The sequence below is a fragment of the Manacus candei genome, unplaced genomic scaffold (assembly GCF_025592945.1).
Source record: "Manacus candei isolate 608988 ecotype Guabito, Panama unplaced genomic scaffold, ASM2559294v1 h1tg000078l, whole genome shotgun sequence".
NCBI classification, from domain to species: Eukaryota; Metazoa; Chordata; class Aves; order Passeriformes; family Pipridae; genus Manacus; species Manacus candei.
The window spans coordinates 2,634,716-2,769,144 of NW_026138126.1; the positions used below are offsets into that span (position 1 = coordinate 2,634,716).

Genomic DNA, 134,429 nt, shown 5'->3' on the forward strand with positions numbered 1-134,429 from the left:
CACTGCCATACTTTCAGATCAACTGAGTTAGGAAAGAGATGTTTAGCACATCAATACATATTTCTTCTCAAAACAGGAGGTTTTATTTAACAAAAATCGCAAGAATTCAGGTGAAGATAAAGAAAGTTGAGTAACTGAAAAGCCTGAAACAGCACACATTCGTTCCAGAAGACTGCATTTATCATCAAAATATTTGCATTTTATCTGGAGAAGAAAGCTTTTCTCATAACTAAAATAAATAGCAGAAGAAAAGAGCGAGGGTTAAATGTGAGCCAGTTTTCAGCACTTCTTGCTTTCTCAACAGGACAAATCCAGCAATTTTAGTTACAAATATATATATATTGTACCATGTTTTCAATACATACACACGTTGAGGAATGTATTTTTAGAGTCCCTCAAACAATGGACCCATTGAAATTTCCCCTCCCTGCCCTCCCCCAGCCAAAAATAAATCTAAAATACATCGCCCATTAAAAAGGTGAAATACTAATTCTGTAACGATTTAATTTCTCGGATTCAGTGCTACAGAAATATCACCTGATCTAGCATAATTTCAAGGAATTAATGAAGAATATTTATAATTCACAGCTCATCTCATCATATTCTCCCAACGAATAGATATGGAGAAATATTGCTTATGCATTCCAGGTACTTCAAATCCCGTTTGGAGACATGATTATCGCAGAATCATGGAACAGTTTGGGCTGGAAGGGACCTTAAAGCCCATCTCATTCCACCCCCTGCCATGGGCAAGGACACCTTCCACCAGCCCAGGCTGCTCCAAGCCCCATCCGTCAGATTTACTGCAGAACGTGCACTAAATACAACCTGTTTATGAGAAGTGAACTCTGACAGGAAGCAGGTGACTGACAAGAAGGCAGTAATTTCACACTGAATAAGTGATTCATTTGCTCTTTAGAGAGAGAGAGGCTTCTCCAGACAGAGCCTCTGGGCACCAAACTCATCCCCTTCCGTGACTGCAGGAAGTTGTGGTTTGAAGCTTCGAGCGTAAGAACCAACTCCCTGCACTGCAAGAACTTTAAAATAAGACACATACACACAGAATTCAGGGATACTGGATTCTAGGAGAAGGGGTACTGCTTGCTCTGCGTAGTTGCTCACAGATGTTTGTTGTCCATAAGTAACTATCCTGTATACAGAATTCCAACGGGGAAAAAAAAAAAAAAGAGAAGAAGAAAACAGACTGTAGTAAAAGGTAGTTGTTTTTAATTGACTGATGTGGCAGACAGCAGACAATTCACAGATTTAATTTCTTAGTCTGCCTCAAATAGTGGATAATGAGATTGTTTACAGAAAAATACCTAAGGACATTTTTGTGGTGCTGGTAGGGGATGTATTGGGAGCAGGAACAGGGTAATTGTGCTCACTCCAGGAGAGCTCAGCTGAGGGTGCATGGAAACAGCAGAAATCATTGACAGCAACTCTGGACAAGAAGGCACTTTTAATTCATTCCCATGAGAGGTCCATTCCAAGTCCAAATGGTCCCCAGTTCAAGTCACCCCCTAATTAGAGTATGTTGCAAAACTTCTAAAGCAAGATCTCATTAAAGCATATACAGTCCGATGTTCTTGCAAGCATGACAGCTACCAATTCAAAATAGATAATTTTGCAATGGAAAAAAAAAAGAGTAAGATTTGTTAATCTTGAGTCTCTAGAAATACCCAGGTCTGGAACACCAGTAAATAAGAAATATCTCAGCATTCAAAGGAAGCAGGTGAGCTGACAAAGCCGAGAAGCTCTTCACTGAGATTCACTAGAAAGTTGAAGCTGGTTCATTAACTCATTATCACTCACTATCTCTGGCAATACCCAGAAATACTTATTATGGACTGAAACACATTGTAGTAGTGAAAAAAGCACATCCCTCAAGAAATGGATCAATGGATCAATCCAACTCATGACAACTCTTTAGTCATTTAGTTGAGGGAGAGGATTGTCCCACTCTGCTCTGACCTGGGGCGGCCTCACCTCCAGTCCTGGGGGCTGTTTGGGGTCACAGTGTCAGAGGGATCTGAAGCTGTTGGAGAGTGTCCAAAGGAGGGACACGGAGCTGGGGAAGGGTCTGGAGGGGAAGGGTCTGAGGAGCAGCTGAGGGCACTCGGCTGGTTCAGCTGGAGCAGAGGAGACTGAGGGGAGACTCCTCGGGGGCTGCAGCTCCTGCCGAGGGGAGGTGGAGGGGCAGGGACCGAGCTCTGCTCTGGGAGCAGGGACAGGACCCAGGGAAGGGCTGGAGCTGTGCCAGGGGGGTTGGGATGGATCTCAGGGAAAGGTTCTTCCCCCACAGGGTGCTGGGGCACTGCCCAGGCTCCCCAGGGCAGGGGGCACGGCCCCAAGGCTGCCAGAGCTCCAGGAGGGCTTGGACAACGCTCTGAGGGACAGAGTGGGATTGTTGGGGTGTCTGTGCAGGGCAGGGGTTGGACTGGATGGACCTTGTGGGTCCCTTCCAGCTCAGGATATTCTGGGATTTTGTGACGCAGGTACCCTGACAGTTGACAAAGAGCCGCTGCAGTGGCAGAGCAAACCAAAAGCCCGGGCAGCCTGACTGGCTGTTGGCCACCAGCCAGAGAACATCAGAGTCATCAAGAAAACCCCTGTTCCTCCTCCGCGGTCCGAGAGCCACGGGCACCTCCGCAGGTCCCTCGCTCCGGCCATTGCCCTCCGCTGTCTACAGAGGGAGTCGAGAGCAGCTGACACGGGAGCCAAAGGGAACCGCAGCGAAGTGAAGCCCACGCGGAGGAGAAGGTCATGCACTGGTGATTAAGCAATTGTGTGAAGTCCTTCGCAAAGGTACTACCCGGCAATAAGCACCTTTGGGTCTGTCCAGAGCGATATCCTGTCTCCAGTGGTGCCCATAAGCAAACGCTCAGGAAAGAGGCAGGATGGAATACCCCCTGCAAGTCCCTCTGCTTCAACTCTCAGCCCCCAGAATAACCCCAGCCTGTCACAATTTGTCCTTTGGTGATGCTCAAAACATCTCCCAAGTACTTGCTCAGCCGGCTTTTATCTCCCCTTTAGCTTTCTGCAGCCATAAAATCCTCGAGCACTTCCCTTGGGTGCAGAGCCCATTCCCAGGATCCTCCTCTGTGTGCCCACAGCTCCTCACAGCCTCACTGCCAACCCCAGCCCGAGCAGTGCTGGAAGTGACAGGGAACAGTCAGTTCCTATCCAGCGGCTTTGTGCCACTTCAGATCCTGTAAACATCCAGGATCTGCTTTACATCATCTCTCCAGGCTGAAGAATCCCAGCCTGCTCAGCAGTTCTTGCCACAGTAGCTCTGCTCTCAATCATCTGTCACCAGCCTCAGGCCCTCCCCAAGTCCTGTGTACCCTCTCCAAGAACCACGGAATTGCTGAGGGTGGAAAAGACCTTTAAGATCACCGAGTCCAGCATCACCACCATGTTCCCCACTAACCCCTGTCCCCAAGGGCCACATCCACACACTGTTTGAACACTTCCAGGGACAGTGACTCCACCACCATCCTGGGCAGCTTTTACATCCCTTTCTGTGAAGAAATGTCTCAAAGACAAGAGCAACAGATCTGCACGGCACCCGTGTCCTGAGCACAGGCAAATCACCATCGTTAGACAAAAGAGCAGCATAATGTTCTCTGTCCTCTATATTTGTTCTTAATGTCTAAGATTTTATAAGCCACTGCTCTGCAACATCTCAAACTCCAATATTTTGCTCCTGCGTGGTGAGGGCCAGCACAGCTGCTTATCTTCACAGTGCCATTTGTTTCCACGGTTATTTGACTGTAGAGGTGAAGTTAATGGCAACAAAGCTACTTTTTCCAGCTTCAGCGTCTATGAAATGGAAAGTCACTGGCAAAAGGTTACATTTAAACCAAAAAGTTTTAAAATTAGAAGCTATTATGACTTTAATAATTCCAAGCATTAGTTTCTCATCAGTGAGAGGAGCCTTGAAGACAGAAACAAGAATCATCACACCTTGTAAAGAGACTTCAAAAGGTAACAAAGTATTTGCACATTCAAAAATCCATAATCTCAGAAGCACTGTGCCATAAGTGTTTAAACCCTGACAACTTGACATCCTCCCCAGAAACAGGATTCTCTCATTTGAAAAAAAAAAAAAAAAGGTAGATCTACACTGTGGGTTTGACTTCATTTTATTATCAGACTTAGTTCTTCAAATAAACCAAACCAACCAAACCTTGAAGTGCAGGCATCCTCTAGAGAGCAAGGGAACACCTTCAAAAATTAAGTAATGCAGAGGTGAAGCTCTTGTCACTTTGATAAAACAGAAACTATTTAATCCCATTGGCTTTTACACAGCACTGTTTTTAAAAGCTGTTTTAGAGCTTTTTCTTAGAGACAGGGAAGCAGCAAACATAAAAACACCGAGTGCATGAGCTCAACCCATAAAGTTGATTGCTGTCAGGTAGATCCTGAAGCATTGTGATTTCACAGGATACTGACCTTCTTCAGGAGCTCACTGCTCACCTGGTTCAAAGTGCATTGAGCCTTTTCCCACACCACATTGTATGGGCAGTAACAGCCACTGCACTGATGGGGCAAATCAAACATTTTTAGGTATGGTCAGTCATGCCCTTCTCCACAGGTTGTGGGTAACTTTTTGTTGATGTAAGTGAAGTTTGTGAAGATTGGGCCATGAATGTATATTTTAATGATGAGATTTAACAAAGACTCTCTTAGAATTTTGAAATACTTCTTTGAAGTATGAAGACACCCAAAGTCTGAGAACACAGTGGTTCTGTGGTGCTTTATGGTTCCACAGTGGTGATAAGAGACACTTCAGGCTTGTTCAAGTGTCATAAATGTTCAACTCAACTAATTACATCACAAACCACAGGGGATTCCATAGGCATCATGGTGCTCATATTGCCACATTTTCTGTGTCTCAGACCATGAAGAATACACAAACCTCTGGCAGTGAAAGGGAACCATTCATGTCACATGTATTAAAGCCACAGAGCAGTGTAATTGTTGTCCATCCCCCCCATCTCAGAGCCAAGGCTGGCAGCAGTATTGATGGACTGCCCGTGCTCCTGTGTGGAAACTCAATTTGTGGCTTCACAAGGCAGTTACATCACTGTGAGCGTTTAATCCATATAGGAACAAGTCAGAAAGTCTATTTTCATGTGTTTGGTTTTGTGTCAATAAACCATAGACTCACAGACTGGATTGGGCTGGAAGGGACATTAAAACCCACCCAGTTCCACACCCTGCCATGGGCAGGGACACCTTCCACTAGCCCAGGTTGTCCAAGCCCCATCCAATCTCTTGGACACTTCCAGGGATGGGGCAGCCACAGCTGCTCTGGGCAACCTGTGCCAGGGCCTCCCCACCCTCACAGCCAACAATTCCTTCCCAATATCCCATCTCATCCCATCTCTGGCAGTGGGAAGCCATTCCCCCTTGTCCTGTCCCTCCATCCCTTGTCCCAAGTCCCTCTCCAGCTCTCCTGGAGCCCCTTTAGGCACTGAATGGGACTCCAAGGTCTCCCTGGAGTCTTCTCCAGGTGAACCCCCCCAGCTCTCCCAGCCTGGCTCCAGAGCAGAGGGGCTCCAGCCCTTGGAGCATCTCTGTGGCCTCCTCTGGACTCTCTCCAGCAGCTCCATGTCTTTCTTGTGCTGTTGTTCCCCAGGGCTGGAGGCAGCTCTGCAGGGGGGTCTCACCTGAGGGGGCAGAGGGGCAGAATCCCCTCTCCCCTGCTGCCCACACTGTGGGACCAGCCCAGGGCACAGGGGGTTTCTGAGTGCCAGGACATGTGGCCAGGCAGGTCAAGCCTCATCCTCTGACATCCCCAAGTCCTTCTCCCCAGGGCTGCTCTCAATCCATTCTCTGCCTAGGCTGTGTTTGTGCTTGGAATATTTGATCTCAAGACTAACAAGCCGTTTTCAAACAACATTCTTAAAGCACACACCAGGCTTTTCCTACCTCACTCTACTAGTTCATACGTGGACATCTGAGTGGTAGGTTCTGCCAAACATTCCAAAATTCAGAAAAAACGTGTGCTTTCCCAAAGCCTTTAGGGAAACAAAAAAAGTAAGTCGATCAGTGTGTTTAACAAGCATTTTACTACTGCTTAACAACATCCTGGAACTTCCAGGCCTGGAAGATGATGAGAGTGTTAAAGGAACCACAGGTCTGGGACTGTGTCACAGGAAACCTGGGGCTGAGCCAGTGAGATGTGCTTCAGGATTGGAGATCATAAAAATCATTATCAAAAAATCTACATTTTAATTGCAATAGAAAATTAACAGCTCACTGGACAGACAGAACTATGCTACAAATTCATTCACATCCAGAATAAAACCACACACAACCACAAGCTTCATGAATTATGAGCTTGGAATAACGATGACTCCTGGCAACCAGGAAAGCTTCTGGCTTGCTTTCCTTACATTTTGTTGTTTGTCTGTTGAAATCTTTTACCCACTGCTAAATTTTAAAGGAGATGATTTTAGAAACTAGGCTAATAGATAGTGACTGCTGCACAACAAACACTGTGGGGGAACACATACAGAGGCCATTAATACATAAAGGAAAAGGGAAGTCAAAGAAAGAGTAAGGGAAAAATCAGCTTCAATAACAGGTTACAATAACTGCACATTTAAATTGAGCTAAAACTTTTCCACATCCGTCCGCAAATGATTAAGTGTGGCTGGTTTAATTAGAGCAGCTCAGCGCAGAGAAACCTGAACCAACATGTTCCACAGCCAACATGCTGCTGGCAGCAGCGACTTGTGCTGCCTCAGAGCTCAGAATGGCGTGTTCTGCATCAGCCTGAGAAAATCCAGAGAAGTTCTCTTACAGATCACTGGAAATATAAATGGGGGTGATCTTTCTGCAGTGCAAGGAGAGACAGACATGCCCTACGTGATATAATTCACCTCACAAGTGAAATGACAGCATAGACAGAACGAAAACAGCAGCTACAGGTAACCACAGGTAAGGTGACTCCCGTGGGAGTGGGAAGGGCGAGTCCATCCTTCTGCAAACAGCCAGGAGAAGGGGATACCAAAGAAGACTAATTGCTCTAGACAGGTGGACATTACTCCTCCTGTGGGGAGAAAATGACCCTTGGAACAAAGACAAAAGCACCAAGGATGGGGTAAAAGGAAGAGTAAGGAGAGCAAGCACAAGGGAACACCAAGGAAAGGAAAACCAGACTTATCCAGAAGGATGCTGACAGTGGAGAAATACAGAGAGCCCTACAGCTGGGTGATGAGGACACAAACCCAAAGATGAGGGATTGAGAAGTGTCTGTAAGCAAAGCCTTGGGACAGCACTGGGGCATGTGTTGAGAGAGGTGGGGACAAGCCAGAGGATAACGGAGTCCAGAGGCTGAGAGCCTGAAGAGAACAAGTCACAGGTGGGTGAAGGTGGTCTCTTAATGGTGAAGAGAAATCTGAGAGCAACATGAGAACCTGAAGGAGGGAAAGACATCCAACACTGATGGGGCAGGGAGGGATGGCTGTAGGGGCCAGGGAACATTTCTACTGATCATAGACCCATGGAATGGTTTGGGTTGAAAGGGACCTTAAAGGCCATCTTGTTACACCCTCTGCCATGGGCAGGGACACCTTCCACTAGCCCAGGTTGATCTAAGCCCCCTCCAACCTGGCCTTGAACACTTCCAGGGATCCAGGGGCAGCCACAGCTGCTCTGGGCAACCTGGGACAGCCCCTCCCCACCCTCACAGCCAAGAATTTCTTTCTAATGTCCCAATCCAGTCCTACTCTCTGTCAGTTGGAAGCCATTTCCCCTTGTCCTGTCCCTCTATCCCTTGTCCCAAGTCCCTCTCCAGCTCTCCTGGAGCCCCTTTAGGCACTGGAAGGGGCTCTCAGGTCTCCCTGGAGCCTTCTCTTCTCCAGGTGAACACCCCCGGCTCTCTCATACTCAACAAGGACGGGAAATCAGGTCAGTGGCAGCTGCCTAGGACGGTCCAGCACCGCAGTACCTCCATGCCCGGGGTCAGAGGCGCGGGCGGGACGGCGGAGCCGAGTGGGCAATACCCAGAATATCCCGTAAAAGCCCCAGTTAGCGCTGTCGCTGCCGCCATTTCACCCTGAGGGCGCGGGGGCGTGGCCGGGGGGGCGGAGCCATGGCCGGTCCCGCCCCCCCCGGCTCCGCCGCTCGCGGCCGCCATTTCACACCCGCCCGGGGGCAGCGGGCGATGGGGTGGCTGTGGGGTCGGATCGCTCGGCGTGAGGGGACAGCGGGAGCGGCGTCACCGGGAATGAGCGGGGCTGCTCGCCGGGGCCTCGCAGAGCTGGCCGGGGCTGCGGAGTCGGCACTGCCCTGTGCGAGTGTGCCCAGGGGCGGCCGCTCACGGCTATGGACCGGGAGAGCGCTGCGGCGGCTCCTGGAGCCTCCCTGGAGCCTCCTGTCCTCTGTTCGGGGCCTGCGCCGTTAGGAAGCTCAGCATCCATCCATCCATTCCTTCCCATCTCGTCCCTCCTGTAACCTGGAGTTCCTAACAGGGCGCTTGGCTGGTTCAGCTGGAGCAGAGGAGACTGAGGGGAGACTCCTCGGGGGCTGCAGCTCCTGCCGAGGGGAGGCGGAGGGGCAGGGACTGAGCTCTGCTCTGGGACCAGGGACAGGATCCAGGGAAGGGCTGGAGCTGTGCCAGGGGGGTTGGGATGGATCTCAGGGAAAGGTTCTTCCCCCACAGGGTGCTGGGGCACTGCCCAGGCTCCCCAGGGCAGTGGGCACGGCCCCAAGGCTGCCAGAGCTCCAGGAGGGTTTGGACAACGCTCTGAGGGACAGGGTGGGATTGTTGGGGTGTCTGTGCAGGACAGGGGTTGGACTGGATGATCCTTGTGGGTCCCTTCCAGCTCAGGACATTGTGATTTTATAATTCCATGTTTATTCACAGACAGGTACAACTGTTTATCGCCGTGGCAGCCACTTCAGTCAGTCACTTTTTCCTGCTGAATTCCCTGCCATGTCAGAACGATGCTCACTGAGGGCTCCCAGCATTACCCTTTTTGCACTGAGCTTTTTTCATGTTTCAGCATACCCCAAGAAATGGCACGACCGAACATACCTGCGGAGAGAGAGCCTGGTGGCATTTTTTTTGCATCATCTTGAAGCGATTTCAGATGTGACATCACGTCACAGATGTGGCTTCAGATGTGGCTTCACGTTACTGAGATTCCACGTTATCACTAGAACTTACGGCTGATGTTTTCATATTGAACTGAAACATTGTAACAGACCATGAATATATGTTAGCAAAATAAGGTCATTCCTTTAACAATACCTTCTAATTTGTCATTACAGCTTAAATAAGTGTTATGATGAGAAATGAAATTCTGAGATTGCAAGTGTGCTGTTAGAAGATAAAGGCAGCAGTGCTCTGTGCAGTGTTGTCTTGAGCCCGTGGCCTCAAGTTTTGGAGCTTTGAGACCCATCTGATGTCCAAGAATGGTATTGCTAATTAAAACCTGGATGATACAAGGGAAACACCAAATTTGCAGTAACAAAAAGTTGCCAGTGATGTGAATGACAATATTGTGATATTGGGCCTGGCAGGATGAGCAAATAACAGATGCAGAAATGTCTTTAATGTTTTATGAGGCCTTGAAGGATATTTCCAGACCTGTCAGGCTTGGAGTTTCCATGTGAGGATTCCCCATCTGGCACTGAGAGCTATGATAGAGAGGAAAAGAAAATGGCAATGTTTTTAATATGACTCTTAATCATTAACATCCTCAGCAGGGTCTTCATGATGCAGGATCTCTGTCACACTGTGCCCTTTGGATGTGGCAGAGGCTGGGCTGTTCCTGGACACCATGTGTGGAAGATCAGGATGGTCCAGTATAATGGACCCACTTGAAGGGGGTTCTGGAACAAATTTCTGGGCAGAAAAACCAGAAACCGTCAGTGCAGCCATGTTGGGAATTTACTACACAAGGTCTTGCCAGAGGCCATGTCAGGATAGGCAGAGAAAAGATATTTGCATTTTCATTGTGTGATTTCCCACGTGTTTCAGTGTAATTACGAGGTACAGAATATTTCCATACACATGTGCAGGGAAATGCCAAAGAACACATAGTGCTGTTCTGCTGCTCTATTGCAAGTTCCCATTCTTCAGGTGAGAGTACACAGTTCTAGGCTAGAGAAAATAGGCAGAGAAGGAGAAATTTGATTTTCAGGTATGTTACTCAACTAAGTCAAACTCAAATCATGAGTTGCCTATGAATGAAAAGAGACATGACATACTGTAATGCAGCAATATTCTGTTTTTTTTTCCCACACAGTTGCGTACCTTGATATAGGATTTACAGACCCGAAGCTTCATGTCACACACCAAGGGTGCTGCTCTGTACTGCAGAGCCGTTACTCTGGTAATGACAAAAAGACATTTGTTTCCTGCAGAATAGTGAGGTTTTACATTCACGGATAAGTCCTGTGCAGTGCCAAAGGTGCAGACACAAAGGAATGCCCTTGCCTACAAAAAGTAGCAACGGAAGAGGGAAAACTCTCGGGCAGCCGGTTCCTTGCAGGTCGCTGCAGGATTTCTCAGAGCACAGGGAAGTGCTGGCCACCCGTTTCTTTGGCAGATCAGTCGCATCTCATTTACACAGGAACCATTTAATCTCTGAACCAGTCACGGCATTCCCGTGGGTTGTTGCTCCGGCTGGCGCTGGCCCCGGGCACGGGAAGGCTCCGGGTACCGGCAGCGCTGGGCACAGCGCTGTGTTCCACCGTCCACCCAAACCCGGTTTCAGACACCGGGCACCGCTCTGTCCGTCTCCAGGAGCCCTGCCTGGCGCTCCGCAGCCACGTTCTCCTCGGGGCTCCTTCCCACGGCGCCCGCGGGACCCGCGGCCGGGGCGCACCGGCCCTTCCCGAGGCCCCGAGCCGGCCCGGGGGGATCGCTCTGGTCCTGCCGCCAGCCCCCTCCAGCCCGCGCTGCCGCCTCTGCGGGGGCTGCCCCGGGCCCGCACCGCCCTCGCTCTCCGGCCCCGCCATCGCCCCCGGCCCGGCCCCGCTCCCCCCGCCCCCCGGACCGCGCTGCAGGCCCCGCCCCCGGCCGCCCTTTGATCGGCGTGCGGCGGGGCCAATGGCGCGCGGGGCACGTGCACGCGGCGGCCAATGGGTGTCGGCGGGCGGCGCGGGGGCGGGGCCGCGGCGCTGGAGCGGCTCGTTGTGCGCTGCGGACCGATCGCCTCCCGCTCCCGGGCCCGGCCGCCGCCGCCGCAGGTGAGGCCGCGCGCGGGGCCGCGGGGGCCGCGCCCGCCCCGCCCCACCCCGGCGGTGCCCGCGGGGCCGGCGGGGGCGGGCGGCGGGGCCCGCGGCTGCCGGGGCCGAGGCCTGGGCCTGGCGGGGCGGCCCGGGCCTGTGGGGGGAGGGGCCGCGGGGCAGCGCGGGCCCGGGGCGGCGGGAGCGCGGCGGGAGCGCGGCCTGCGGGGGCCGCGGGGCCCGGATGGGACGCGGGCGGGGAGCGGGGCCCGAGGCCGCCGCGCTGGCGGCGGGAAGGCCGCGGGTCGCGGGGCCGCGATGCGCTGCGGGTCCGCGCCGTGTCTCGGGGCCTTTCTCAGTCCGGGTGATGGCCTCGTCTTGCGTGTTTATTTTTCTCGTGTCTGCGCCGGCACAGCTTTTAAATCTCCCACGTTGTCTGGGACTGGCGCGGCCTCGCTGAGCGGCGGTGGCCGAGGGTCGGTGCCCGCGCGGGCAGTGCCGGCCGGGGTCGGTGCTGTGCCGGGCGCTCGGCAGGGCAGGAGTCACGGCTGGAGTGGCACCCGCTGTTCTCGGTGCTCGTGGGGGCCGCTCGGAGCAGAGCGCTGGCTCTGTGTGTGGGGTGGGAGGGACAGCACGGTGCTGGGTTCCCCGCACCGGAGCACACGTGTGGGCCGGGGGAGGCCGGAGCTGCTGCCGTGCTCGGCACTGCCGGAGAGCCTGAGCTGGGCACGGGGGTGTGTCCGAGACCCGCTGCAGGTTTGCTGCGGGAGGATTTGCATTGGGATCCTGTGATCCACTTAATGAGACATCTGTGGAAAACAAAAGAGAAAAGAGATGGGGAACGGTAGAATTTCATTCCTTGTATTAATTACTGTTGTTGTTGGCGTTTGATCACTTTTTGAAATGCTCCGTATTTCTGTTCATTTTACTCCTTGAATGTGGCTGGTGACTGCTCATATTGCTCAGCTCTCACCTCTTTACCAGCTCCTGTTTCCCTGTATTCTTGTGTTAACCACTTTTCTTTCCAGAGCAGTGTGAACAGTTCTCTGACTTGTGTATCCCCCATTACAGCTGGGACAATCCATATGTTCCATAGGCTTTATTAAACTGTTAGGGTTGGTGGGATTTCTTGGATTCCTATTGACTCGTGGGTTATGTCAGTGTGTATGATGGATAAGAAAGTCAAGAGTCCTGATCCTGTAAGTCTGTGCAGCATGAGATGTTACCGCGAGTGCCTTGGTTTTTGTTCTGAAACAGAGTAGCTCTGTGTGTAGTGATCCTGATGCTCCTGGTGGGTTCCATGATTCAGAGCACTCAGGAGTCTGAGTTACAGCTGTGATTGCAGTGAGCTCTCCCCAGGCTTGACAGGAACGTCTTAAGCTGGTGTGATTGTTAAATGTGTTGTACAATGAGTTTATAGCCCTGCTGTGGGTGGTTCTGCAGGACCAGATGAACGTGGATACGCTGCTTTCCTAGGGGAGTTGTCTTGTGCAGTGCCACATTTGTGGGAACAGCAGCAGTAAGCACAGCCTGAATGGAAATGTGAGTGTTGTGTGTAGCATCTTACTCAATCATGTTTGTTGAACGTTGGTACTGAAATGTACTTAATGTGAAATGTGCTGTATGCTCTGAATTAAAGCACTTCATTTTCTTTCAGGTTCTTACGTGTTCTGTCACTTTTCTTTTCCTGGGAAAAGCCCTCCTTGTCTTGACCTGAGACATGCAGTTTTACTTTCAGAATCCATCTCTTTAAGCTGTTGTACCAGCCTACTTTCTTTCCTGGAGCTGTGGTCTCAGAGCCCTCTGAATTGATTACAGCCCAGTGTTATTGGCTGCCACACCGACTACACGTGAAGCCTGTGAGGCTGGTAGAGTTTTAGTTACAGAAAGCTCAAACTTGCTGTGTTTGCAGACTTCAAAAAGAAGTTTAGAGAAGCTGTTCTTTCTGCTCTTCCAAGTACTTTAGAAGTAGCCAGGAAGGCAGCTGCAGGAGAGCCCTGCCAATTTAAGTGTTTGGGGAGAGCGACAGAGTTCAGCAAATGAGAGGTGATAAATTTTGCCTTGTGCTGGAAACGATCAGGGCACTTCTCCTGTTTGATGTGCCATTCTGTGATCAGGCACCTGAAAGCTTCAAACCGCTGGCCTAAATGATCCATTTGATTATACAACCTCGTTATATGTAGGTGATGTATGCAAAAATAGATTTTAATCTTTTTCTGAGGGAATAGGGCGGCAAATAAACTGCGGAGAAGGCAGAGACATTCTTCATGTGCATGGGTTTGCTGCCTTTGGTTTTTTGTTTTGTTAGTTTTGTTTTTAATATTAGTAGCAGTGGCATGGTAAGTATGAAGGTACAATTTTCCTATCTCCCACTGCTTCCATGGTCTCCATGTAGGAGCACAGCAGCAAGTCCATGTGTCTCATGAGGCCCTCAGAGATGGGTTTGCAGCTACTGGAAATCCTACTACTACTTTTGTGCTGGTGAACAAGTTGGATGCTGTCTCTGCCTCCTGTTACTCACTTGTCATCAAAGTGAAAGTACCAGCTGCTAATCCAGGGATGGATCAATGTGTGGGGCAGCTGTTGTCTGGAATCTGCAAGTTCTTAGGTCCATTTCTTCTCACCTCCTGCAAGTACCCTGTCCCTAGGAAAGGAGTCATTCCCTCACAGCACAGTTTTTTGTCTCCAAAAAATGTCTTTTCTGCAGGTGAAAAAATTGCCATGGGCAATTTCTGGACAATCTCACTGTTTAGAGAAAGGGAGATAATAACTTTTTTTTTTTTTTTTAAATCTGTCTGTCATAAACCTGTCCTTTTTAAATACCAGTGCAGAAGGTGACATAGTCTTGGTTGCATGAAGTTGTCCAACTGTCTCTTCCCTGTGTAAGAACTCTGTGATGCTAACTGGCAGCATCTTCAACCCAGGAACAAAAACTGTGGAATCACAGAATCCTGGAATGGTTTGAGTTGGAAGGGACCTTAAAGCCCACCCAGTTCCACCCCGCCATGGGCAGGGACACCTTCCACTAGCCCAGGTTGCTCCAAGCCCTGTCCAGCCTGGCCTTGGACACTTCCAGGGATGGGGCAGCCACAGCTGCTCTGGGCAACCTGTGCCAGGGCCTCCCCACCCTCACAGGGGAGAATTCCTTCCCAGTGTCCCATCTCACCCTGCCCTCTGGCAGTGGGAAGCCATTGCCCTGTCACTGCCCATATAAAAAGCCCCTCTCCCTCTTTTTTTTTAATGCTGCCCTCAAGGTATTGGGAGGCTGTAATGAGGTCACCCCAGAGCCTTCTCTCCTCCAGGTGAACCCCCCCAGCTCTCCCAGCCTGGCTCCAGAGCAGAGGAGCTCCAGCCTTTGGAGCATCTCTGTGGCCTCCTCTGGGCTCACTCCAGCAGCTCCATGTCTTTCTTGTGCTGAGCAAGGGGTTGTGCTGCTTGGAAGGTGTTGATGTGAAGCTCTGAGCAGCCTGGGAGCCTCCTCTCTCTCTCAGGGCTGACTGTTAACCTGGGAATGTTGGGGAAATCTCGGATCTGGCTGCAGATATTCAGTGTCTTAGCTGGAGGTTTCTGGTTGCCCTTGTTCGTGTGGATCGAGCTGAGAGGCTGTTGGGGGCCCTGATCCCCCCCTGTGCTGGACCAGCAGTGGATGGTAATTATGGCCAGCCTGTATCTGATTTCTGACAGCATCCTAATGATGATTAATTTTGTTCCTAGGAATTGGGTATAGTTCATCAGACTGGTGAAATGAGGTCATTCCTCTGAAGAATGCAGCTTATTTTTTGGCCTCAAACACTTGTATCTCTGAATGGCAATATAAGCATTGACAAAAACACCTTGATGGTGTTATTTTATGGACACGGATAGAAGCAACTAAGGAAAACATTTAAAACCTTTCTAGACAAATCTGATTGCTATAAAATATGTAAAACTACTTTGCTGAAATATTAGAATTATGGCAGTTGAGATTTGTCAGACTAAAAAGACATTTAAGACTAAGTTTATGCCCAGTGTTTATAAAACAACAACAAAAAAAGAGCTTAAAATATGATGTACTGGAAATCACTGATTTAGCATATGGAAGTAAAGTTTGTGAAAATGCAGTAGTAGATTTTAGGAATGGCCACTTCTGGTACAGAGATATTTGTATTGACAAAAATGTTGTGATCTTAGGTTTAGTCAAGCTAAGGAGAACAAGTGTAGTGTCCTCATTCCAGGTTTGCAAAGGGAAAAAGAATCAATGAGATGAGATCTGTTACCTCTGGAAAACCTGAATGGCTGGCAAACAGAAAGGGTTTGATTTGCAAACAGAACTGACACATTAGTGTGGATGGATCATATATGTGCAGCCTCTGTGGCTTAACACTCAGAGTTTCAGGGTAAAAGAATCTTCCCTTCTAAAGACAAACTGTTTTTCTGTAAAGTGACCTTCATTAGCACAGGTCAGGACTGAGTTGGTTTTGTTCTTGTGTGAGGAGTCGGGAGAGTTAAACTGCCAACTGAATCAAATTGAATATCGAATTTAAAGTTTTCCTGTTTGCTGATTTAAAATATTGTGGTTACAGGGCAGAGGAACCCAGATGAGTCAGAGAATAGTGACCTGACTGATGGCAGTGGGACAGTAAGAAGAACAATGGGGTAGCAGTAGTTTGTGGACAGGAATCTGTGACACCTCACTTTCTGCCTTTGAGTTTCCATGTGTCCCAAAGCAGCATGTTCACAGTTCAGGAAGATGGCTTTTTCAGTGGAACATAGGATTCATCCTCCTGAAACACTGAGTTGCCACTCAGCCTGAGCAAGGAAAGGTGAGCTCTCAGACATGGGCACACTACTTCATACCTAATTTAGTTTTATTCATAAGAAATACTTTAACCTTATCCTTGCCCTCACCAGTGTACAGTGAAATATTCTTTTGGAAGATTTAAACATGTTGCCCAGATCTGAGGTGAAGCTTTGAAGTGTGTGACCTGTACATGCTGGAATAACCTCCTGTGTTCAACTTCGTGTTATTTCCCCCCATGCAGTGTATAAATGTTGTTCTTGAATTAAAGAGACAATCTGGATTTTGTGATTTCCCCCTCCTCCCAATTGGCTTTTGCTGTTTGGTCAAGATTTGAAGGAATTTTGAAGGAGTTTGAAGGAATATTGCATGAATGCAGCGAGTCAAATGGCAACGGGGTTTGCACTGCACTGTCATTGCCCTGTGGTCTGTGTGGGTGTTGGAGAGGTCTGTGCTATGTGCTGAGCTACTGGGGACAGGAAAGGAGTTTGTGTAAAGAATAAAAGGAGTTTTCTTGGAGATTATGGGGAAAGGATCTGTGACATGTGAAGCAGAGACATCTGGGTTAAGAAATAGAGACAGATGTGTTCTGGCTGTGGAGCACTAGGAGACTTCCTTTTTCTTGGGAGGCATGTAGGCCCAGGGGGAGGTTTTCTGCTGGTGCAGCTTCTCAGGTGAAACCAATTCTGTTCCTTGCAGTGATTTCAGAGAAGAAAATGTTGGGTTTTTCCCCCCAGGATCTGTCCCTTCTCTGTCTTGATTAAACTCTTGCTTCTCTATCCTGTCCCGAGAGCTGGCTGCAAAGCAAGTTTTTGCATGGCAATACTGTGTTGGATCATTCTTGAAAACTTTTCCTGAAACAGTTTAAACTTGTGGAGGCTCTGGAGGCCCTTCAGGCCCTTCTGTGTGTGTGGCATTGGTTTTGGCACGTGTTCAAACCTGGACATCTCAGCAGCTCTGCAGCTGTCTTCTGCAGATATGTGGGTTGGTTTGGCACTTGCCTGGATGTTGTAGTGTCCTTTTTTGTTCTGTTTCAGGTGAGGTCTCCAAGAAAGTGCTCAACAGCTCCAGATTGAGAGCCAGAGCAGTGTCTAAGATAACCAAATTTGTTGTTTGCCTCTGAGTCAGCCATGGCTGCCAGGGGAGGCATGTCAACAAATATCTGTGTGCTGGAGAAACAGGAGGAGGGCTCTTCTTTGTATAGCCCTGAGGTTCTACTTGAAGCACCCCATCGAGATTCTCAAATACACAAGGCAGAGCTCAAGAACAGACCCATGAGACTGAAGTCTGAGTTCATAAAGCAGCTCATGGGCAGGACTCTCCAGCATCACTGGTTTCAGGGTCCCTGTTCATTCACCACTAACAACTGCAGCAAGGAGATTTCACCAGTTCAGGGGCTCTGTCAGGCACTGTCTCCTGAAGCCCTTCCTGCACAGGCTGTCCTGGGTGATGCTGCCTGGCACTTCAGTGCAGAGAAAGGCTGGTCTGGGATCAGTAACTGCGTCAGCAGCCTCGGCTCTGCTGGTTTAAGGACTGTGTTGTGCTCATTGTGGTCCATTCCCAGTGCTCCAGTGAAGGTGCCACAGTTTCCCATCTTAGGTTCTGCAGTAGCTGAAATGCTCACATCATCAACCACCCCACCCAGAGCACTCTGGGGCTCCCAACACAAGAAAGACATGGACCTGTTGGAGCAAGTCCAGAGGAGGCCCTGGAGATGCTCTGAGGGCTGGAGCCCCTCTACTCTGCAGCCAGGCTGGGGGAGCTGGGGGGGGTTCACCTGGAGAAGAGAAGGCTCCAGGGAGAGCTGAGAGCCCCTTGCAGGGCCTAAAAGGGCTCCAGGAGAGCTGGAGAGGGACTGGGGACAAGGGATGGAGGGACAGGACAAGGGGGAGTGGTGTTCCTGTCCATGGAAGAGGGTGAAACAAGATGACCTTTAGGGTCCTTTCCCACCCAAACCATTCTGGGATTCCATGAGCATCTGTTAAGGTATCTACATTCAAGTTTGTGATCCCAGAAGGGGTCTATGCCTTTGCAGTCCTGTGAACAAGGTGAAGACAGACAAAACCTCTTACCTGGTATCAAAGACAGTTCTCCTTGCCAGTGTTCCTGTTTCACATGATCTCCTCAAATCTGTACAGGTCTTCCTTCCTAGCAAACATCTTGCAGTGAAAGCATTGATAGCTCTGATTCCTAGAATTCTGTATGAAGATAGAGTATTGTTTGGAAAAGACTTTTGTTGGTCTGTTGCCAGAACCGTTAAACCTTCTGGGATCTGGTGTGCTCTTGTGAGAAGGTGATTGTCCTGGTCAGAGCATGACAGAACATTTCTGAAAATAATGCCATGGAGAATGTTTCAGTCCAGTCCTGGAAGTGCCAGCCTGGCTGTGGGTGCCTGAGCAGTGATTGGCATAGGTGGTAAAGTGTTGGGCTGTGGGGATTTGGGCACCTACACAGTGGAGGGAGGATTCAGGCACAGCACATGTGGTTCCTTTTCATTGCTCGATGCTCCCTTGGCATCACAGGTTCGAGGGCATCTTACCCATGGAAGAAAGTGGCTCTACCTTTTCAAAGAAACTTCTGCAAAGTTTGGTTATTTTAAAAAAAATTGGCATTTTGTGAACTGCAGTGCAACCAAAGGTAGTCTTAAAGTTTTGGGTTTTTGGGACATAGAATTGAAGACCTGTTTTGGGAAGGCTGCAAAGTACCAGGTGTACTGCAAAGTACCTTTTGTTACAGGCATCCTTCCCATCTTATACCCCCTTTTTGGAATTCTTTTCAGTGTTCAAAGGTTACAGTTCTTCAGGGGCTGTTTTTATTTTTGCTGGCATGAGAGCTGTTCACCTGTTGGGAACACACCTGATGCAGGTGGGCAGTGGCACTGTGAGCTGCAGGGTGTGCCTGGTGGGGGCTGTACTTGAGCTCTGGCAGACTTTGGGCTGTGAGCACCTGCCTGGAGAGCCTGTTCCAGAACCTTTTCCTAATATCCAACCTAAACCTCCCCTGACACATTGAGAAGACCCCATATTAAATATCAACCCCATATTAAATATCAAAGGGGGTGCCTTTGTCTGGGATCCCTCCCCAGGGGCACCAGCTCGAGCTGTTCTGTGTCCCTGCACCACAAAGGAACAGAGTCTGGGGCTGTGCTCTGGGAACCCAGGGGCTGAGCTGGTGAGGGGGACTGGTCTGACTGGAGGAGTGTGGGGTGTGTGGGGGTCATGTGGGGCTCCTATCAGATCACTGGAGCTGCTGCTGTGAAGGGGCTTCAGTCCCAGCAGTGACAGTCTGGGCTGGTGCCAGTGGGGCCCCCAGACTGGCATCAGGCTGGTCAGATGGGGGAGTTTCCTTAACACTCCATCACGGAGGAAGTGGTTTCCCATTAACTTCCAGGATGGTTGGACAGTGTTAATCTTGCAACAGATTGTGTAAGTGCCTGGTGAAAGTTTAGGAAGAAATAAACATCTTCTCTCTCCATGCTCTGCTCCTTTTCCTCTTCACTGTGCCTTTATCACTCCCTCATGCTTCATTCCTGGTATCCCCAGGGAATGTTTGCCAGGCCTCTATGCAAGGACTTCCTGTAATTTTTTCCACGTGTCTGAAGCAAAGCAGGTGGAAGTTTCCTTCCCACTCCTAATGCCTCTGAATCAGCACTGCCCTGGGCATGCCTTGTGTATCCCAGGAGGTGCAGACAGTGAGTACTGCAGGCAGTTGGGTTGGAGGCTGTGGGACAATGATGGAAAGTCAACAGCCCCTGCCAAACTCCTGTCAATTCTGCTTAATGCCAGATAAAAGTTTGGTAACTTGCCATCATGATGTGCTGGGACAGTTTCTGTGCTTGGTTTGTGACTGTGGTACCTCCTTTTTAGGCAGCAGATACACCTTGGGGTTTAAAAAAACCCCCAAAACCCCAAACTCTTTTCCTTGAGTTTCTGGTTTTGGAAATATATAGCAATTTCTTAATCTTGGCACCAGGAGGATTTCTATTATATGCTGGGTAAATTAGGTTACAGTGAAGGAAATTTGAACTTTTGTCTCGTAAAGATGGAAAAGTCTCAATGTTTCTTCTTTTTGTATCATACAACTTCCAGACTTATCAACATATTGGTGTCTTGTGCTAGTAGGGCTTGAATTTTGTAGAGGACAAAGGCAAGCAAAGTTGCCTTCCATTAAGATAATTTAAAAAATGTTGTGTGTATGTGGGTTTGTAGCTCAGGTACAGTGAACAGAGACAGTTCAGCTCGTTGAGTGTTGTTTAGCAGAACAGGAAACTTCTCTGAGATTGTGCTCAGCCAGTCCTGACAGAGCAGGGAGGGAAAGTGTATTTAATGATAGAATTTCACAGCACAACTGAGACAACTTGGAGGCTTAAAAATCATTGGATGGGGGGCATCTCTTCCCCTGATTTCAGCCTTGCTGTGCTCCCCCTGCTCTCTAGTCCTCTGGCATTAACTGGTGCTTATCTCACTGCAAGGGAAGCAGATTAAAATTGCTGACACAACAAAAAGGGCTTCCCTCCTGTGTGGTTTTCCACTGCTCTCACGGTACAGATTGGTTATCCTGTGGGCAGAGGGTGCTGGGGCAGGCTTGAGTTGACACTTCAAACAGAAATGGGGGGTAGAACCCGATCTGTGGGAGCAAGACCTCTCCTGCTCTGAGCTACCAGCTCTTAATGCTTTAACATGTATTAAAAAGGTAAAGATTCAGGTCAAATCTGTACTGTGTTAAATAAGTTTTCTCATGGTTTGTTCTATAATGATGTGCTCAGGGATTGCCAGTTAAAAAAATCTGACCTTTGCAAGAAGAGAGTATGAAATAAATGTCAGACAGGACTGAACAGCAGCTTCTGGTGAAGGGCCTGAAGTCCCTTCGTGCAGGGAATGTTCCCTTTGTAGGCTGAGGATTTCTACTTGCTGTTCCTGACTTCTGCCATTGTTCAGCTTGTGGTTGTCAGTAGTGATGCTGTCTGTGGAAGGGCTCATCCCTTAGATCTGATCTGCAGATCCTGTTGCAGGAACAGGGTTTAGATATCCTGATTTTGGCTATTTCAGAGTGGTCGAAGTGCTTTAAAATCTCCGATTCTGTCAGGCCATGAGCAGTTTGGATCTGGTGTGAGTTTGTGTTGTAGGTGTTCTCTGCACCTGTAATGTCAGGATTCAGTCCCTGATGGCTGACTGAGGTGGAGAGTACCTTTCTGTGATGGAATTTCTGGATGTTTTCTCAAGGCTTTCCTTAAAAAGGTGCAAAAATAGAAACTCTGTCAAATACTCAATATGCCCCAAAGTCAGTGTGCAGCACAGACTCACAGGTTACATACACACAGTTAAGCAGCACCAAACACACCATTGAACAGGTGCAGGACAAGCAACAGGTGCAGGGGAGAACATACAGAAAATAAATAGTCCCCAGTTGAGACACTGAAGTGGGTCAGTAGATCTGGCTGCTTCCCTCTGTCTGGAGGAGTTCTGGGCATAAGGTTGGAATTCAGGTTGAGGTGGCAGTTTGGTTCTGACTGGTCAAGTGTTTGGACATGGGGAACCTGATTTTTTCCTTAGCTGTTGGGAATATTTTGGTTTACAGGAACGTCTGCAAAATCTGTCTTGATGCTTTTTGTTACTGTAAAAAAAAATATCTTGATGAGCTCTTTAATGGTACATAGTTCTGTGAAATGCCATGCTTGTGAGTTTGAAAGAATGAATTGTTCTGGAATTTTCAACAAATGATGTTTTGTGAGTGGAAAAAAAATGCATTGCTGAAGCAGTGGCTTGTTCTCAGTTTTTAAAATAAACATTCAGACTTATTTCAGGTGGGGGAAGTTTGGCTTATTGAAATGCGAAGATCTAGAACTCACCGGGGTTTTCCTCCTCTTTGCAGATACATTATAAAATGTCTAATGGTTATGAAGATCACATGGCTGAAGATTGCAGGGATGACATTGGTAGGACAAATTTAATTGTGAACTACCTCCCTCAGAACATGACACAGGATGAGCTACGGAGTCTGTTCAGCAGCATCGGCGAGGTGGAGTCTGCAAAACTTATTCGGGACAAAGTTGCAGGTAAGATCCAGTGCATCAGAAATTGTCACTTTGGGGTAGGCTGCTCAAGCAAATACTTGATTTAATGCACCTTAATGTAGAAATATTGTGTATTTGTGCATGTGTGTAATCAAACTATTGACAGCTATGCCTGGAACTCCAGTAATGCCAGGCCTAGATAGTGGGTATTAGGAGGATAGAATGCTCAAGGCTACACTAATGACTATTGTGGCTAAGAATTCCAAGAAGTACAGTTCCCAGATCTGAACATCAATAGGCATGTCTAAAACTAGCTTGGATTTAGTCACCAGCTGATTTATTCTTCCTACAGTCTGAGTGGTTTTGACTCTACCAGAGCTCTGAATTTACAGACAAACGTTTTGCTCTGATTTTGATCGGTACAATAAAGGTGTGGCGAGTGTCTGAAGGGGCATTATCGCCCTTGAGGAATTTAACTTGTGAGTTCCTTTACATGGGATTGGTAGTAGTAGCTTTAAAGTATGAGAGGAATGAGTTGTTCAGATTTGTGAAACTTAATGTTTCATTGAAGCCAGACAAGTGCTGACAGAGCAGCTGGTTCCACGAGCCATATCTGTTTAGTTGCAGGAGCTTTTAGCTGCTCTGTGGAGAGGTTTTGGTCCTTGTCCTGTTAAAATACTTCATTTACAGGTTTTGGTTGTTCTCGTTCAGAATTCAGAGTCTTGGATTTTGTGGTTGTTTCTGGGGGGGAAAGTATGTGTGCTGTTAGTAGCTGTGCACATGTGTGTGTTCCCAGCCTGCAGCTGAATGCTTGTGGAATTCTCTGCTGCACATGCTCAGTCTTGTATTTCAGACTCCAGCAATACTGATCATTATCTAATCCATAAGGGAACAAGCCTGAGACTGCTCCACTGGCTGGGAAAGCTGCAGGAGAGCTCATGGAATGCATGAGAGTTCTTTGTACTCTTGTATCTATAGTACTTTGTTTTATATGCTGGAGAATAGACATGAGAACTGAGTAATTAAAACCTTTAGGATTTCCTTTCAGAGCAGCCTCTCCGATTTCCATGTCTCTGGTTTTCCTGATATCTCTCAGCTGAAGTTTCACATGATGCCTGTCTGTCTAAATGTGTACTTATGGGATGTATATGTTCAGTCATGATCAAATAGTTACCTAAATACTGATTTCTTTCAATTTTTTGGCAGCTGAGTGTTCAGCCCAGATGTTGTTGTGCACTTTGAGGTGCTCAGAAGTTGAGGCTTGCTCTGAAGGCTGGTTTTGCAAGGAACAAGACCCCTTGTTTAATGATAGCAAGTCATAGCTGACCCACACCTCAGACTGTCAAATAAGCACAAAATCACCTGCCTGGGAGGGAAGGATTTTTTTGGTGGGAAGCAAAAGACTCCTCACTGCCTGAAGCTGAGACTCTTCCTGCACTCTGTTCCCTGTAGCTTCAAACTCTGCTAAAGTCTGGTTAACTTTAACTTGGAACTTGACAGTGCTGGCTAGTTTGAAGTCCAAACCATACACTTTTGTGCTTCAGGATGTTCTTAACCTGAAGAATCAAAAGTAAAAGTGCTGTTAGTGTTGCAGGGAGTCTTTGGGTGCCTGCAGATAGAATGCTGCCTTTTCTTGTAAGTGGCTGCAGGTGTTGGATTCTGCAGTGGTCACACCACTGAATTTGGTTGCTTCCTAATTTTTCATTCACTTGCAACACTGTTAGGGGCAGTTCCCAGTCATCTCCATGCTCACTGATAGTTCTGGAGTATCAGTACCTAAGAATTGGCTTCTTTAGGAACCTTCTAAACCTTTTTTCTTCCTTTTGCTTTTCTTTCTGCCTTTTCATGTTTGCATTAAATGTCTGTTCTCAAACTCTGCATTGAACAGATTGGTGTGTGGCTGCCCCTGAACAGAACAGTCCTGTGGCAGAATTCTGCTTTCCCTGTGCCTCCACTTGCATTTCCCTGGCCCCGTGGCAGACAGCAGGAAACAGGAGCTGCAGAAAAACCTGTTCAGCTCCCTGACCTTGGTTTCTGGTCAGATAAGTCACAGTATTGGCATGTGAGGCATAGCGGGGTTGAGTGGCCTGGACAGGAGGGAGCTAACCTTTGCTTTTGTTGGAATGAGACTTTTTGGATCAGTTCAGTTCTTTTCAGTGAAGTCACAGCTTTGGTGCCTCCCTGAAGTTCCAATAATCAAGTGTCTTGTCTTTGGAGTTCCCTTTATTGTCTGTATTTGCAGAGTTAAAATCAGTGTTTGGTTGATAACTCTTACTTTTTGCAAAACATTCACTGATATGTAAATTTTTTCTCAACTCATTGTCTATTAATGAAACATGTGAGGCAGAAAATGTCTTCTGCCTGGAATGCAGTTTTTAATGACTTATTGAACTGACCTGAGCTTTCTGGAGACTGATTACTGGATTCAAGAATTGATTTGGAAGCCAAAGTTTGGGTTTGTTCGAGCAAAGGACGTTATGATCATTATATATGTTAATGGGTTTTGCTTCAAATGCAGCACAGTATTGAACAATCTGTGTTCCACGTGTTAGACTGGGTTATAAAGTGTAGAGAAACTCTTTGAAGCCACCAGACTGCTCATCCTTTATCTCATTATTGGTGGGCTTTAGGGAAGCAGCAAACCATAGTGTGAGTTCACATTCCTTGCAGGAATTTTCAGCTTTGTGTACACGTGGGTTGTCACCACTGGTGAAAGTGTGACTGAGTCTGGGTTGTTGTTTGAGTCGTGACAGCTTCTTTTTCTGCTCTTTTTTTTTTTTCAGTAACTGTACAGAGAAGCTTGTGCACAGTAGATGAGTTTTAGCAGGGTGCAGGGCTCCTCCAGCTTTTCCTGATCAGACTGGAGGTGTGGAGGGCTGGGCTCTGCATTCCCAGTTGGGGTATTGCATTCCTCAGCACTTCCAGACGTGGCTTTCCTGGACTTGTGATGAGCGATCAGTCCTTGGGGTCAGTGGGCAGATACTGGATTGTTGCTCTGCAACAATTGTTGCTCCCCACTGCACATGTTCCTGGGGAGCATGTCTTGGACATCCAGGATTTTCATAGGAGAACTATAGAGTTTGTTGGGTACTGTCCTTTCTGTCAGATGTCAATCGAGCCCCAGCTGTACCTGGGGGCTCTGAACCCTGGGGAAGTGCTGTAAGGCTGATTCCCACTTCCCAGCACAGTGTGCACAGTGTCCAGCCTGAGGGGAAGCTTTGCACTGTTGCATCTCCTGTCGTGGTGATTGCTGAGATCTGTGAGTAGACACTGACCTGATTCCATCAACGAAATCCTCCCTTCCCGTGGCTCTGGCTCATGAGTGTGAGAGCAAGGAGAAGTTTGGGGTTGGTCCAGTCAGTACTGATCAGACTGTGCCCCTGCATCACTGACTGCAGGCACAGTGGGGTCAGGCTTGTGCTCTGCCCTGGTTCCCTCTCCAGTGATGTGTATGATGTTAAATGTCCCCTTCCTTGGAGCAACTACCTCAGGCCAGAGAGGACTCAGCAGAAGAAATACATCCTGTGCTGTGTTTTGCATTGGAGGTGCTTGACTTTGCTGCAACATCCAGATTCTGGGGTCTGGCTTTCCAGACAGTGTGCTGTGCTGGACTCTTCTTACAGGTGAACGTTTTTAAACATTTCTCCTCCTTCAGTACCTGTTAACACCAAAATCCAGGCCTCTGGACACTCTAGGCTTGCTGAATTTCTTCCAGCATGAATGCTGATGGCTCGTTGTGTCGGGATGTCTGATTGTGCACTGCATGGATCAATACATCTAAATTTTCTGAGAGAGCACGGTCATCTTTAGCCTGCTGTCCATGCAGCTGTCCATACACAGGCTGTTAGTCCTTCTGGACAAAATGCTGAAGCTGAAACTTAATCTGTCATGAGCGTTTTAGTTTCTCTGTCTTCCCCTCACCCTGATAAAGTGTTGGTATTTTCAAACCCGACTGTCCTAAACTTCTGAAAAGCTTGGGTTAAACACCTGCTCTTTGTGGAACTGTTCAAAAATAAAAAGCTGCCAAGCTCATATGTGAAGTCATCATAGGCTGATATTAAAAATAATGTTCCTGCTTATTGGCATGGTGTGATCTGTGGGATGGCTCCTCCTGTGAAGCTCTGTGTGACTGTCCTTGGAGTGCAGTGGAGAGAGTTCAGCAAAAACAGCATGAGGGTGTGTTGGGGGAGGTCTAGGTTCTCAGGGAAAGGTTCTTCCCCCACAGGGTGCTGGGGCACTGCCCAGGCTCCCCAGGGCAGTGGGCACGGCCCCAAGGCTGCCAGAGCTCCAGGAGGGTTTGGAAAACACTCTGAGGGACAGGGTGGGATTGCTGGGGCTGTGCTTTGCAGGGCCAGGCGTTGGACTAAATGATCCTTGTGGGTCCTTTCCAACTCAGGTTGTTCTAGGATTCTATTCTTGGATTCTATGAACCTTTTTCCCCATATGTTCATGGTCTCAGACCCCTGTGGGGCTTATTGCTCCTGACACCCATAGCTCTGGGTCCGTGGTGACAGGTTTCCTGTGCACACCTCTCTGTGTGAGGGTTCCTTCTGATGGCAGTTGGTTTTGTTAGGGAGGCATCCAACTTCTGAGGATTCCTGTTCCCTCCCTCACACCTTCTGTACTGCCTGAGCAGGGAATGTTATCCCTGTGACACTCGTGACAAAATACTCATGACTTTCTACTCTAGGAAATGTAGGATATGATCCTTCAGACTGTGCCAGAGGCTCTGTCTGTACCTGTCAGCTCCCAAAACACAGCCCCCTCTGTGCAGAGGCTGGAGGAGACGTGGGCACTCTGCACTGCCTGTGTTTGCTGCTGTCAGGGAGCACTGATGGAGCTCACTGAGGCTGAACCCCGGGATCAGCAGCTGCCAGGATTGCTCCACTGCTGCTGAAAAAATGTGGAACAGAAAGGACATTTTGGGGTGACTTGTTAAGGTTGTGTGCAGAAACCTGGGTCCATCTCAAACAATGCTGTCATGGTGCTCACTCGTGCAGGTGTGCCTGGGGCATGTTGCTTACAGGACCAAAAAGAAGTCACTTCTAGGTCGTTGCAGTTGGTCAGGAATGGATATGCAGCTTCACCTTTTCCCTGTCTTTTTCTTTTCGTGGTGTATTCTCTGGAAGACTGGTTCTCAGGAGTCTAAAAAAGCAAATGAATGTCCGTGTCCTTGTAAGCTTATAGAGTAGAAAGGGGAGGAGGATTTTATTGCCCTGCTGTCAGGTCCTGCAGAGCAGTGAGTAGCTCCAGCTCACGTGACAGAGCAAGTCTCCTTTCAGTAGTGCAGTGGGCTCGGTGTAGAAACAGAATTCTGAAGTGTTATTGTCTGTGGAATGGATCTAAGTATTCTCTTGGGTTGAAATAGTTTTCTTTTGCATTGACAACACCCATGAAATTGCTTATATGCAGGTTTGCTGTTAACTGTGGAATTGGAATGCATCATTACCCCTGGATTTTTTTTTCCTAGCTCTTTAATCACATTTGGTGGTATGTGATTTCTTTAAATGTGCATTCAAGAATGCCTTGTGGCAGTGGTTAACTTAATGAGAAGTGCAAATGCTTTGCAGACAAATTGCCCAAATACTGAAAACGTGAACACCCTTCCAGCTTTGCCAGCTCCACTTAATTTCCTTTCTCATAAGGATGGCCACATAAACTGCCTTAGAGGTAGTAACTGAGTTCAGCAAGGGTACAGGAATACAGTTAATCTAAATCATAGCATCATGGAATCTCCTGAGCTGGAAGGGACCCACAAGGTCCATCCAGTCCAACTCCTGGCCCTGCACAGACACCCCAACAATCCCACCCTGTCCCTCAGAGCGTTGTCCAAACCCTCCTGGAGCTCTGGCAGCCTTGGGGCCGTGCCCACTGCCCTGGGGAGCCTGGGCAGTGCCCCAGCACCCTGTGGGGGAAGAACCTTTCCCTGAGATCCATCCCAACCACCTGGCACAGCTCCAGCCCTTCCCTGGGTCCTGTCCCTGGTCCCAGAGCAGAGCTCAGTCCCTGCCCCTCCGCCTCCCCTCGGCAGGAGCTGCAGCCCCCGAGGAGTCTCCCCTCAGTCTCCTCTGCTCCAGCTGAACCAGCCAAGTGCCCTCAGCTGCTCCTCAGACCCTTCCCCTCCAGACCCTTCCCCCTCTTCATAGTCCTAAAGGCTGCTTTGGCTCTTTCAGAGGGTTCAGAGCACAGCCAGAAGCAACAGCTCCTGCAGCAGTACCTGAACTCTGCTTCTAAATGTTTTGGGAACTTCTGGGATTGTGAAAGGACTTCTACAGCCCCTCTGATGACCCAGAGCGGTGGCTGTTGCCAGGAAGAGATAGCTGTAGGACAGCTGGGGCTTACAGCAGGTTGCTCTGAGCTCTGTCAGCACTTGATCTAAGGAGGTTGGAGTTTTTGTTCCAGTTAACCCCTGGTTGGGAGAGTGAAGCACCTGTGTAGCTGTTACTTAGGCCAGGCCTATGTGCCAGTCTGGCCTAGACTGTACTAGATTGGCCAGAGCTGTGGGAGCAGGGCAAGGGCTGGGGACTCTGCTGTGACCAGCCCATGTGCACTCAGGGCTGGTGCTGAGGTGCTGCAGTCTCCAGCAGTCATGGTACCACTATCCCTGGGACAGCACAGGCCTTGATCAAAAATGAACTACCTTGAGCACAGAGTGTGGTGGAGGGAGCAGGGACTGCCTGGGCCTCTCTCTCAGGCTGGGCAGAGGTGTTGGCATTGCTGCAGGTGGGCACTGTGCCACCAGGTGAAGGACCTGTGGGGGGATTGGAAAGCAGCCCCTGAGGCAAGTCATTAGTGAAGGACCCAGAGGTTTGACATCAGGGCCAGATCTGTTAGAAGTGTTGGTCACTGCCCTGGCTGATGGTTCAGGTTACACTCTCCACATGTTGCAGTGATGTCAAACTGGGAGCAGTGACTGGTGTCCAGGTGGTGGGTGCTGCCATTCAGAGGGACCCTGACTGTTCTCTGAAAGCCTTGAGGCAGGGCTAGCACAAGGGAGGGTGATTTCCTGCTGTTTTGGGGTCATGGTATCCTTCCACTCTCTCTGGATACATTGAGAGGGTAAATATGTTCATGCTCAGTGTCCCTCTATGGTATGAAAGTCAAAAAGGCCAGCAGAGCTGGACAGACCATTCCATGGCTCTGCTTCCTTTGCCTTTCTTTTCCATCCATCCATACAAATGAGCTAGGTAGCAACATCCTTAGTTGTGCTCTAGTATTTCTCAGCATATTTTTACTGAGAGTTACTGTCCCACATCCTGGAATACTTCCATTCTCTTCCAAGGAGCAGCTTCTGCACAGTAACAGTTTGGTTCTGCTTGATCTGTGATCGTGGTGACTCTGAACACTTGCTGAGGTTTTGCACTGTAATGTCCACTGCTAAAACTATCATTTGAGAGCTGAAGTTTCTTCCTTAGGAGATGGGGGAAGTGGATTTTTCAGCCCTCAGCATCTTGAACAGTCAGGTTTTTGTTCCAACAACAGGTGAACAGATTCTGTCTCATTTAAAGAAATAAGATCTTGTAGTAAGTGTGCAAGGAATTTTCCTCCCAAATATTCCCTCAAAAAACCAGCCTGTGGTATTCCTGCACAATTTTGGGCCTGGTATTTTCTGTGTTCACTTTCTGAATCCTTTTCACTTCACAACATCCCGGGTGCTGGCAGTTCATCTGGAAAAAGAGCCCTGGAGCAACTGAAATTAAATCTCAATAGAGAAATGTTCTGGAAATGAGAGAAAGGAAAAAATCTAAAGAGAACAGATAGAAATGATAAGTATGCAGAGAGGCTTTGTGACATAAAATTAATCACTAAAAAAGTGAACCTTTTCAGGATTTAAAGCTATCACTCTTGCAGTTGGATTGTTGTGATATTGGTGAGATGGTGAGATCCCTGTGAACTGTCTGAGTCAGGGTGAATAACAGACTCGTGTCAAGTTGGATTTGTAGCTTTTGACTTTTCCCCAAAGGGTCTGTTTGAGTTGCTTTGTTTCAAGGCAAATACCAGTGATTTTACATGAGGAAGAGAGGCCACTTTATTTGTAATTTGTAATGTTTTGCTGAGTTATTTGAAGGTCAGGCTTTCCAAACCAGCTTGAGTGTGATTTTACCCTTAAACTTCCATAAATGAGACTTGTCATGGTTTGGCCATGAACAGAAAGAGACTTCTGTCCTGGTGTATAGAACCAAGGGAAGCAGCAGGGGCACAGTCTGGATTGGAAAGTCATTACCAATATAACGAGGTACTTTCTTTGTTTCCTTCCTGGTTCCTTTCTGTTGCCATCAAGAGTCTGTTCAGTAAGATGTGCTTGTTTGAAGTCTCAAACAGAAGCAGGAATTGGCTCAGAGAGCAATCTGAGTCTTAGAGGAACTGTAACAAAGCTGAGTTCAGGTCCTGTAGGAGGAAGGTCCTGAGCTGCTGCACCACAGAGGTGTTTAAAGGACAAATATTGTGGAAATGCTCCAGTATAAACCTCAGCTTTTGTCCCTGTCCTCTCAGCATAGGTGGAGCATGGTGCAGCAATTCCTGGTGTAGTGTTGATCTGAATGATCCAGTCTTACAACAGCACAGTGCTTCCCAGGGTTCTTCCTAGATTGGGCACAAGCCCAAATCCTGAGCTCTGCCCCCAGCCTGACCCAGACACACTGGGGGGTTTCTGGTGCTCTCTCGGTGTTTCAGTGACTAAGGATAGTTCTGGGCAGCATTTGTGACTAAACTGGAGATGAAGAAGATGAAAGTATTTCAAAATGAGTAATTGTTCCCTCAGGAAGTTATTTGGACAAACAAAAATGGACTTGCTTCCATTTTCCAAAATCTGCATAGAAGACTGCAGAATGTTTTTGTCAGGCAGAGTAATAATGGTGTTTAATATTAACATGCTGCTTCAGTACCTGCACTGAAACTCCTGTGCTCAGTTCTGACTCTGGCAGCATGTTTTCTAGTTTTCTGGGGCTCACTGTGGTCACCACAGCACAAGGGGGAAGGAGGATTGTGTCAGAGAGACACAGCAGCTGCTCAGTGTCACTGATGGAGAGGGTGTGAGGACGTGGCTGAATGAGGGACAGGGGGAGGTTGGGGACTGATTTAGGGCAAAAGGTTTGGTTCAGGCTGTGGGTTTTAGCTTTAAGTTTTTGTGTTTCCGTAGTAGCTGAGATGTATCATCTGTATTGTTAATGAAGGCCTGGAGCCCCTCTGCTCTGGAGCCAGGCTGGGAGAGCTGGGGGGGTTCACCTGGAGAAGAGAAGGCTCCAGGGAGACCTGAGAGCCCCTTCCAGGGCTTAAAGGGGCTCCAGGAGAGCTGGAGAGGGACTTGGGACAAGGGAGGGACAGGGTAAGGGGAAGTGGATTCCCAGTGCCAGAGGGCAGGGTGAGATGGGATATTGGGAAGGAATTGTTGGCTGTGAGGGTGGGGAGGGGCTGTCCCAGGTTTCCCAGAGCAGCTGTGACCCATCCCTGGAAGTGTCCAAGGCCAGGTTGGAGGGGGTTGGAGCAACCTGGGCTAGTGGAAGGTGTCCCTGCCCATGGCAGGGGGTGGGACTGGATGAGATGAGCCTTAAGGTCCAAACCATTCTGGGATTCTGTGATTTCCTGTATTTTCAAAAACATACTGTGAATTATGTGCTTGACAATAATAAGTAGAACTTCTATGTTGTGATAATGGGATTTATCAACACAGACATGAAATGGAAAATCATGCCCTTCAACTGTTGGTTTTGAAGATCGGTGATTAAATACTTCAGATGTTTGTTCACACCCAAAAATATGTTTTGACAGAAATCCTTCATGAAGCTGCTTTCTTTTCTTTTTCTTTCTAAGGACACCTCTCAGTATGAAAACAAAATCTGCAAAGGATGTAATGAATAACCAGTGCTTTTCTGCAGAGTTGAGTCAAGCAGCACATGTAGAACATGGCAGCTTCTGAAGTTGGCATTTAGAATATTGAAGTGAAAAAGTGGTTAAAAGTTATGCTGTGGAGCAGATTTAACCTTGGGCTGAAGGTTATAAGGAGGAGCTAGAAACCAGCATCATCACCCCAGACCAGTGGAGAAAAAAATGACAGAAGAAATTTTGTGGAAACCTGTGGAGATGAGTTTTCACTCAAAAATAGACTGTGAGAGTGTATGTTTCCAAAAATGTGGGACAGGATAACTGAACATCATCCCAGCCTTTGTTCCTAGCCATGTAGCAGTTTTGGTAGTTCCAGGCTTTGTCTTAAGGACTACACTAGAAATAAACTCAAAATTTAGAAATGATTCCGTGAATAGGAGAAAATCCTGAGAGGAAAAAGAAACGTGGGATTCTTTACCTTCACTAAACCTTTCATTAATAGTTAGTTCTGTTCCATCCCTCCCTAGGTAAAGAATTCATCCAGGCTGTCAGTGCAAAAAGACCTTGTTATGTGGAACTGGAAGGACCTGAGGTTAATGTAGTGTCGAGTTCCTTGTTCTGTCCTCAGGGATCCCAGGATGGAGCAGTTTTAAGGGACACTAGTCCAGCCTCCTGCTCAGAGCAGTCAGCTGTGAGACCAGGCCAGGTCATTCAAGACTGTCCCATGGGCAAACCTCCACATGTTCCAGTCCTCTGAGTGGCTTGGTGGCCCTTCCTGAGCTCATTCCAGTTTATCAGTGTCTTTCCTGTGTTGGGGGACATTAAAAATTGGATGCAGTATTCAAGGTGTGGTGTAGTGTTCTGTAACAGCATGATTTGTTCCTTTTGGCTCTGCCCCTGTCAGTACAGTGCTGTTACCCTGGCTCACACTCCATACTGTGATTCCCAGCTCCTTTTCCATGGAGAGCTCTCCAGGCAGTATCTGCTGCCCGGTCTGTTGTTGCCAGGGTTTCTTCCTCCCCATGATCAGGACTCTGCATCTGTCCTTACTGTGTTCCATGAGCTGCCTGTTGGCCTGTTCTCCCAGCGTGTTTGGCCCCTGTGGGTGGCAACCCCAGCACTGGCAGGTCCCTCCCAACCTGGTGTCATCTCTGGTCTTGGTGAGAGCACATTCCCATCACCTCCTCCAGGTCTGGGGCCAGAAGGTAAAACAGCACGTCCCAGGACAGACCCTGCAAACTCCACTTGTTCCAGGCGTGGAACATGCAGAGTGTGTGGGAGGGGGTTGGGAGAGTGGAGGTTGGGGGGGGTTTTTTGTCTCTTTTTGGAGATGGATGTGGCACTTGCCTTCCTGCAGTTTTTGGAGACCTCTTCCAATTCTCTGGTTGTTCAAAGATGAAGCAGTTTCGGCAGGGACATGAGCCTGGTGTCTTATCACCCTTATGGAGAGCCTGTCTCAGGCCCCCATGGGCTTGGTTGGGAAAAGTTCACTCCAGCAGTCAGTCCCTGTCTCAGCCTTTATCCATTGGCCCTTCTCCATGAGCTCTTTCCGAAGTGCAGAGGTCTGTCAGACCTCGGTGTTGGTGAGGTGAGGCACAGAGGGCATCCTGTCCTCCTTTCCTCAGTTCGCACCTTAAATCTGCTCCCACACTTCCAGCCTGGTGCTGCTGAGACAGCAGAACCTTTCCCTGTTACCCTTGATATTATTCTTTAGTTTATTTGCATTCCTTTCAGGTCTGAACTGCAGTTGAGCTCTGCTGTTCCTCAGACACAGTGGATAGTGTTTCCAAATTCTTCCTTTTGTAGCTTCTTCCAACTCCTGTGCTCCCTGTTTCCCTTGGAGCTGTGCCACGAGCTCCCTGCTCAGCCAGGCTGCTCTGCCTACACATCTGCATGTTTTCCTGGGTGTTAGGAAGCAGAATATGCTGTATATCTCACTCAGGGGTTAGGATACAGCCTCTGGATCACCTGCTCTCCCAGTCCTACCTGGGTGCACTTCTCCTTCGGCATAACACTTTTTGGGAAGTTTGGTGCAAGAGTGGTTGTATTTTTCTCTGGGCTCATGTGACTCTGTATCCCTGGCTGTACAATAGTGTAACTGTGCTAAAGGGAGCACATCTGAGCACTTTAATCTCTCTTCTCATCCTCAGAAACTGCACTCACCGCTCTGAATTCTGCTTTTTTCAGTGTGCTGATGCCTGGTATTTTACGTGGTACTTCTCAATGCATTCATGCATATTTAGGCTCTCTGGTTATCACTCACAGCACACTTTATAAAGCCAAACAAAAAACCCAAACCAGCTACATTCTCCAAACACTGCTTCCCAGTTCAGGAGCAGTTGCACACTGAGATGCCCTCATACTGAGGTGCACTGACCTAACAGGAGCCGGGTTTAATTCTGGAGTTCCTTAAGAAGGACAGGATAACGAGGATGTTATCAGCTCCCAGTGAAGTGCTCTGCCCTCATATCAGACTCTGTGATGAAGCTGGAGTTATCAGCAGTGGGCTGGGAATAAGGAGGGAGCTGGTGGCTGAAGCCACGTGTCCTGGGAGCTGGGAAAGGAAGCAGGGACATGGACAGAAACCCAAGTGATGCACAGAAAGAAAACGACTGCCCTTTCTCATGAAAGGGCCTTTTATCATGGAAACAAAACTGGATTCTTTCTGCTGAAGGAGTGTAGTATTTTGCTTAAAACTAGGTTTTAAAGTCACTTTGTTAATTATTCATCCAGATAAGGACCTACTTGTTGCTCTTTTTTTTAGCTTTGTCTCTTTAGTACATTTTTATTTATATCTATGCAAACTTTTAAAAATATTTTAAATTATTATCCACTAAAATGGTTTGAAAATTGTTACAGCACCACCTTGCTTTGCACAACAGGTTTCTATAGCAGGCTGAGAACACCAGGAGAAAGCAAAGAACATCTCTTTTCACCTGGGCTAAACACTTAACAACAGTCATAATGCTGTGTGAATGCCAGCTCCTTATATATTTCCTGGCATGCCTAGCACACAGGTAGAGTGTATGTTTTAGGAGGAGGGAACACGGAGTGAAACTGTGAAGCAGAGAGCATTCCTGCAGGGGGAACTGTGATGGAATGGTGGAATGTGCCTCCTGCAGTGATGGGAGGGTCGTGTGGTGCAGAGATGAGCACTGGTCACTGAGAGGGAGGAGATGGCTCAGGCTGATGGTTTTGGGTATTTAGAGCAAGATAAGTTAAAATATGTTGTCAGTTTTGCATGGGTTGGGTTTTCCTAGTGCTAAAGACTACGTGGTGTGATGGAGTTTAAAGGTGGTAAGTACAGACTAAGGGATGGTTTGCATTCTAGGTCATTGTAGAGAAATACAGGTAATTGATATTTCCTCACCTAGTGACAGGTAAAAGTTAACAGGACTGTAGTATTGGGGTTTAGTCAAACTTATTGTCATATTCCTAGATGGAATATGAGAATGTCTGACTGTTGTGATCCTGCCACTTTCAGGGGCTTTTTTTTTTCATCTGTATTTGTGCAAACCCCATTACCTCCCTCATTTCCCAGAACTTTCAAACTCTTGGATAAGGAATAGTCATTGAGCAACCTATATAAAACTGGAAGTGAAAAGGGTGCAGAATTTTGCTTCAACAGAAACAGCAAAGAAGGCCAAGAGGATATGGTGACTGTGGGGGTGCTCTGGGGACAGACAGTTGGAAGGGGAAGTGTGTGGAAGCTCAAGGACAGGATTTGTGCAGGAACAAGTGGACATGGAATATGAAGACGTCCCTTTGGGTGTTGAGTGGAGGCTGTAGAACATGCTTCCAGTCAGAGTGCTTGGGAACAAAAATCTGAACTGCTTTTGTGGGCCTGTGTGTGCTTTGAGGCAAGGGAATATGTAGAGTTTGTGATTCCAGGGACTGGACCCACTGATCTCAAACTGCATAAACTCATAACCTGTCTGATGCTTTGGGAGAAAGTGAAGAAGTGTGAGCAGCAGGGGAGGGGATTCTGGCACTCTGCTTCCCTTGGTGAGACCCCACCTGCAGAGCTGCCTCCAGCCCTGGGGACCCCAACACAAGAAAGATATGGACATGCTAGAAAAGTCCAGAGGAGGCCCCAGAGATGCTCTGAGGGCTGGAGCCCCTCTGCTCTGGAGCCAGGCTGGGAGAGCTGGGGGGGTTCCCCTGGAGAAGAGAAGGCTCCAGGGAGAGCTGAGAGCCCCTTGCAGGGCCTAAAGGGGCTCCAGGAGAGCTGGAGAGGGACTTGGGACAAGGGATGGAGGGACAGGACAAGGGGAATGGCTTCCCAGTGCCAGAGGGCAGGGTGAAATGGGAAGAAATTCCTCCCTGTGAGGATGGTGAGGCCCTGGCACAGGTTGCCCAGAGAAGTTGTGGCTACCCCATCCCTGGAAGTGTCCAAGGCCAGGTTGGAAAGGGCTTGGAACAACCTGGGCTAGTGGAAGGTGTCCCTGCCCATGGCAGAGGTGGAAATGTGATGAGCTTTAAGGTCCCTTTCAACCCAAACCATTCCATGATCTGCAGTTCTATGCCTACTGTGTTCTCTGGGAACTTGTTGCAGGAGAATAGGGAAGGATATTCAGTGTACTGAAGACAGCTTAATAGATTTATATGGTGTGGAATCCTGCTCTTTTTGGCCTGTCAGAATAGTTACACCCTCCCCAGTGCAGCATCCATCCAGGGAGGGACAGCCCTGACTGCCAGTGCTCAGTGTGGGTCACACTTGGAGGGATAGCCCAAGTCTTGTTTGGAATATGTTTCCCTGGTCTGTAAGGGCCTATTTCCATGAGCTTTTTTAGGACCTGGTTCTGTTCAGTAGTTTGCTGCAATATTCGTGTTTATGTGACTTCTGGGACAGACTGAAAATATCCATAAAGCAGCTGGTGCTCTGAGCCTTCAGAGCAGGGCTGAGGTGCTGGACCTGGGAGGGGTGTTGGGCCCTTCCCACCCTTGTAAGAGGGAAAAGTTGTTGCCAACTGTTCACCTGGTATTTGTTCCCTCTTAAACTTATCTTTGTTTTCTTGGTCTGACTCTGGAGAAATAGGGCAGGGTGCAGGTGCTGAACATTTTTCTGATTATTAAATTATTAATTTTCTTAAGGGAAAAGAATCTCTGTAGGTAAGTGGGTGTGTGCCAACCAGATTTTACCTAAATGATTGACCGTGTCTGACTAATAAAACCAAGTGAATGTTAAAAAGAAACCACAAAAGCTGTGCTGTGGGTACATGTAAGAAACATTGATCAGAATTTTGCAGACATTATCTGTGGGTCTTTATAGGACAAAGGTGCACAAGTTGGTGTTTAAGGTCTTTTATTGTGGTATTTTTTGTTTTCTATGTGGAGTTAAATCCTACTTGGCTGTCACAGGGTGGTTTGCCTTCAGCTGTGTGCAGTGTGTGGCACCATGAGAGGCTGGTGAGGATGTTTAACCCCAGGTCTGCAGGGGAACAGGACGTTGGCTCTGTGTGAGGGTTGAGCACAGAGCAGATCTGGCTTCTCTGAGAGCTTTGGCAGACAGCAAGAATTACCTGGGAGTGTTTATACAGGGGGGGGATTAGACAACAGGCACTGGCACTGTTTGGGTGCAGATGAGGATGAGTTACTGCTGGATTGGGTTTCACAAGGAAGCAGCCAAAGGCAGAGGCTGTGCCAGGAGCAGTTCTGCAGTCAGTCTGTCACGGTGCTCTTGGCACCAACACTGAGTCCCCTGTGGATTTTAGACTCGTAGTCTTGATGCCTCAGCAGACTGGGGGTTCTTTTTTCAGTAGCTGGAGTTAATCTGCATTATCTCTTGCAGCCCTTTGCTTCAGTTCCTCTTGACAGTTGTGCCAGGATATCACCATGTGACACCTGGGGGTGTGTATTTGGTGTTCTGGAAAGCATAAGGAACCTTCCTTGACAGTCAAGACCATTGCAGAGCCAATTGTGTGATTAAAAAAAGGCTGCATTTCACAGGAGACTCCTTTACTTTAGCAATTAGCTCTGTCTTCTAGTGTCCTCAAGCCTAAAAATGTAGCTTAATAACTTAAAAACAGTATATTGTTAAAATAAAATAGCACATTTTCCTATGTATGTTTACAATGTTCTTTAGAAAATTCCATAGATCTGGCTGAGAAAAAGTTGCCTGAAAAACATCTTGTATTGAATTGGAGTTGTTTTATTGCACTGAGACAGTCTTTGAAAGTATTTTAGTTATTTTTAGGTCTACAGTGATAAGAGCCTCTAATTGTTGGGAAATTCCAACCTGAAATGATCTTAGTGTGTAGTGTTATAATTGATAGTAGCAACTGTGGAGGTTGGAGATTAAAGGAGAACAAATAAGTATCCAAAGAATCCAAATAAATATCCTTTGCCTTAAATGCTTTCAAGATTTTAATTATTAGTATCAAATTCCTTCTGTGAGAGTTAAGAGTAAATTTAACTAAAGCGATAGCACGTTAATTGTCTGCATTGAAGAGAATTTTTGGTGCTGAGTTTGGGAAACTTGCTGCTCATTAGCTGTAATATGAAGGATTGGAAACTTCTTTTTCCCTTCTTGTCCCCAGGAGTGGAGGTTGGAATAGCCAAACAGAGATGAGCAGCCTCGTGGTTTCTTACCTGGCAGTTTATCCACTGGCACTTTCTGCTCTCTCTCTACAGGAGTTTGTACCAATGAACTTGGTTAAGTTCTTACCTTTGTTCCACACCCATAAAGTTTACAAGGCTGGTCAGAGTTGGTGTTTTAGTGTTGAATTTCTTGCTGTTGGTGGGTGCTGTGTCCAACACCTGCTGTCTGTGGAGACAGAGGGATGTCCAGAGTGGAAGTGAAAGAGCTCCGAGTTACTCACGGTCTGTGCCAGCCTTGGGAAACCTCCTTGGCTTATTGAAATATTTGCTGTGTGGATTATATTTATGTTGAATTCACTTCTTCTCATTTGCATTTCCTTTCATTTTGATGATGATAACGTTTTTTTTATTAGGATTAATTTTTTTTTAAAATGTTCTTCCCTGTAGGACACAGCTTAGGCTACGGCTTTGTGAACTACGTAACTGCAAAAGATGCTGAGAGAGCAATAAACACACTGAATGGCCTCAGACTTCAGTCAAAAACTATCAAGGTAGGAGGTTTTTCTGTCTTCTCTGAAAATGGCATTGTAATAACTTCATTCTAGTGGTAAGGCCTGTGTGTTCCCAACTGCAGGAAGGGTAAATCTGGGAGAAGAGTGTTTTTAAACAGCTTTGTATTCAAAAATTCCTTTTTTTTTAATTATTCCCACCATTTTTACAGCAGTAGAGGGACCATTCTGAATTGTTGCCAGGCTTTTAAAAAAATCCACGTACCTCTTGGATACTTCATGATGTTTATTTTAAATCTTGTTGCTACACATGCACTCCTTGTCCAAAACAACAGCTGTGCTGTGTGTGTAGGATTCAAACCTGCTAAGGTGATATTTGTAGCTTTCTCTAGTAGCAGAAATTAAGACAGAAAATTGCACTTTAGCTGGTAAAGTCTTTTCATGAAGCTTTAAAAAATACTCTGACAGGACAAGTTCCCAGTGTGGGCTGTGGTGACTGACAGTGTCCAAACTTGGGATTCCTCACCACAGCAGGTGTGTTTGCTGGGAGTGTTGGTATCGATCTGCTGCTGTCTCCTTACAGCAGTGCCAGTGTATTTGTTATCTGCTGGATGAACCCAAAATGAATGGAGTCATGTAGGGACGTGCCCTTTCCCCTTTTGTCAGTTTTTCCTTCCCTCTCCTTGTCCCATTTTTTAAAACTCCAGTAAAAATGGCCGTGTTGTTAACGGGGAATAAATGAAATTGGCTCGTGACAAAATAAATTAATCTCCTCTGTTAACACCCTGAGTGTACCTTTCCTTGTTTTAAAGGTCTCCTATGCCCGCCCAAGTTCTGAAGTTATCAAGGATGCTAATTTATATATCAGTGGCCTGCCCCGGTCGATGACACAGAAGGATGTAGAGGACATGTTCTCCCGCTTCGGGCGCATCATCAACTCCCGTGTGCTCGTGGATCAAACCACAGGTGAGCTCTGGGGCCTTGCCTGCACTAAACTGGAGCATGGACAGCATGGTTAGTGTTCTTCTGACACTGGCAGTCCCTAAACTTAATTAAATTAGACTTCCACAAGCTAACCATGACATCTGGTGTTAACCACTGATAGAATTTTCACAGGGTACCCTTGTCCAGTGGTTTGTTTTTTAAACACAGAATGATTCTGCTGCCTCCTTTGCTAGCTTGGAGCCCAGACCTTGGATCATATCAAAATAGGATTATTGTCATTTTTATCAGTTGCTGATTTGCCAAATCTGCTCTCTTGCTCTGACACTTGCTGTCACTGCAGTGCAGTTGTGCTTCTGGGTCATGTGTGTAACCTGGAGTGTTGACCTTACCTTGACTTCACACACATGCAGTTGTTGTCCACAGGCAAATTCCAGGCCACAGTTACAGATTTAAAAGCAAAACAATATGTTTTGTCTTTTATACCATCTTGAAACTCACTCAGTTTTCTCATATTTTAAACCATTTGAGGTGTCTTACAGGCCTCTGTGGCTACTGCTAAGCAAAAGAATGAGTTTTATACACTTAGTACTGCCCTGAAAGTTCTGAATGTGTTTTGTTTATTTAAAAAAAAGAAAAGAGAAAGAAAAGCAAGAAATTCAGTTAAGCAGTTGGCTCAGGGGAGACAAAAGTTAGGCTTTTTTTTTTATGATGGTGATTCTGACTCTGTTACAATGTGTTTTCAGAGTTTAAATTTCTTACCTCATTATTTCAGACTGGGTAAATGCAGAGTCTGGCTTATCCTGTCACCCAGGTGTTCTGTGGCTTGTATGTCATGTATGAATCCGGGGGGAACTTCTGCAAATACACCTTTTCATTGATTATACCTGTGCTGTGTTAGAATAGAAGATAATCTAATTCTAGCAATTCCACATTTAAGCTTTATAACTGGAATATGTGCATTTATACACATTTATACACATCAGTTCAGCAGCAGCTTTCCTGCTCTGTGAGGGATGTGCTGTAATTCCGAGTGGGCCACCAGCAGGTTGTGGTGGGATCAGTGTGACTGCAGCTGAGGGCTGCAGGGCTGGGTCCCATCACAGCCAGCTCCTGGGGCAGGAACTGCTTTGAAGTGACTCCATCTGGTCAGACCACGCTGTAAACACCACTGTGCTCAGGAGTCCCAGGTGACTGGGTGAGATCTGGGGACTGACTTTGTAGGCAGTGTGGCTGAGTGAGGAAAATCCCTTCCTTTCCTTCCTAGAGAGGAGGATTCATCTTGTCCAACTCTGATGCCTGCGTGGTTCTGTCTCTAGAGTTGATTATCCAGGTGGCAGCTCTAGAGAGAAGCAAGAAAAAAGACTCGTGGAGCACAGCAAACTTATTAATGCAGGTGTCCAAACTAATCATCCCCCTCTGGCAGTCTGTGGGGTCTGGATAGCACCTGACTTTGACAGAGCTGTAAAATGAGATGGCAGAAGTCATACAGATAAAATCTCTTCAAGAATAATAGAATTTTCACAGGTGTGCTGAGGCCTGATGCTGTGTAATTCAGCTCAGAACACACCTCCTGCTTTCCAATAGCCTTAATGATGAATTAATTGAAGAATGGATTCCACATCACAAAGTTAATGCCTGCAGAACCTGGGTTTGCTTTCCCACCAGGAATGTAGCTGTGGCTTTAAACCTTTGATATCTTGATCTGGTCCCACTTAGGACACATTTTGATTTGTACTTTTAGCTGTACCTTCTCACAGAGGTGATTCTCTAGCTTTTTGAAAATTATTCTGTTTTAAAATACGCTTTCTACAATATTTATATTTTAAATTAACGCTGTGATAGATCAAATGAGAAGCACTAGGAAGAGCAGCATGAAAGTAGAGGAGTCACAGTAAGCTGAGCTCTGGGGTAGGCCTTGCTGACATCTGGGTGATGCTGCTGCTCTGGGCCTTTCCAGGGTGGGCCAAGGCTTCCCCCTGGCACAGGAGGCTGATCCCAGAGGTACCTGAGCATTTAGTGCTGCCAGCTCTGATCTGGGGAGCCCATCTGTTGTTCTTTATCAAAGTTCTCCCAGTGCCCCAGATGCAAACACACCTTGCTTGCTGCAGGCCCAGAGTTTGGCATGATGCACTTCCTTCTGTGAAACAAGGAAAGTGATCCTTAATTGTAATCAACAACCTGGTGATTTATGACAAGCTTAAATTCTGAAACTGGCTTTGAAGATTGCCCTGTGTGGGTGTAAAGAAAACATGAAAGTATCTGATATGTCCCTTTCTGAAACAGAGCTGGTGAAATCCTACAAATACTCTGCTTTGGAATGGCATTTAAACAAAATGTGCCCCTTCAGGTTCACTGTGATAAACCATGTTTTCAGCCTAGGATCAAGTCACAGATGAGAATCAAGGGGAGGAGGGGAAGCTCGCAGGGCATCCAGGGGCTGGGACTAGGAAAAAAATATGCAGATGTTTAAAATATCCACATGTTAACCAGCTGTGAAATTGGTTCAGTGCAGTCACTAAGAGGTAATTCTTCATTGGTTTTAATGAATTAAAATAATGTATGTGCCAGCTAGAAATAATGAATGTGGTGCAGATGAAATTGTGATCTCTCCATTCTAAAAGGTGAAACTCCTTTATTAGTCAGACCTTTGTTCCCTCATGTCTGAACCTGAGTGTGTTTCCAGGATGGAAAAATGAAAACATTTGCAAAAATGTGTCAATTCTGTGTTTGCAGATGCTTTTTAGTGATAAAGTAATTGAAACTAAAGGTTTTGGGTTTGTTTTTAAGCAACTGGAATGAATTCTTTTGTTAAATTAATTTAAAATGTTTGGGGAGGTTTTTTTATTAATGAAAATGTCAGTTGGTGATGAATTTCTACCACATTGTAGTTAAAGTGTTGTAGTCAGTGTGGTTGTTATAACTGAAATGAATGTGTTAATTTGTCCTTGGCTTCTTAATTTTGTACTTTATCCTCCAGCTGCTGAAGAAACGTTAGTAAATGTAGAGAACTTGAAAGCTGTGACCACAGAAATATTGAACTTTTTTGGTTTTTGTTTTCAAAGTTATTTTGAGTTTATCCTGAACTTCAATTTTTTTATTTTTGTTTTGTTTTGTTTGTTTGTTTTGTTTTCTTTTTGTTTTTTTTATTGGTTTGGTTACAAGGTTTGTCCAGAGGGGTCGCATTTATCCGGTTTGACAAAAGGTCAGAAGCAGAAGAGGCAATTACAAATTTCAATGGTCACAAACCCCCAGGTTCCTCCGAGCCCATTACAGTGAAGTTTGCAGCCAACCCTAACCAGAACAAAAATGTGGCACTGTTGTCGCAGCTGTGTCATTCACCAGCTCGACGGTTTGGAGGGCCAGTGCATCACCAGGCGCAGAGATTCAGGTAGGTTAGGAGGGATAAATGCATTTAAGGCTGTGCTCCTGTTCCCGTGTCCGTCTGGGAAAGCTGGGCAGTGACACCTTCACTGCAGCATGTGTGAATGAAGCCGTAGTGCACTGTGTGTCCTGCGGTGTCATGTAAATAAAGCGTTGCATTAAAATATGATTAAAGTGAAAATCTTACTTGTAACATTTATATTGGAGTTAGAGTGTGGAGGTACCTGCACCCCGGGGTCTGCTCCCACAGCTGGGTTACAGTGAGGTGGTGATAGGTACCTGTCTCAACAGATCTCCATTCTGTGGTCTGAACACAGATAAATTGACAACTTAATGAAAGCTCTGAACCGTTGGTTCCAGCAGGGACGTGTCATAGTAAGACAGGAAAACCTTATTTCTGATGAGGAGGTTCCATGGGATTCGTGCCTGCATCCCAGTCTGGGCAGGGCTCTGCCTTCCCTCGAGGCCTCACGAGTTCAGTGATGAGAATATTGAGTAGCTGCAGCATCCTGTCTGCCTCCAGGGCTGTGGAAAGCACTGTGTTTTGCCTTTTGAGAATTGCCTTGGTTTCTTTTGAGTATGAATTGCTTGAATTGGGATTGCCTGAGATGCTTATGGAGGAAGCTGGTGGTTGGACAGTGCTCTGGAATATGTGATATAGTGACAGATAAGCAATGGGCTTTGAGATGAGATTATGCTCCTGAGAGTTTCTGAGTGTAGTGTTTCCCTGTTGGGAATATACTCTTTTTTTATTATTGTTTTTCTCCTCTGAAGTATCCCGCTATAGACTAAAATCTCAGCCAGCTTTTTGCTCTGCTGCTGCTCCAGTGTTGCTGTACCTGTCCATCAGGCTGCAGTTCAGTGCTCTGAGCACACTCAGTGTCATGTGTCCCCAGAGAGAATTGGTACTTTGCAGTCAGCTGTGGTGCTGCACTGAGGGTGGTTGAACAGTTTACCCAAAGAGACCATGAAATGTCCATTCTTGGAGATGCCAAAACCTGGCTGGGATGGGCCTGAGCAACCTGCTCCAGGTGCCCTGCTCTGAGCAGGGGAATTTACTGCAGGGTTTTCAGAGGCCCCTGCCAGCCTCCAGTCTCCTGTTCTCTTCAGCTGTAGCCTGGGGAGGTTTAGTTCAGGCATCTCCTTGTGTTCCTGAGACACTCATCCAGATCTCCACACCAAACCTCCTGTGCCACACTGAGGAATGAAATTCTGAATTGTTTGCCTCTGAGTGAACTGTTAAAAAGTACATCTGTCCTCTGCCTCAGCCAGGGCTTCAGTGAGTCCTGGTCCTAGTAAAATCTTGAGGCTTATGGCTTGGTTTTTTCCTTCTTAATTTAATTGGACATTTTATTTGTCATTCTTCCCCTCAAAATTTATTGCAGAATTAAGATGTATCAGAAGAACCAGTACAAATAAAATTCACGTCCATAATTAAGAGACCAAACAGCTTTAATTCTGTCCTGTAATGACCACTCAGGAACAATAAAAATGATTAATGTCTTTATGGTAATATTGCTGGTGAAACTAGATTTTAATAACCAACCAGTTTGTTCATTATTCTTTTATTGCATCATTTAGAGCAGCATTAATGTCATTTGTGTGCATTTCATAGAATCCCAGAATGGTTTGGGTTGGAAGGGACCTTAAAGCTCATCCAGTTCCACCTCCTGCTGTGGGCAGGGACACCTTCCACTCTCCCAGGTTGCTCCAAGCCCCATCCAACCTGGCCTTGGACACTTCCAGGGATGGGGCAGCCACAGCTGGTGTTTCTGTAGGTTGGAGGTGTCAGCAGGAGCTTAGATGGAAGAAAATGTTCTGCCTCTGTCTGTTCCATTCCTGCTGCTGTGGGAACTGTGTCCCCCCAAGTTGTCTGTGCCCAGTGCTCATTTGTCAGCACATTTTGGCCCACTTTGGGTAGACCTGCTGGTGGAGAAAGAGCTGAACGTTTTGCAGTACCACAGAGTGGCAGAGGCTGGAGCAGAGCAGGTGTGGGTTAGGCTGTGCTGTCAGGAATACACTGTGGACACAAGATCCACTGGTTGACTTGGAGACACAGACTGTCCATCTCTGTCTTGTCACAGACTTGCAGGACCTCCAGCAGTTATTATAAAACTTCCTTCCCTCGATGACCCGTGCAGGCACATGTGTACACGTGTGCACCATAGAATCATGGAATCATTAAGGTTGGAAAAAACCTCCAGGATCATCAGGTCTATCCCACAGCCCTTCGAATTTTTCTTCCCACCTTTGGTGTTAGCTGGAAGTTTTTCTATTGAGTCTTCCTTAAGAGATGTGAGCTTAATGAGTTATAATTACTCATCCTGTGGTTAAACTCAAGAACCTGAGCTTGGGCTGAGTGTTGTTTGTTTTGGTGGTGAACAAGACATGATGAAAGATAAGCTGCTTCCACAGTGCACACAGTCTGTATAAATTAAAGTTGTGGTCTCTGCTCCACAGAGGTTGAATACTTAACCTGACATTTTGATTACACTTCGTCTCATTCCATCATAATCCCTGTAAATCCAGGATTAAGCCCTTAGTATCTAATTTGTAATTATTAATTTCCTACAGATATCACTCCAACCCTTTGTTTAATGTTCTGTTAATCCTTTGGAGTTCCTGTGGTATTTGTGGCTCACATCAGGAACTGGTCTTAGTGCTGTGTCCCCCTGGAGTGCTGGGCTGGCCTGCCAATTCTGAGACATGGGCTCTCTGCTTCCATGCAGGAGTGATGCCACGGGGTTGTGTCTGGAGGAGAGATAAAACATCTGGGCCAGGGGTTTCTTTTGAGAATAAGGTTTATTTACTTACACAGAATGGGAGATCTCCAGATGCTGAACTCTGATTAAATGGAGGGGTTTGGCTCCTGAAGTGTGAGAATGTGCCCAGAACCCCTGGAAGGCCTGTGCTTTTGCAGCTCACCAGGGCACTATACTAGAAGAACGTTCTTTCAAGTCTCAGATATTCCCAGTTCAACTGGTTTTGCTTTCAGACTTGTTCAGGGTCAGAGCCAGTTCCCAGTTACTGTAATGGTCATAACTCTACTGGTATCAGTCCATGAGTTCAGTCCTGAATGCTTGAAGGGCAGTAATTTCTGATAGCTCTTTGATCCAAGGGGAAACACAAGAAGACTCTGGAGTGTTTAACCCTGGAACTGGCATTACTGCTCAGAGAGCTCCTGCACATCTGTTTGGTTTCACTCCAGTGAAATATTTTACATTTTCCATTTTTAGGCCAGTTTGTAATTTGGATGTGAGTTGTCTGTGTTGAGAATGCTGCAGAAGGAACCATTTCATCCAGAGCAGTATTTCATCAATGCTCTGGAAGAATGTGGGGCTGAAACCCCATTTGCTGCTCTTCTCCCATATGTGACTGTTTGACTGAACCCCTGATTTATTGCAGGCTTAGAGCTTGTACCAATTCTCATTAAGATTTGTGTTGACCACAGCAGGTCATTCCCATCTGTGTCAGGGCAGAGCAGAAAAAGTTGCTTGTTAGAGGGACAGTGTCAGTGTAGCTGAACTCCTGCTCTTGGTGGAATTATTAAAAAATAAAAAGCTGCCAAGCTCATGTGTGAAGTCATCATAGGATGATATTAAAAATAATGTTCTTGCTTATTGGCATTGTGGATGGCTCTTCCTGTGATGCTCTGTGTAACTGTCCTCAGAGTGCAGTGAAAAGAGTTCAGCGAAACCAGCATGAGGCTGTGCCAGGGGGTTGGGATGGATCTCAGGGAAAGGTTCTTCCCCCACAGGGTGCTGGGGCACTGCCCAGGCTCCCCAGGGCAGTGGGCACGGCCCCAAGGCTGCCAGAGCTCCAGGAGCTCTGAGGGACAGGGTGGGATTGTTGGGGCTGTGCTTTGCAGGGCCAGGGGTTGGACTGGATGATCCCTGTGGGTCACTCCAAGCTCAGAAGTTTCTGTGATTCTATGAAAATAATTTATATGATGGATGTTCATAGACCTAAAAAGAATTGTTTTTCATTTAGGAGTGTAATTTCTGAGATGGTCCTTCAGTGTGTTAAAGTAGTTCCAGGTTTTGTTGAGCATTGCAGTCTGTCTGTCTCATGGCAGAACAGCAAAAGGTCATTCATATAAACGAGAAGCTTATGAAATGAAAAAGGATTGCAATTAAAAGTACACTGTGTTGATACTTAATGCCACAAGATGTTGGAGTTTTAAGTTAGCATTGCTTGAAAGAACCATCCATAGATAACACTGGCTACAGACTCTTAGGGAGGCTTGAAAAAAGCAATGTGGAGGAGACAGTATAAAAATAATTACAGCAGAAATGAGGACACCAGCAGTAAGTGTGATAAGACTGAGATCATTCAAATTACAATATTAATGGAATTTTAAAAACTCTTCCTCTGAAACATCTTGGATCTCTGTGGGTCTTAGAGTTTGCCCAAATTGGACAGTCTTTTAAACATCCCTAATAAGTATAACTTCCTAAGGGTCATCTTAAATTGGTGTGGTCATAAAAATCTTTCCTGGTAGGACAGAGAGGTGTCAGCTGCTCCAAGCCTGGCTTGTCCAGGCTGTTACTCCAAGCTGAGTGAGTGGTCTGAGGTCCCTCATGTGCAGGGTGAGCACAGAGATGCATCAGGTCAGCTGAATTGCATTTCCTAGGGTTGTTTGTTTTTTTTAAGTGACTTTTCAAATCTTTTAGGGGACTCTTTTGGTTTTACCATGTTTTGCTTGGTTTGGTTTTTTTTAAATAAACCTGTAACATTTTCTGAGTCAAGGCAGGAAGAGAGGAAAAATCTCTTTGAAAATGAGTGTATCCCAAGAGCTGAGGTACTTGCTATTTTCAGTTATTTTGTCTGTGATGTGCATTTAGGTTTGTTGTGTCCTTGCATTTAACACCAGCTGTGTACAAGTGACTGCAGCCTTGGTGTGGTGTTACCTGGGCCCGTGGGCAGAGCCTGAGGCTTTGGAGCAGGCAGGATCAGGGCCATCCCGAGTGCTGGAACCAACGTCAGGCAGTTCTGAGCTCTGATTTGCTGCTCCCCCCTACGTGTGAGCAGGACCCAGGACTGGTGATCTGTTGAGATGAAAACTTGCCAGATAATAAGATAAATCCATCCTACCAGATCATTACTCACATGGAAAGAAGCTACAGAGCTGAAGGTGTCTGTCAGAACAAGTAAGTGTATCAAGCATGCAAACACAGGAACATTTTTCTGCAAAGCCCAAATAAATAGCAGGTATGTCACCTAATCATCAGATCACACGGGTCAGTGCGTCTCATTCACCTTCTGATGCTTCTAACTGCTTTTTCAGCTTGACTGTAGTACAAGGATTCCCAAACTGGGATTTGCTTGGGGCTGGCTACCAGGGGTCTGTGAGCTCAGGTGTGTCCACACTGTGCCCCAAACCCCAGGCTCAGGGAGGCCCTGGACAGTGAGGGAGGGATGGAGGGACCTCTGCTCTGGGGACAGGAGGGCCCAGGAGCTCAGGTGTCCAAGGCAATGAGCCCTGAGCCCCAGAGAGCCTGGGGAGGTGGGCCCTGAGTGGTTCTGGGGTGTGAATGAACAGGCTGAGCCATTCCCTCTGTGTGTGTGTGTGTGTGTGTGTGTGTGTGTGTGTGTGTGTGTGTGTGTGTGTGTGTGTGTGTGTGTCCTGCCACCCCTTCCCTCCCAATACACGCCCTTGAGCCCTCTCTCCTCCACAAAGGCAGCAGCAGCTCCTTGATGCAGGGCAAGAAAGAGTCAGTGGGGAAGTGTTTCGCACTTTACTGCCCAGACATCCCTTCCCTGTTTCCTCCAGGTCAGCAGAGAATCAGAATCTGCCCCCACCAAGCTCTTGGCAGAGAGCAGCTCCTGTACCACCTCTAAGGGGTTTGCGTGTCACCAGTGGTACAAGTCAGTTTGGGAACCCCTGGTAGAGTATCATTATAATTCTATGTGACCTCACATTTTTAAATAATAAATAAGCACAAGGGTTCAAAGTGAGTTTTTCACCTTAACTGTCACATTTCCTGATCTTTGAGTGCTTAGCTGTGCAACCCTAGTATTGCCCTAAAATATTCAGAAGCTTTGAATTTCTAGGGTGGAGGCCAGAAATAGAATAAAGGGGAATTAGAAATGTGGGTTTATAGGGAAAATAAATTAATATGAAACAAGACACAGAAAGGAGAGGTTTTTCAGGTTTTTGTTCTGTATAAATCCTGCTGGGGTACTATGCAGGAGGAGTGAATATGGGTGATTTTAAAAGTCCAGTTCAGTAAAGTCATATCTAAGTTTTCCTGGTACGAAGTTGGTGTAAAATTAATAAAACCATCCATGCATACTGAAATTGTAAAACTGTGCACTGAGCCTGCTCGTGTTGGGAGTGTTTGCCTGCACCTGCTGCCTTTGGGTGGAAGGGGAGTAGGTTTTGTTCTGTTCCACAAAACAAGAAATTATTACACACAATCTCTACTCCTAAAAACCAAGCACACCCATCCCCTGCCCCAGCAAACCCAAAGAAACCATTTGACTTTAGAGTTCCCAACATGCTATTTTAGAGGCAAGAAAAGGAGGATGAGGGAAAAAACCTCCCTGAGTGAAATAATTGGGAGATGCCTGTGGCCTCTGGGGAGGTGCTGCCTGTGCCCCCCACTCGAGCAGTTCTGCACCAATCCCTGGACACTCTGAGCAACCTGGCTGAGTTCAGAGATCATCCAGGCCCCCTGGGAAGGTGATCACATAACCTTGCCTTGCCTGTTCCTTGCCTATTTCTAAGGATAGTTCCCTGTTGATAAAGCAGTTGGAATTCTTAACTTTCTTTTTCCTGGCAGCTGTTGATTTGATTGTCAATATTGAATGGGGAAACATTTTGATGTCCATGTAGAAAATATTCATTCTGCGTTGCTTCCCATTCAAGTTAATTTGCTTAATTGAATTGAATTGTGCTTTTTATTTGCTAGGTTCTCTCCTATGGGTGTAGATCACATGAGTGGGCTTTCTGGTGTAAATGTTCCAGGAAACGCATCTTCTGGCTGGTGTATCTTCATCTACAACCTTGGTCAAGATGCTGATGAGGGAATCCTCTGGCAGATGTTTGGCCCCTTTGGTGCGGTTACCAATGTGAAAGTTATTCGAGATTTCAACACCAACAAGTGCAAAGGTTTTGGTTTTGTGACCATGACAAACTATGAAGAAGCTGCAATGGCCATAGCAAGTCTTAATGGCTACCGCCTGGGGGACAAAATCTTACAGGTTTCCTTCAAAACCAACAAGTCCCACAAATAACTTGCTCGTGCTTTTTGTATGGAATAGATAATGGAGTGACAGAAGTTGAAACATTTTTGTTAGTGTAAAACTCATTTTGCGCCAATTTTCACAAGTGTTTGTCTTAGTCTAAATGAGAAGTGAAAAGGTTTTATATTCTGGGATGCAACTGACATGTTCAAATGTTTGAAATCCCACAATGTTAGACCAATTTTAAGTTCCTTTAAGTTATTTCATTTAAAACCTGTTAAAAATCCCCTGAAATCTTGAGTAGATTGCATTAACTAGACCCTCTGGATGGTGGTAAAATTGAAGCATGCTTTCACTTATGAGACTAACATTTGTTTCATTGAATGTTGTCTGCAAAAACTGGAATTTTCTGAAAAATATCAGGCTGAATTCATTAATTTTCTTGGGTTTTATGTTATTGTTTTTCCTACCCATCCCCATGTCCTTTCCTTCTCCCCCCTCTCCCCCAGTTTCAGTAGTATGGAAGAAAAGTTGAGAAATACTAATGTTTTAGTTGACAGTAAATTGTTTGATCAATTAATATTCATAACTGTGTGTCTAGTTGAGGATCAGGCTTTTTAAAGTCAAGGTCTTGTAAGTAGTAGCATGCCAGCCTAACTTTAACACCATTGGGGAGGTAAGTTGCACACTGAGCAGTGGCCGAGCTGTCCAACTCACAGGTTGTAGAAACGTGACTTTTAAAGCCCACTTTGAGAGGAATGGACCAAAGAGTTTCAAAGAAACTCCGGGAAGATTTCAGAGTCAAAATGAAACTCCAAAAAAAAGCAAGTGTGAATATATGTTGCTACTTTATCAGACTGAATCTCTTCTGTCCAAATATTTAATGCATGGTGCACTACTTACTGGTACATTATAATGCAGCAAGATACTTACTCATTTTCCAAGATCATTGTAGTTGGAATTCCTTTGGCAGTTCTATTTTGTTAAGAAAAACCAGTTATAAACATTTGAGCATTGTATTTCTCGCATCCCTTCTAATGAGTGCTAGATTTTTCTATTTTATTAGGATTTTGTTTTGACAACTAGCTTTACTTATTGAACACTCAGCAGAAAAGTACTTACGACTTGCAAGTTAGATATTAACCAAAAAAAAACCCTTTGATTTGTAGATTTAAAGATTAATCCCCCAGGTTTTCTGCAGACTGCCTTGAAACTTTGAGTTGTTCTGTTTCTGTTAATTTTCTTTTGCTTTTTTGTGTTTTTTGTTTGTTTTTACTTTTGCATTTAAGAACATTAAATTTGATTTTGTTTTGCTCAAATTTTGTTTTGTTTTTTATTTTCTGTTCTTTTTTTGCTAAGTATTGCACAGAGTGTCCAGCTTTCAGAGTGTTGTTTTAAAGAACCGTAGCTCCTCCTTAAGAGAATTTTAATTTACTGCTTTGCCAGATGAGTAGAAGAAACAGAGTTGTGAAACGAGCACTGCAATGGATGTGCCACAGAGTGACGTGACCCTCAGGTGTTCTTGGGTAGGAGACCTGGAAGGGCTGACCCTGCCAGGTACAGGTGTGTGAGGTGCTGTGCACAACTAGAGACTCGGCCACTTTCAGCTCTGGTGCTTCTGTAGGGAGAACAGATGTGAAAACGGGGTCCATGGCAGTTTAATGCAGCGTCTCCTTGTTTTGCCTCTGCCAGCCCCAGAGTTTATTCCCAGATTCCAGAGGCCATCCCGTGCCGCCTGGTCGTCTGGCTCCATCCCAGCTGCCCTTGCCTCGTGCTTGCCGTCGTTCCTCCTCTCCCTCAGTGGGACCTGCAGTCCTGCACAGCCCCAGGGCTCCCTCAGCCTCTGCCTGGGGCCACCCAGGGGTGCTGCCCAGCTCCAGTGGGGACCTGGGGAGCTGCTGGTGCTTCTGGAGCTGCCTGGGACACACCTAAACCCTACAGATAGGCCTTGGCCCAGCCAGCAGCCTCCTGCTTGGGCTGAGCTTGTGTGCAGGGAATGCAGGTGGGATTTTTCCTGTTAAAACATCCAGCCTTGCTTCTCCTGCCAGTCTGTTCACTCTCCATCTCTTGAGAAGCAAAATGGGCTGTGAAACAGTGACTGTGACACAGCAACCAACCCACTCCCACCCCCCCAGTTGTGCTCTTGACTGTCTGTTCCAGAGGTTCCCACCAGTTTGTTGTCATCATTTGTTGCATCAGTGAATGTTTCTTTTCTGTGTATGAGGAGAGATTGGGAAGCATCCAGGGGCTTCTCCCAAGTTAAAGATGTGTAGTACAGAGAAGTTCTCTTACTGTGTCCCATCACCACTGACCCCTGCACTGTCCTGTTCCACAGGAGTGGGCTACAGTCATTCCCAATTCCTGTCGTTCTCTCTTGCCTTGTTCCATTTAAGATGAATTTTCAAACTAAATGGGAATTGCTGTTTATCACAGCGTTTAGCTGGGGGTTCAGACTTTGAGGAATGACCCCTAAACATGACTGTGCATCAGTGCTGGTTCCAAGCACACTGGCCATGGCAGCAGCACATTGCTGTGGGCTCGCCAGCTGCCACTCAAAAAACAACTTCTCTTGGATGCTTTTTGGCATCACTGTCCCTTCCTTTTTCCACTGCTTCCCTACTTTTCCATCTCTCATTCTTTGCTAAATAAGAAGGAAATGCAGGATATGGTTTTGTACCACTACTGCAACAATCTCTTTTAGGAAAGGTCTGTTCCCAACTTCCTTTGAAAATTGCTTTGAAAATAATTTCTAGGTGATTGGTATGAGGAAAGCACTGCTGCTTGAGTCAGGAAAAGAGGATAAAATCCTGCTGAAATATTCAGAGCTGACACCAGGAGTAGTGTATGATCTGCACTGTTTCAACGGTCAGTAGATCCTTGGCATAAATAGCTGTGTATATATTCTTGATGGTTTTGGTCCTAAACAGCAACCTGTGCATCCCACTAGTAAAGACCAAAGGGAAACTTCTGGAGGTGGAAACTAAATTCTAACAAGACATCTGCCACCAGTTTTTCTACCCAAAAGTTAGAAGCAACTGGTGTCCTCACCATGCCATCTAGCAGACCCTGCTTTGAAGCTCTCACTTGAACAGACCTGTTTCAAGAGAGGTTTTGACCTCTTAATTGTCAAGGAATGTAGAAAAACTGTGGATATATTCTGCTTTTTCATCCCTTAAATTGACAGAAGCCAGGTGTTTCTGTCAGGTGACACTTCTGTCTCAGTCAGTGCTTGCAGGATCTTTGTAGATCCAAGGGGCTGTCTCAAAGCAGAGGTCTCTCACATTCCTCATGAGAAACAGTGTCTCAGGTAGGGAATTTTGAAAAGTCTTCGTTGCTGGATTAGGATGATCAGGTTTTGAAAACCTAGATTTGTTGGTCTGTACTGGAGATGTGCTACAGGAACAGCTGCAGTGGGAGTGTTTTGGGATCCTTTAGAGCAGATAAGGAGCCTCTCTGGACAGCTCTGGGTGTAGCTTCTGAAGGACCAGGTGTAATTCCTGATGAAAACACAGTTGGCCATGCTGCTGTCACAGAGTCTCCTGTACAGATATCGAAGGGAGTTCCTACATTTGCTTCCCAGCTGTCCACATGAGTGGAATTCATCCTGTGCAGAACGCTGGCCGTGAGCCTCCTCACAGCCTAAACCTCCTGTTAGCAGACAGGGAAATTCCACATAAACATGGAAGAGGAATCTCATGTTGCTGAAGGTGCTTGGTGTGAGCTGGCAGAGGCAAGTGCAGATCCTTCAGGTGACGAGGGGGTGGCAACACCCAAATCCAAACATGAGCAGAATCAGTGTGTTCAGTTCCCGGTGAGTCCCTGTTAGATGGTGTCTATGCTCTCAAGTGTTGGATTTATTTTGTTCTTCAAGCTGCATCATCATAAGGTTTGGTTTTCTTTAGCTGCTTCACTCTTCTGACAGAGGGAGGGGACTGGCCAGTGCAGTTCCTGTCACCTGCTGAGCCCAGCTTGTGCCAATCCCTGTGCCTGTTCTAGCCCTGGCACTGGGAAGGGCTTGAGGATCCAGCTCTTAGGATGGAGGGAGAAGTCACCGTCCCCACAGTGGTGTGTGACCACAGAGCTTTTCCTTCCCTTTGCTTGGATATGATTTTTGTACATCTGTATCATGTGAGCATGAAACCCACTGAAAATCCAGAGATCCACAAGTCACTGGAGCAGGATATTCTCACTGCAGTGAACACTGGTTGGTCAGTGTGGGGTCACTTACCCTGTCCAGATGACCAAAGGGTGCCTGTATGGAGAGGACACCTATTTTTTAGGGGGTTGAACGTTGTAGTAATGTTATTTATATACAAAGCAGTTAAAAATATAAAAAAAAAAAAAATTGGCATAGCTCCATTTGTCCACCAGTCAAAACCAAAATTATGACCTAGCTGTAAAGGTAACCTGTTATTTTAAGGCTGAATTTGGAAAATGAATATCCTTAAGGTCCTTAAACATCTGTTATAATTTCGTGTTGCTTTAATGTTCTTGGTAAGGTCAATAAAGTAGAAATTCTTCAAATATTTCAGGAGAGATTTTTGTTTAGAGTGCACTCTAAATATTAATAACTCAAGTTCCTTTTTGGATAGTTTATCATTACATATGTGCTTTTAAAAAAAAAACAACTTGGAGAATGTCCCCACGTTTCCTTTTTTAACACAATAAACAGGTCATATAATAAACTGTTCATTCAAAGTAGCTCCTCTGATAGCTCTGCCTGCAGAGCATCAGGGTGTTTGGGAGGCTTTTTTATGAGCTGATGGCAGCCTGATGGTTCAGTCACGTAACTCAAACACTGAGTGGTTTGTCCTCTCTCAGAAGGTCACTGTGTTTTTGATTTCCATAATGAAGAAATGTGTCCTCTATAACTCTGTCAGTGAAGCACCTTACTGTTACATTTCTACTTTTAGGCACCTAAGAATAGCTTTAGAGGGAAGGGACCAAATCCACCTTTAGCATAAGGAAACCCCAACCCCCTTGAGCTCCCTGAGTGGAGCTGCACTTGTGTTTTGGGGTTTTTTTCCATTTTGTTTTTTGTTGCCCCAGAGCTGAATTTGCCACCTGAGGTACTTTAATCTCCATTTGGAAGCAGGAGAGTCTTTCTGTGCCGTAGGCAAGTTCCTCTAACGTAGCTCTGCACTTCTCCAGGTGGGATACTCAGCACAATAGGACGGATAAATCCAGAGCTCGAGAGGCCAGTGGTTGTTTCCTGTGGTTATCATACCTTATTGGGTTTCTGCTTATTAAAGAATAAAAAAACCGTGGAATTCATAAAAAAGGGGTCTCAGTTTCCTCCCTCTCTCTTGGAAGAGGCGGTGCCTCCGTGACAGCCAGCGGGACCGAAGGTCGCCGTTCCTCTCTAGGTGTCCGCCCGTAGGTTGATCAGGTACGGCGGCGTTTGGGTGGTCGCCTTCTGTGGCAGCCTCGTGGAGTCGAACAAAAACCAAACTCCAAGTGTTGCTTTCTCCTCCTGCATGATTTAAAACCAGCCAAAGCCTTTATGGTCTCTAAAACAAACCCCACCCCTCCGCCCCGCCGTGAGCGGGTTTGACGTTCAGCCCTGGTGGTTCCTTCTGGATCACGCTCGGTCCAACAGCAGCAAAGGTTTAGAGAGATTTTTCTGTTGAGTGGAATTTTCAGCACCGAAATTCTCTTTTGTTGCTAATGATGGGAAACCAGTAATGGTAGAACTGCCACCTGAAACCTTGGAAAATTGCTTCTGTGTTCACGTTTTAGAATCTCAATATTCTCCTACTGTTGTTCCTTATTTTTAAACATTTTTGAGCAAGTTTTTGGTGGAATGGCTGAACTTTTTCACTTGGTCATTGAGAAGAAAATGACTTGAGACATTTGAAACATAAGTTGAGATAAACCTTTATTTGACAAGTAATTTGAATAATACTGTACTTCTAGTCTTTTTATTGATTTCCTTTCCTTTAACTTATGTAATCTTTTGTTTATAAATTAATCTGTTTGTGGGACAGAAGGTTTTATCAATTGCTTTCCATACTGTACAGTATATGGTTACACATTTTGTATATTTAGTGTGTTTTTAAGTTATTGATTTGTTTTATATCAAATAATTTATTTTTCAGGTACCATTTTCATTTAAACTTTGTTTTTACATGGGTTTATTTTAAATAAAGTATGACACTGCTTTCCAAATGTCTAAAATGAAGTTGAATCCCATTGTGTTATTTTGAGATGACTTATGTAAATTAACTTATTTTAGAAATAACTGCAGAAATGTACCAAGTTCATACTTTGGTTGTGCTTCAGTTCAAGTGCTTGGAAATTCTCTGCAATGATTTTTGAGCAGTTTGAAAAAATGGAATTTTCATATTGAAACAGTTCAAAGATTTGTTGATGAAGCAGCAGCTTTGTAGAATCCTGTGGATGGAGTTATGAGCATTGTTTTCTATATGGATTTTCAAAGTTAAATGAAACAACTCATAGATATTTTACTGGTGTTAAGACTTAAATGAAATTATCTGTTAATAGTGCAAAGAAGTTTTGTACGTTTGCCACATGTTCATGACTGGTTTTGTTGAGCACTTGTTTGGAACATACTCGGGATGTTTTTACATGAGCCCTGATGAAGGGTGATGTACTTCAAAATAGAATTAGGCTTTTACTTAATTGTTCATATTTTGTCTTTTTTTCCCTGCAGGAATTGGATTATTATTGTGCAGTTTGGAATTTGACATGTTTTCAGAAGAATCTGAACTGTGTTCAGGAATAGGCCAATCAAGGCTCCTCCACTAAAGATTTTGTAACTTGTGGCCTTGTTAGAAAGGTGGAATTAAAAGAAGGTGCTTGGTTTCCTTCCTGTTTCTCAGGAAAAAAAGTCATTATCTTCATCTTATGGTTTTCATCCTGATTAAACCAAACCCAAAGCCCAGCTACACTGTTAATCAGAAGTGTTTAGTGAAACTTCTGGAGGGAGCTCTTGAGGAAATGGGAGAGGTTCAGGTTGGATATTGGGAAAAATGTCTTCATGGGAAGGGTTGTCAAGCCCTGGCACAGCTGCCTGGGGCAGGGGTGGGGTCACCACCCCTGGGAGGGTTCAAACAACGTGTGGATGTGGCACTTGGGGACAGGGGTTAGTGGTGAACATGGTGCTGGGCTGATGGTTGGGCTTGACAACCCTAAAGGTGTTTTCCACCCCCAGTGCTCAGTGTGCAGGTCAGGAGGGTCCCCTGGTTCCTCAGGTGGGGCTGGGGCAGGACAGACAACCCCAGTAACGCTGTAGGGAGGTTCTTTAGGGGCCTTTTTCAGAAATGTTTCTGAAACTGTGTCCTTTTGGTCAAAGGAACACACAAAACCTTGTTGGCTCTGCATAGACTGTGTTCCAGTCCTGGTCCCTTTTTCACCAACAGAAATTTTTACAGTTCTGATAAACTGAAGTCTGTCCTGCTGAGTTTCAGCAGGTGCCTTGCTGTGTCCTTTAGTCACAGTAATGATCCCTCTCTCAAAGCTGGGCTGATTATTGTACCTCTGGTTTTTCTCTTAATGACTTACTGTGAAAAGGGATGTAAGATAAGAAAAATGAATAGTGTTTCACGTGTGAAGTCAGGGAGCAGAGGGCAATGCTGCCTTGGCTCAGAGTCCTTCCAGCTCAGGAGATTGTAAGATTTGCAGTTATTTTTTCATGTGAAGGGAATTTCTCCATGCAGTGCACTTCACCATGTGGAATTATTCTTAGTGCTAAATTGGTAAAGAGCTGAAGTGAGAATTTCTGTTACTACCAGTGCAATGGGCAGCATGTGGTGTTCTCAGGAATGCTTCATCAGGATTTAGACCTTTCCTGGGTTTTCCTTTTGGTGGAGCTGGAACACCTTCTCCGTTCCTGCTTTCACCGGGTGTTCATCCAATGTGATTCACTTTGCTCAGGTTTGTTCTGACCACTGTTGTATTTTCTACGTTTTTCTTCTATGAAAAATCATGAGGGAAAACGTGTTAAAAAATCGTAATAACAGGCAATGGCCACATGAAGTGCAGGCCCCTCAGAAATGTCTCTTTTTCCAAAAGCAAAACAAAAAACTTAGTGTAGACCCATTAACCCCACAGCAGAGACTCTGGTTTTGCAGAATTCCCAACAGTCTCCCTGGGTTTAGACTATTCCCCCTCCTTGCTGCTGGGGTATCCTGCTGCCAGCTTTCACCCCCTTCATTTCCAGAATAATCTCCCATGGGGGGGCAGAAAAAAGATGTTAAACTGCCCTGATTTCCATCTCGCTGGTCTGTCAGGGAACAAGGTGTCTGAATCCTTTTCTCTGTATCTCCTGTCCTTAAAAAAAAAAAAAAAAAAAAAAAGGAAGATCTGAGTGTAAGGAATGTCTGGAGTCGTGGTAATGGTGCATTTGTTGCAGGTTCTGTCCCAGCAGTGGCACTGAGCAGCTATTTCAGGAAGGCACACTGAGCCTCCCACCATCCCCCATCCAGTCATTCCCTTCATGCTGTATCAGAGGGGCCCTGCCTGTTCCCCAAATGCCTCCTCTCCTTTTGAGTCCTGAGTTTTCAAGCTGTCCTTAAACTGTCCTCTGCTTCCATCCCGTGCTGACAGCAGGTAGGGGAAGTGGAATGTTACCTGAATGAAGGTGAATAAATCATGATGTTTCCCTGTTTGCACTGTGACACACTTTCTTTTTTTGTCTTTTTAAAGTATTTATGTGTAGAAACAATGACTTGAGCAAAATGGGCCTCTGAATCTAGTTTGTCAGAGCTTAACTTGTGCTGATATCTCACTGGTAAATATTTTTTCATCACAACAAAATTAATTTAAAACAAATTCAGTTGAAGTACAGTTGAAGCACAGATTTTCTTTATTTGAATTGTAAGTGTGGTATATAGTGGTTTAAAGCTTGAACTTTTCCAAGTGGATTGACTTCTCTCTGCAGAGCTGGAGCCAGAGCGCTTGTTAAAGAGAATGTTCTCAAACTAGAACTTACAAGAAACTTTCCAGAGCTTAATAAAAATCAGTTTGAGGCTTCCTGTGTTCTCAGAGGGATCAGTGGAGCTGTTAAACCTATTTTAACAAACCTGTTAAACCTCCTGTTTGAATGTGTTGGAACAGATTCTCCCCAAGTGCAGCCCGTGCATGCTACAGAGAAGGATCCTAGAGGAGAGCAGAGCAGGAATGCTTTGGCTTAGGAGCGAGGTGGGGCAGTGTGAGCAGTGCTGAGCTGCTTCCTGCCCTGGGCTCCAGCTCCAGGCTCACAGGAGGAGCAGGCACTGGGACTGGCAGGACTCCAGGGCTGTCCTGCAGCCCGTGAACAGCTGTGGTAAGTAGCTCGTGTGCTTCTCAGAGTCCTGGCACAGAGGGGTTTGGTCTCAGTCTAACCAGACTTGCAAAATTTGGGATGAAACACTTTTGCAGCCTTTACCTTTCTCTCTCAGGTTGTTCCTTCTGCTTTATTTCTTCCAAGAGACATAATGTACATATACATTTATGTGTGTGTACACACACATGTAATACCTGTGTGTGTGGTAAAACTTACCTAGGCTGTTGTTTAGGTTGTCTGGAGTAGACACACATCCCTGTTAATTGTGTGTGTTACTGCTGTGCACGTGTGTGGAATGGCACATACACACTGCCCCATGCCCTGCACAGTGTAGAGGTAATTCATGCAGAGATGTATATCCCTAAAAACCCAAGCTCATGTGAAGCTTTCTAATGCATTGATCACAATGATACAGTGATGTGAGGAGCGATGTGGGGAGGTTTAAGAAAGTTAATCTCAAGCTGGGTAAGAATTTAACATCCACATTTTTCTAACTCTAGAAAATAGCCACATCTGTATATTGTATCTTAAAATTTCCCAGCAGTGGTCCTGCACTGCACCATGTCTGCTGTTCAGGGAGCACCTCCCATTCCCTTCTCCCTGTGAGATACAATACCCTCACTCCGTTTGGAAATCACTCTGGTTTTGTTTTAAGCCAACTTTATTCCATATTTTCCCCTTTCTGTTTTTGCCATATTTCACGGGCCTTAATGTTTTAATCCTTTCTCACTGCAGGAATGGAGGAAGGAAGACAATTGAGCCTCAAGAAGGACTGTGGTTCTAGTGAGATGGCAGCGACTGACCGCGCATGCCACGGGTGCACCCCCAGACCCCCCTGCCCCCATCACTGCATTCCAGGAGGGATGCTGGGGCTGCTCATGCTGGCTTAGATAAAACATAGCCTAAACCTTGGCCCAGTGTCTTCAGAGATGCTTTTGTGCACAAAGCAAAGCTAGATTGGAGGTACAGCTCACTGCAGTGTCTGTGCCTTACTCAGTCACGCAGGTAGTTTGTAAGGACTCATATGAGGTGTTTTGTTCCAGGGCAGTGGTGCCTCCAGCGTTGTGGTAGTTCCTGGGGAACATTCTGGCTGTCCTGATATGCATCTTATCTTACTTAAATGCAGTGATGCTCAAGGCAGGGCAAGAGCTGCAAGATGGAAGCTGGTTGAGAAGCTTTGTGCTTCCCTCCCAGTCTCGGTGCTCCATGCTCAGCTGGGCACGTGTGAGCCTCATGTGCTGCTGGACTGCTGGGAGCCTTGAGGAAGGAATGTTTGGAATATTTGCCCTGACTTTGACATCTCCACATTCATACCACAAATCCTGATTTTACGGAAGAACATCTCTAATATCCACTGCGTGGTATTTGACATCCCAGCTCTTTTGTCATTATCCATTCTGGTTTTGGGTGAGGGATTAATGCAAGCTGGTTGTATACAAGAGGGAATAAAAAAGGAAGAGGACAGACTTGTTGAATTGGCAGCCTGACAGTTTCTGAAGCACATGACAGGAAGGATCCCTGTGTGGGAGTGCTGGGTGTTGGTGCAGGGCAGGGACTGGAGCCTGAGCTGTGCCAGCCCTTCGCTCGGTGAGGAGGGTGAGCAGCACCCAGTGCTAACGAAAGGTTTGCTTAGTTGGCACAAACCAAAAGAGGAAAAGAGGTGTGATGCCCTAATGTGGACAAGGATGAAATGGTTTTGCCCAGAGATATTTTAGTGTTTCTCATATACATGCTGGAGTGGGATCATCTGTCCTGCAGGCAGTGCTGCTGGACTGGTGTGTGCTGTCAGCCGAGGCCTCTCCATTTCCTGTTACTCCTTGGAGATGAAGGAAGAATTCCTTGCAGTGGCAGCATTTTCTCTGTCAACTGTGTAAAAGCTTAATTAACGTGATGTTGCATGATACAGCTTCATAAATGTTTTTCTGTTAGAAGGTTTTAGATATTGAGGTCCTAAAAACTCCCCCAGTCATCATCATCATCATCAAATGCCACTGTAGACATAAATAAGAATCTGAAGGTGAGCTCTGGATATGTTTTATGTGCTGGTGTTGCTATAAATGCTCCAGTACCAGCAACTTATACCAACCCTGCACCATCATCTTGTTTGTGCTGATAAAGCTGTTAGCAAGACATATTTAAATTAAATGAAAGATAAGCTTCACCAGTGGTTCCTTTAAATCTGGATCAGTTCTGGATCTGTTTTCCACATAGTCCCATGGGGATATACATACCAGCCCTGCTAAAGGGGCAGTTAAAGGGTGGGATCAGGCAGCTTGATGTGGCACTGCCATCAAAAAGAGCACTGGATTGTGCTTGGAATGCTTGGGGTCAGCTGGGGCCTCGAGGAAACTGGAGGAATTAATTATTCTGGGAAGCCATCTAGACTGGAAGGTGGACTGTGGGTGTGAAGGACAGCTGGGGTCACTTCTTAGTCAAAACTGCTGGTACAGTCATCAGTCCATGTTCCTGGCAAAAGCAAAAAAGACTGCACTGGAAAAAGTCCAACCCAAGGTATTAAAGGAAAATCAGAGTAAATGGAGTGGGGGAGGACTAGTGAGCAACAAAAGGTACTTGTCAAAGGTTGGGAAGTGAAGGAGCCGTTTGAGATGCTGTGAAGGGTAGGGAGAGGCTTCATGTTCAGCTGAAGGGAGAACATGGTGTGCAGAAGGGTGGGACAGAACTGAGTACCTGCAGTGCAGTGGCTGTGCTAAAGCCAGGAGAGACTGACTGATGTGTTCCTGAGTGCATCGTTAGCATGGGAATTCTGGTGGGAAATACATCAACTTGTCAGTCCTGGCAGCATCTCATGAATGGAAAATGGCAAATCACAGGCAAATGTGTAGTAGAGGTGGACAGTGTGGGCTGGTACAACCCTGTTCATCTGATCTCTGCCCTCCACAATGCATTTCCGTAGATGGGATGCTTATCCCTGCAAAGTGCTGAAGCTGGGAATGAAGGCTGCAGCAGCTTCTTCCAAGGGACTCTGCCCTGAGGCTCAATCCTACCAAGGCATGGCCTAAACAATTACTCTAAATCCATATGCTTCAAATTCTGAGTAACAGATTTAAAGATACGGGGGAAAATGTTCAAGTACGTTTTGTCACAGAACAATTAATTTGGTGAGTTTCTTTGAGAATAATAAATAGATTCCTAAAATTCAGTAAGTCCCCTTTGCCTGGACTTTGAAGCATGTTGGACACCACTAAATCAACTTGAGTAGAAATACAGGAAATTTAGGGTGGGAGTTGTTTTAAAGGACGACAGTGGCAGGGAAGGTTATGCAGGAGATTTTCAGCTGGGGGGACATAATGAATTTTCCAGCTTTTTGGGATGCATTTCAGCATATATTTATGTTGAAATAGCACTTATGTACTGTGGCATCCTCAGCTGGAAATTGTGGAGAGATGCTGTAGCTCTTCCCTGGCTTCCCCCTTCCCAGTCTTCCACGAGTATGAGAAGTTTTGGAGAGGCACAGGGAGTGTAGATGTTCTTGCCCAGAGCATGGGGCTGGTGTGGAGGAGTGCACAGACACACACTCAGGAGCCAGGTATGCAGAGCTACCACAGGGATAACGGGAATGTGGGACACAACTGTGAGAGGAGGCTTTGGGTTCAAATTATTCAGGGCCCATAGGAGCAGGAGAGTCCCTGTGATGAGTTATGTGGGCTCAGTCCTGTGCTTTGCAGCATCTTGTGGCACAGGAATGAAGCTCTTCAGAAGAGCTTCTTGATGGGGGGTCCATTTACATCCGTGTGTGCCATCAGTCTGTCTCCTTTGGCTGGGAGATGCACGAGGCTGGCAATGGGGAAATCATTCCAGGACAGGATTTGTCAGTCTGCTGTTGATATTGTCGCATGTTTACTTAAGAAAATGCAGTGGAAGGCTGGTGATGAGAACTTGGAAAATCTCCATGCATCTGGTGGTTCATGGGTTGGTCACACAGGTGACACGGGAGTGGGGAGGCTCAGAAAGGGCAGACTGTGATTTCTTTCTCCCAAATAGGCTGGAGTAGAGAAGCCTTCTGGATGTCCTGTTCCCAGGTGCAGCACATGGCACTGCTGTTGAGCTCTTCTTGCTTACAAGGAACTAGGTGGAAAGGCCCAAGCCCTGTGGCACATCTTTGTTCTGAACTGAACAATCCTGCTTTGCTGATTCTGACAGGGAACCAGTTGAGCAGTTTGGTGATTTTCCAGCTGGGGATGGGAGATGAAGGAAGTGATGATGTTGTGTAGGGTGAGAGTGCAGTAAAGTGAACGAACTGTGCACATCAGAAACCTTCTGTTGACAACTTCAGCCAGCTCAATGTGTCTCAGTACAGGCACTGCTGGCACTGCAGTGATCGTGGACACGGCTGTTTGCAGCCCAGAGTCAGCCAAGGAGTTGTGAGGCCTGTCAAATATCAGTTACCTTTGCAATCCTGGGGTCAGGTGGTGTGTTCCTGATGGTTGCAGATGAAATCCAGCTGGAGGCTGTGCTTGGTGAGGAATGCAGAGCTTGCTTAGCTGAGTGTGTGGCTGCCCGGGAGCGTCAGCCCAGGACCTGCCCACCCAGGAGGGTTGTCTGTCTGTCCGTGGCTCATTGCCACAACTGTGTCAGGACAGGCACCCAACCCTGGGTTCTTCATTACAAAAGAGGGTGTTGTTCTGTGGCCATTTTCTTTGGCCATCAGGATGCTGGTGTTCCTTGTCCCCAGCCTGATTCAGAGCAGCTGGAGTTGTGTGACCTTTCCTGCAGGCAGCTGGGGATGTTCCTGATGGGTTTGAAGGCACCTGCAGTTGTAGAATCATGGAATGGTTGGAAGGGACATTAAAACCCATCTAATTACACCCCCTACCATGGGCAGGGACACCTTCCACTAGCCCAGGTTGCTCCAAGCCCCATCCAACCTGGCCTTGGACAGTCCCAGGGATGGGGCAGCCACAGCTGCTCTGGGCAACCTGTGCCAGGGCCTCACCACCCTCACAAAGAAGAATTTCTTCCCAATATCCCATCTAACCCTACCCTCTAGCAGTGGGAAGCCATTCCCTCTGTCCTGTCCCTCCATCCCTTGTCCCAAGTCCTTCTCCAGCTCTCCTGGAGCCCCTTTAGGCCCTGCAAGAGGCTCTCAGCTCTCCCTGGAGCCTTCTCTTCTCCAGGGGAACCCCCCCAGCTCTCCCAGCCTGGCTCCAGAGCAGAGGGGCTCCAGCCCTTGGAGCATCTCTGGGGCCTCCTCTGGACTCTCTCCAGCAGCTCCACGTCCCTGTGCTGTTGTTCCCCAGGGCTGGAGGCAGCTCTGCAGGGGGGTCTCACCTGAGGGGGCAGAGGGGCAGAATCCCCCCTCCCCTGCTGCCCACACTGTGGGACCAGCCCAGCGCACGGGGGGTTTCTGGGTGCCAGGACACATGGCCAGGGTGTGTGGGGCTTCTTATCCACCAACACCCCCAAGTCCTTCTCCTCAGGGCTGCTCTCACTGAGTTCTTTTCCTTGTCTGTGCTCCTGTCTGGGATTGCCCTGACCCAGGTGCAGGACCTGGACTTGAACTTGTTAAACTCGATTAATAAAATAAATAAATAAATAAAATATATTAATTTATTATTTAATTTATTAATAAATATTTATTTTGCATTGCTTCCATTCTCGAGAACTTTTATTCCATCAGGAGGTTCCATGCTCCAGTCAGTGACTGTCAGAGCTGTAAGCAAGGGGTTAACTAAAGCATAGACTTTGTTTTGATTCTGGGCTTTAATGAATAGGAGAGTCAACAGGAGAGTCATGTTTTTTTTCCACCAGTGAGTTTGAATAGCAAAGCAGTGCCACTGGGCCCTTATCTTAATTTTACTTTTTCAGTGGAGTGTATTAGGACAAGCTATGTGATTCTTTCGATTCTCTCCTCAGCTCATTAGAATTGTCATCTCATTTTTTCCTGCCTTCCCAAGTTGTTGTGTGGGTTAATTCTTACAGTCTCTGTAGTGCTTTGAATTTAATGTTTTGGTTCACACACTGGTTGGCAGTTTGGATAACAAGCAGTTGAAGGGGGGAAGCTGTTCCAGGTTCTGCCCAGCCTGCCAAGCTGGTGTGTAGGACCCTGCACACCCAACCCCAGCCCGGGTCTGTGGGGACACAGGCAGCAAATGCATCTTGGTTTCTCCAATAACATATTTTTTTACTGTCTGTCTCCTAAGATGGGGAGCAGCACCCTGGGGCACAGCCAGGCTGATCTCACCAGTGCACTTGATATTCCTCGTGGGATGTGCTAAAGGAAAACAGTTGGCAGAGCCCGTGTTTGTGTATGGGGAGGGGAGAAAAGAGATCTTGGGAGAGCAGCTCTTCTGTGGGGCTTACATCAAGAAAGCTGTATTTGAGTGCTTGGAGGGAGGGATGGGAAATGGAGGAGGGGTCCTTGTTTGTATCTGCCCATTTGCAGGGTTCTTGTGCCTCTCTCTGTTTTGTATCTGCCAATTTATGGGGGTTTGCACCTTTCTCTGTACATCTGCTCTGGCACTGTTGAGGTAAGAGCTGGTGACTACCAGTGCCCCAGTGGAGGAGCTTGTGGGGTTCCCCCTGAGCAGTGTCACTGAGTTGTTTCTGTTCTCTGCTGCCTGGCTGTGTCACTACTGAGACCTGGCTCCTGCTCACCGAGCTCCTGCCATTGCTGGATCATGAGTGGAAAGGGGAAAGGCAGATTTTATGATTGCAAGTTCAAGAGGTGATATAATTCAGGTCTGCAGGTGAAAAGAGAGCCTGGGCAGTTCCCTGTGTGTGTGGTTTGTACGTGGTTGGAAAGGCAAGGGGGTGAGTGAGAACAGAGTTGTGCTTTGGTAGCTCTAGTTGTGAGCAAGTGAGTAATTGTTGCTGGGGAAGGATGTGTATGAATGGTTCATTTCCTACCTAAGGCTTCATGTCCAGGAACTGCAGATTGGTGCTCAGGTTGGAGGGAAGCATGATCTTGGAGAGGAGCTGATAACTGGATAACAGCTGGCTGGATGCAGCATCCTCTGGGGAACAGTTGCTGATACAGGAGCATTAGAAACCAACAGCTAAAGGTCAGGGTTGGCATTTTGTTGGCATTAGGAGGAGAATCATGAGAAATTTAGCCTGGCTGGAGCTGTGACACCAACAACAGATGTCTGTGAGGTTTTAAGTGCAAAGAGCATGTGTTCTGTCTGTCTCCAGTGACTGCAGCCTGTTAAAGTAAATAACTGCTTGGGATGTGGCATTTGGAGGGCAGGCAGCGAGACAGGGAAACGGAGTGAGATGTCTGGAGACAACCCTGTTCTGGAGGTGGTGTCATGATGTGCTGTTCTCAATGTTTTAGCACCAGGATCTGGTTTAAGGTTTTGCAGTTGAAGACTTCAGAATATTGAAAGGGAAACAAGGAGGAGAATGGCCAAATACCCATTCTGTTGTGGTTCAAGGAAGGACAGTGAATGGAAGATCTCTGAGGTGAGATGACCAGGTAAGTGAAGCAGCAACTTTTGGGTTGGGTGTAATATTTCAGCTTTACCATTCTTTCCTGTCTGTGCTGAGCTGTGGCTTGGGTAAGTCCATGTCTCAAGAGTGAAAGCCAAATTCTGGCCTTACAGAGTTTGAAGGCTCAGGATTCTAAAAATAGGTATCTTTGCTCAGAATTGTAATTAAGGATGGGATTCATCCTACTGACTCAAGTTATTAAAAATCCTAGCATCCAGTCCAAACCCATCAGTAAGAGCCTTCTGAAGACATCTCCTCCCACAGTCTGAGATGTACTGCTCAGAAAGGTGCCTGGCTCTCCCTGTTGGCTGCAGGGCACTTCATCTGTGTAGTTTAAATGAGCTACGTTCCTTCTGGAAAATAAAGGTAAGTGCACGTTGCACGCCTGGGTGTCAAGACCTCTGCACCTGCACAGGTCTGGCTCCTCCTGACATGGATTTCAGAGCACCTTACCCAGGGATGCTATGTTGAGGAGTTGGAAGAAATCTGGGAAGTTTGCAGCTGGAGAATGTCCATCATGGTGAGGGGCAACACGCTGCAGGAGTGCCCAGGTTGGTGAGAGCCCAAGGTAACGAGTCCCTGGGGCACCTCTGCCCCGTGTGCTCTGCGTGGCCAAGGGCTGATGGGCTCTGTGGGGTGGGGGGGATCTGAACACCAGCCCTGGGGGCCCAGCAGAGGTGCAGATGCAACTTCTAGGAAGCCTACAAAAGACCTGGAGATGGTCTTTGGACAAGGACCTGGAGTGACAGGACAAGAGGGAATGGCTTCCCAGTGACAGAGGGCAGGGTTAGGTGGGATATGGGGAAGAGATTCTCCCCTGTGAGGGTGGGGAGGCCCTGGCACAGGTTTCCCAGAGCAGCTGTGACTGCCCCATCCCTGGAAGTGTCCAAGGCCAGGTTGGACGGGGCTTGGAGCAACCTGGGCTAGTGGAAGGTGTCCCTGCCCATGGCAGGGGGTGGAACAAAATGAGCTTTAAGGTTCTTTCTAAGCCAAACCATTCTGTGATTCTCTGCTTTGGAACACTTCATAAAGAATTTATGAGGTAGATTTGAACTTTTGCTGTGAAACAGTTTGGGAGTGGTACCATGAACATGGGCATTGCTGTGTCTGGAGGACGATCTGCTGATTTACCTGGGGGTGTGGCTGTGGTGTGTGATGTGCTGAGCTGCACCTGCCTGTAGGAAAGGCTGAAATACTTTAATCAGATTTTCCAGAAAGTTTTGTTATCACATCAGAAGAAATTGAGAGATTCCTTATGGAAACAAATACATGGAGCGAATGAGAAGGGAAGAGGCAGAGGTACAAAACTCCCAGAGCACGTCCCTAGGGAGGCATTCACTCCTTAAAGGAGCATTTAGTGTAGGTTACATGCTGGGAAAAAAAAAGGTATATGCATCACTTAAAACTGCTTTAGAAATCTTGGTTTTTACAGAGAAACTTGGTATTTTAGTAGATTTTAAATAAAGACTTTCAAAACTTCTCATGGAATGGAATTTTGAAAATTATTCTAGAAAACCTGCACAGGGTAATTTTGAAACGGGTAGTATTTTAAATTAAAAAATAGGAGGTTTGGGCTGGTTTTCACATCTGGTTTTTTGGTCTGGTTGTTTGGATTGAACTTTGCCACGCCCTCAGCATTGAGTTATTTTGCTATTTTTTTTCAATTTCAGTAAAACACAAACAGAGGTATGTTTTGATCCAAAGGAAGGATGGCAGCAGCACACTCTGCTGTCTGTGCCCTTCCAACTCCATCTGTACATCCTAGAAAGATGCAAAAAGTGATCAAAACTCATCATTTTTATAAATTCAGATATGTAACCATAATTTGTGCTCTGGAACACAACTGATGCTCAGAAAAGAACCATCCTGTGGGAGCAAGGCAACTTATCCATGGGCTGTAGGAACAAGCTGGTGTCTTGTGTGTAAAGTTTACACTCCAGTCATTCAGTCCAGTGCAAAGTCATTTAAGCTTAGTGTTGATGCTCAATCACATCCTCAGATTCCCCAAAACCACTGTGGAAATGTCATTCCCTGATCAAAGCTCATGGGGCCAGTAGGTGGGTTTTCTGCCTGTGTTTGGGAGGTGCCCCAAAACCAAGGGCTGCTTTGACTTTTTCTTAATAACCACAAACCCCATAAATACCTTTCACAGGGATTTTACTTCACCAGAACAGCTTTCTGTGACTTTTTTTCCTCAGTGAAATAACAGTTTAACAGCCAGAGTCCTTCCCCCAGGTGCTCTCCAATTTTATTACAATATTATACACACCAGCCATAACCTGGGAATCACCTGTATTACCAGGCAGCTGAGATTTTTTGTTTGTAAGGGGAAAAAAAAGGATTTCCAATGAAGAAATGTAGGTTTGGAGCTTATGTTCTTTCTGTACACCAGCTTTCTGTGCTGTTGGGTGTGTCCCTTGCCCTGCCTGTACATTTCCAATTGCATGGAAATAAACTGAATTAGTGCTGGAACAGAGAGAGGCACCTCTTTTTCTTACAGGTATCTGGGAGAACAGTTTAAAATACTTTGAAGGTGCAGTGTATCAGTCCATAGGATTTAATCATAGAATCACAGAATGTCCTGATGGTCCTTGAGTTGGAATGGACCCCTAAGACCATCAAGTCTTAACTCCTGGCCCTGCCCAGGACACCCCAACAATCCCACCCTGTCCCTCAGAGCGTTGTCCAAACATTCCTGGAGCTCTGGCAGCCTTGGGGCCGTGACACTGCTCATTCACTTTGCCACGATTTCTTTTCCCTGTTAGAGCTGTTCAGGTGTCTCTCCTGTGCCTGTGTGTGTGGAGATGGATTGCCTTTTTCTGCCTTAGGCTTTTTCCCATCAATAATGATGGCATCCCTCTGTGCTCGAGCACAAACAGACATTCAGACGTGTTTGAATTATTTTTCCCCTTGTTTTATCCTGTTAGAGTGGCACAGCGATGACAGCTCAGTTTTGAGGCTGCTGGGTGGTTAAAGCTCTCCCTTGCTGTGTTTGTCACAAGGTATGAGGCTGTATTAGCTCTGACAAGACACTTTATTTTAACCTTACTAGCACCAACATCCTTCCTGCTGATTGCCCAAATCAAAACTTCTCTGTTAAAATTTATCTCGCCAGATACTGGGAGATATTACCAACACTTTCAAGGCCAAGTTGGACATGGCTTGGAGCAACCTGGTCTAATGGAAGGTGTCCCTGCCTGTGGCAGGGAGGTGGAAAAAGATGAGCTTTAAGGTCCCTTCCAACCCAAACCATTCTGTGACTCATAAACCACAAGGCCTGCAGCTCCTGGGGCCATCTGTGCAGAGTGGGGTTGGCTTCACCAGCTCTAGATTTATTACTAGATGTAATATTCAGGTTTTTTAGTAATAGTTTGTTCTTTATTGCAGTGGGCTTGGGGATGTGCTGTTTAAGTTGTTTTAGTAGGATTGCAGCCTCTGAGGGTGAGGGAAAAGCTGGGTGTGCTGGAGGGCACAGAGCCCTGTCACGGGACTGCCAGAGGCTCATCCTGCAGCCCCAGCACTCAGCCAGGACCTCTGCCATGGACATCCAGTCCTGCCTTTTATTGCAGGGTTAATTGTGTGCTGTAATGTCCAGAGCTCGTTAATGAGGGGGGAATGGAGGTGAGAGTGGGGCTCATCTTGGCTGCCTGTGCAGGTACCTGTGCTGGTTGGCTTGGGCTGGAGCAGCCAGCAAGGGACGTGAGCACTCCCAGGCACCAGTGACTGCAACAGGGAGGTCTTATAAATCATCTTTTTAATCTTTGCCTGTTTTAAATTACTGCCTTGGAGCAGGTGCTTTGGGAGTGTTTGTCCAGCTGTGTCTGGGGGGGATGTGGGCAGCTGGTGCAGACAGATGTGGTGCTCTGTCCTGGAGCTGGAGCTGCCTGGAGCCTCCCCGGGGGTTTTGGGGTGCCTGAGCTTGCTCCAGGTGTAAAAGAACAACCACAAAACCCCTCAGAGCCACTGGAGCTGAACCAGTGTGTGATGCATCCAGGTGATCACAAATGGGAAAGGAGGGAGGGAGGGAGGGATGACTGGGGAAGCTGCAGAGCTTGATTTGAAATGTGATTATTTTGGTTTGCAAATGATGTGGCTGCTCCTGTTGAGGAGGAGTTGGGCTGTATTGTTTAAAAAGGTATAAATAACCTCACCAAGGAGGAAAGGGTGAGAAAGGCCAAAGTTAACAGCAGTGCCTCAAGCTTACCTTGCCCAGGATTCTGGTTCTTGGAAGGCTTTTGGAAGTTAATTGAAGATGACTAGTTCTTGTGCAAAAGCTGGTTTATGATATTTAATGACTTCTGCTTTTTGTTTGGCAAAACTGGAATGAATATTTCTTCTAAATTAGAAAATATTTTACAACCTCTGACTCCAGCATGAAAGAATTCTGCACAGAAAGTGTTTTCTTTATGTACAATAGGAGAACAGTTCAATGATGTGAGGGGGGGTCTGAGCTGTGTTACAAGTCCTAACGCTGTGGCAGGAAAGACCAAGAGGGAGAAAAGGGATGAGATGGCATTTTGAGAGAGAAATTAATTCAGTTACATGAATCATTGGTATAAAAGGCTTTTGTGGAGAAGGCTGCCCTGGGAAGCCTAGATTTTAAGGCTGTAATTGGAATTTGAGCTTAGGGACAGATCCTTAGCTGGGAAAATCAACATGACTGCAATTGGGCCCAGTCAGTTAGTTCACTGGAATAAAACAGCCACAGGAACAGCTTACAGCTGGTCCTTCCATCCCTGCAGCCAGTGCATCCCACTGTTCCTGCTGAGAGTGGAGCAGCTCAGCCATGCTGTGTGTAACCTGACAGCTGGGAAATCCAGTTACATCCAACCTGGATTTTCAGCTCTAGACAAAAATTCACTTAATCTTAGTTTTTAGAGGAGAACACAGTAATAAAATAAAAAGCAATGATTTAAAAAAATAATCTCTATTATAAGGAAAACAAAAGCTTCTGGAGCACAGCCTGACCTGCAGGGAAGGAGCTGCTGGCCTAGAGGGATCAGAGTTGTGTCCCATCCCTGCTGCATTCTTACCAAATCCAGTCTGCTAACACCTGGTCACCTCCCTAACCTTCAAAAACAGCTGAACTGGGAAAATGGGAGTTATTAAACCTTCAAACCCATCCGTTTCAGACAGGCAGGCGAGCTGCCAGCTGTGTCCTCAGGCGCAGGGAGGATCTGGTTCCCTGCCCCTTGGGTGCCTGCCAGAGAGTCCTAGAGTCTTCGAAGGATAGAGAGGATTTTCCCACTTTTTGTGCCAAGTAAGGCCTTTATCTTGCAGAGCATCCACGTACGACACTCACAATGTCAGTGTTTAGCACCAAGATGCCATTCCTGGGAGCAGGAACGCCGTCAGCTACACCTGGCAGATGCTGTAGTGAACTCCTGTCGGATCCACCAGGGTTTCTTCCATCATTTCAATCACGTTGCCTTTGGGATGCGGGTGCGAGGTCTCTGTGGAGGGAAGCTTGTCTATGTTGTTCACTGGCTTCTGCTGCAAGAAGAAAAGGCACAGTTTTAATTTCTGGAGGGAGCCTGTGCCCTGTGTCTGTCCTGAATTCCCCTGCCCTCCCAGCCCCTTGGACGTACCGGGGGGGGCTTTGGGGCAAAGTCCTTCTCGCAGACGTGCGCGATGATCCCGGCGGCCAGGGCGTCCCCCAGGACGTTGGTCATCGTCCGCAGCCGGTCCCTGGGGAGAGACACAGTGAGGGGGCAGGGGGTGGCCACAGCCATCGTGCCCGAGGGGGTGGTGGCTTTGGAACATCTCAGCCCCCATCCCGGGTGTCCCACTGGTGTTGCTAATGGCAAGGTGAGCCGAGGGCTGTGATGGTTTTGCAGATACAGAGACAAAACAGTCGCTGTGATGTCTCTGTGAGCCCCGTGCTGTGACTGCCTCACTCTGGCACGTGTTCAGTGCAGGGACCTGCCTGTGCCACCTCCCAGACTGGGGCATTGGCATCGTCTGTGCTCAGTGTGGGGGTGAGCTGCCTCCTTGAAATGCCTCTCAGGGAGAAAATCCTGTAGATCCAACCACAGCACTTGTTTACCCAGGCACCTCTCACGTGAGTAGATCACAGGTGATGGTGGTGGGTACCCTGGGATGCTGAAAGGCTGGACTGGTGTTGTGTTACCCTTCCTTTAAGTGAAAGAAAGGCACTGTTCCCTCTCTGCCCAGGGGGGCTGTGAAGTACAAACCAGCCACCCACACGTCAGCTCGGTGTGGTTTCTCACCTAATGATTTGCTTTGCTTTTATCTTAGTACTTTAAAATGGGACATTTTAAACGGTGCTGCATCCAGTTGGTGGCTGCTCACTAGTGGTGTCCCCCAGAGATCAGCGTTGGGCCCAGTTCTGTTTAATGTCTTTACTGATGATCTGGATGAGGGGATTGAGTGTACCATCAGCAAATTTGCAGATGACACCAAGTTGGAGGGGGAGTGTTGATCTGCTGGAAGGCTGCAGAGGGACCTGGACAAGCTGGAGAGTTGGGCTGATTCCAAGGGGATGAGGTTCAACCAGGCCAAGTGCCGGGTCCTGCCCTTTGGCCACAACAACCCCCGGCAGCTCCAGGCTGGGCCAGAGGGGCTGGAGAGCAGCCAGGCAGGAAGGGAGCTGGGAGTGGGGATGGACAGGGAGCTGAACATGAGCCAGCAGTGTGCCCAGGTGGCCAAGAAGGCCAATGGATCCTGGCCTGGCTCAGGAACAGTGTGGCCAACAGGTCCAAGGAAGTGATTCCTGCCCTGGACTCAGCACTGGTGAGGCCACCCCTGGAGTGCTGTGTCCAGCTCTGGGCCCTCAGCTCAGGAAGGACATGGAGAGGCTGGAGCAGGTCCAGAGGAGAGCAACGAGGCTGGGGAAGGGACTGGAGCACAAGTGCTGTGAGGAGAGGCTGAGGGAGCTGGGGCTGTTCAGCCTGGAGAAGAGGAGGCTCAGGGGAGACCTCCTCACTCTCTGCAACTCCCTGACAGGAGGGGGGAGCTGGGGGGTCAGGCTCTTCTCCCAGGCAACCAGCAGTAGGACAAGAGGGCTCGGTCTGAAGCTGTGCCAGGGGAGGTTTAGGTTGGATATTAGGAAGAAATTCTTTACAGAGAGAGTGCTCAGCCATTGGAATGGGCTGCCCAGGGAGGTGGTGGAGTCACTGTCCCTGGAGGTGTTTAAGGACAGACTGGATGTGGCATCAGTGCCATGGGCTGGGAACCACAGCGGGGTTGGATCAAGGGTTGGACTTGATGATCTCAGAGGTCTTTTCCAACGCAGTTGATTCTGTGATTCTGTGATTTCACAAGGTGTGTGTTCTGTTTGTGACAAGTGTAATCCAGTTTCTGTCTCGAGATCAATCTGGTTTCATCCACCAAGAGGAAGATAACGTCACCATGAACCCGGAACCCGTAGCAGGTCTCAAGGAGAGCACTTACAGAGCCCAGTCGACGGCGATGATGAGGGTGATGTCCTCGGTCGGGAGCCCCACCGAGGTGAGCACGATGACCATGGTGACGAGCCCGGACTGCGGGATGCCGGCGGCGCCGATGCTGGCGGCCGAGGCCGTGATGCTGCAACGAGAAGGGGCTGCGCAGTTCACACGAGCGTGGAAAAGTGAGTTGTTCCTCTGTGGAAGGGCTGGCTTGGATCTGGCTCCCTCCACCTTCCTGCTCCTGGCTGCTGCCATCCCGAACCCCCCTGCCTGTGCACAGCAGGGGCTGGTAGCTGGTGTCCTGGCTCTGTGCTTGCACAGCTCCCCTCTGCCTTCAAGGGGAGGGAGCCCCTGCTTAAAACTGCTAAATATTTGCAACTGTACTTAATTATTATTATCTATTTAGGTGCTTTATTTCCCTGCTTATGGAATGCAGATATCCCATTCCTGAAGGGGAGTAAATGGCACCTGCAGAAACCCTCCTGTGCTCAGGTCCTGCAGTGCTGACCTGCTCCAGCCGTGCTGTCTGTACAACTGGGCTTTCCCCTACAGGCAAAGTCCTCGACCTGCAGCAGATTCTGGGTGCAGAGCCCAGCCCAGCATTCCCTGGCACATGATGCAGGGCCTGCAACATGCTGCCCCTTTCCCTGCTCCTCAGCTTCCCAGAAAAGTTCACTCTGTGCACTGACAAGACCTCTGCGAACGGGAAAAGCGCGTGAGAGGTCGTCCTAATGCCCGTAAATGGGAACAGGGAGAAATAATTCGGCTGCTGCCAAGAAACCTTTACCTTATGGTTATAATTTGTCCCAGATCCAGTTCATACTCGTTGACCTGGGCGATGAAGATGGCAGCCACGGCCTCGTAGAGGGCGGTGCCGTCCATGTTGATGGTGGCACCGACGGGGAGCACGAACCGCGCCACGCGCCTGTCGATGCCGTTGTTCTCCAGGAGACACTTGAGGGTGATGGGCAGGGTGGCTGAGCTGCAGGACAAGAAATGATCAGTGATTGCCTCTGCTGCCTGCGTTGAGTGGGTGTGGTGGGCCAGGAGCCCTCCCAGGGTGCTGAGGCGGCACCGTAACACAAACGGCTGCAGCCGTGAGAGTCTCTTCAGCTCGCACCACCCGAGGAAGGGACACCATTGGCTGAGGGAGCTGCAGGCTGCGAGAGAAAGTGTCAGAATGTCGTTTCGGTGGCTGCAGGTGCCACTCTGACCAGCTCTGTGCCGTGGCTGCAGCTCTGTTGTGCATTCCTGGCCCCCACATTAATCCTGCAGCGCCTCCTGGAGCGTGGGACAGTGGGGGACAGCACTGGCCATGCCAGGCTCCAGCCTGACCCCCGTGGTCCTTGTCTGTCTCCTCTGTGCTGTGGGCACGAGGGGCAGCTGTCTTGGCTCCTGCACCCCCTGAACTCTCTCTTGTTTCTTTCTGGCAGGAGGACCTGAGCTGTCCCACGGGAGCCAGGATGAGGACACGGAGAAGAAAGAACAAGTGGAAGAAAGGAGACCCCAGAAGAGAAGTCGATGGGATCACGACAGACTCTGGGAGGACGGGACTGCTTTTGGGAAAGGAGCTGGATGCAGAGCACAGCACAGTGGCCCCCAGGCACAGACCATGGGGCTGGGACAAGGAGCAGGGTGTTCCCTCCATCCCTGTGTGCCACCTCTCCAGCTCACTTAGCTGGCTGCAGAGCAGAGGGAGGAGGAAGCCTGATGGAGACAGAGCTGGAGACACAGGTTCAGGAGGAGGGCAGGTCATTAAGAGTTGCAGAAGCACCTGCAGCAGTGGGGGCTTGGGAGGGAGTCACTGGGATCATGTCAAGAAGCAACAGGGAGGCCAGAAAAACCCTTTGCCTCTTTGCCTGGTCAGATGTTTTCTAGGAAAATGTTTGAACTTGTGTGTCATCCAGAAAGGATGGTAGTTTGTAGTGTAAAGTTTCTTCATTGTTATAAAGAATGTTTTTCAATGAAAATACAGTAGATGAATATAATGTAAAATTATAAAATCTTTTCAAAGTAGACAACATTTTTCTGTGGAGGAATTTGAGACATAGGGAGTTCATTTTAGATTGTCAGAAAAGCGTTCAGAAGAGCTTTTGATGTTTTCAGTTAAACCCCAGGATCATAAACCCATGTGTTTTTATAAAGCACCTACAGCAGTTCTAGTTTGAATTCATGGAAAGAAAACTGCTGCAGCATTTAAAAGAAGCACAGACACACACACACAGAGAAACACTGCTGGTTTGGTCTGGGAAAACCCCAGAGAGGGTGAATGGCACCGTGAGCTGCCCTGATCTCCAGATATACTGAGGCCAGGGCAGGGCCAAGAATCTGCTTCCCTTGAAAACCAGGAGCACTTGCATTTCAAATAGTGCTGGAGCATAATTTTCCTTTAAGTTAACACAGGTCCTCCTGTACAGCTCACCTGGCCATACACAGCCACGCCTCCCTTGCTAAACCAGCTTACTGCTCAGTGGCATTGGCAGGTTTCAGCCACGTTTTCCTACCTGGAGGATGTAGCTAAGGCGATCAGCAAGGCTTGCAGGATCCCCTGAATGAAAGCAAAGGGGTTTTTCTTAGTTATGAGCACAAAAAGCAGAGGTAAAATGACGAGTCCGTGCACGGCAAGCCCTGACACCACTGTAATGACATACAGTCCCAGCTTCTGTCCTATAACTGATGGATCTTCCATCTCCAGGATCTTTCCAGCAATGAGAAACACAATGCCAAAGGGGAAGTACCTGCAAAGAATAAGAATAAAAAAATAGTTCCTGAGGGTGCAGCAGTGCCTGAAGCACTGCACGACAGGCACTGCAGTGTTTGGTACCGTGTGGTGCAGCTGCACGAAAACAAATCCAGTGCTCACAACAGATACACACAGAGGTGTGACCAGCAGTGCCATCAGACAGCAGGAAAGGAAATCAACTGAAATCAATGGAAACCAGATTTACCAAACGGCCATCGAGACAATTTTCATAACTGCTTCGTTCAGGCACTGGCACACGTTAACCAGGGGGGCTCCTCGCTCGCCCATTTTCCCCAGGAGGAGTCCTGCAACCAAACACAGTGGGTTACGTTACTCAGGAGCAGCACGTGTCGGGCTGGGTGTCTGGAGGCTCTGGTGGCCACAGAACGGGGGGCACTGGGCAAGCTGACGCTCAGCACAGGTTGCCACGAGCTCTCGCGAGTCACGGCCCTTCCCTGCCCCAAGCAAACACATCTGCCTTCTCTCACAAAACCCCACCAGACCCAGGGCCAGGATTTGGACTGTTCCTTGCACAGAAAACAGCTAAACTTCAGTGCTGCTCAGGGCTGGAAGAGTCACTTCCCGAGGTGGATAAACTGGGGATCAGCTGGATTAGGTGGATGGCTGGGTTGCTGTTTGGTAATACAAGAATAATGAGCTCCGGAGGCAGAAATGGATTTTTTTTGCAGGACAGAGCCTGGTGGGGTTCTCTGTAGCTGAGGATGTGGTGCTGTGCTGCAGCCCTGCCCTTGCTCAGGTTGTGCCACTCGGATCACTCCAGCAGTGCTCAGGGTCTGGTCCTGGGGGCAGTGGCTGCTCTCAGTCCTCCCCTGGGCAGGGCTGTTCCTCACCCTGCTGGTGGCTCACAGGCTGTTCCCTGGTGGTGACAACACATGGGGCTGTGCAGTGATACGTCAGGAAGGATCTGACTGAGTTGCTTGGATACAGCCATTAAGCCTCCTCTCTTAAGTCTGTTTTTTCCTTTTGATGTTGTTGCATTAACGTAATCCAGCCTGATTTTCTGTTGAAGGAATACTAGAGCAGAAATACAGGAATGGTTAGGAGGGGTAATGGTGCTGTCTGGCCTGCCAGTGTTAAATCCCATTGGTTTCACTGGCTGGGAGCTTTCCCAGGAACCCACTGAGCAAAGGAAGGAGGAGGCTTTGAGCATTTTTCCATATTGTTTCCAGCCCACAGCACGGCCTCCTTGTATTGGCTAAAATTAATTTTGAAGCACTGTACAGGCATCTGCTTCAGCTTGGAAAAGAAGAATATAGACAGGATCTTGTCCCACTCATCCCTCCTCAGTCCTCAGAGGCCCTTGGTGGGTGGTGGGATCTCCTGCCTTGCTCAGAAGAGAGATGAGATGGAGTCACCTTTGCCAGGACTTTCAGAAATGAGACAAGGCTTGGCACGTTTAAATCTCAGCTCTGTGGGTATTCATCTGGTATTTGATGGCCACAAAAGCTGGTTTGGAAGAAAGTCATTGCTCTTCAGGTCCTACAGAGCTGATTTGGGAGACATGTCCGTAGCAAACAGACAGCTTCCTGCAAGGAGCTTGAAATCTCTGCTCTTTTCTGGATTTCAAAAGGACTGAGGCTCTCAGTGACAGTGGAGGGACTGTCAGAGCTGGGGTAGCTGTGTGGGGTCACCATCCACAGCAAAGTCACTCTGGTCCCCAGCAGGTGCTCTGTGGGTGCTTTGCTCTCAGGCACACAAACTGCCTAATTTTGCTCTCACACAAAAATACCCTTTGCTGAGGCCTCAGCCAGTTCCCACCTGGCCTCCCCCCCTTGCACGGAGGAGGTGATCCTGTTTCCCAAGCTGTCCCCACTGAACAAGCCGAGTGCCCTCCCCACTCCATGAGGCTGTGGTGCCTTCCCTGTCCCTCTCCTGTTTTCTGCCAGGCCCTTCCTTGCAGGGAAAGCCTCCTGTGGGTATATGAATCCTTTACTGAGGTACCCATGCCCAGTGCAGGTGATGCTCTGCCAGTCTGTGGCTTCGTGGAGCTCTAATCCATCCTGGGCAGAACATGGGGAGCGCAGCTGGTGGCTGGGGCTGGCTCAGGTGATCTCCTGCTGCCTCCTAACTCAGGCTGATCCCACTCCCACGCCAGAGGAGAAAAGCAGCTTCTTCTTGCAGGTTTGACAGGGCTGTAGGAGGGCACGTGTCCTGCAGGCAAGAGCTCAGCACTTTCCCTGAGCGTCCAGGGTCTGCAGGAGGGGTTGGTTGCTGGGACAGGAGTTTGCCAGAGGCAAAGTCTGCAGGGATCTGGCTCTGCCCAGTCTCACTGAGGCCACCCCCTCGGGGCTCTCTCTGTGTCCTGGCCTTTAGAACTGGCCCCTCTCCGTGGCTCTGACCACAGTCAGTGCTCTCCAGTGCTGTGCTGGCTGTGCTGCCTCCTCCCCTCAAATCCTCTAATTGGCTTTTTGGTTCCTTATACACAAAGTTCAAGCTCCTTGCCCTCACCTCTTAATCTACACATAATCCTGTCCCCATCCTTATCTCACTGCCTCCTACTCTTTTTCCTCCTGGTCCTTCCCTCCTTTCTTGCTCAGCCTTGTACCCGGTGGCACTTTGAGCCAGCTCCAAGTTCCTCCTTGCAGTGACTTTCTCCCCTTCAAACCTCCTTCTCTCTTGCACGTGTCTCTCCACAACCTCTGGTCCATCTTCCTTCTCAAAATTGCTGCTGAGCACCCTGTCCACACAGGATTGCAGGCTGCTCAATGCAGAATGCTTCCCTACCTCCTTCAGAAACTCCTGTTGTAAATTCCCATATATTTGTGACAGCACAAGTCTGACCCCACTGTCACATCCTGCCTGCTCAGGGGGCTGAACCCTCAGCATGAAGGGTTTGGATCTTTGGGATGAGCTGTGTCCCAGGCAGCCTCTGCAAAAATTACCCCTCACTTCATTCAAGAAAAGGTTTTGTTACGGTTTGAAACCCCCCAGGACCCCCGTGTGGGCTGTGGAAGCTCATATGGGAAATCTGGGGAGAAAACAGCCTTCCCAGTGCCTACAGCCTCAGTGAGCTCCACCACGGGTGGGACTGATGGGACAGAGCTCTGTGCTGGGCCCAGTTCCCAGGGACTGGAGCAGTTAAAGAACCTCCTCCCACAGCTCTCCCCAGGGTGAGTGTGGTGGCTGCAGCCCCGCTCTGGAGGAGCAGGTACCTATTGTTGCCGAGAAGATGACGATCCCCAGGACGTTCATCTCGTTGCTGGTCCCAGCCAGGGTCCTGTAGGTCATCTCGGGGGATGGTGTCAGCTCCAGGAACACGGGCCGGTGGATTTCGGGGTTTTGGTCGTCGGGTGCGAAGTAAATAAAGTTGACAGGTTTCCCTGGGACCTCTGGGGAGCCGGGAGACTTCACCACCGGGACAAGAACAGTTCGATACTGGAAGAGGAGCAAAGGAGTGAGGGTGGTGTGCTGCTGGTGTGAGCTCCATCCTGCTCTGAACACGGAGGCAAGGCAGCCCTGGCGGTCACGGAGGTTCAGAGTTTGTTTTCCAGGCAGTAAAAGGCTGGTGGAAATAAGGAGCAAGAGGCAAGAGGAGCTGTGGCTGCTCCCTGCAGAGCCCAGCCACTGCTGGCCAAGGCTGCTGGGCAGACACGTGGTGGTGTGAGTCGGGTCTCTGCAGACCTCTGTGGGATCCCAGCACAGCACTGGGGGAGAACTGTGGTCCCCAGGGAGAGGTCCCCCCATCCCTGTAGCTGGGGGCTTTACTGATGCTTTCCCAATGCCATGAGTTTGCTTGTTTTCCCTCTCCCTCCACCCTACCTGCCCCCTCCTCAGCCTGTCCCCTTTGCCCACCCCAGCCTGCCCTGTGCCTCCTGCCTGCCCCTCTGCTGCCCCTTCCCCCGGGACTGGGGAGCTGCTTTTTCTGTACACGACCCTCCCTCCCCTCCCAGGGGTCCCTGTGAGCCTGTGTTCCCCCAGCACCCTCCTGCCTTCAGGTGCCCTCCCTGGGGTGAGGGGGAGGGAGGCAGAGGGGAGGGGAAGGAGGAAAGGGGAAGGGAAGGAAAAAGGAGGAAAGGAAGGGAAGGGGAAGGGAGAAGGGGCTCATGTCTGGGCTGTGGGTGGGGAAAGATGCAGCCCCACGTGGAGCTGAGCACCATCCCAGGCGCCCACAGAGGGGCCAGGTGAACTCACCTGCTGGAATGAAGCTTCAACCAGGTTAGAAGGAAACATGTTTCTGCAAGAGAGCAACAACATGGAGGTTAAAGTGTGTTGTGAGAGCACAGGGAGCACCCTGGGAAGCACCTCTGGTGGGCATAGAGACCTGGAGGAGGACATTACAGCCAACACCAGCAGGCTGAGGGCAAAGAGAGGCTGGAAGGTCAACACAGAGCAGGACTCAGAATCACTCATAAATGGGACTCATGGAAAGCCAGAGCCTGGGACAGACATCTGCCACCTGTAGCAGAAGCCTCAGAGCTGGAGCAGAATGCTCAGAACCTGATCCAGTCCATGGAATGCCTCCAGAAATGGAGATTCTCCCCCAGCCCCTGGGTTGGTGCTTCACCCCCTCCCCAGGTATCCCCACCTGCTGCTTAAAGACAGCCCTGGGGCAGCTCCAGGCTTGGCATCTCCCTGCTGGAGTTGCAGGGGAGAACCCCTGAGCCTTGAGGGAGTGTTAACGTGTCTGTTCTCTGCTCCTTCCCCTGTTTGCAGGTGGCTTTGGGAGAGCAGTGACAGTGACAGTGGTCAGAGGGACGTGTGGTGGGGTAAATGAACCCCACATCGCTGGGCTCGGAGGTACCAGCACCTGGCCAGCAGTTCTCCTGTTTCCCTGGAGATCTCAATGTCTCCTGGGAACTTGGAGCCTTCTGGGAAGATCTTGTCATCATAAACTTGGCCCCTGCTGAAATCCTGGGAGGTACCTGATCAAATCCAGCAGCGCGTCAGCGGAGCTCAGCACCACCTTCCCCACAGTGTCATTGTCCTTCTGGGCAGCTGCCCCAGGGTGGATGCTGACCACGAGGATGATCCCCACAGTCACTGCCAGGAAGGTTGTCCAAAGGTAATAGGTGATGGTGATCACCCCCATCTTCCCACAGGCCTTGGAGTCCATGGTGGCCAAACCGGACATGAGGCTGCAGCAAAAACGTGGTGGTCAGTCAGTGTCTGCTGCCAGAGCTGCACAGGATGCGTCTGGTGGGCAAAATAGCCAAGGTGGGAGTGGTTTCCATAGGTATTTTCTAAACCAGTGCCTAAGTGCATCACTGAGCTCTTGCACGTTCATGTGCCAGTGCCCACAGGGTCTCACACCCAGGACGGGCTTGTGGCAACCCAGGCTGAGCTGTGAAGGGCAGGAGACACCTCTTTTCAAGGTCTGGCCGTGTTTTCTGTTGTCTCCAAGAGTTAAGAAGTTTGTATTCCTAGTGTATTTTGATGGTGAATAACTGATGTTGTTCTTTTTTGGTAAGATACCGTTACCCTGAATCTCCAGCGTCCTGTGCCACTGCTGTGTGTGACTGAACAGCAAAGGAATGTGCCAGCAAAGTTCATAAAATCCTGGTGGGGATGGGCCCCACACCCCCAGGAGAGAGGTGCTGGTTCAGATTTCATGCACACGTAAGCTTTCCTAAGATGTAACCCATAAGCTACTTCTTAGCAAAATGGCTAAAAATAGAGAGGGCATTACTGGCTGCCCCAGCAGGGAGAGCAGTGCCGGGGGTGGGGGCAACTTGGTTATAGGACTGGAAGGTCCTCAGTGGATTTGCTGAGGACATCAAGTTGGGAGGAGTTGCTGACTCCCTCAAGGACATTTGTCACGTCCTGACAAATGTGAGGGCTGGGCAATCCCCAACTGCGAGGTGTTTAACAAAGGCAAATTAACAAAGGCAAATGCCAGATCCTGCCCCTGGGATGGGCAGTGTTGGATGCAGGGACAGACTGGGGAACGAGGGGCTGGGGAACAGCACCAGGGGAAGGGCCCTGGGGGTCCTGGTCAGTGGCCAGTTGGATCTGAGTCAGCAGAGTGTCCTGGCAGCCCAAAGGGCCACCCTGTCCTGGGGGGCATCAGGCCCAGCATTGCCGGCCGGGCCAGGGAGGGGATTGTCCAACCCTGCTCTGACCTGGGGCGGCCTCACCTCGAGTCCTGGGGGCTGTTTGGGGGCCACAGTGTCAGAGGGATCTGAAGCTGCTGGAGAGTGTCCAAAGGAGGGACAGGGAGCTGGGGAAGGGTCTGGAGGGGAAGGGTCTGAGGAGCAGCTGAGGGCACTCGGGTGGTTCAGCTGGAGCAGAGGAGACTGAGGGGAGACTCCTCGGGGGCTGCAGCTCCTGCCGAGGGGAGGCGGAGGGGCAGGGACTGAGCTCTGCTCTGGGACCAGGGACAGGACCCAGGGAAGGGCTGGAGCTGTGCCAGGGGGGTTGGGATGGATCTCAGGGAAAGGTTCTTCCCCCACAGGGTGCTGGGGCACTGCCCAGGCTCCCCAGGGCAGTGGGCACGGCCCCAAGGCTGCCAGAGCTCCAGGAGCGTTTGGACAATGCTCTGAGGGACGGGGGGGATTGTTGGGGTGTCTGGGCAGGGCAGGGGTTGGGCTGGATGGACCTTGTGGGTCTCTTCAGCTCAGGATTTTCTGGGATTCTATGAAATATGCATGTTTGGGGGCTGCAGGTGCCCCATGTGTGTGCAGACCCACACTGAGCCCTGCAGACCCCTGAAGCTGCTGGTGGAGTCCAGCACTGGCCCAACGACCCTCAGGCAGGACATGACAGAGAGGGGGGCTGTGAGGGTAAATGCCAGCCTTGGGGACACATGGGATGGGGTGGCTGAGGTAGTGGCCAGCCCACAGATCCCCTCCAGCAGCCACATGTCCAGGAGGAAAGGGGCTTTGGAAGCTCAAGAGGCCACAAAAGCAATGCTGAGGTGGGTGATTCCGACTTGAGGCTTGGGGAGCTCCCAGTCCCCCCTGGGATGGTGTGGAGACAGAAGATGCCACTTCACCATCATTCAGTAATTAAATAAGAAAAATCCCTGGTTCAATCCAACATGCAGGAAAACTCCTGGGAGCCCCATGCAGACCCTGTGCCTGCAGGCAGGAGAGTGGTGAGAGGGGATGACCCAGGCCACTGAGCTGCAGGGAGGGCTGAGAGCAGAGGGAAACCCTCAAGCGCCTCCGGGGAGGGATGTGAGGTACTGGAGGGGAAAAAAAGAATCTCCACAGGGGCTGATGCTCAACAGGCCAAGTGTGGCCAGGATAGAGACCCCACCGCTCCCAAAAATAAACCAGAGGCAAATGGGGCAACAAGCAAACTCTGACAAACAATAGAGGAACGACACATCCTCGAGGGAATGAGGAGTTATGGGCTGGGTGTGTCTAATGAGCACGTGCCAGCAATTGTTTACAGTATTTAATCCATATAAGCTTAGAGCTGAGTGACTGCTGGCTCTGTTTCTTATTTCTAGGTCTGTATGGGCCCATCAAATGGGGGTTTGCAAACACAGACAGAGCACTGAGGGATGCTTTTTGTTTCTACTTGAGCTTTCTCAAATCCCTCTAAATAAGGGAATCTGCTTTGAGGTTAAACAGCCACCCCTCACAACTGCCCACGGAGGGTCCCAGCATCACCAGCTGCCCAAAAGAAGGGAAACACCCCAGCCAGTGCAGGTGTCTGACCTGGGTGCAGGTGCCTACCAATTCCAGGTGAGGATTTGTTCCAGACCTGCTGGGAAATCGTGGGGTTTGATGTACACCAAGCCAGGGGATGCTGCTTGGCTGCCAGCTGCCTGGGGCCAGGGTTATTCTCACCCCAGGCAGTTTTGGGGTGATCTCCTCAATGGGGGGTCAGGGGCCCATCTCCTCAATGCAATGGGAAGATGGTGCTTTAGAGTAGAAGGTGATGTTTTACCTGGAGGTGATCAAGGGCAGGATCAGCATCTTCAGCATCCTCATGAGAAGCTCTCCAGGAAAGGAAAAATACTGCTTCTCCTGCACACAGAGCAGAGCCTGTGTCAGGTGAGCAGTGAGTGGGTGATGATTGTGGGTTAAGGGCTCAAACTTGATAAATTTGCCTTTTTCCAAACTGGGCCCAGCTCTGAGATGGCTCCTCCTGAATGTTGTTGCTCTTGTTATCAGGGAGCATCTGCAAAGTGCCCCAGAGCCATCAGGAGCAGCCAAAGGTGGGAATACCCTGTGGCTGAAGGTGGCAAAGGCAAGCTCAGGGAGAGCCTGGGTGTCCAGCCCACTCATGGGGCAGCCTCAGTGCAACAAGGGAGGTTTCTGTGCTGTGGCATCTCTTCACATCCCCTACATCCCTCACATGGACATGGGGAAGGGCTGTCTGGAGAGAGACCCCCAAATTCCAGATAGCACAGCCATGACCAAGGGGACAGTGAGGGTCTGTGAGACCAGCAGCCCCCTGACCAGCATCCCTCCATCCCTACCTCTACCCACCCTCCATCCATCCATCCATCTATTTATCCCTTCCTCCATTAAATCAATGCCTTCTTTCCCTCCTGCATCCCTCCATCCCTACCTCCACCCACCATCCTTCCATCCCTGCATCCACCCACCCTTCCTCCCTCCCTCCCTGCCCCCCATCTTTCACTGTGCCACTGTAGAGGTGTCAGGGATGGATCTGAGATGGCCCCAAGCCAAGCAGATACTTTTGGTTACTCCCAAGTAAGGCTTTGAGGTGTGCCAAGGCAGCTGTTCAAACAACTGCTCCCCACTGCTGTCCCTGTGCTGTCCCTGTGCTGTCCCTGTGCTGTCCCACGGGGGTCTGGATGTGGCTCATGTCCCTGGGGAGCTCCAATGGGCCCAGACATGAGCAAGGGGTGCCAGCAGGTTGGAGCAGCACCTCTTTGTCAGCGGGTCTTTTAACTTCATAACATTTCCCACTGTGGGGAGGAAAGCAGGGCCTGGCCCCTCCTCCGTGGTGTGGGTTTGGGGACAAAAGTCTCTAATGGGGAGCAGTGGCTGGGGCAGAGGATGGATGAGCTCAGTGCATGGCAGGATGAGGGCCTGGAGCCCCGAGGCTGTGCTGGCCCCACGGGCTGTGCACTGGGCTGAGGGAGATTACACCCGGCTCCAATTAAGTAACGAGATCATCCCCGCTGCGCTGATGTTGAGGGGCCTAATTGAAATGACAAGACTTTGCTAAATCCAAGTGGGCAACACGGGGATGTTCCAGCACTGGCCAAGCTCTCCCTGGAGCAGCATTCCCCCTCCTGGGCTCCCCAGCCTGCCGAGGATCAGGGCTGAGCCAGCCCAGCTGCCCAGTGCCAGCACAGCCCTGGGATCCGGGGCTGTTCCACAGCGTGATCCTCCTGGAAAGCACTGGGTGAATGTGCCTTTTAGGGGCATTTTCTCCAATGTGTTTGTTTCCAAGGGTCCTCAGAGGAAGGACCCCTGGAAGAGCCCCCCCAGGCTCCCCACCCACCCTTATTTATTTGCTGGGTCTTCTCCAGAGAGCAGAAACGTGCTTGGATTGAGCATCTGCACAGCTGGGGAGGGTCAGGGGAGCAGCTCATCCCTAGGACCCCATTGCTGCTGGAGGTGTTGGGGGGAGCCTGTCACTGAGCATCTTGCAGCCAAGCAGCCATTCCCCACCTTCCCCTCCCCAACCCACCTGGAGGCTCTTGCAGTCCCATGGGCTCCATCCCAGAGCCCCCCACTCCCACTGGAGGAAGGCAGGATTTGTCCTGCAGCTTTGGCATTTGTTGACAGCTTCTTGGTCAAAAAAAAACAAAAACAAAACCAAAAACCAAACCCACGTGCAGAAACCTGCCCTGAGGCGTTTTCTTGGACGGGAGCCTTTGCTTTTGGGGCTGTGCCCATCTGGGACCCTTACTGGCCCCAGGGCTGGTTGTCCCCCCCCGATCACTCCACGTCCCTCACTCTCATCCCCACCCTGGCCAGGCTTACCAGGTCCGTCAGCTCCAGCGTCCGCAGCAGGAACCCCAGGAGGCACCCGGTGGCGACCGACAGCATCGAGAGGGTCAGGAGCCCATTTTTGTACCAGAAAGCCCTCAGCCACTTCCAGAGGCGCAGGAGGACCGTGGACAGGGAGTGCAGCACAGCTCTCCTGACACACTCCCACATGGTTGTGCTCAGCCACCCAGACGATGCCCCTGGGAGCAGCTCCCAGCCCCGCTCATGGCCACGGGCACCGACGGACCCCTGCTCTGCGCTGGGAGCTGAGTACACTGATGGCTAATCCCCAGAACCAAAAGCTTCAGGGATATTTGGGAGCCTTTCCCATAATGGAAAGTGACGTCTTCAACTGGTTAATCTGGGCTTGGCATCCCGCCCCTGCGGTGCCGAACCCTCCCGGTTTAACCCTCCAGCCCCTGGGTTGGGGGTTACAGACTGAGAGCAGGGATTCAGACCCAGCACTCCCTTCCCCTCACGGTTTCTGATCCCGAGGGATCTGGGTCTTGCCACCAGATCTGGGTCGGGCACCAGATTTGTGCTCCCACCAGCTGTGAGTGCACCCCCATCCTACCCCCATCCCACCCCCACCCGGGAGGGCTCCGGGAGGGCAGGGCTTTGTGAGGGCAGGGCTTCCTCGTGGCATCTGCACAGAGGGCAGCCCAAGACACCAAGGGATGGTGCTGAATGTTCCCACAGGAACATCTACCCCAACAGAACCAACTTCCCCACCAGCTCTGCAGGGAAGCTGCCCCGAGGCCACAAGGTGCTGCTGGGGTGCCTGGTCAATAATCCACAACATTTTAGAGTATTTCTGTGTCCAGTTTGTCTCTGGCTCAGGCCAGGAGTGTTACTGGAGCTGGAGCGTGGTGCAGAAGAATGGGGTGGGTGGGTCCAAGACTCAGGATCCTCCAGCAATGGGGAGACATTAAAACCTTTCTGGCCCTGACTTTAACCCCCAACCCAAAGCAAGGCCACAAAGCCTTCTTGAACCATTGCCATATTTTCCACAGACAAAGCAAAGCCACAGTGAAGTTGTGACTCGAGGACCTCTGGCCCCCTGCCCCGTGGGACAGGAGCTGTGCAGCCCCACGTGCTGAGCGGCTGCTCCGGCAGGGTCCCGGTGGATTTGCAGGCTGGCTCGGAGGAAGCAGAGCTCCTTTCCCATCAGGAGCGTGGTGCCTGGTGCTGGGCATGTGTCAGCCCCTGGGGAGGTCTCTGTGGTGCTGTCTCATGCCTTTGGCCTTAGTGTGGATCACTCAGCCTGCCAGAAGTAGATCAGGGGTTTGCTCATCAGCAGAGCTGAAACACAGTTGCCTCTATTCAGCTCCAATTTCAGAGCCAGCTGCGAGCTGGGGGATGGAGCCTGCATGTTGGGGGTGAGCAACTGCTTGGGAAAGGGGAGTCCCAGTTGTCTGGGGGATCAGGGACACCTCAAAGGACATGGAAGGGGCCCTGGGGCTGACAGCAAGTGGAGGGAGAAAGCTGAGATGGGAAAGGGTGCAGGGAAGTCCAAATAATTGGGAATAGCAGAACGTGAAGACCTTTGGGGAACTGAGGGCAAGTAAAGGATATCTCAGGAAGAGGAATCACAAAGAGGGAGGGGAGAGAGGGAAGGTGGCAGAACAGCAAGGGGTCAGAGGGGAGGCCCTGGCGCTGGTGTGGGGTCTCTGCTGCTGGTCCGTGCCAGGCAGCACCTGGTGAAGGGGCAGGGCAGCAGCTCCCTCTGCACCTACCATAAATCTCAACGTCATCATAGATGTCAGAGTCCCTGCAAGGAGAAAGACAGGGTGCTGAGGGCAGTCCAGTCTCCCGTGTCCCCATCACCTCCTGACCCTGAGGCAAGGGCCAGCCCCTGCTGCTGTATCTGTTCCATCTCTCCTGACTTGTCTGTGGGCTCTGGTGTCCTCCTGCAGTCCCATTTGCTCCCTCCCAGCTCTCCCCACAGAGCTGGGACCCTCCAGTGTGGGGTTAACATGACTCTGGCCCCTCTCACGGACAGTGGCCTTGTTCCAGGCTATGGGAGCTGCAGACCTGGCCATGCAGAGGAGCAGCACCTTTGTGCTGCCACCAGCAGCCTCTGAGCAGCCTCTGGGCATGTCCCACATGAGGGACCACATCTTGGGGAGTGCTCAATGTGCCCCAGTGCCAGAACTGCTCCTGACACCAGCAGTGGCAGGTTCCACCCCAGGGTAACCAGCCTGTGTTGGGTTTATGGTCACTGCCTGGGCTGGATGGTTTTGAGTTGTCAGGAATGGTTTGGTGCCAGGCACTCACTGAGCAGCTGAGCTCACAGAGGGGGAGGAAGGGGTCGGGGAAGGTACTCACAGGTGCAGCATCACGGCCCGGGGCACGTAACCATCTGCAATAGAGAGAGGAAAAACATGTCAGGTTGTGCTGGGAGCTGCAGCATCAGCAGGGACTCACGCCAGCCCCTGCCCCTGCCCAGGACTTGCAGGGTTTAGCAACACCTCGTGTCCCCAGGGAGAGGTGAACGTGTCCCCAGGGAGAGGTGGGACAAGGCAGAGCCGGCTCTGGGAAGCTGAGCTGGACCGTGGGAGGAACCTGCTCCGGGCAGTGTCAGGGAGGAGCCTGCCGGGCTGGGTGGCACCTGCAGGGAAGAGCCCGATCCCCGTGTCTCTGCCTGGAGGATCTGCAGCCCATTTCACCTGTGCATCCCTCGGTGCAGACACAGCTTGTGGAGACTGTGCCCATGGCAAAGCCTGGTGTGCCAGGCTGGTGGCCGAGAGGCTCCGGGGAATGGAATGGCTTTTAGCAGAGGGGGAGAGGACAAGCCCCGCTCACGGCAGAAATGGAGGAAGGGCAGGACGTTTGTGCGGAGAGAAGTGGGAACCTTTGAGGCCCAGGGTACCTGCCAGGTCTGTCTAACGGCAGGAGGATGTCTCTCCTGCGGTCTGGCGGGGCGTGTGCGTACGAAGAAACTTGTTCCTAAAATTGCTGTGCTCCCCCCTGCGGGCAAACCCTCATCCTCTTCCAGACTTACACCTCCTCTGGCTGTTCCGGCAGAGGATTTGCTCCTGATTGGTAAACTGAATGACATCAAGGATCTCTCCTCGTCGCAGCGGCAGATTCCTCCCCCCGCCCCTCTTCTCTGTCGCTGCAGGGTCGACCATCATCCGAGTCAGGACGTCGATGCTGCCTTCGAACTGAAACACAAACAGCAGTGCCCTCAGGGGAACTGAGTCAGGCAGGTCTCACTGCTCTCCCTGCTTGGAAAAAGCAGATGCCTCTCTAGCCAAACGGTCTGTGGGACTGGTCTGATCTGGGGAACAGAGCAGGTGGGAACTGGGTACTGGCTGGTCCCTGCAGAGCACAGCTCCTCCCTGCCATTGCATTGCACCCTTCCCAGGAGGGGAGAAGGAGCCTAGAGGGATAAGGGACCACTCGCTGCTGCTCACCTTGAATTTCTTCTGAAACTCCCTGTCTGCCTTCTCTTCCTTCTTGCACTCCTTGAGTGTCATGGTCTTTGTCTTCTGGGAGACCTGGGCTTCCCTGCAGTGGTTGAGAGTCACAGGAAGGTTCAGGTGGCCCCACGCTCTGATTCCCCTCATCCCCTCCTGCCCCCCTGGCTGCTGCCCCATTGCATTTCCCTGCACCAGCTCTGGGGCTGCTGGGGGCTCTTGGAGCAGGTGCACAGCCTGCAGCTTGTGCTTTTCATGGGTTTTCCTACTGCAAGCACAGCAGAAACCATTAAAGCACCAGCTTTGTCAGAGCACCAAGGAGACCTGACCATTTTGGGACCTTTAGAAAAGGAAAAACCCCGTTACCTCTGTGCAGCTGCCAGCAAGGTAACCCTGTGAGAGGCCCGGCCAGCATCTCCACCTGTAAAACCAAACCCCAGGAGAGGTGCTGCCATGAGGCTGCTGTGAGGTGTAAACACCTGCCAAGACAAGATACAAAGAGCAGCAAGAGCTTTCTCCTCCTGAGACCAAACCCTGAGTGTGCCCCTGAGCGTGGTGGGATCAGGGTTTCCCCTGCCCATTTACAAGCAGCAGAGAAACCCATCTCCCTCCTGTGCGTGGCAGCAGTGGGCTCAGCACAGGCTCTGCTGCTGCCTGTGGATCTTCGGAGCCTCAAGGCTCTGGGAGCTGCAGCTCTCGCCCCAAACAGCACCCCAGCCCCTCCCGTACCCACCTCCTCTAGGGCGGGGATTTGCTGGCGGCCGGGACACAGGAGGCAGCAGCACGCCTGGGTTTCTCCTGGGCGGCCCAAGAGACTCAACGTCATCATATATCTCATCTTCATCCCTGTGGCAAGGCAGAGCGGGGTTGGGGGCCGAGGGCAGAGTCGAGGCTGCCAGGAGGAGGGGGGGCAAGAGGCGGGTGGGCTGCCCGTGGGCTGGCCCTGGCTCTGGGGCAGGGCGGGACAGCAGCTCTGTGCCCTGTGCCAGCAGCTCTGTGCCCTGTGCCAGCAGCTCTGTGCCCTGTGCCAGCAGCTCCTCACAAGGCAGCACAGCAGGGCCGTGGAGGGGACGGGCAGGGGGGTGATGGCAGCAGCCACAGCAGTGCGGTACCGCAGCCCCCGAGGGGCGGCAGCGCTTCCACCGCGGGAGCTGCCAGCGCAGGCAGGAAAACCCCAGGAGCCCCTCGCTGTCCCCTCCTGAGCCCTTCCCACTGGGTCGGCACAGCCTCGAAGCCCCCGGGAATAACAGAGCTGTGTGTGTCCTTACCCCGCTCCACCCGGAGCGCCCTGCAGCGGGGACCGCGCGGCACAGCCTGGTCTCGGGTGACCTGTGGGACACAGCGAACAGGAGGCAGCAGTGAGGGGTTAGCTCATATTTTCTCCTCAGCTCTGTCACCCACCCTGAGGTCAGAGCCACCCTGGACTGGATTTAGTGCAGAGAGAGGGAGGTGGGGAGATAAAACCGCACATCTGGATCGAGCAAGAACTTTTTACTCCATAGCTCATCTGGGGACTTTCGTGCAGCACAAGTGGGCACAGCTCACTGGGGAGCTCACTGGGGACCTTGAATATATATTTTCCCATTCTTATGTCCCTAATGTTACTTTCTCCCTGGACAAATGATGGAAGGGGAAGATGAAGAGGCCAAACCAGGTATTTTGAATGTCGTGGAAACCCTAAATTCCAGTTCTGTACCAGTGTTAGGGCAAGCCCTGGATATCTCCATGTACTCAGAAGCATCAGCAGCCACAACATGCTGCTGTACACTTCAGGACTGCCAGCATGCCCACATCCCTGCTAACATCCCACTGTTTTTATCATCAAGCTCATCACCAGTCTGGTCAACCAGACCAACCAACAACTGGCATGAAGACCCAAGTACAACATCACAGCTCTGCTGGGTTATTTTACCAAGTAATGCACAATCAAATACTAGGCCCCAAAACTTGTAAGATTGCCCAAAAAACTAACAACAATAACCAGATTGTTATTTGGATGTAATTCTAGATGTTCAAACTTGCCTCAGTACCCATTAGACAAATAAATACTTGAAAAGTTGCTGGTTTGTAGGACACAGGGAGAGCAGATTGCTCCCTCCTCTACCAGGGCTGGTCATATGGGTGAGCATCTCCCAGCACAACAGCACAGCCAGCCCTGATAACACCTTTTAATAGTAACACAAACCAGCTCGATTTTTCAGTTCTCATGAGGAAATAAGGGAGGTTCTACTCTCATGGTTAGAGAAGTTGAGCCAGAAACGGGATTTGAAACAGGTTTCAACACCCAGAGTGTGGATTAGCAGAGCAGCAGCTGTGAGAAACCACTGCAGTGGCCTGGAACTAGAAGGCCACTGTGGAGCATCCAGAGTTGATGCTGAATGGGGAACCACCTCACCCAGAGGCACCAAGCCCTGCATCCCACAGGCAGCAGGGAGCCTCTGCCTTGAGGCCAAAGGGGCAGACACACACACACTGGGTGTTAAACCTGGTGTGTAAGTGCTTCTTGTTCATGGGATGGACCAGCTCTGCTTCCCACCAGTTGGGCTTGTCTGCTCTGACTGCCACACAAGGGTGGACTGGTGGGAATGGACCCCTGGAGACTCATCCAACCTCTGCTCAGAGCAGGTCTGGCCTCAGAGCTAGAGCAGGTTGTTCAGGGCCTCATCCAGGTGAAAGCTGAGTGTCTCCAAGGATGGAGATGCCTGTCTTCCTGGTGCTGCATCAGGGCTGCACCGTGCTCACAGGAAAGAGTCTTCTCCTCATGCCTAACTGGAATTTCCCCTACTGCTTGTGCCCACCACCTCCAGGCCTGCTCCCAGGCACCTCCTGGGAAGAGTCTGGTCCCACTTCTCCCCCCATTAGGTCACTGTGGGCAGTGAGATCTCCCCTTCCTCTCTCTCCTCCCAGATGAACAAGCCTGGGTCTCAGCCTTTCTTTCCCCATGTTCTCCAGCCCCCAACCATCTTAGTGCCCTGCACTGGGCTTACTCCAGTTTTTCAGAATGTCTTGTGTTACTTACTCCAACCTTACTCCCTACAAACACCTCGGGGCCTGATACCTGTGCCCAGCCAGAGACAGGGCAATTTGTTTCCTCACCTGCTCTCCTTTTCTCTCATTCTTTTCCACATGCTATTGCCTATAAAAGCCCCTTTGGTATTACCAGCCCCCACTTCTCCATCAGCCCCCACAGTATTTCCATTTCCCAGGAGATCCAGGCTCTAAGTGGGGACATTTCCCTTCCTCAACCAGCAGCATCCTTCCCTGAGGGACTTCTAGGTGTCTGGCCATACCCAGCTGAGCACTCCTTGGTGGCACTGTGGCAGGATGGAGAGGTGTCCCAGGACGTGCAGCTGCTCTGACCTTTGCCAAATCCACGACAGGAGGGCGCCAGGGCTTGGCTGGCTTCACCCCCAGCACCCTCATGGGTGGCAAAGGCTTCCTCTGGGGCAGAGCTGGGAGTCCTGTGTGGTGGGGGCTTCCTGCAGCGACCAGGGGGGCTGCAACCGCCGTGCCTTTGGCAGGAACTGCTGGAACACCCTTGGCTTTGGCAAGTGGCCGTGTCTGCTGGGCTGGCTTCCTCTGGGGAGGATCAGGGCCAGCTCCCACCTCCTTGTTCAACACATCTCCTCCTCCTCCTGGCTTTGCAGGTGCTCGGTGGAAGTTGGTGTCTTGAGCCATCCCCTTCTTCTGCCGTGCCATCCATGCCAGGGCCTCGTGGGGGAGATGAGGAGGGGAATGCTGTGCCACACTCTGACCTGTGCTATGGCACGGAGAGGCCCTGCTGGAGTCCACTCTCCTGCTCCGGGGGGGTTCTGGAGGGGGCTTGCCCTTGGAGCCCATTGCAAGGGTCTGTCCTGGCTCTGGTCCATGGGGTGCTGCAGGGTGACTCTCTGGCCAGCCCCCCGCTTCAGGAGGGTCTTTCCTGGTCCCTTGGAACTTTGCCCTCAGGTGTCTCACCACAGCATCTCTCCCCTCCAGGTGCATCTGCGACTGTTGAGAAAAAAAATTCCAGTTAAAACACCATGGAGGAAAAAGAGTCAAAATTCCCCCTGAGGAATGTGGTATTCCTTCAGCATGGCCTCACACTAAGCCTTCTCCATGAAACAAGGTCTTTGCTCAAAAAGGTCCTGGAATATGTCTGAGAAAACAACACTGGGCTGCTGGTCTGATCCACCCTTTGTCCACTACCAGGGACCATCAAACCAGAGGGATTGGGTCAGGGATTACACCCTGCTAGTAACAAAGCTCCTGAGGGCAGAATCTGAGATCCAGAGATTGCCCAGGGCTCAGAGGGGAGCAACCTGCCTTGCCCTGGTCCTGGTTCCCATGAAGAACCACAAAGAGAGGGAGACCACACAGAGCTGTTGGATCCCTCCCTGCAGGAAAACTCAGGGTGGTGCTGCTGAAACTCATCCCACCAAAGCCTGCATGCAAAAAACAAGACCAAGAGGCAGCAGAGCTGGCCTACTTTTCTGAGCTGTGTGTTTCCTGTGCAGCTCACACCATGTACACACAAACCAGGACACATTGGCTCCAGCACTGAGGTGCCCTCAGCTTCCTCGGTGACCTCAGTGACCAAAATTCACCTTTTGCTAGAGCCTTCACAGAAAGGCTGCCAGGAGGAGGCTGGATGGCTCTTGGAAGAAGAGTGCCAGGTTGGAGCTACGGCACAAAGCTGCAGGATGGGGCTACATTTTTTCCTAAGCTTCTCAGATGGACCTTGTGGAAGGGGAGGGATCACCTTCCCCTCCCCATGTTTCTCCCACCCTGATGTCCCCAGACCACAGTGTTTCTTTGCACCAGAGCTGCTGCTCTGCTGGAGCTGTAGGCTTTGATTTTGAACTTCTTCTTCTTCTGGGATTTCAGTTTGGGTTTGTACTTGTGCAATTTTTTCTTTCACAAGGGAAGGGCTGATATGGAGAGAGGCTGGTGCAGTGTTTTTAGACATAACTGATCAAATGTATATGTATACCTACATAAACACAAGTTCTCCAGGCAGATGCCCCAATTCCCCTGGTAAACCCTCCCATGCAGCATTTGGCATAGCCTGTGGTGAAGCAGAGTGAATGTGCTGTTTCCTGCACACCAGGCAGTGGGGCTTTCACCCAGACTAGTGAAAAAAACCCAACTTTTTCTAGATTCCCAAGCATGCTGCTGGGATTTTTGGCACTTGAATGACTCAGTGGTTTGTTACCGTCGATTTTGGGGCTGTTCCATGAACTGGGACTTGCCCAGAGCTCTCAGGTGTACCTGTGGGATACAGCACCACTGTGACTGTGACGAATTCCAGGTGTTTTTGTGCCGGTGGAGCTCTCCTGGACTCAGTGGGAGTGTAGCCTCCTCTTCTCCCAGATGTTTATATCCATCCCAACTTCATCCAGCAAAACTCCCACTGAGCCCAGGAACAGGTCAGAGACCTTTGAAGCTCCGATCAGCTCAGACATACAGGGGGACTTTGCCTTCCAGGAGGAGCGAGGGTCTCAGATGGATTCTGTCCCTCACAAGGACATCCCCAAAGCCTTCCCAACCAGGAGACACAGCTCCACTCCCAGTGTCCCGTCCCCATGTCCAGCATAGCCCAAGTCTGGTTCTTACTCACCATTTTCCATCAGTGGATGTTTTCCTGTGTGCTCACCTCCTTGCTAAAGACCACCCGAGGCATTCCAGGATGAGCCTCTCCGAGGTCCCCTCCCCTGAAACCAGAAGCTCTTTCCTAACGGCTGGTGAGGACCTGTGTGCAATGCCAGGAAGTCGCTGTAGCCTGATGGTGAGACAGCACCAGGGGGAGGAGAGAGAGGAGGAGGAGGAGGAGCGGCTCTTGGAGGACCACGAGCTTGGCTCTGCTGCTGTTGGAAGCTTGCAGCCCACCAAGCTCTGCTGCCCAGAAAAGTCTCATCCAGAGAAGAGCCTGGGTTTTGGGAACTGACTGCAGGATGTGAGAGATGGGCCTGGGAGGGTGGGCAGTGTCCTTATCTGATAGTGGCTGATGTGAACCCTCTGCAGGTCAGGTCTCAGAGCCACAGGGGACCTGCAGAGGGTGGAAGTGATTTGTGGGGGGTCACACAGCAAAACAGCCCCACACAAACTCCTCTGGGAAGGCAGGGGATGGTCTGCACAGAGCGGCTCTGCATTGGGCCATTGCTGTGTTGAAACATCCTGATGTCAACTGTTGCCTCAGAGGCAGGAATGGTCTGAGAGGTCAAGCCCTGGGCAGGGCTGCTCTGGCTGGCTGGTGGATGCTGACTTCCCTGCTCCAGGGTGCCGTGTCCCTCCAGTCCTTTGGGAAGGTGTCCCATCAGCAGTGCCTGCAGTGGCTCCTACTGCAAATTTAAGGATAAAACAGAGGTTGCGGACATGGAGAAGGCTGGGATGAGCACCCATTGGCCAAGAGTGGTGGTCCTGGGGGTCCTGTGGATGGTGGTGGGTGCCCAAGGCAGGCACTGGAGGGTTTGATCCCACCAGCTGGAGGTGGGATGGAAAGGGATTGTCAGGAGGTCCCACACGGGACCCACAGGGAGCCGACACAGGGGCACAGGGCAGGCAGACAGTGGTGACAGCCACCTCCTCGGAGAGGTGGGTCCCCATCCCCACCTGCCCCACTGCTCCTGCTGCTGCCACAGGGACAGCACAGCCCTGTCTGGGGGGACACGGAGGCCCAAGATCCGTGTTTGGGGACGAGGGGTGGTGGGGAGGCCCTGAAAGCCGTTTTGGGGGAGGACAGGGATGGGGGAGCTCAGGGGCCGTGTTTGGGAGAGACGAGAGCGCAGGGGCTGTGCTGGGGGACGGGGTGAGGGGAGCTCAGGGGGGCCGTGCTTGGGGGTGAGGGGAGCTCAGGGGGGCCGTGCTTGGGGGTTATGAGAGCTCAAGGGCCGCGTTTGGGGGTGAGGGGAGCTCAGGGGGGCCGCGTTTGGGGGCGAGGGGAGCTCAGGGGCCGCGTCTGGGGTGCCGGGAGGCACAGGGCCCGGTGTCCGGGGCGCTCCGGGGCCGTGCTGGGCGCACACACCCCCCGCTCCCTCAGCCCCTCAGCCCCGCCAGGCCCGGCCCTGCCCCGCGGGCCCCGCGCAGGCGCAGCGCTGGGCCGGGATGGCGGCGGCGGCGGTGCCGGGCCCGGGGCCGGGTTCGGGTTCGGGGCCCGCGGAGGCGGCGGCGGGGCCCGGCGGGGAGGAGGCGGCGGGCGCGGGGCCGCAGTGCCCGGGGCCGGCCCGCCTGGCGCGGCTGCCGCTGGCGCGGGTGAAGGCGCTGGTGAAGGCGGACCCGGACGTCACCCTGGCCAGCCAGGAGGCCGTGTTCGTGCTGGCGCGGGCCACGGTGAGGGGCGGCCCGGGGACCGGAACGCTGCGGGGTGCGGAGCCGCTGCTTGGCCCTCGCGGGAGGTTTCACCTTCTCCCCCGGGTGCGGGGGATCCCGCGGCGGCTCGGAGCTCCCGGAGCGAGCTGGGGAAGGGGCTGGAGCACCAGGAGAGCTGGGGGAGCTGGGGGGGCTCGGCCTGGGGAAAAGGAGGCTCAGGGGGGACCTTCTGGGTCTGCAGAACTCCCTGACAGGAGGGGGGAGCCGGGGGGGGGCTCGGGCTCTGCTCCCAGGGAGCAGGTGATGGGACGAGAGGAAACTGCCTCAAGTTGCACGAGGGGAGGTTTGGATTGGATATTAGGGAAATTCCTTTATGGAGGGGGTTGTGCCGCCCAGGGCGGTGGTGGAGTCACCATCCCTGGGGGGATTTAGCAGCCGAATGGATGTGGCACTTGAGGGCACGGTCTGGTGGTGAACACGGTGGTGGTGCTTGGACTCGGCGATCTTCGAGGTGATTCATCCCTCGAAAGGACACCTTTTCCCCTTCAGAAGGTACCCAGGGAGCCACTGGTGTGTAGCAGATGTGTTCAGAGGACCCGTCACGCTCCCGGCCTTCTCCCTTGTTGCTTCTCCTGCCTCTCCTCCTTACTGTGCAACCATTCCCTTTCCTATTTTCAGAGCCGTTTACTGGGAAGGCGAAATGTTAAAATGGAGATTCTGGTTTCATCCTGAGGTCTTGTAGGACCTTTCCTTTCCTCAGAATATTCTCTCTCCCCTCTCCCATCACCTGTGTGAAACTGTCCTGGTTTTGTCTTGCAGGAGCTGTTTGTTGAAACCATAGCCAAAGATGCTTATGTGTACGCCCAGCAAGGAAAAAGGAAAACTCTGCAGAGAAAAGACCTTGGTATGAGAGCATGTTCTGTGCTGGCCTTAAACCTCTGGGTTACTGGGATTTTTCCACCTGTCCCAGAGTGCTGAAATAATCGTAGGTGCTTCTCTTTCTTTCTCTGAAGATGGGAGAGAAAAACTTCTCTTATGCTAAATAGTACACTAATAATTTCACACGCCAGCTCTAAAACAAGTAAACCTTTTTGAAGTTGGTCACTCTGCTGTGATGTAATTTCAGATGCTGCTGTTAGATGCAAATAAGGGGGTGGTTTATCTATGGTAATTGTTCTCAATTTGCTTTGCAGATAATGCCATTGAAGCTATCGACGAATTTGCTTTTTTGGAAGGTGAGTTTCTACTTGGTTTCACTTGGTTTCAGTGTTTTTTATGGTCACCACTGTGGGAGAGAAAGAACTGAATCATTTGCAAAGCTCTCTTTGTCCACATCTTCAGTAATTCACATAGTGTAGGTTGTTGTGCCCCTCTGAGCAGTGGAACAGCTCAAGTGGGCCCTGAGGCACATGCAATACTTTTTGGCTGAGTTTGGGCTTACTCATGTGTGATTTGCTTAAACTTTAGGGTTACTGCATGTTGCTTTGGCAGCTTGTAAACAGGTTTCATTTGTTCACAGAACTGAACTTCTGATCCCTGAGACTGTAATGTGTTTTTTCATTTTCAGGTACTTTGGACTGAGCTGAACAGAGATTGAGCTCCCTGGAGAGCTCCCTGGACTGCAGAGATGGTGTGAGATGGAAAACAGGATGCTGAGAGTTCAAAAATGATTCCTGGAATTGAAACACTGAAATGGCAACCATGATATTTTGTATAAAGTTGAAGTTATTGTAAGCTCTTTATTTAAAATGCATATTTTTCCATAACTATTTTGTATGTCACTTCCCCCTGCCCTGCAGCTGCTCTCTGTTCTGGCCAGGTTACACAGCAGTTACTCTGTTCTGGTCTCTCTGGGTGCTCTGCAGCACCACAGAGCTGTGAGCAGAGTGGCTCAGCTCAGGTGCCCAGGCACAGGGAATTTTTTTTAATGGAAATGTGGGTTTTGTTATATATGTTTGTCTCTTAACACAATTAAATTTTTATTTTTTTGTTGTTGTTGAGCATCTGTGCTGATTTCTGGGCTGGGCTGGAGGGGATGAGGTTCCTGTAGCCTGGTGGTAAATGGTGTGTTTTTGGCAGGATGCACTTTGGTTTTGCTAATTGTTTCCTCGAGGCATCTGTCCCAGAGGAGCCCAGCTGGCCTCCAGGAACTGGGGATGAGCTCCAAGGAGACTCAGCTTGTTCTGGGGGCTGTGCAGCTTCTGTGTCTGTGATTGCTGCACCTGCAAGTGACTGTAGCCAGGAAAAACCCAGCCCCTAGACCCCCATTTTGAATGCCAGAGCAGTATCCGATGTGTTACTTGTGTGCTCTCACTCCTCAGTCTGGCAAAACCATTTTCCCTGGGAGCAGGATCTGTCCCCTGCCACGTGCCCTTGGCCAAGTGGGTGTGGAGATCCCGAGGATGCATGAGGAGCCTCGTGCATCCTGTATTCAGGAATCTGCTGCCCTCGGCCAGATCCATCAGACATCTCAGAGAGTCCCTGACAGCACAGGGGTGCCAGCAGTGCCTGCTTCCAGGGCTCTAGTGCCTTCCTACTTGGACTTAACTGGTGCTTTCCTACATGGATTTAGCAGCTAGGAAGAGAGATGCCTCCTCCTGGCTGCAGGGCTCAGTCCCACTGACCACAGACACAACTGGAGCCCCAGGCAGCTCCTCGTGGCTGTGGGAAACACTCTGCCAGTGCTGATGTGGGGAGTCCTTTGTCCAAGCACCAGCTCTGACTCCATTTGGTGAAGGGAGGGGCAGAGGAGGGTTGTCCCCAGATAAAACCATTGAATGGGATGAGGGAGGATGAAGGATGCATGTTCCTTTCAAGTGAGAGGATTTGAGAGTGGCTCCCAGTCGCCACAAACTTAATTAAGTTTGGAAGTGGTGGTAACAACAAAGACCCCCAAGGGAGCTTCTCCAGGCTGGCAGCAAATCCAGTGGCTCTCAAGAAGCACTTTGAAGTTTTGCTGGGAGCCTGATCCCAGCCTGGTCATCCCAGCTGGGAGTGTGGTCCTGATCATGGGTGAGGGGTGCTTGTCGCCCAGGCCGCTGAGGTGTTTGTTCAGATCACAATCTGGGGACATTTGCTGGGATATGCAAGTCCATTTGGCTCAGAGCTGTTCACCTTCTCACCTGCCAGGGAGGGCAGGTATAAGTGTCAGAGGTACTGGAGACCTTCCTGTGCTTCCCAGGGTGCAGCATGCAGGACCCACGAGCTGTGCTCTTCCTTGCAGGGCTCTTGCAGGCTCCTGTCTTTGCCAGTAAGTTCCTTTTTCCTTCTCTTTGTCCTTGGCACTGCTTTGACCTCTGGCAGGGGAGAGCAGAGGGGGGGTGGTGTGGGACTGGGCATGGGCTGCCTGCACTGGGCAAACACTTTGGAGTTTGTGTCAGGGGAATCTGGGGAGGGTTTAGTGCTTTGTGCTATGGGAGGCAACTCCTTACTGAGCTCACCTTGCAGTAATGTGAAAGTAGAAGAGAGCAGGGGACTGATGTCCTGAGACAAACAGTGCCAAACAGAGCACTTGGAGCAACTAAACAGGGGGTTCAGCCCAACCAGTCAGGGTTGAGCTGCCAGATGTGTCATGTCCATCTATAACTAAATCTGTTCCTCACGCTGGAGCTGTTTGGTTCAGGATGGTGGGTGGATGGGCACTCAGTGCCTTCTCCCAGCTCGGGCAGGAAAGGTGGGGAGTTGTAACTGGGGTGATGCTGAGCTCGGGGTTTGTGACCGCAGGCACCGGAGCTGTGGGCAGAGTGGAGGAGCAAAGGAACCTGTTTGCAGAGAGGGGCTGCTGCAGGAGGCAGAGCCATTTCCTCCACGTTGGGCACGGTGAGTTCACAGAATCACAGAATCCAAGAGTGCTTTGGATTGGAAGGGACCTTGAACCCCATCTCATTCCAACCCTGCCGTGGGCAGGGACACCTTCCACCAGCCCAGGTTGCTCCAAGCCCTGTCCAGCCTGGCCTTGGACACTTCCAGGGATGGGGCAGCCACAGCTGCTCTGAGTTCCCCTTCACCTGCCAGAAACTGGGATCCCTGATGCTTCCCCACTCATGTCCTGCCCATCTCTTGGCTGTTTATGCTGAAATTTTCCAAGTGACTTTTCCCTCAGGGGATTGAGGCCAGGCATGTGCTGGGGACCTGTTGCCCAGATAATCTAACACTTAAAACGTCTTTTGTAGCACAGGAACTGGTGAGTAGCCTGGCCCCTGGGTCTGTCCATCTGTGTGAAGGAGCTCAGTTCCCTGGACCTGTGCTGCAGTGTGGTTGATTCTGTGTTTGAATTCCCTGTTTGCTTGTTTATTGCTGCGTAAGTTCAGGACTACTGCAGACTTTTCCTTCCCAGGATTGATGTGGAAAGGGCTGTCAGCAGGACAACAGGCTGTCCTGAGAAAGTTGAGGAAGCTGAAAGTAGCTGCATTTGTTCAACAGGCAAAAAGTCTGAGGCCTTGAGGAGCAGCCTGTCCCCAGTTCCCCTTGCAGTGGCTGTAAGACCACATGAAATGAGCTTGAGCTGTGAAAATGGCTTGAGAATCTGAGTTTTCCTGGGGTTTTTCAGTGCACTTGTACAAATTTAACGTTTAGTGTTTGCCAAATACCAGGTTCTTGTGTACAGTAGGAATGATAAAATTACCATATCCAAATTAAGAGCTGTCACAGGCAGTGACAGCTTGTCAGCTCTAGAGGCAACAACTTCAGATGAGCAAATAATGATGGAAATAGCAAAAAATTGATAAAATATCGGCCTAAAAATAATAAGCACAGCTTGTATGGCAGCAGGGCAGGGAGAGCAGGGGTTAACTGTGTCTTCAGCTGGTACAGTGTGCTTTGCCAAGTGCCAGCTGTCTGCACCCTGCTGTGGGTGAAGAGCATCCACAGGCATCACTGCTGGAATGGCTGATAAGATGGGAATTGCTGCCTGGCTTGTTGCTCATTCCTTCCCTGGGCAAAGGAACCCTCAGGCAGCAGCAGCAGCAGCTGTACCCCGAGTGTGACTTCAAATGTCCCTTCGTGTTTCCTGGTGCCCCGGAGCCAGCACTGGGGACACTGAAAACCAGTTTTTAAATCAGTGCAAAAGTTAAAGTTTTGCAGCACACACTGGGTCTGTGACTCCAGCAGGTTAAAGCAAATGTTTTACAGTGGTGTTGGACTTACCCACGGGCACTTTTAATACCAGTTTCCTTCCCTGTTATCTGATGAAACAAGGATTTACGTTAGTAAGCCTTTTAGTATGGCTGAGCATTCCCTTTTCCCTTTAATAATCAATGTATTCACTTGTTCTCACCCCATCCCTCATGTTCTCACCACAGAAAGTAAAACCTGTGGTTTCCTAGTGACATTTTAGTTTTGTTAGCTTTAGTCTTTGTCCACTGACCAGTCTAATAGGAGATGTTTTCCTCTGGTCTGCAAACACTGTGACTGCAGTGAATTCCCACCTGTGCTCAGGCTGAGGGAATCTCTCTGTCTCAGGGAGAATTCCCAGGAGTGGGCCATGTCTTTGTGTCAGTGTTTGTGTGGTGCTCGGCCCTTCTCTGAGCTTGGGCCCCCCCAGCACCTCAGGGGATGGGTGGGTTAGGGTTAGGGTTAGGGTTAGGGTTAGGGTTATGGTTAGGGTTAGGGTTAGGGTTAGGGTGAGGAGTCAGTGGTGACCCTCTGGAGGCTCCTGTTCCTCAGATGTCTCCGGCAGTCCCGTCAGTGTGGACGTCGGGAAGTGCCGCTCCAGCTGCCCCTCCCAGCGGATCAGCCCCCTCCACCCCGGCCTCCCAGGGCTCTTCAGGTACTCCTCCATGCTCGACTTCCTAAGGAGCAAGAAGGTGAGAACAGCGTGTTTGTGTCCCTGCAGGAGCTCTTGGGGCTGGGTCAGGGTCATGTGCTGGTGCCTGGGGTTGTGGTTTTGTCATTTTTTTTAAAACACCTGTTTTTTGTCTTCTGAAAAACCTGTCATTGAGCCTCTCATCCTCCCCTGGCCACAAGCAGTGGCCTGTGCAGGTGAGAAAGTTGAAATTGCTCCAGCAGTGCTGGATACCTCGGGCAGAGGAAGGGCTGTGGCTCAGCCAAGGGGCCCAGCTGGCCCCAGGCAGCATCCAAGTGCATTCCTGGCCACCCCAGCACAGCAGCCAGAGCAGCTCTTTCAGCCACTTCTGTACCTGAGAGCCACTGTCCCACATCTGCAGGGGTCAGAGGCCTTTTCCTGCCTCTTTGTGCAAAAATGGCAGGACATGTGATTTCATTACGAACACCTTGCCGTGGAGATGCTTGTGTCATTCCCATATCATTGTGCCACGTGTCACTCCCAGGAGGGACTCAAAGGAGCCTGTGCATTTAGGGCCATGGCTGTGCATGGGCTGTGGTGCTCTCCTTGTCCCAGGAGAGCTGACATTGCCTAAAGTCCCATCTCCACCAGCATAACAGACCCTGGAGAGGGACTGAAACAAGCTCTGTAGGTGCTCCCATGAAAAATCTCGTTACCACTCGTCCCACTGCCGTGAACACCCTGACACTGCTGGTGCAGCATCCTCCAGGCAGGCAGGGAGAGAGAGAGAGGGGTAAACGCTGAGCCAGCTCCAGGTCGGGGGGGGGTGTGCTGTGTCGGGGAGCTGATGCTGGAGGTTGTTCTCTGTGTCCCCCGGCCCTGCAGGTCCGGCGCCCCGAGGTGCCGTGGCCGGGAGCGCCCCGTTCGTGCCCCGCGGGGTCGTGCTGCGAGCCGGCCCGGCTGCACGTGGAGCGGCTCCTGCTCCTGCAGGGCGCTCGGGAGGTGGAGGTGGTCGATGGATGCCACTGCAGCACCTGCCCCGAGGAATGTCTGCGGCTCCCGGCGCTGAAAACCTTCTTCCCAGACTCTCCCTGGGAGGTCACGGTCGACGTGGGGAAATGCTCCGATCCAGCCTACAGCGCAGGTATGAACGGGGGAGAGCTCCCCTCCCTCCCTCCCTCCCTCCCTCCCTCTGGGAATGTGGGGATGAGCCCTCCTGTGGGACCAGCACCGATGTCTGGGCTCAGGGCCTGAGCTGCAGCCTCTGCCTCTGTGGGGATTGGGATTGTGGTTTGGGTTTCCTGTTGCTGGGCCCTTACAGTGCAGCTCTGCAGGCACAGAGGTGATTCTCTGCCCGGTGTCTGGGGTGAGGAGGGGAATACAACCACCCTGTGTACAGGAAAGTGTCCTCTAGCCAGAGAGCCTCCCCCCAGGCTGGGGGGAACTCGAGGGTCTCCACTCCAACCCTCCCACTCAAAGCAAGGAAACCAACGTGATGATGAAATCTCTGCTGGAAACAGACCCCTGGAAAATGGAGTTTCCTTCCCGACAGTCTGAAACACCCTTCTAGCACCAGTGAACTACACTGATGGTTCAAAAATCGCTCAGAAATGGAAACTCCAAACGAAATCATTCCAGATGGGTCAAAACCTCCCACTGGGATAAAGCTGAACTGGTTCATTGTGAACTGGGGAGCTGGCTGGTGAGTTCACTCATAAAATAACCCAAGACACTTCAGTGGACACGAACTGATCGTATTTTATCGGAATGGAAAGTCGCGTTGAAGTGATTTTCCGCAACTGTTGGACAAATTCCATTCTCCTGGAATTCGCTGATGTCATTTTTTTGGTATTTCTGCTTCTAAGCCCGTCCCGTTCAAACCTCCCGGCAGCGGCTGTGGCAGGGCTGTGCCTCCACCACTAGAGAGGGACAGAGACCGCGGGAACCCTGAAGTGACTTGGAGAGCCGAGCAGGGGCCTGGGAATTCATTCCATCGCCCTGTGAGGTGGAGGGGCTGGGGGTGGGCGGCGGAGCCCCCCCGAGGGCTCTGCCTGGGGCCGAGTCCCCTCCTGCGGGTCACAGAATCATAGAATCATAGAATCGATTGGGTTGGAAAAGACCTCCGAGATCATCGAGTCCAACCCTTGGTCCAAATCCAGTCCATTTACTAGATCATGGCACTCAGTGCCACGTCCAGTCTGCGTTTAAAAATCTCCAGGGATGGTGAATCCACCACCTCTCTGGGCAGCCCATTCCAATGCCTGATCACTCTCTCTGTAAAGAATTTTCTCCTGATATCCAACTTAAATTTCCCCTGGCGGAGCTTAAGCCCGTGCCCCCTTGTCCTATTGCTGAGTGCCTGAGAGAAGAGACCAACCCCCCCCTGGCTGGAACTTCCCTTCAGGTACTTATAGCCTGGGTCTGCCCAGGCAGCAGCAGCTGCTTGGTTATCCAGCTGCAAGTGGAAAAGGCAATTAGGCAGCGTGAAGTGGTTTCTTCCAGAGGTGGGAGAATCAGCATTTACTTCCCAGACGTGAGAGTGGATGATGCTGGACGATGCTATTGCCCCGCGGGGGCTCATGGAGCAGGGAGGGGGGAGTCTCATTCAGCGATAACGGCTCAGGGCTGGCAAATGCGAACTCGACGGCAGCTTTGCCTCTGCCCTAGGGCAGGTCCCTGCACTTTCCTTCTGGATTTTCTCCTCCAAGATCAGGCTGACACTTTCAGTGTCGTTGTAAAGACCGGAAATGGTAAAGAGAAATGGGGTGGAGGGGGAGAGGGAGGCTGGAGAAGGACGTTAAAATCTCACCTAGAAATACTGACTTCCAAAAATCTGTTGTCATTCTGTGTCCCGTTCTTAAGGCATCCCAAAGACCTTTGCTATCAGAAATCACTTTTCCCTCCCCTGAAAAAGCAGCTCCATCCTGGAACAAAGAAATCTCCTCCAGCAGCTGCTGAAGTAGCTGGGAGGGGGCAGGAAACTCTCAACCCGTTCAAAACCAGGAGCCAAAAACAAACCCTGAAGGACACACACCCAAGGGCTGGGACAGGGCAGGACCAGGTCCTAGTTAGAGCACAAACCCAGTTAACCATCAGTTCAGCTCAGCAGCCTTCTCCCCCTCCTCTAGCTCATGCAATGGAGATTTTAACCCTAATTTACTTGGTGAGGAGAGATAAGCCTGGAGATTTAGCAGATAAACTGTTTCTTTCTGTGCAGAACATCGGCTCAAGCTGATCCAGGCAGGACAATTTGCCTGGATTTGTGCCTCTGCCCTTCCAGCTGGACATAGTTACTGCTGGAGGAGCCCCTGTCCCTCCTCGCCAGTTGCTGAGCCCCTGCTTGGCCATCAGGACCTGCCACAGGTCCCAGCTTGGCAGTGACACAGCAGCAAGGATGTGACTGTGCCCACCCAAAACCTCCCCACCCTCTCTGCAGTCAGGCTGGGAATGTCAAATCCAAACAGAGCTGCTTTGTGCCCTGGAATTTTTCACTGGGTTAAAGCTTGAACAGGGAAAGAAAAGGCAAAGCAGGACTTGGTCCTGTGCCCCCAGAGCTGGGGCCATCACCTGCCTCCCCCTTCCTGCCCTCTGCTACCAGCCTTCCTCCATCCCACACCCCCAGAATTGGGGCCATCCTCTGCCTTCCCTTCCCTTCCCTTCCCTTCCCTTCCCTTCCCTTCCCTTCCCTTCCCTTCCCTTCCCTTCCCTTCCCTTCCCTTCCCTTCCCTTCCCTTCCCTTCCCTTCCCTTCCCTTCCCTTCCCTTCCCTTCCCTTCCCTTCCCTTCCCTTCCCTTCCCTTCCCTTCCCTTCCCTTCCCTTCCCTTCCCTTCCCTTCCCTTCCCTTCCCTTCCCTTCCCTTCCCTTCCCTTCCCACCTTCCCAAACCTTCTTCCCTCTGGCCCCAGCCTTCCAGCAGATGCTGTAACTGTGCTGACGTGGGGAGATGCTCCTTCCATCACCCTGGCCCCATCCAACTCTGCTGGCACTGAGGGCTGAGAGCCCAGCCCAGAGCAAATCCTTTGGAGGTGCCCAGGGAATGTATCTCCAGGAGAGCCCACAGCAGTGGCTCCAGCATTTGAGAAGCCCGTGCAGGACACAGCCCCCAGAGGGAAATGCTGAATGAGCAGACCTTACCCCGTGTTCCTCCCCTCCCTGGTGTGAGAGTGTGGCTCTGGAAAAAGCGCTGCCGTCAATATTTTATGTTCAAAGACCGTTTTTCTCAAAGATAACATGGGATAGCTCGTGCTGGCTCCCCAGAGCTGGGGCTTCCACAGGGGCAGGGGCAGGAATGAGCCCCCAAACTCCCACCTGGGACCCTCTTGCCCTTACCAGCCCTTTCCAGCCGGGTGCTGGACGCTGGAGCTGGACAGTCTGTGCTGCAGGACAGACCCTGGTGCAAGTGCTGCAGCCTCAGAGGCCTTGGGGACAGCTCCAGGTTAATTTTCCTTCTTGTTTCCTTGCAGATGGACTTTTCTGCATGCCCACCAAGTTCAGCACTGTTCTAGTCAAAAACCCACATGGTGGGGAGGTGGTTCAGACGCTGGAGAACTGTGAAATGAAGGAGAAGTGCTATCGTGTCTCCCAGGTGGAATACTATTATGAAATTGTGCAGAGCCCTGCGGGACACAGGGAGGAACGGCTCAAGGTGGGTTTCCAGGGGTTTGGCTCCTCTCTGATGGGCTCAGCTGGGCCCACATGTAGGGTTTGAACTGCTGGGAGGATGGTCTGACACTGGCAGCTTCGCCCTGGCATCAAACCAGAGTGGTAAAAATCTCACCTTTGTATTCTCTTGTGGTATATGGGCCATAAAGGAACAAATGGCCTTTTCTTTGGGGTGAGAATTCCTTTAAAAAATTATCAAAGAACAATGATATTAATTTTAAAAAAACATTTAATTGTTAAGTATGCCTTCAGCTCAATGGAGACTTTACTCTCTACTTCAGCACACCTTTGTGCACAGAGAACTCTGACTCAAAAAACACTGCTGTGCCCCCCAAATATTTCTGACCAGCTGTGCCTTGCTGCTGCCCTTCCCCGGGGATGGATGCTCAGCCTGGGGCTGTAGGGAGGGTGGAGGGTCCCAGGGTGTCCCGCTGAGGTGCTACAGGGGATTGTCACGCCTTTGTTTTGCAAATCTTTGCAGGAAATCGATGTGGGAAGGTGCTTGGGCAGCTGCTCCTCGGGGGATCCCTGCTTGCTTAGGTAAGCACAGCTGCCAGGGTCCATCCCCTCCCCTTCCCACACACCTGCACCCGCTGGGGCAGGAGGGAGCTGCCCCCAGTCCTCTCACCAAACACATCTGCTGCTGCCAGGGCAGGACTGGGTGTGGGGGGAGCACGGGAGCAGGGTTTGGGAAGCACTCCCAGCTCACCCACCGCGGCGGGGCCAGTGGTTGTGCTGCTCTGCTGTCTCGGGGGGAAGAGCAGAATCTGCTGTGATTGTGCCGAGTTGGGCTCGTTGGACAGGGGGTTACAGAGCCCGTGGTCCCCCGTGACAGCAGGCACGGATCCTGAGAGGCTCCTGGAGCCTGGGATGTGCCATTCCTGTTCCTCACCCGCTGGCAATGCTGTGGGGCAGGAAGGGGTGGGAGGGATGCTCTAGGGCAGGGTGGGTCCAGGCAGTTGTTTCAGACTGAGGGGGGCAGGACTTTGCGTTGCTTGCAGACACAAAAACGTGGATCCCCAGCACAGAAAGGACAGGGACATGTTGGAGTGAGTCCAGAGGAGGCCACAGAGATGCTCTGAGGGCTGGAGCCCCTCTGCTCTGGAACCAGGCTGGGAGAGCTGGGGGGGTTCACCTGGAGGAGAGAAGGCTCCAGGGAGAGCTGAGAGCCCCTTGCAGGGCCTAAAGGGGCTCCAGGAGAGCTGGAGAGGGACTTGGGACAAGGGATGGAGGGACAGGATGAGGAATGGCTTCCCACTGCCAGAGGGCAGGGACAGAGGGGATATTGGACAGGAATTCTTGGCTATGAGGCACGGGTTTCCCAGAGCAGCTGTGGCTGCCACATCCCTGGAAGTGTCCAAGGCCAGGCTGGACGGGGCTTGGAGCCACCTGGGCTAGTGGAAGGTGTCCCTGCCCATGGCAGAGGGTGGAATGAAATAAGGTCCCTTTCAACCCAAACAATTCTGGGATATATAAATGCAAAGGGAAGCAAATCAAGCCAGACAGAAAGGAAGAACACCTGCTCTGCTCCGGCAGAGGGAAGTGGCAGCTCACCGAGTCACCTCAGGAGTAAAGAACAGACACTCTGCTGGAAGAAAGATGCCTCCCTTCTCCCCGGCCCTGCTCCGGGGCATTTGGCCTTTCCCGAGCGGGAATGGAGGGTGTGTGCGGGGGCAGTGGGATGTACTGGGGATGCAGTGGTTTGTCTCTGGCTGCAGGGAGTCGCGAGGTGGAGAGGAGTGCCTGCTGTGGGCAGGAGGTGCCCGCGGCCGCTGCGCCCCTCACAGCTACGACGTGCACACCTTCCGCAGCCGCCGCGACCGCGTCCGCACCGTCCCCGCCGTCCGGCAGTGCCGCTGCCGGGGGTAGCGGGGCCGGGAGGGGCTCCTGGAGACCCCACCAGACTGTCTGTAGGATATGTAAATGAGAGAAGGATGTAATTTTTTTTTTTTTTTTTTTTTTTTTGTGTGAATAAAAGCTTATTTAACCAGCGGGTAGAAATGAGCCCCCCTCTGCTAAATGTTTTTGCGGCTTGTAAAATAAACATCGCGGGCAATTCACAGCTCCTTGGGGTTCTGCCGTGCAGCTCCAGGGCCCCTCCGCATCCCGGCAGCCCAGGAGGGAGGATGCGGCTGTCTGGCACGCGCTGGGGGTGGCACGGGTTGACTGCTCCCGGTTACAAACTGTGGAGCAGGAGCCGGGAGAGGGGACCGGGAACTGTCCCCTCTGCAGACACCCCCAGGTATCCTGCACCATGCCGCTGGTGAGCTGGGAAGAAGGAAGCAAAGGATCCTGAGCAGGATTTTCCTCTGCCTGTTAACTCAGGAGTTTCCTCTATCTATTAACTCCAGCCTGTCGTTGCCTCCCTGCCTGTTCTGCATAATTAACAGCCCTTTGTGTTGGAATAAACTGTAGGTACCACCTGGGATTAGCCTTTACCTTGTCTCTCGTGGTGTGGTCCTGGCAGTGCTTCAGCCAGGTGCTGAATTAGTAATTTAATGCTAATTTTTTCTGTTCAGTCCCATGGCAGCTGGACAGTGTGGCATGTGCACACACACAGCAACCTGTTCCTCTGTGACTGGGGAACAAGAACTAAAAGAATTGGCTTTTGTCCCATCACCCAGAGTCCACTGGGCTCTCATGATATTTCGTTAATTTCGAGCATTCAGGAATTAGCAGCAAACGCCTTTTAATTCCCCAGGAAGCCAACTGATTATTAAAAAAAACAAACAAAACAAAACACAAAACCGAACCAAACCAAAACCAACAAGCTGGGTTAGGGTTCGGTAGCTCTGGAGTGACCAGAGCCCGAGGCCGCAGCACTGCCTGGCCCGGGGCAGCCCCGGTGCTCTGCTGGAACCTGCTCTGCCCCACAGCCTCGGCCCCCCGGGCTCTGCGTGGCTGTCGGGGGGGATGCACAGCCTGGGCTGCCTGCGGGGACCCCGGGAGCCCCACCCTGCACACCTGAGAGGGACATGGGCTGGGGACACCGGTGCGACACCGAGCAGCGGCTGCGACACGAGCGGTGTGAGCTGCTGCGGCAGGGCCGGGATGGGAAGGGGATGCTCATCGTGGAGGGCGGCATTCCTGCACACAAAGGTCCTCCTGTTTGTCCCATTAGTGCCATCATTAAAACCCAGTTAGTCTCCTACGGAGAGCAAACGCAGCCCAGCCAGGGCCCTGCCAAGGGGCTGCTGGCCCCAGACCGACGTGTCCCCTGCCAGCCCCAGGAGCGCTGGTGAGCCGTCCTCCCTCCCACTTGTGTACTGGGGCTAATTGGTGCAGGGGGCCCGGGAGCCCGGCTTCTCACCTTGTTAGCATGGCAATTAGCTCTCTTTACCCTCCTGATTGCTCCTGTGCATATTTCACTCCAATCCAGCTTCCCAGGGAGTTATAAAATGCAGCACCGAGGAGGCCGGGGGAGTCGAGCTGGGACAGGGAGCACAGGGCCATGCTGGGGACCGTCCTGCTGCTGCTGGCCCTGGCCAAGCCGGCGTGCCCGAGCCCGGCGGGCGTGGCGAGCCGGCGGGCTGAGGCGCTGAAAAAGCTGCTGGAAGTCTTCGGCATGGAAGACCCTCCGCCCCCCCCGGCTCACTTCAAGAAGCCACCCCAGTACATGGTGGATCTGTTCAACACCGTGGCCAACGCGGACGGTGTCACCAAGAACCCCGACATCCTGGAGGGCAACACCGTCCGCAGCTTCCTGGACAGAAGTAAGGGGTGGGGGGGTCCCTGCGGTGCTGGGATGGGGCTGCAGGGAGGGGCTGAGCATGGCTGGTGGAGGTGCTGCCCCAGGTTTCACTCCCCTCCTCATCTCGTCCTTCCCTCCAGCTCACAGCAAGGAGATGCAGTTCCTGTTCGTCCTCTCCAGCGTGGCCAAGACCGAGAAGATCCTGACGGCAGAGCTGCACCTCTTCCGCCTCTGGCCGAGGGTCACAGATGGACCCAAAAGGCACCACTTCTGCCAGGTGAGGAGGGCGTTGGGGCGGGGATGGGGCTGTCCCCCAGCCTGTGCCCAAGGGTGCCACTGGCACACTGAGGTCATTCGCCCGCAGTGGGAGCACAGCCCAGCTCTGGGATCACACGAGCAAATGTTTCATGGAGTATCACAATGATTTAACCATGGTGGGCTCTTAAATGTCCTTCTGGTACGTGCAAACATCAGCAAAGGCACCTGAAGGCTGTGACAGATCCACGCTGGCAATTCCCCATCTCTGCTCACGCCTCTGTCCGTGGTCATCCCCTCAGGCAGGACCTTTTTCCTCCCCCAGGTCAGCGTCTACCAGGTGCTGGAGAAGGAAAACCCAGACACCCCTGGAGGGAAGAAGCTGCTGGCAGCTCGTCTGGTCTCTCTGCAGACCTCGGGCTGGGAGGTCTTTGCCATCACGCCGGCTGTGAGTTACTTCCCCCTGTTTAGGGCAGCCCAGAGAGAACACCAGGGGTTTACATGCAGGAGCTTTTTTAACCCATTTCACCCCCAGCAGCCTTCTGGGCTCCAGTGCAGTTTCCTGTCTGCAGTGAGATGGGAGGGACATCCTCTGGGAGGGGAAGGCAAGAGTCCTGCCAGGTGCCCTGGGGACTGCTCCATCCTGCCCCAAACTGGTCCTACTGTTCCTCGGGGAGTGCCAGTGCTGGCTCCTGCCACAGTGTCCCCTGGGTGGCAGCCCTGGAGCAGCCTCTTCCCGTGGCACACAGCGTGTGGCCTCGGGGGGTCCTGGTTCACCCCCCCCTCCAGCCTGGCCCCTGCCGTGGGGACACCAGCGCGGTGCCCGTCCGTCCCAGCCCACGGCCCTGCAGTGACACCAGTTTGGCTCCCCAGGTTCGTGACTGGACCGAAGATGAAAGCAGCAACCAGGGTTTGCTGGTGACAGTCCAGAGTCTGGGGGGGAGCCCGCTCGACCCCCCACCACTGCAGTTTGCCTCTGGCCGGGACCACCACGAGAGCAAGCGGCCCCTGTTGGTGCTGTTCACAGACGACGGGCGCCGGGGAGCGTCGCTGCCCATGGGTGGCTTCCCAGGTGGGTCCCACGTGCCCTGGCACGGCTCCCTCGGTGCCACCATCCCTTTCCTGGGGTGCTGCCCACACGTGGGCTCCTTGAACCCGAAGCTCTTTGCTCGGCCAGAGGCAGAGGCTCTCTCCTTTCTGGGTTAGCCTGCGCAGGGGTTCTGCCTGCTTGGGGATGTGGAGCTGGATTTGGGTGTGGCTGTGAGACTGAGGCTGTCACCTCCTGATGGCTCTGCCTGGGCTGGTGACCGGCTGTGACCAGAGGGCTGCAGACAAGACCCACAGGGAGGGGTGGCCTGGGGGGCTGCAACACCTTTTCTCTTTACCTGGGCTCGTGCAGTGGCTAATGGCATTGGATGCTCCTTTCTGGCAGATTTAAAGCCTCAGGCCCCCGATCTCCCCGCCAGGGTGCCGGTGCCCAAACCAGCCGGGTCGCGCAGCACGCGCTCGCTGGACCGGCTCCGGCCCTGCCAGAGGCATCCCCTGTCCGTGGACTTCGAGGAGATCGGCTGGTCGGGCTGGATCATCTCCCCCCGGGGGTACAACGCCTTCCACTGCAAGGGCTCCTGCCCCTTCCCGCTGGGCGAGAACATGCGGCCCACGAACCACGCCACGGTGCAGTCCATCATCAACGCCCTGAAGCTGAGCGAGGGCGTCAGCAGCCCCTGCTGCGTGCCCGACAAACTGCACTCCATCAACCTCCTCTACTTCGATGACGACGAGAACGTGGTGCTCAAGCAGTACGACGACATGGTGGCCGGGAGCTGCGGCTGCCACTGAGGCGGGAGGAGCAGGGAGGTGGAAATGCTGGCACAGCAGAGGCTGCTCCTGCTCCCTCCAGAGCGTCAGTGTGGGGCCTTTGTCCCACAGACCCTCTAAAAGAATCCCGGGTGAGCAGAGCAAAGGGGGTGCTGGCTCTGCCCCGGGTGGTGTCACCCCCTGGCAGTGCCCGGGAAGGCTCAGGGCCAAGCTCTGATTGAATCAATCTGGATGAGCCTGTGTGACTTGGCAGCCCCGGGGCAACAGCTCCATTTCGGGGTGTCCTGCGTGGGGGTGTGGGTGTCCCTGCCCGTGCAGAGGCTCCCGCAGGCTGTACTATATGTATATAGCAAGAGCACTAATATATGACAGAAACTGCCTGTACAGTGTCCTGTAAATGTCTGTACATTCCCACCTTGCTGTGACTTGTGAAATGAATTCAGAGGAACTATTAAAAGTGCTGTTCTCCAAGGGCTGCCTGTGGACTCTGAACTGCTGCTGGGGACGGGGCTGGCCATGGACCTGGGATGGGGGGTGCATGAGGAGGGGCTGCATGCAGATGGATGAAGATTCAGCCACAGCCCAGTCTCCAGGGGCAAGGGGTAGAGGTTGGTGCACCCTATTCCTTGGAAGCTGAATGATCTCAGGGTCCATCAGCCAGCCTGCAGTGGGGGTACAGGGAGGGGGCACACCCCCTGAGCAGGCAGTGGGGGTGTGTGGGGGCAATGTGGTGACAGGGTCTGGGATTGGGGTGGGGGGTGATGCAGAGGTGTCTGGAGGTGATGCTGCTGGGGCAGATGGGAGGTGGGTGTCGTGGTTTAACTCCAGAGGGCAACTAATCACCACACAGCCACTGGACACCCCCACTGTGGTGGGATGGGGAGGAGAATCAGGAAAAAAAGGTAAAGCCTGTGGGTTGAGATAAGGACAGTTTAACAAGGGAAATAAAATAAAATATAATAATATTTGTTATGAAAAGGGAGACACCAAAAAGGGAGAGAGAAATAAAACCCAAGTAAAACAAGAGATGCTCAGTACAGCAATTGGCCCCAGCAGTGATTGACCCCTCCTGGGCAGCTCCCCCAGTTTATACACTGGGCAGAACTTTCTGTGGCATGGAATATCCACTGGCTGCTTTGGGTCAGCTGTCCCAGCTGTGCTTCCCCCCAGCTTCTTGTGCAGCTCCTCACTGACAGAGCATGAGGCACTGAAAAGTCCTTGACTTGGGGTGAGCACAAATGAGCCACAACCAAAACATCAGTGTGTGATCGACATTATTCCCATCCTGAATCCAAAATGTGGTGTTGTACCAGCCACTGGAAAGAAAATTAACTCCATTGAAGCTGAAATGAGGACAGGGGGGAAGGGTGGCTCTGGGGGAAGATGGCCAGAGGAGATTGTTGGGCCCAGAAAGAAGGTTCCTCATGGAAGAGAAATGGGGTGGAAACCAGAGCTGACCAACACTGTGGGGTCAGGTCAGTGCTGGGGAGGTGTACAGAGGGTGGGTGTCAATGTGGGTTCTGGGGAGCAGGTGTAGGTGTTGGCAGACAGGGTAGGGGTCCTCTCACACCCCCTGGCACAGCCCCCTTGTCCCCTGCAGTCCAGGGCTCAGTGGGAGCATGGCTGTCCCTGCCAGACCACTCAGCCCCTCCAAGGCTCTTTCCAAGCTTAGCCATGGTTCCCCAGCACCTCTTCATCTCCAACCTGCAAGTGACTGAATCCCACACTGGCCTGGCCAGCACCAGTTTCCTCCCCCTGCCCACCTGGAAGCAGCACCAGCAGCTTTGGCCCTTTCCCACCCCAGCCCTCCCTCAGCCCGGGGTCCCTCTCCCCATCCCACCCAGGGGAAGGGTGCATCCATTCAGGAGGCCCTTTGACTAGACATGATCCCACATTGGAGGGCAAATCCTTCCCCTGTGTCCCCCAGATGTGTCCCCCACTGCCTCCCCATGATGTGAGCACAGGGCAGAGCCCACTGGTGTGTCCTGAGCATATGCACATCTCAGCTCCTCTTCCAATGCACCCAAACCCAGGCAGCTCATCCCAAACCCCCCTACATGTGGACAGGCTCACCTGCATCCCTGAGAGCCCTGTCCTCATGTTGATGGGCAGGAGAGATGCTGTGAGCCTCGGGGAGATGTCCCCTCCTCACCCAAAAGATGAACAGTTTACTGAATCACAGAGTGGTTGGCCAAGAATCCGCAACAATGAAGGGTTTGGGCCTGGTTTATTAAATGCCTGTTCCTGGGCTACAAGGTCTGCACCCCCACAGGTCCCATCACAGCAGCATCCCGAGGAAGGACTGTGCCCCCAGGCTCCATGGCAGTGGGAAGGAGAGTGGGTTTGTCTGGAAGTGTGCATGGCTGCAGCCTTTCCTGCAGACCTTCACCCAAATCTCCAAGCTAGACTTGGCCTGGACTGCTCATCTGCTCGGCTGGAAGGGAGTCACAGAGCCCTGGGCAGGGGGAGCCTGTGCATGTTCCACTCGACGGGGAGAAGAGCAGCACCTGGGCAGGTGTCACAGTGGGCCACCATCCTCAGACAGGTGACAGTTCAGCCCCACACATCCTGCTGCTCACTCCCTGGGATTCCAGGGTGCCCCACACCTGGGCCCATGCAGACAGACACACAGACACCCTGCCCTGAGACAGCTCCTGAGGCGGCTCTGACTGACGGCTCTGCAGGACAGTGGTCAGCACACAGCAGGGAGGGGGGCCCAGCTGGCAGTGGCCCCTGTGCAACAGCAGAGCCCTGCACGCTGCTGTGACTCACTGCCCATGGTTCAGAGCCTCCCTGGAGGACAGGACCTGCTGGTCAGGACAGAGGGCAGGGGGTGTCCGGGGGTGGGGGCCTGTGGTCAGCGGTGATAGCGGGGGTCGGCTCTCCAGCACTCCGACAGCTTCCGCAGGACTCGCTCCTTCAGGTGGACCCTCCTGGAGAGCTGCTGTGACTGGCTTAGCTCATGAGCCTTCAGCTTGGCATAGTAGTCAGAAAACTTGTTGTAGAGGATGGAGATGGGCATGCCATTGAGGATGATGCCAAAGGAGATGCAGACAAATGCCACCATCCTGCCGAGTATTGTGTCGGGCACGGTGTCTCCATAGCCCACGGTGGAGAGGCTGACCTGTGTGAGGATGGGAAAAGATAAAATCCCACGGGGAACAAGCCCAGCAGACCCCACCAGATGGTGCTGGGACTCACCCGCCCGCCCCTCTGTGGGAGCCAGGTGTCACCTGGAGCAGTGTTACCCAGTGACAGCAGCCAGGTGTCACCTGGAGCAGTGTTACCCAGTGACAGCAGCCAGGTGTCACCTGGAGCAGTGTTACCCAGTGACAGCAGCCAGCTCAGCTGTCCCCACTCCTGCAGCCTCCACGGCCAGGGCTCTGCGCCCGGGAGGCCCGGAGAGCACAAGGGTGGAGTGCTGCTGGCTGAGCCCCAGAGCAGAGATCAGAGGTCAGACCTCTCTCTGCTCCGTCCCCGCTTCACTTGTGTCTCTTCAGGCCAGCTGGACACCCCGAGCTGAGCCCTCCCCAGCAGTCAGTGTCTGCTGCAGCTTCCTGCCCCCGCGGAGCTGCGGCTCCAGCGCTTCCCACCCGGGAGCTGCCCAGTCCCGCAGGAACAAGTCTTCCTGGAGCCTCCATCCAAGGGAAGCAGGCACTTGGAAACAAGGTGAGAGCTGAGGCAGAGAGGTTTGGGCTTTGCAGGGAGCTGTGCTCCCAGGGACAGGCTCGGCCCGAGACATTGAAAGGCTCGAACCTGGTGATGCTGCTGAGTGATTTTGCCCTTCCTTGAGGAGGGATGAATTTGAAGCAGGCAATCTGTGGTGGCCAAGGGGGCAGAAGTGATCTGTGGGATCATTTAATCTGTAAATCAAAATGCCCTTGTAACCTCTGGGTTTTAAGTGCTTTAGATACTCCCCATTTCGGAGTCAATCCCAGGTTTATTATAGTGCTCAGCTCAGCTGAGCTGCTGGCTCCTGGCACAAGCAGGGCAGCAAACAGGGGCAGCACACCCCAGTCTGTGTCCTCTCTCAGGACACAGACCGAGGCACAATGTGACCATAGGTCCCACATGCAGCCCTGGGTCCCCCATCTCAGCCCCACAAGCTCTGACCCCCTTGTGCTTCCCAAGCCCAGCTGGGCTGTGATGCTGCACAAGCCTCAGGCTGCCCTGAGTGGGTGCCCCCATACCCATGGGGGCTGAACCACATCCACCCCACACTCGGGTCCCATGACAGATAAAGCCTGGGCTGAGTCACATCCCCCTTGTCACTAACTCAGGCCTGGAGGTTCCTAGGCCACCACCTCTGTCCCACCATCCCACCCCAGCGCTAGCTTTTGAGCCTCTGAGCTCGGTCCCAACCTCTGATTTCTTTTCTCAGAGCACACAGGGCTCTGAGTTTCCCGCCGTTACCGGGCTGGTAGGAGGGCTGGGCCCCTCCTGCCCCCTGGCCTGCAGCAGTGGTGAATCCCCCGAGCAGCAGGGCAGCCCCTACCCACGGAGCCCCCCGCCCCCCTCTCTGGAAGGAGCTGTGCAAACCTTACCGCTGCCCACCACCACGCACAGGGGATACTGGTGAAGTCCGTGCCGGGGACATCGTGTTCCACCGAGTGTATGAGGGCGGAGAAGGTGAAGACACCCATGGCAATGAAGAGGAGGAGGCAGCAAACCTGCTGGTAGCACTGGCGCATGGTGAAGCTGAAGGCCCGGAGGCCGGTGGAGTGGCGCGCCAGCTTGAGGATGCGGAAGATCCTCATGAGCTTGACGAGCTTGAGGACCTTGCCCAGCTTGCTCACATTCTCCACCTTGTGCAACTCCTCGTGGTAAAGCGTGTCTGCTTCGTCCAGGTTTTCGAAGAGGAGCTGGATGTAGAAGGGCAGGATGGCCACCAGGTCTATGGCATTAAACGCTGCCCGCAGAAAGATCTTGAAGCTGGAGGAGGAGATGAGCCGCATGAGGTATTCAGAGGTGAAGAAGATGGCACAGATCATCTCCATCTGCTCCATCCACATCTTCCCTGTTTTGTTTTTCATCTCCTCCACTGTGCTCAGTGTCATGCCCACAATGGAGATAAGCACAAAGAAGCTCGACATGACAGCAATGATCTTGGCTGGGACGGAAGAGTACGGGTTCTCAATGAGGTTCCAGATCATCTTCCGAAACCCACCCAGAAATTTGCCATCAAACTGATTCCCCGAGTCCAGGGGCTCCAGTTCTGCCTCCAGCTCCTTCTCTATTTTCAGGTACTCATTGAGTTCATCTTGCTTTTCCTCGAACAGGATCCGGCAGCAGCGCTGGGAGTATTTCAGATGGATCCCCCAGTACTCGATTTCCTCCACGAAGTTACTGGGGCACATCTCATCCATCACCCACAGGACCCCACTGCGGTAGAAGTGGAAGATGTAGTGGAAGACCGAAGGATCTCTGTCAAAGAAGTACTCGTTCTTCTGCACCAAGTAGTCATCGCAGAGCTGCATCTTCTTGGCGGGGTCCGTATAAAGGGCCAGCTTCCCCAGCCTCGTGATGGGGTACTGGGCCAGTACCTTGCAAGCTATCTGGAACGACTTGCCACCCACGTTGATGTTGAGCAGGTACTTGTTCCTTTGGATGGGAGTCTCGCTCTCCTCGTTTCCCTCTGCCACGTTCTGCATGGAGCTCCATTGTTTCACCAGGCTGTCCTGCGCGAAGGGGATGTGCACTGCCTCCTCCTCCAGGGTCCGGCGGCGGCCCTGGTGGTCCCCTATCTTCAGGCTGGCCGAGAGACTCGCCCGCCTGGTCCCCAGCTGCCTCATGGTGCCTGGCCCTCGGGAGCCGTGACTCCTGTTAGGGGCCGGGGCACAGCAGCTCCGGCTTCATGGGAACGCTCCCGCTGGGCACACGCTGGCTGGGATGAGTGCTGCTGGCTCGGAGGAGCCGTGGAGCCGCTGCCCGGGGGGCACTGCCGTGTCCTGGTGCCACGTGGCACCTGCCAGGGTCCCAAAGCCGATTGCTGATCAGATTGTGGTTCGCGTCGCGGGAGTCGGAGGCGGCCAAGCGCCCGCTCCTTAAGACACTAATGGGATTGAGGCACTAGTCCTTTATGTAAGGAACTATTTCCAGACCTGCACTTCTCCCTTATTCTGTTCTTATTAGCTGTTTGCATTTGCCACACGCTGCCTGTTTCCTAGAAGGACATCTGTGATAGCAAGTTGGAAGGAGCACGGTCTTGCCTCAGTTTACCCCTGCCAGCCCTGCCCTGGTGGGACAGGAAGGTGCAGACACACAGGATTTGTAGAGGCTTTGTACCCCCACACCAGATGCTGCTCTTGGCACCGGCCCTTCGTTAAGCACTAATGCAGTTGCCCCGGCTCTGTCAGCTGTCACAGCCAGAGAAGGGAGATGGTCGTGACCTCCCAGCTCATCCCTCAAGCCCCACAGTGCAGATTTACAGGGGATGAGGTGAAGGAACCACTTCAGTCTCCACGCAGTGCCCGAGCAGATCCCCTGTGGGACAGGTTGCTCCTGTGGCCCTGCCCTGTGCCATCACATCAGCCTTCAGCCCCACCAGTCCCACAAGCAGGGGCAGAACAGGGAACAGGACACTGAAAATGCAAGTAGGCAGTAAAAGTTCCCCTGAACTACTGGAACTGAAAAGGAGGAAATAATCCTTTGGATTTCCAAGTAAAAGGGGAACCAAAATTAAATAGGCTTATCTTTGAGGCCTTACCTTGGAACATGACCTTGCTTCAACATGTAAAACTGATCACACTGATCTCTATGAACTGGTCTAATTAAATACAGAGACCTGGAGCACAAAGCTGTTCCTGGCCCAAAACCAGCTCAGGCTCCACTACAATTGAAGTTTCTGAGCCCTGGGATTAGGACAACAAAAATACTTCTGGCATCAGACAGAGGAAGGGAAATTGCTGTCACAAAACATAGATCTTGTTTTGGCACAAGATCCAGAAAATATGTTTCTTTCAACCCTGAAGCACTTGGCTCAGGGAGCAGTAAACTAAACCTGCAAGGTCTTGTGAGTTTGCCTCCAGGCCTCGCTCCTCATTGAACAGAGCGAGGGCTCTGCCCCACACCACAGACCAGCCAGGCTCAGCCTGGGCTCAGCTTGGCAGCTGGAGCTCAGAGGATGATCTGGGACCGGCTGGTGACAGCTGACTTTGGCCACCTGACCCCGACAGCACCAGCACTTCTACAGCCCCCAGCTCAGCCCTGTCCTGCTGGGACTCCTGGAGCCCCTCCTGCTCTACAGGATTCCCCGCTCTGTGCACTGCTCTGACAAAGAAGGGACAAGTTCAGGCAGTTTTTTCACCTTGTTCTAGGTTGAACTCCCCACTTGTCCCCTGTTTGGCAACAGCACTCCTAGTGCCAGTGCCATCTGTTCCTCCTGTCCCCACCCTCTCCATTCACTCTGCTCCCTGTATTTCACTCTTCTGCTGCAGCTGGTGTGTGCTGGAGTCATGTCCATCCCAGGCAGGCACAGCAGCACTTGCTCCCCCTTACTGGCCGTGCCAGCCCACCCACCACGAATCCTCTTTCCCAGGATGTGACAATCCAGTGGTGATGCAGCCCCTGAACTCCCAACTACTGAATTTAAGCAAATGCACAAGTCCAGGAAAATTAAAGATTCCAGCAGTCATTGGTTTCACATTCTTTATTCTCCTGTGTCAGTTACAACAGCTATTCCCACCTGGCCCTATGGAAACAGAAGCAAGGTTGTGCACCCTTGCAAATAACTCCTTGGTACTAAAAATAGCAGCCCTGGAATAACTCAGGACTCCACACCACATTTAGAAGTTTCTCCCATGGGGTATGGCAGCACTCACACGCTATCCAGGAGGGGAAGATCCCTGCTCCAAGGCTGATGACTGGAGTCTGCTTGGCAAGACAAGTTCCCACCCTCAAGGCACACAGGTCAGCAGCCAAGGCAGCAGCTTTGTGCACTGAGTGAACATTTGTGCAAGGTGCACGTGGCCCAAGGGCACCAGGCACTAATCTGCCCCTGCACAGCCAGTTCCAAGGCACACAGCACTGAGCCCTTTGGCTGGAGCTCCGTGTGCCACACAGTGTCTGACCCAAGACGTGGCTTATTTCAAAGGACATCTTCACTAAAGTGCTCAGAGCCCTGTCCAACTTGGCCCCAGGGATGGGGCAGCCACAGCTGCCCTGGGCAACCTGTGCTGGAGCCTCACCACCCTCACCATAAGACCTTCCTTCCCCTTCTCCCACCTAAACCCAACCTCTGTCAGTTTGTAATTGCTGCCCCCTGCCCTGTCACTACAGACCTTGGTGAAAAGCCTCTCTCCATCTATCTTACAACCCCCCTTCAGACAGGGACAAGACACAACACAGTCTCACGGAGCTGTCTCTTCTCCAGCAGCTGCCCTGATGAAGGTGCAGGACCTTGCCCTTGACCTTATGGACCTTCAGGAAGTTCCTGTGGGCCTGAGGGTCTCTCTGGATGACATCCCCCTCTCCCAGCTGCACCCTGCAGCCTGGTCTCATCCTCACACTGGCTGAGGGTCCCCTTGATCCCACTCTACACACCACTGATGAAGACATGGGATAGCACTGGTCCCAGTACGGACCCCCAAGAGACATCACTCGTGTCAGAACAGTTTTAAGGAAGACACCATTAACAGTGTTAGAGGAGCCACAGCCAGCATTCAGCACTGGGGTGGGCAGAGCAGGTCAGTAAAGAGTGGAGGTGTTTGTGTGAGGGAGTGTGTGAGGAGCTGCCTGCCTGGGGGCTGAGGAGCTCCTGGCCCCACACTGGCCTGGGTGACAGCACAGCAAAGTGAGAGCAAACAGGAAGATTTTAACTGTTACCTTGTGGTAGAACCGTCAGTAAAAGCCACCTGTTGTGGAACTGAGCAGCATCAAACACTAGTGCAAACATGGAATATCTGTCTGGTCTGTGCAGAGTCAGTGAGCTCCTATGGAAACGGGTTAGGAAGCCACTATTCCCTGACAAAATCCAGGGGGAAGAATGGAGCAGGTCAAAAAAAGGTTCTTGGCTAGGAGTAGAAGGAAAACAGTGAATAGCATCTGGCACTTCACAAAGAAAAACATCTTTGGGTTCAAGGCCACGCTAGTGGGAATCAGCATTAACAACTGGAGCTCAGAACAATGAAGACATTCCTACTACCTTTGTGAGGGCTGATTTCACAGTGCCAGGGAAGATCCTGTGCTATTTCCAGAGTCAAAGTAGTCCCACAGTCTAAGACCTATTTCCAAGGGGAGCATCCTCTTGGTATTCAGTGTAACAACCCAGATTTGAGAGCTGATGTCCAATTCAGTCAGGCTGTGTGGTGAGCATGAGAGAGACCAGGCTAGTCCCACCTCGTCACCTCAGTGTAAAGATCCCTGTTACCAAAACAGAAAAACACCTGGTTACTGACAGTCCTTGGAGCAAAAATCTGGTTTGACTTCAGTTAGTGCAAAGCAAAAGAAAGAAACACACATCAGAAGATCAGTATCTTAGTATGGGTGCTCCATGTCCTTGGCAGCAGAGGAAAAGGGAGAGTTCTGCTGCTTCAGGGCAGATTGAAACTTCCAGCACCACCTGGCTGACCAGCAGCAGGAAAGTTGGGAAAAGCAATTCCTGTAGGGGAAAGCCCTAGAGGCCAGAAACACAGGGAAAGAAGGCATTTTTCCCTCAGGCACACAGAGCTCATGGGTGCAAGACACTTACCCTTCAGGGAAAGGAGCCTGTCTGGCTTTTGTCAGACATAAGCTGTTCCCTGGATGCTTTTTCAAGACTGACGGTGTTAGATCGGCTTTTTTCTTTGAACAGGCCCCACACAGCAACAGAACCTGCAGCTACCAGGATGCTGAGGAGCCCTGGAGAGGAGAATGCACAAGCAGAGACTCACTGACTGCCCCGGTCTGGGCATCAGGACTGGGCCCTGCTGCTCAAAATCACGAGCCAACAGCCAGAGAAGAGCAGTTTCCCTTGAGGGCAAAGGACAGAGAGAGGGGAAGTGAGTTAGTGCCAGATCGCATGGCATGGCCTTTCCAAGGACACAGCACAGCCAAGGCAGAGCAATAATTAAGCTGTGGTGTCAGGCCTCCCTCAGCCCACCCAGCACAGCAAAAGCAGCTACTTATACAGGTCTGGAATTGACTTCATCAAGATACTCAATTTACAGCCCATGGCAGGACCAAGACCACGTGCAGCAGTCTGAGTCTCACATACCTGCAACAATCAAGATCCACGTGTAACCTTGACTCCTCGATGGCACAGAGACCCCAGGCTCAGGAGTAGCTGAAGCCTCTGTGAGGAAAGAGAGACAAGTCCATCAGGCTTCCAACTTACCTTACAATCAGCCCTCAAAGCAACCTCCAACCCACACCTGTCTGAGTTCCCAGCTCACCTCAAGAGTGCCAAAAGGTCATTTTCAATTTATCTGCCGCTGTGATTAGCCCACATTGGAGGAAAAAAGTCCTACTGGAAACGCTAACAGTGAAAGCTGGGATATTTCCCAGCTGGAGCTGCAGCATCTCGACCTGTCCTCAAGACACTGGGAGGCCACAGGTACAACCAAAACACAGCTCATCTCCCCACCTGCCAACTGAACCGGTGCAGGCACCAAACCCACACCCAGTTCTGTCACCCCTGCAGTAATGCCCCTCCTCTCCACACTCATGGTGCTGCAGTTCCCGGACACCACGGAAACCCCCGGGTAAGGGAAGCCAGAACAGCACTTCCAGGCACAAAGAACACCCCACGGAGCCGAGCAGCAGGCGCCGGCCGTGCTGGGCGTGCAGACACTGCCCGGACACCGGACGGCCCAGAGCTGCCTCCCTCCTCCTCATCCTCATCCTCATCCTCATCCTCTTCCCCTCAGCCTGCCCATTCCCCAGGGATCAGAGGAGCTCGGGAGGCAGACAGACTCCAGTGCCGCCGGCTCGCTGAGAGGGTTGCGTGTTCTGGAAGAAGGAAGCGGGTACTACAAAGGCGCTTCCCGAGGAAGCCCCGGGGGGCGTCAGCGCCGTCCCAACCGGAGGCGGCTGAAGGTGGGGGTCTCCCGCAGCGCTTCCTCCACCCACAGTGACCCGCAGCTGCCCCGGAGAGGCCGGAGACGGCGGGGAACAAAGGCTTCCGTCCGCTCTGCCGCCCCGCGCCCCCCGTACCTGCGCTGCCGGCGGGCGGCCCCGCCGAGCTCCAGGGCGGGGTCAGCGCGGGGCCGCCGGGACTCGGCTCCGCCGGGGTCGCGGTCCCGCAGTCCTGCTCGTCCTCCTCGTCCGCGCAGTCGGGGTGGCCGTCGCAGAGCCAGTCCCGGGGGAAGCAGCGCTCGCCGGGCGCGCACTGGAACTGGTCCGGGGGGCAGCGGGACGGGGCAGCTGCGGGGACGGTGTGAGGGGCTGAGGGGAGCGGGGGGGGCAGGAGGGGAAGCCCCTGCACACACCCCCCTCACGGCCCGCCCGGCGGAGCCCGCGCGCGGGCACCGGCCAATGAGAGCGAAGGGCGTGCGCGGGGAGCCAATGGGCGCCGCCCGCCCGGCCGCTCCCCCGACTCACCGTTCTCCGGCGGGAGCGGCAGCCCCGGCGGCGGCAGCGGCAGCAGCACGGCGAGCACCAGCGCCAGCCCCGGCAGCCCCGGCCCGGCCATGCCGCGGGCCCGCGCCGATGGAACGCCGCGCTGCCGCCGCTCGCGCCGCTACAGATGCGGAGCGCGTGCGCCCGGGCCCGGCCTCCACCAACCAATGGGATGCTCGGGGGGGCGGGGCGCGAGGGGTGGGCGGGGCCCTGGCGCGGGGTCACGTGAGGGGGGGCGGAGGGACCCCCGGGCAGGCCCGGCTCGGTCCGGGCAGCGCTCCCAGAGCGGCGCTCCCGCAGCAGCGCTCCCGCCTCGGCTGCACCGGCCTGTTCCAGCACACGGAGCTGCCGCTATCTGGATTAGCCCCCTCCAAGCTCCGGGAACAGCCGCGCTCTCCCGCGGTTCCCTGGGAAACCATCAGCACCGCGGCGGCCCGTGACCTGCTGTCCCCGGGGAGGGGCCGCTCAGCACCCGAGCTGCATGTGGCCGCAGCAGGACAAGGGGACTGCGGTGGAAGTGCCACAGGCTGCTGAATTTGTCTCTTCCTTCAGAACCAGAGCACCAGCGGGCCCTGTGGGCAAGGCTGTGCTTTACTCAGTTCTGCTCTTCACTGACATTTCATCTACGGCTCACAAATCCCCCAAGCCTGTGCTCAAATCCCTGTGCTGTGTCGCTATTCCATCAAGCAAACCTTACATGGGCGTTAAAGAGCAGTAACTTGAATAACAGAACAGACAAAACAGGGAGGGGGTGTAGTCACAGCTTTAAATACATTTATTAGTAAGATATCAGCTCCCTGCAGCACTCCTGAAGCCAAATCCACCACAGCCTCCCTGCTGAAGCTGCTCTGGAAGCACCTGCACCATCATGCAGCCTTGGCTCACTCTCTGCTCACAGGTAGGGCTGGTCCTTGGAAATCTCCCACTTCCTAAGTGGTGGTCCTGGTGTCACTGCTTTTTTCTGCGTCGTTGTCACTGCAGAGTCTGAACTGCGGCAGAGGAAGGAAGAGAGAGGAGAGGCTTTAGTAACTCTATGGAAATCACACTCAGGTTTAATCAGTCCAGGTTGGAGTAGTCCTGGAGGGGTCTGTTAGTCACAGTCCCAGAATGGTTTGGGTTGGGTTGGAAGGGACATTGAAGATGTCCATGGGCAGGGACACACTCCACTAGCCCAGGTTGCTCCAAGCCCTGCCCAACCTGGTCCTGGACAATTCCAGGGATGGGGCAGCCACAGCTGCTCTGGAAAACCTGTGCAAGGCCTCCCCACCCTCACAGGGGAGAACTCCTTCCTAATATACCATCTAATCCTGCCCTCTGGCAGTGGGAAGTCATTCCCCCTTGTCCTGTCCTTCCAGGTCTTGTCCCAAGTCCCTCTCCAGCTCTCCTGGAGCCCCTTTAGGCATTGGAAGTGGGTCTCAGGTCTCCACAGAGCCTTTTCTTCTCCAGGTGAACCCCCCCAGCTCTCCCACCTGTCTCCAGAGCAGAGGGGCTCCAGCCTTTGATGCATCATCGTGGCCTCCTCTGGGCTTGCTTCAATACATCTACATCTTTCTTGGATGCCCCAGAGCTGGACACAGGCGCTCCAGAGCACAGTAACTGAACTTCCTGCCACCTCATTTATTCGCAAAGAGACACCGAGACAAACAATTACTTCCACGTTCTTCTACCAACCTGGGTAACTCTGCACCACGCTCCTGGTGTAAATGAGGGCTGAGCCTGCTCAGCAGCGACAGCACCGCCCAGGCCAGACCTACCTGCCGGGTTGTGTCCCTGCAGCTAGAGTCTTCTGCGCCGCCACCACCACCACGGGCGGCAGCGACTCGCGGCGCCCGTCCCGGCCGCAGTAATAGTTATCGGCGAACTTGTGGCTGGGGCCCACCGGGAGCCGCGGCGGCGGCTGGGTCCTGGGCAGAGAGCATTCCGAGCATCAGCGGCGGCGCCCCGGCTCCGCTCCGCGCCCCGCCCGCCGCCCGGCCCGGCCCCGGCACCTCTTGGCGATCTCCCCGTAGCGCAGCGCCAGCTTCTCCTGGAGGTTCCGCTGCAAGGCAAGGCAAGGCCGGAGCGGCTCAGGCGGGGCGGCCGCCGCGCTGCGCCGGGGGCTCCGCGGAGCCGGTGGCGCAGCGCAGCGCCCCGCGGGGCAGGGGCTGCTCTCGGCCCCCCGGGCCCGGCGCTGTGCTCACCCCCGCCAGGAAGTTTCGGAGCTTTTGGATGATTCCCGTCGCCGTCGCCATCTTGGGCCGCCGTGAAGGGCAGCGCCGCGGGGGGCGCCGGGAGCGCGCGGGGCGCGCTGGGTCTCGCGAGACTCGGCGCTATATAAGGCGGCGCGGGGAGGCCCCGCCCCTTTCTGCGCGGAGCCGCCATGGACACGAGCCGCGTGCAGCCCATCAAGCTGGCCAGGGTGGGTGTGAGGGGCATGGGGGTCCCGGGGTGGGTGTGCGGAGCGTCGGGGGGCCCAGGGAGGCCGCGCGGCCGCGCTGACCCTCCGCTCTGTCCCCGCAGGTCACCAAGGTGCTGGGCCGGACCGGGTCCCAGGGGCAGTGCACGCAGGTGAGCGGGCCGGGCCGGGCCGGGCGGGTGCGGGGGCTGGGCCCGGCCGGGCTGACGCGGTGCCGCCCCCGCAGGTGCGCGTTGAGTTCATGGACGACACGAGCCGCTCCATCATCCGCAACGTGAAGGGCCCGGTGCGAGAGGGAGACGTTCTCACCCTGCTGGAGTCGGAGCGCGAGGCCCGGCGGCTGCGCTGAGCGGGACCTGCCCGAGCGCCCGTCCCTGGGCCGTCCATGGGGGATGGAGCCTGTCGACCGTCCCTGCATCGTCCGTCAGGGGATGGAGCCTGGCGGGTGGGGAGGAGCGTGGTGGTCTTGTCACTGCAATAAAGGGTTTTTCCAGTAGCCCCGTACCTGGGTCTCACTCAGCGAGTGCCTCGGAGCTCTGTCTCATACCTGAGCACCTGCTGCTTTCCTCGGGCTCAGTAGGGACAGCAGCACGCCCTGCTTGTTGCTGGGGTTGCACGTAATGCATTCGTTGTAATATTATTGCATTTTTATTGACCTGTCACAACAAAAATAACCGTGTTTTGATTACAGCAGCCTTAATCCTGACCTTCCTGGTAAGCAGTTTTCTCTATTTAATAGTGAAGTGGCGTTGGAAACTTACGGGACCTCAGTGGAATTTAATCACAAGTTGGAAATCAAGCTTGGTACTAGCTTGCAAAGCAACAGCCTGCTGCTTCTGTCTGTCTGTCCTCAGTAAGCTGTTCTCTGAATGCTGCTATAAATACACCTACTTGCTGTCCTTCCTGTCAGTCACATGCAGAGAGCAAGTGCTTGTCTGACTCCTCTATCTCACTTTCTTCAGCTTTCCCCTCCACCACAAGATCAGCTAGCAAGATGTATTGCTTTAGGATATTACATGAAGCAAAAGTATGGCTGAAAAATTTAGGAATGAGCCTGAAAACTATCCTGGTTCAAGGGCTGGTTTTTAAGGACTGGTGTTTTCTGTCAGCTTAGAGTAGTCCTGGTTTGTGGTGTGTTTAAGCCAAGTCAAGTCTGTAGCCCCTGGTCTGTGATCTTTTATGTGAGTGTTCTTTGTCCTGCAATGTTCTGAGCTTGACTGAGGCAGGTCAGTGGCAGTGTGACTGAGAGTCTGGGTGTCCTAAAGCTGAGCAGAGCACTGCTGGGACAGATGTACACATTGCTAAACTTGAGCAGACAATGATGACTGCTGTAGGGCTGGTGTTTAAGAGTATTTGTGGGATTTTTCCCAGGTGTTAGTTATGCCCTGGGCAGCTCATGAGCAGCCTGAGGTGAATTTTGTGCCCTGGAGAAAGCCCTTGTCAATGTGCTCACAATGTTGCTCAATGTGGTTCTTTTTTGGTGGTGTTTCAGTTTTAGAGCATCACACAAGGCTGTCTCTGGTTTGTGGGATGCAGCAGAGCTCAGAACTGGCCCTGAGTGCCAGAAGTCCTCAAGAGTTTACATCTCTGGCTGCTGTTTGTTCCCTCACAGCCTCAGCAGTGACCCAAGAGTGTTTGCTCTGGCCCCTGCCAGCCCTGACTGCTGGGTGACTGGGACAGGAGCCACCAGCTGTGAGCTGCAGCCAGACAGAGGGAAACCCTGTAGTGGGGGTGGTTCAGGGCTGTATCCCTGTGGGGTCAGCCTGGTCTCTGTCCATGTGAGGAGGGAGGTGATTTGCATCCCCACACTCAGTGTGGTGATTGCCCTTAATGATGCAGCACCACAGAGAACCAGGGCTGGTGAAGGGCTGTGGCTGGTCCCTTGTCCTGTTTTTCCTGCAGAGTGAAAGGGGCAAAGACACCACTGCACCTGCCTGGGACGGTTTCTGGGAGGAAAACCAGACTGAAGGATGTAGTCAGTGCATAAACTTGAAGGGAATGACTTGGAATGTGGGGGCTGTGCCTCTGCTGCAGCTCTCGGGGGCTTTATCATGACAAGGAGGCAGGAGACCGCTGGTGGTCACTGTAATATTTCAAAATAACTTTAAATTTTATTTATATCTTAAAAATAAACACCAGTATTAAAATAGCAGTAAACAGAGTAGTGTATTAGAGTGGCAGTGAGCGCTGTGTATAACTCCAGTGCAAAGCTGAGACGGGCCCACGAAGAGGGCAGCAGGGTGGTGCCCAGAGTGAGTTTTGGGGGGGAAGGTTTATAGTTTCTTGGGGGGATGTTTCCCAGCTCAGAGCAGGCCTGGCAGGGGCAGAAGTTAGGGGGAGGCTGGGCCAAGGAGCAGGAATGGGGGCTGTGACAGGTTTACTTTTGTGAAGGGCTCAGAGCAGAGCTGCTTTCCCATGCAAAACCCTTTTTCCTCCTGGTCCTTATCCTTACCGTGTTCCCACCCCACACAGTACTCATACACTTGCAAAGACACACATGTTCTCTGACATACGTGTTTCCCTCCACAGGCCCTACCTGTGTGCTCTGAGGTCTTCTGGCCCATCTGTTTTTCCTGACACTGTCCTCCCCTTTGGGATGGAAAGTGGGCAGAGAGGGACTGGGCTGTGGGCTCTGGCTGTTTGCATAGTCTGTGGGACTGGTTAAATGGGGAAATGTTTAGGAGGCAATTGCTTTCTTTCCTTTGGGAGAAGGACCCCATGTGGGGTATTAGCTGGGCAGGCTCAGTCCCCAAACACGTCCTTGGCCCTAAGCCCCTTCTGTCACTTGGCTGCAGCCCCAACTGCTCAGAGGTTTTGCTCCCATTGAACAAACCAAATCCCGAGTGATTTCATGTGGAACTCCATCCTTTGGCCAAGCAATATAATTTTTTTGCTTTGTGTGCATGTGCTAGAAAAAATAAAAAAAAAAAACAGATTTCAGCCAGGAAAGGAAATGGCAGAAAAGAAGGGCAGCAAGTATGTCAGACTGGAAGTGCTCCCAGCCCACGTCCGAGGCAGCGTTGACCAGCTGGTGTCCCCTCTCCCAACGTCCTGCACAGCACTGTGACCCTGCTCAGGGCCAGGAGTGTCACTTGCCCTCCTGGCTCTGTGTCACCAGCACTGCTGCCTTCTCGGGGCTGCCAGAGCACAAACCAGGGGCTGGTTCTGCTGGGTTTGTTCTCTGCTGTTCCCTCCTCGCAGAGGGCTCGGAGGCAGTGCAGCTCCGGTGGTCATGGCAGGGAGCAGAGGGGATGGGGTGACTTCTGCTCCTTGCATGTCCCATCCCGAGGTCACTTGATGCCTGGCTCCTGTCACTTGATGCAGTGAGTTGGCCACGTGTGAGTGGAGACGGGCAAGGGAGGCTCAGGGACAGCGCTAGTGACAGGACTAAAGCTGCAGAGAGCAATTTGGCACAGAGGGGTGGCAGGTGAGGGGACATGAATCACAGCCCAGTGCTGATGGTGGCTGCTGGCTGGATCCCAAGGTCACTCTAATTTGGTTTCTTTGGACTCCCAGGGCTCTTCATGGCTGTCGGTGATGCCGCCTGCTGCAGAGAGAGCAGTCACAAAATGTCACCAGAGACCCCTCCAGTGACTCCTGGTCAGGGCCAGCAGGGCTATTCTGTTTGCTCCTGCAGCCCCTTCCTGGAGACCCTCACCTGTGCCACGGCCCTGTCCCCTCCCCTGGGGTGACCTGCCCACCTGAGTGTGGGACGTGGCAGGCGCCGGGGCAGTGGTGTGGGACATGGGCAGTGGTGTGGGACAGGGGCAGTGGTGTGGGACATGGGCAGTGGTGTGGGACATGGGCAGTGGTGTGGGACAGGGGCAGTGGTGTGGGACAGGGGCAGTGCTGTGGGACAGGGGCAGTGCTGTGGTACTCACGGGCAGCTGAGCCTTCGTGCCGTTGAGGTGGGCGTAGAGGAGCGCGGCGATGTCGCTGTGTCCGGCCTCCAGCGCGATGGCCACGGCGTTGTTACCATCCTAAAAAGGAAGGGAGAGCACGTGGGAAGGGGTGTGGGGACAGGACACGGCGTGGGGCTGCCCAGGCCCGGCGGCAGAGCCTTACGCTGTCCACGATGGAGACGTTGCAGGCGGGCTGAGCCAGCAGCAGCTTCACGGTCTCGGCGCGGCCGTGCTCGCAGGCGCACATCAGCGCCGTGGAGCCCTCCTCGTCCTGCAGGTTCACGTCGGCCCCGCAGGCCAGCAGGGCCTCCACCATCTCCTGCCGGCCGTGGCTCACAGCCAGCATCAGCGCAGTCTGGCCAGCCTGCGGGGAAGGGACACTGCCAGGCCACCCCTGCCCCTGCTGTGCCACCCGCTTGTGCCCCCTGCCCTGCAGGGCCGCTGCCGAGAGCCCTGTGCCAGCCAGGAGGAGCTCCTAAGGTGATGCCCTCCCCGTGTGCTGACCCCTCCAGGTTTTAGAGCCACGGTCCTGCCCTTGGAAGAGCTGAGCGTGGCTCTGGCAGCTGCTTGGGGGTGTGGGCAGAGGGGTGGGATGTGGTGGCCCCCAGCCCGTGCCAACCTGGCTGGCCTTGGCGTTGACGTTGCCCATGCTGAAGAGCCTCCGGACCACGTTCATGTCGTCCTCCTGCTCGACAGCCGCCAGCGCCGCCAGCATGAGGGCAGTGTACCCGGCCTTGTTCTGGTGGTCCACGTTACAAATCCCTGCAGGGGTGGGCAGAGGGGGCTCAGGATGCTGGAGGGCTGGTGGGAGACATGGACCAAGCCATGTGCCTGGCTCCTGCCCTGCCTGGGTGCTGTAAGCCATCCCACAGCCCCGTGGGCACAGAACTGCTGATGGGTCCCCCCTTGAAATCCAGGCTCTCACCCCCCTACCCATGCACGGGCACAAGCCTGGGCAGTTCTCCCTGCCCCTCTGCTCCAGCACCTTCCCCAGGTGCCTGGCAGGCCACGTGGGATGTGGCCTGGGGTGGGGGGCACCGACCTGTGTCCAGCAGCAGCCGCACAATGTGGAAGTTGGAGTGGGAGACGCTGTAGTGCAGGGCCGTGTTGCCGTTCCCATCTGCCAGGTTCACCACGTGGGCCAGGAGAGCCGGTGAGACCTCGGCAAACGCCAGGAGGTGGTTGGCAACAGTGTCGGGGACGGACGACTTCTGGCTGGACAGACGGAACCACTCCTGCAGGACCAGGCTGCTGCTGGCCAGCTGTGGGCAGAGAGGGGCTGAGCTGGGGCTGGGGCTCCCCCAAAGCCTCTGCATGGGCCACCCTGCACCCACCCCCCACCAGTGGCCTGGTGGGGAGCAGAATCCCTGCTCCAGAGGGGGCTGGGTGAAGGCCAGACCCTGAACCCCCCAAACCCATGTTGGGATGGCCTGAGCTGAGTCCACAAAGGTTTTGGGGTATCTAGGACAAAGCCTGGAGCAAAGGGCTGTATTTGGGGGAAAGGTGCTGAGCCAGGCTTTGCTGGCCCCTCTCTGGGGAGGGCCAGCCCTGGGGGGATGCTGGCAGGGGCTGGGTGAGCCACCCCAGCACCTCACTCACCACCTCTTTGCTCTTGGTGGCACCGGGGTGGCCCAGGTGGGTCTTGACGATGAGACAGGCCTCCCGCATCCTGGGGCTCAGCTCGAACCTGGGGAGAGCAGGGGGGCATCTCGTGTAGAGCTCTGCATCACCCCACCAAACCCTTGGGGTGGGGCACCCTGAGCCCCCCCGTGGAGCTCCCCAGTGCCTGTGAGCCTCCACAAGCTCCCCAAGGCACAACCTCCAGCCTGGTGGCTGCAGCCTGGCAGCTTCAGCCTCTGCAAACCTCCGCAGAACGGAGCCTTATACGGATGTGCTCGGGCACGATTTACCCATTCTTAGGCCAAATTTTTTCCTTTTGTTGAAAAATGCCATTGAGGACTGTTGGCTTTTTTTGTCCCACTCCAAACTATCTTCTGCAGCAAAGAGGCATCTGGGGCCTCTTGTCCTTTCCTTAGCAGACCCAAGAAGCTGGAAGCATTGTTCCCTGATGAATGGTTTCTGCAGGAGCTGAATGTGTTTTTTCCATCGGCTGCACCGAAGCCATGGCAGATGCCCCAAGCCAGCAGGGCCAGTGCCAGCCCATGGCTCCCAGCTGCGCAGGGCCAGGGAGCCTTTCTCATCAGCACTTACTTCTCCTTCACCTCAGGCAGCTCTGGCAGGGCCACGTCAGTCCCCTGGCACTCCTGTCCTGGCTCACACGCGCCTTCCCCGGCCTCCTCCTCCGAGGTTTCGGTGTCTCCCTGCTCCGAGCTGTCAGAGCTGTCGGCCAAACCCTTCTCAGAGGAGCTGTCACCTTCTTCCTCTTCCTCCTCACTGGATGTGCTCTCATACCTGCACAGAGGGAGAATCCTGGGTGGCAACACAGCACCTGGCTGGTCCCCTCCAGGCCCTGCCACTGTCAGTGCCTCCAGCCCAGGACAGGGATGCTGGGGCCAGGACTGGCTCATGGGGGTTGCAGGAGCCCCCTCAGCACGTACTCCCCGTTCAGCACGCCCACAAA

At 51.4% G+C, this 134,429-nt stretch overlaps 10 protein-coding genes and 1 long non-coding RNA gene across 20 annotated transcripts in view; 4 read left to right on the forward strand and 7 right to left on the reverse strand.

Annotated features, from left to right (window-relative positions):
* Window positions 1-2,454: 2,454 nt before the first annotated feature.
* On the reverse strand, window positions 2,455-8,082 carry LOC127481471 (uncharacterized). Of its 2 annotated transcripts, none has more exons than XR_007908219.1 (3): window positions 7,967-8,082; window positions 5,941-6,029; window positions 2,455-3,825 (listed from the first exon to the last, which is right to left on the reverse strand). It is a non-coding gene; the product is annotated as an uncharacterized LOC127481471 (long non-coding RNA). The 2 variants fall into 2 exon arrangements; XR_007908220.1 differs by lacking the exon at window positions 2,455-3,825 and adding an exon at window positions 3,873-4,230.
* A 3,041-nt stretch (window positions 8,083-11,123) lies between these two features.
* ELAVL1 (ELAV like RNA binding protein 1) lies at window positions 11,124-51,690 on the forward strand. 3 transcript variants are annotated; one of them, XM_051810722.1, is made up of 7 exons: window positions 11,124-11,217; window positions 21,845-22,028; window positions 38,796-38,899; window positions 39,670-39,823; window positions 42,965-43,190; window positions 48,281-48,394; window positions 50,098-51,690. In XM_051810722.1, exons 2-7 carry the CDS (start codon window positions 21,857-21,859, stop codon window positions 50,420-50,422), a joined length of 1,095 nt encoding a protein of 364 aa, XP_051666682.1. In that variant the 5' UTR covers window positions 11,124-11,217; window positions 21,845-21,856; the 3' UTR covers window positions 50,423-51,690. The 3 variants fall into 3 exon arrangements, with proteins under 3 accessions (XP_051666682.1, XP_051666681.1, XP_051666683.1); XM_051810721.1 differs by lacking the exon at window positions 48,281-48,394 and adding an exon at window positions 48,957-49,070; XM_051810723.1 differs by lacking the exon at window positions 48,281-48,394.
* Window positions 51,691-72,461: 20,771 nt separating this feature from the next.
* Window positions 72,462-87,310, reverse strand: LOC127481469 (excitatory amino acid transporter 5-like). Its single transcript, XM_051810798.1, has 11 exons — window positions 87,134-87,310; window positions 85,116-85,195; window positions 82,142-82,354; window positions 81,411-81,453; window positions 80,432-80,654; window positions 77,464-77,563; window positions 77,020-77,253; window positions 75,303-75,497; window positions 74,520-74,654; window positions 72,695-72,794; window positions 72,462-72,599 (listed from the first exon to the last, which is right to left on the reverse strand). Exons 1-11 carry the CDS (start codon window positions 87,308-87,310, stop codon window positions 72,462-72,464), a joined length of 1,638 nt encoding a protein of 545 aa, XP_051666758.1.
* A 677-nt stretch (window positions 87,311-87,987) lies between these two features.
* PRAM1 (PML-RARA regulated adaptor molecule 1) lies at window positions 87,988-97,131 on the reverse strand. Its single transcript, XM_051810707.1, has 10 exons — window positions 96,161-97,131; window positions 93,852-94,551; window positions 91,830-91,890; window positions 91,295-91,407; window positions 90,928-90,982; window positions 90,559-90,652; window positions 90,144-90,306; window positions 89,468-89,501; window positions 88,876-88,910; window positions 87,988-88,403 (listed from the first exon to the last, which is right to left on the reverse strand). Exons 1-10 carry the CDS (start codon window positions 96,161-96,163, stop codon window positions 88,399-88,401), a joined length of 1,263 nt encoding a protein of 420 aa, XP_051666667.1. The 5' UTR covers window positions 96,164-97,131; the 3' UTR covers window positions 87,988-88,398.
* Window positions 97,132-97,591: 460 nt separating this feature from the next.
* Window positions 97,592-99,848, forward strand: POLE4 (DNA polymerase epsilon 4, accessory subunit). Its single transcript, XM_051810785.1, has 4 exons — window positions 97,592-97,869; window positions 98,668-98,752; window positions 99,042-99,083; window positions 99,416-99,848. The coding sequence occupies exons 1-4, from the start codon at window positions 97,645-97,647 to the stop codon at window positions 99,427-99,429; spliced, it is 366 nt and encodes a 121-aa protein (XP_051666745.1). The 5' UTR covers window positions 97,592-97,644; the 3' UTR covers window positions 99,430-99,848.
* An 8,340-nt stretch (window positions 99,849-108,188) lies between these two features.
* LOC127481425 (bone morphogenetic protein 2-like) lies at window positions 108,189-114,037 on the forward strand. Its single transcript, XM_051810725.1, has 7 exons — window positions 108,189-108,235; window positions 108,734-108,810; window positions 111,657-111,965; window positions 112,084-112,220; window positions 112,524-112,646; window positions 113,072-113,270; window positions 113,631-114,037. The coding sequence occupies exons 1-7, from the start codon at window positions 108,189-108,191 to the stop codon at window positions 114,035-114,037; spliced, it is 1,299 nt and encodes a 432-aa protein (XP_051666685.1).
* A 2,825-nt stretch (window positions 114,038-116,862) lies between these two features.
* Window positions 116,863-119,884, reverse strand: LOC127481407 (potassium voltage-gated channel subfamily V member 2-like). Its single transcript, XM_051810691.1, has 2 exons — window positions 118,561-119,884; window positions 116,863-117,140 (listed from the first exon to the last, which is right to left on the reverse strand). Exons 1-2 carry the CDS (start codon window positions 119,806-119,808, stop codon window positions 116,874-116,876), a joined length of 1,515 nt encoding a protein of 504 aa, XP_051666651.1. The 5' UTR covers window positions 119,809-119,884; the 3' UTR covers window positions 116,863-116,873.
* Window positions 119,885-121,649: 1,765 nt separating this feature from the next.
* Window positions 121,650-125,680, reverse strand: CD320 (CD320 molecule). Of its 2 annotated transcripts, XM_051810779.1 has the most exons (5): window positions 125,534-125,680; window positions 125,147-125,356; window positions 124,209-124,286; window positions 123,705-123,853; window positions 121,650-123,376 (listed from the first exon to the last, which is right to left on the reverse strand). In XM_051810779.1, the coding sequence occupies exons 1-4, from the start codon at window positions 125,622-125,624 to the stop codon at window positions 123,708-123,710; spliced, it is 525 nt and encodes a 174-aa protein (XP_051666739.1). In that variant the 5' UTR covers window positions 125,625-125,680; the 3' UTR covers window positions 121,650-123,376; window positions 123,705-123,707. The 2 variants fall into 2 exon arrangements, with proteins under 2 accessions (XP_051666739.1, XP_051666740.1); XM_051810780.1 differs by lacking the exon at window positions 123,705-123,853.
* Window positions 125,681-126,303: 623 nt separating this feature from the next.
* On the reverse strand, window positions 126,304-127,850 carry NDUFA7 (NADH:ubiquinone oxidoreductase subunit A7). 4 transcript variants are annotated; one of them, XM_051810788.1, is made up of 5 exons: window positions 127,732-127,850; window positions 127,540-127,589; window positions 127,306-127,455; window positions 127,021-127,163; window positions 126,304-126,535 (listed from the first exon to the last, which is right to left on the reverse strand). In XM_051810788.1, exons 1-4 carry the CDS (start codon window positions 127,780-127,782, stop codon window positions 127,058-127,060), a joined length of 357 nt encoding a protein of 118 aa, XP_051666748.1. In that variant the 5' UTR covers window positions 127,783-127,850; the 3' UTR covers window positions 126,304-126,535; window positions 127,021-127,057. The 4 variants fall into 4 exon arrangements, with proteins under 4 accessions (XP_051666748.1, XP_051666747.1, XP_051666750.1 ...); XM_051810787.1 differs by having other exon boundaries at window positions 126,304-126,540; XM_051810790.1 differs by lacking the exon at window positions 127,021-127,163.
* Window positions 127,832-128,442, forward strand: RPS28 (ribosomal protein S28). The gene is made up of 3 exons (XM_051810794.1): window positions 127,832-127,949; window positions 128,051-128,098; window positions 128,173-128,442. Exons 1-3 carry the CDS (start codon window positions 127,911-127,913, stop codon window positions 128,293-128,295), a joined length of 210 nt encoding a protein of 69 aa, XP_051666754.1. The 5' UTR covers window positions 127,832-127,910; the 3' UTR covers window positions 128,296-128,442.
* A 1,584-nt stretch (window positions 128,443-130,026) lies between these two features.
* LOC127481371 (KN motif and ankyrin repeat domain-containing protein 1-like) overlaps window positions 130,027-134,429 on the reverse strand; it is a 13,070-nt gene continuing 8,667 nt past the window's right edge. For 2 of the 3 annotated variants that reach the window (XM_051810585.1, XM_051810584.1), the window contains exons 4-11: window positions 134,407-134,429; window positions 134,060-134,260; window positions 133,448-133,535; window positions 132,891-133,110; window positions 132,468-132,610; window positions 132,012-132,212; window positions 131,828-131,926; window positions 130,027-131,493 (exon numbers count right to left, since the gene is read on the reverse strand). The exon at window positions 134,407-134,429 is cut by the window's right edge and continues 77 nt beyond it. In XM_051810585.1, the coding sequence (XP_051666545.1) occupies window positions 131,437-131,493; window positions 131,828-131,926; window positions 132,012-132,212; window positions 132,468-132,610; window positions 132,891-133,110; window positions 133,448-133,535; window positions 134,060-134,260; window positions 134,407-134,429 (1,032 nt within the window). In that variant the 3' untranslated portion in view covers window positions 130,027-131,436. The remainder of the gene's footprint in view (window positions 131,494-131,827; window positions 131,927-132,011; window positions 132,213-132,467; window positions 132,611-132,890; window positions 133,111-133,447; window positions 133,536-134,059; window positions 134,261-134,406) is intronic. The other variant, XM_051810586.1, reaches the window with a different exon arrangement.

What these genes read in the sequence shown, in the direction of transcription:
- ELAVL1 (XM_051810722.1), top strand. Translation starts at nt 21,857, where the DNA reads ATGTCTAATGGTTATGAAGATCACATGGCTGAAGATTGCAGGGATGAC. An exon ending in TATTCGGGACAAAGTTGCAG is followed by an intron (nt 22,029 to 38,795) that starts GTAAGATCCAGT and finishes TCTTCCCTGTAG; the next exon opens with GACACAGCTTAGGCTACGGC. An exon ending in AAAGCCCAAATAAATAGCAG is followed by an intron (nt 48,395 to 50,097) that starts GTATGTCACCTA and finishes TTTATTTGCTAG; the next exon opens with GTTCTCTCCTATGGGTGTAG.
- LOC127481469 (XM_051810798.1), bottom strand. Translation starts at nt 87,310, where the DNA reads ATGTGGGAGTGTGTCAGGAGAGCTGTGCTGCACTCCCTGTCCACGGTC. An exon ending in CATCTTCTCGGCAACAATAG is followed by an intron (nt 77,564 to 80,431) that starts GTACCTGCTCCT and finishes GTTTGGTTGCAG; the next exon opens with GACTCCTCCTGGGGAAAATG. An exon ending in ATCGCCGTCGACTGGGCTCT is followed by an intron (nt 72,795 to 74,519) that starts GTAAGTGCTCTC and finishes GTCTCTCCCCAG; the next exon opens with GGACCGGCTGCGGACGATGA.
- PRAM1 (XM_051810707.1), bottom strand. An exon ending in AAATCCCCGCCCTAGAGGAG is followed by an intron (nt 90,983 to 91,294) that starts GTGGGTACGGGA and finishes TTGGTTTTACAG; the next exon opens with GTGGAGATGCTGGCCGGGCC. An exon ending in CGGGCCGTGATGCTGCACCT is followed by an intron (nt 88,911 to 89,467) that starts GTGAGTACCTTC and finishes TTCTCCTTGCAG; the next exon opens with GGACTCTGACATCTATGATG.
- POLE4 (XM_051810785.1), top strand. Translation starts at nt 97,645, where the DNA reads ATGGCGGCGGCGGCGGTGCCGGGCCCGGGGCCGGGTTCGGGTTCGGGG. An exon ending in TCGTGCTGGCGCGGGCCACG is followed by an intron (nt 97,870 to 98,667) that starts GTGAGGGGCGGC and finishes TTTGTCTTGCAG; the next exon opens with GAGCTGTTTGTTGAAACCAT. An exon ending in TCTGCAGAGAAAAGACCTTG is followed by an intron (nt 98,753 to 99,041) that starts GTATGAGAGCAT and finishes TTTGCTTTGCAG; the next exon opens with ATAATGCCATTGAAGCTATC.
- LOC127481425 (XM_051810725.1), top strand. Translation starts at nt 108,189, where the DNA reads ATGAAATTGTGCAGAGCCCTGCGGGACACAGGGAGGAACGGCTCAAG. An exon ending in ACAGGGAGGAACGGCTCAAG is followed by an intron (nt 108,236 to 108,733) that starts GTGGGTTTCCAG and finishes AAATCTTTGCAG; the next exon opens with GAAATCGATGTGGGAAGGTG. An exon ending in AGGTAAGCACAGCTGCCAGG is followed by an intron (nt 108,811 to 111,656) that starts GTCCATCCCCTC and finishes TATAAAATGCAG; the next exon opens with CACCGAGGAGGCCGGGGGAG.
- LOC127481407 (XM_051810691.1), bottom strand. Translation starts at nt 119,808, where the DNA reads ATGAGGCAGCTGGGGACCAGGCGGGCGAGTCTCTCGGCCAGCCTGAAG. An exon ending in GTGCGTGGTGGTGGGCAGCG is followed by an intron (nt 117,141 to 118,560) that starts GTAAGGTTTGCA and finishes ATCCTCACACAG; the next exon opens with GTCAGCCTCTCCACCGTGGG.
- CD320 (XM_051810779.1), bottom strand. Translation starts at nt 125,624, where the DNA reads ATGGCCGGGCCGGGGCTGCCGGGGCTGGCGCTGGTGCTCGCCGTGCTG. An exon ending in GCCGCTCCCGCCGGAGAACG is followed by an intron (nt 125,357 to 125,533) that starts GTGAGTCGGGGG and finishes CCGTCCCCGCAG; the next exon opens with CTGCCCCGTCCCGCTGCCCC. An exon ending in GTGGATCTTGATTGTTGCAG is followed by an intron (nt 123,854 to 124,208) that starts GTATGTGAGACT and finishes TCTCCTCTCCAG; the next exon opens with GGCTCCTCAGCATCCTGGTA.
- NDUFA7 (XM_051810788.1), bottom strand. Translation starts at nt 127,782, where the DNA reads ATGGCGACGGCGACGGGAATCATCCAAAAGCTCCGAAACTTCCTGGCG. An exon ending in TCCGAAACTTCCTGGCGGGG is followed by an intron (nt 127,590 to 127,731) that starts GTGAGCACAGCG and finishes CTTGCCTTGCAG; the next exon opens with CGGAACCTCCAGGAGAAGCT. An exon ending in TACGGGGAGATCGCCAAGAG is followed by an intron (nt 127,456 to 127,539) that starts GTGCCGGGGCCG and finishes CTCTCTGCCCAG; the next exon opens with GACCCAGCCGCCGCCGCGGC.
- RPS28 (XM_051810794.1), top strand. Translation starts at nt 127,911, where the DNA reads ATGGACACGAGCCGCGTGCAGCCCATCAAGCTGGCCAGG. An exon ending in AGCCCATCAAGCTGGCCAGG is followed by an intron (nt 127,950 to 128,050) that starts GTGGGTGTGAGG and finishes CTGTCCCCGCAG; the next exon opens with GTCACCAAGGTGCTGGGCCG. An exon ending in CCCAGGGGCAGTGCACGCAG is followed by an intron (nt 128,099 to 128,172) that starts GTGAGCGGGCCG and finishes CCGCCCCCGCAG; the next exon opens with GTGCGCGTTGAGTTCATGGA.